Consider the following 144179-nt stretch of genomic DNA (forward strand, 5'->3'; position numbering starts at 1 on the left):
CATGCCCAACCTTTGTTAGAACATGATTTACCTCTCTAGTTGGAGGAGGAAGATGAGGATGAAGTCTATTCCACACCATTGTGTACAGTAGAAGCTACCATGGGGGCCCACAAACCGAGGATGATCTTATTGAAAACTTGATTCAGAATCCACCCCCCAGTGTATTTCCATTAGAAGAGTTAGTGGAAGAAACCCAAGCCAATCCCTTAGTTGATCTTTGTGTGGCTGATCCAACCTCTCTCCGAGTTAAGAATGTGGAATTTGGCCAAGAAAGAACCTTGAAGATCAACTCATCCCTATCCACCTCTCAGGAGAAAGAACTGTGTAGCTTATTGAAAAACCACTTGGATGCTTTTGCTTGGAGCTATAAGGAGATGAAGGGAGTGCACCCTTAAGTTTGCACTCATCACATTTACATTTAGGAAGATTGTAAACCAGTCAGGCAGCCTCAAAGGAGGATGAATCAATCCCTTAAAGACATTGTCAAAGAAGAACTGCAAAAGTTGCTAGATGCAGGATTCATCTACCCTATCTCTGACAGCGAATGGGTTTCTTCTTTGGTGCTAGTGCCAAAGAAAAACGGGAAGTGGAGAATCTGTGTCGATTATCGGGAACTAAATAAGGCCACCAAGAAGGACCATTTCCCTTTGCCTTTCATAGATTAAGTGTTAGATGGCCTGGCAGGGAAGAAGTTCTTCTCCTTCCTAGATGGGTTTAGCGGGTATAACCAGATCCAACTCAGCCTAGAAGACCAAGATAAGACCACTTTCACTTGTCCTTGGGGTACCTTTGCCTACCGGGTCCTTCCCTTTGGGTTGTACAATGCTCCCGCCACTTTCCAGAGAGTAGTACTGAATATATTTGTTGAACTGGTTCATGATTCAATGGAAATCTATATGGATGACTTTACCCCTTATGGTTCTAACTTCCAAGAAGCTTTGACTAACCTAGGAAACGTTTTAGCCAAGTGCATTGAAATGAACCTATCCCTCAGTCTTGAAAAATGTGAATTCCTGATGACTGAAGGGACCATGCTAGGTCATACAATTTCTCAGCAAGGATTACAGGTGGATCCCAACAAAATTTCCATCATACAAAGGGTCCCACCTACTAAAAAGGTAAGAGATGTTCGGAGTTTCCTAGGCTTAGCAGGGTATTATAGAAGATTCATTAAGGATTTCAGTAAGCTAGCCTCTCCATTGTTTGGTCTTTTGGGGAAAGATGCTGAGCTCATATGGACTAAAAACTATCAAGAGGCTCTGGATACCTTGAAAAGTAAACTGGTGACTGCCCCAATTTTGAGAGTTCCAAACTGGGCCCTACCTTTCCACATTCATACAGATGCCTCGAACAAAGCAATAGGAGCAGCCTTAGGGAAAGTTGATGAGAAGCTGCCTTATGACATATATTTTGTAAGTAAAAACTTGTCAATGGCAGACTTAAACTACACTGTAACTGAAAAAGAGCTCCTAGTTGTAGTCCATTCCCTAAATAAGTTTAGACACTACATCACCGGCTATCAAACATTCGTACACACTGATCATGCTACAATTAGGTATTTAATGAACAAACTAGATGTAAATGCTCATATTATTAGATGGTTACTTTTATTGCAGCAATTTGATCTAACCATTGTTGATAAGCCAGGTAAGGAAAATGTTGTTGCTTATTTTCTGTCTAGGTTATATCTGCCTGCAGGTGAATAAGGAATGGTGGATGATCAAATGCTAGATGAACACCTATTTTTCATCTCAGTACTCTCCCCATGGTTTGCTGATATAGCAAATTACTTGGTTTCAACACAGTTTCCGCCACACCTTTCCTCAAAATAGAAGAGCAAGATCGTGAGGAAAAGTGCCCCATTCACCTAGATTGGGGGCAACCTTTTCAAACTTGGCCCAGATCAGATTTTGAGGCAATGTGTGAGGGAGGAGGAATTTTTTGACATTCTCCTAACCTGTCATGCTGGGCCCTGTGGAGGGAATTTTGCAGCAAAGAGGACCGCCTTCAAAATTCTGCAAGCAGGTTACTATTGGCCCACTCTTCATCAAGATGTCAGGAGATATATCAACCAATGTGACTGATGTCAAAGGATGGGGAAACCTACTCCAAAAGGATGAGATTCCCCTGCAACCTCAAGTGACGTTCGAGCCATTTGAGAAGTGGGGCATGGACTTTGTGGGTCTTATCAACCCTCCTTCAAAACAGAAATCTTAAACCATTGTGTGCACTGATTATCTCACCAAATGGGCTGAAACAAAGGTGATCAACGTAGAAATAGAAGAAAACTTAGTTGAGTTTTTGAGAGAAAATATCTTTTAGAAGTTTGGATATCCAAGAGAATTAGTCACAGACCAAGGGGGTCAGTTTACCTCCAATCTAATTGAAGACCTACTCACACATCACAAGATTAAGCATATAACTTCCACCCCTTATCATCCTCAAGGAAATGGACAGGTAGAAATCTCTAACAGAGCTTTGGAAGGGATTTTGACCAAGGTAGTGAGCAGTAGCAGAAAAGATTGGGCAGATCGATTAGTTGAGGCCACCTGGGCTTATAGCACCACTTGGAAAACCACCATAGGGTTCACACCCTATGAGCTGGTCTATGGGAACAAGGCTTTGTTGTTAATAGAATTTGAATATAACACACTAAGGATGGCAGCTCAGCTAGACCTAGATCTCAGCCATGCACAAAAAGAAAGGTTACTTCATCTAAATGGATTGGATGAACAGAGGTTGCAGGCCCTTCTCCACTTAGAGGTAGTCCAACATCAAAGGAAAATATGGCATGACAGACACCTCAAAGAAAAACAATTCCAGGAAGTAGATTGGGTGCTGTTGTATGAGTCAAGATATAAAGATTTCAAGGGCAAACTGAGGACAAGATGGTTGGGACCGTACAAAGTAGAAAAATGCAATGACAATGGTTCAGTCCTGATCCGGACCATCGATGAGGAAGCCATCCCCATGCTCATCAATGGGCATAGGTTGAAGATATACAGGAAGCCCCTCTCCAAGCAAGAATTTATTGAAAATCTGAATAAAACAGTGTTGGTAGTGGAGCAGGTCTCTGCCTCCACTCCACCCATACCCTAAACGCAAAAAAAAAAAAAAAAAAACAAAAAACAAAAAAGGAGAATAAAAGATACTTGGGTGAAAACCTCCTGGAGGCACCCCAACTGTCTCAAAAAAAAAAGAGAGAAAAAATGAAAGAAAAAAGAAAAAAGAGGGAAAAAACAAAGAAAAACTAACTTCTTTTGAATGCATTGCAGATTGCATGAGGGTCAAAGAAGAAAATGGCCAGGCTGAATACACCCTTGATAGCTCATTTTTCCATCGCCATTTTCTTTTCCTAGGTCCTGGTCTCACTTGTTTTGGAAATTTTGCATCCTACAGGAAGATCTATGCATTCTATAGGAGGCTCTTGTAGAAACCACAGAGAGCTCGAAATCAAGTTTAGAAAAGAATTAGAGGGCAAGAAATTTTTCCAGAACACCTGTGGACCTCACTACCACCATTCATCCTCCTAACCCTCCATTCCATCCCTGTAACATTACATTTCCACTCATTTCTTTCTTCCTTGCACAGAAAACACAGAAATTTTGTTTCTTTTGTTTTGTTTTTTTTTAATGTTGAAGAATAAAACAACAGCATCCTTAACATGTTTCTTACCTAGTGCATACCAGTTGTTTTTCCTTCAAAACCTTCCTCGCTATCTCTTCAATCCATGCTCAAACCTCAACCATAAATTTCAGAGGGAGAAGCTGTTACAGGAAATCCTGCAAGATTCTTGTAACAACTGATCCCCTTAAAAAAACAAGCTCCAAAAGCAAGGTCAGTGCAGCCATAGGTGTACACAACGCGCAAGGAGTCATTCCTGATTAGGAATGAGTTAGCCTTGTCACCAGTTCAGAAGCCTTGAGTGGCCAACAACAACAGCAATCGAAGAACAAATTGCCAAAGTCTGAACATGCAAAGCACGATAGCGACTAAAAGGTAAGCGGCTAAACTCATTCCTCTATTGCATGAATATGATTTAGAAACTACATGAACCATTGAGATGGTCATGATTAAATGAAATTGGTGGCTAGCTAGCTGGCCACCCTCGTCTAGTTCGAATAAGCCTCGTCTAATTCAGACATCATTCAGTGGATGCAATTGGCACACGTGTGCAGTCAACTCAGGAAGAAAAACTCAAAACATATAGTGGTGGAGGCGTATAACGGGAATGATGGAAGTGATTGTGGGAAAGCGACATGAAGTATCATAATGACACTGAATTAGGGACCAACGGTCCGAATGGGGATAACATACCCTTCTTGCCACCTCTCCTCACCACCGTAAAACACACCATAAGCTTAAGTACGCTGCAATCAAAGCCTTCACCACCTTTGTTTTCATTTGCATCAACGAGTTCTCAGCTGCAACAACTCAGCTACCACCTTCAGAACCTCGAAACAGTCGCTCTCTGCCAGTTTTGAAACCCTTCCGCTTATCGGGCTCTACAGGAGCATTATCACACTCTATAGGAGCGGAAACACAATCTACAGGAGCTTTTCTATAGGAAGGCCAGTGAGCAGCTCTGCAAAGGGAAAATTTGGGATTTTGTGCCAAATTCGATCTCGAAAGAAGGTAGGCTCAGACAACCCACTCTGCATGTTAATTATCTACAAAAGGTGGTGGATTTGAAACGAAGTACTGAGTTGAAAAAGAAAGGGAAAGTGAGAACAAAAGTTTGCCTGTGTTTTTCTGAAATATATACAGTCTCTCCATTTTACTCTCTGCACTAAAAGTCTGTCTCTTTCTCCTCCGTGGTATTCTCCTGTATCAAGAAGTGATGCAACCATAGGAAATTAAGCATGTAAAATAGTGAATTTGAATTGGGTGGTCTGCTTATTTTGTGAAAGAAAAACATTGTCTTGCCCTCTGTGTTTTTCTAAAAAATATATATATATTGATTTCCTCAAACAACCCGAGAAGTAAATTAAGGTTGAAAACAGAGTTTGAAAGGCAGGAAAATTACAATTTGTTTTTGTTAAAAAGAGGAAACACAAAAAACTCTCTCTGGTTCCAGAAAAAAAACTTCAAATGTTCCTCTGTTTTTGGGTTTGAAAATTTTTTGCCTTCCTCTTCACCTGAGAATTTCCAGCAGTCACTAAACATCATGACAGGGGGTTTTATGAGAAAGGAGCCTCTGAATTCCACCTGTTAGCCTCCTATTGCAATAGGTGTTCATATTTCATGATTGACAGTTGAAAGTGCCAAATATGTCATCTTTTCATGCTACAAGGTTCCATATTTCCAGAAAAAGGCCAAAGAATAGGCCATGAAAGTGTGCCAGTCTAAATGCCACTGTTGTATTCCAATTTTGATGAAGTTATTCCAATTTTGAAGAATTTTTCAGTTAAAGGAAATCCAAACAGCTTAATCTTGGCTTCCCTAGGTTTCAATTGCTTATTTTAAATATAGAGAATGAATATCTGTCCAAACTGTTTAATCTTGGAAGATCAGTAGCTAGGTAGAGAAATGAAGGAGCCCAACTGCTTAATCTGGGCCCTTGGAAGATATAAGGTTACGTTTAGATAGGAGGGCAGTCAAAATAAAAAAGGATAATCAGGGTCTGCAAGTCTAAGTGCACCCATGCAAAGAGAAGAAAAATGATAGGTAAGTAGGCTGGGTATGTAGTTTTGTGGTTGCAGAATCAAGCTGTGTGATCCATTTCATGTTTTCAAGTGTTATATCTATTCAGATCACAAGTACAAGGCAATTTCCCTTTGGAGGAGCTCAAGCGAGGCATGTCTAATTCCCCCTTCTTCTAAATCTCCAAATCACTCACTAACATCCCCTTGAGGACCTTGGGATCTGCCCAACCAATCCTGTTATCACTTCATTTTTGTAAAATACCAAGTCAAGCTTTGACTTTCTTCAGTGAAAAGAAGCCACATTTCTTGTGTAAAAATCATGTCTCCATAGTCCATTCACTTCCTATGTCTAAGTTTCAGCTCACAAACTTAGCCTCTCCCCTACACTACACCTCACAAATTCATATTAACTCCTAACTCTACTATCTAGCTCCCTAGATCATTTCCTTATCCCCTATTATACAAAAAACTATATAAAATTCCAAAAAAATAATACATATCCCACCTTATAGAATTATAGCTATGTATATATGGTATTGGGAAATGATAGTCCACCTGGGGCTACTATTAACCCATCCGCGTCTTAGCCAGGAGTTAGCTTAACTTTTGGTTAAACTAATAACCATTCCCTTCCCCTCTCTTCCCCATAAACCTTAATGTTTTACCCTGCACACTCACATTTTTGGGTTTTGTTTAAATATTTTGATTAAACTTTACCCCGGGTGAACAAACCATGTATAAAATCCACAAACCCAAAGTCTAAACCCCCCGCAGCATTGTATAAATTATTCGAATATTCCAGTGGGCCCCGCGCACAAACCTACCACCAGCTCTGCACTCCTTCAGCCCTCTGATCCGCTCTCCCAGATCCGACGGCTCTCGGCGATTTCGGAGCCACCCCGTCACTTGACAGTTAGCGTCCGATGGCACGGCGGTTTTGCCATCGTACAGAAGGATGCATGTCCGCCTTTTATTGCATCGGGCAGGCTCTGGAAATTACCTCTCTCGTACAAAAGGCGGTCCGATGAAACCACAAACCGCCTTCTGTCTCTCCTCCCCTGACGCCAGAACCAGGTCAGCGCCACATCACCTCTGCGTCGCCCCCCACTTTTACGTGTCACTGCCACCACATCACCCTGCCGTACTGCCATGTCACCCTACAATGTCACCCTTCCGTACCAGGACCGACTGCTGACGTCATGCTGACATCATCACTGAAAAAGGCGCGAAAGGCGAAAATCGCAGCAAAGGATGCCCGGAAGGAAAAACTGAGGCAGTTTTCGATGCACGATTAGTGCTTAGCGCTAATCGCGCATCGCTAAGAAAAATTGGTCAAAATGGAGGGCCTCTCATGGCTCAGCTACCTGCAAAGCCCAAAAATTCGCAATTTGACAGGATTTCTTCATTTATATTCATATTCAAATCGGCCAGCGCCGATATCATTCCAGAGGCCACGAAAAGCATTTGCAGCAGCCATTTTTGCCTTGAAAGGGTAGAAAAGGGGAAATTTGACAGTTTCAAACACATTAAGGTAGAGAAGGCGACCCGATTCAATTGTAAAAGAGTATCAGAGGAAATATGAAGCCCTGATTAAATCAAAGAGTATCAGTGAAGCGGCGAAGAGTATTAGATCGGCAATACCAAAGCAGGTGAACATTAAAGGCCCCCAAGCAAAAAAAAAAAAAAAAACGGTGAAGCCATTTAAGGCTCTCAAATCATAGTTAATGCACATCAAAGCCACTCAAGAGCAGGGGATCAAAACCCAAAGCACAGTTATGGCTAAATGAACATCACAGATCCATAAGGACACCATATTAACTCATTTTGATACAGCTGCCTCCAGCGCAACTTAGAGATATTTTCTTGCATTAATTTCAGGACAAGATTAGGTTAAAAAAACTCGTTTCCCCCAGACCTGTTTAAGGTCTGCTGTAATAGATATTTTTGAATATTTTCTCTATATAACCACCCTAATTCATTGTTTAGAGGGTTGGTTGGTTGATATTCCTCATGCTGGACTTGCGCTGTATTTTTGAGAAGCTCTGTAATCAAAGACTACTGGAATGTGTTGGATGAAGAACTGACTGTTGTGTTATTAATGGTTAAAGAGTGACTGTGGAATTCCTGTGCTACTACATGGATCAATAAATTTTTCTACCTCTGTTTATAGTTTTATTATGTTTCCGCACAATTGTGTTACCATCTAAATAACAAGAAAAAAGAATAGCTTAAAGCTTTGCTTGACTGCACCTTATGCTCAGTTCTTGTTATTTCTATATGTTTTCCTCATAAATGGTTATGAATATGCATACTTAAATGATCATGTTTACCCTGTTTCTTTCATATATGATTGTTTTTTAGGAATTCTTTACTACTCCTAGACAAACTTTCATCCACCTTCCCTCTATGTTAGCTAATGAAAGATTCTTAGTTGCCTTTCATTTCTGACCTTCATTCCATCTTTATTCTAGCCTGATATTGTTCTATGTGTAGCTATCCTGCCCTATATTCCTCTTGTGACCAAGAAAATGCAACATCAAGCCCTAATCCATGACTCCATGCCCAATGGTTTGAACTTCTTACACTATAACTCCCAACTCTGCTTGAAAACATCATCCTTCCCACCAAAATCAAAACAAAATCCACGTACACCATAACTAGCCTAAAATCAACCTAAAACAAAGCTAAATCATAAAGAGAGAGCCCTCTCTGATTGCAGGTAGGCTAGGACCTGCAGTCCAAAGATTGGTTAGTGGTTACCTCGGCTGTATCCCTTAAGGAGAAAAGGGACAACCTGAGTGATAACATAATGGTGACTCCACTGGGGACGAATGAATTTTCCAATTACTGTATATTCCTTAAAACTACAGATGAAGCCTGAATGTCAGCCAGGGAGCCTTTGAAACTGTTCTTGCTTTGCATTTACAGGAGTAAATAAAAGCTGTTTCAGTCAATCTTCATGCTAGTTTTAAGCTGTAGATAGCTATTCCAAAATTTGATCGGTTCCTTGCTAATTCTAAAAACATTCATATAAAATACCAAAACAAATTCAGAAGCTAGCTCCAAAAAGGAATTCATGTTATACAAGGTCAAATCCAGACCCAAATCCCCCAGCTGCTTTTGAAAATCCCAATATAATCCCAAGGAACCTCAGGAAGCTAGAGCGAAGAGAAGATTTTGCTGATTCTAGTCCTGAAACAGTCCAGCCAAGCTGTGTTCTAACCCCTATCAAAGTTTTATTTCGTTCAACCCCTACTTCCCCTAGTTCATCATCCACCTCTCAAAGCACTCCTTCCACACCTCCATTCACTGCACATACTCCCATTACCACTATTATTACCATTGTTCCAGTCGTTCCATTTATCCCTGCTGTTCCACTTATCCCTATGAATATGGCGAATAGATATGCTCCGTTACAGTTGCCTGCTAATCCAGGGGCTATGCCTCAGGATTACCAAACTAAAATCACATACTTTTATGGTACTAGTTCTTGCACAACCCTTCCGCATACCAAGAAGATGCAAGACTATTTTGAGAACTACGAGATAGATGATGATAGCGTGAGAATGAAGATTTTTGTCCAAAGCTTAACAGGAGATGTAAGGCCCTGGTTTAGAAGCCTTGTTGCAGATTCCATAACTAACCCAGAGGCCCTTTACCAAACATTTATTAACAGATGGGAGAAAAAGAAAGACCCCTTGCACATATTTTCTGAGTACGACACCATCAAAAGAGGCCCTCAAGAGTATGTCTTAGACTATTGTGCGAGATTTATTAATGTTTATAATGCAATACCACAGAACTTAAGACCTCCACCTGATCTTTCTTTGTATAAATTCCTTGATGGTTTTGATACTGACATGGCTTATCAGTTAAGGGAAAGAGACCCTCAAAGCCTAGAATACATGCAAAATGTTGCTATTAGCGTAGAGGCAAATCTAATTGCCAAAAGAAACAGAGCTAGAACTGAGAGAAGAACCACCTTTAAGGAAGAACCCCCAGCCTTAGACCAAAAGCTGGATGCTATTATTAGTGGAATGCACAAGCTGGGAGATAGAGTGGAAAGCGTTGAAAGGAAATATACATGGGAAGGACAACAGCCCAATACCATAAGGAACCCAAATTTTAGGAAAACTCAGAACACAAATGCTGGTAGGTCTAGCCCAGACCATGATATAAGGCCTCCTTTCCAAGAGAACTACACAGAAGCATCCACATCTAGTGAGCAGACAGAGGACACTCACATGAACTTGATGGATCTAAAGGGTGAGAAACAAATTTTCCTAACCCAAGAAGACCAAGATGAACATGAGATAAATAAATTTTAGACTAAGTCAGGTGAGTCTTTTGATTTTAAGCATGGTTATGATTCAGCTGTTTATGAGGTCCACAAACAGTATAAGCTGAGGACAAGAACCATAGATGTGCCCAAAAAGGTTAAACCAAGTGATACCAAACAACCTAAGAAGATCAAAGAAAAGGTTTCCCTCATAGAAACTCTTGATAAAATAGTCCCAAGTCCAAAAGATGTCACCGTAGAGGATGTCACAGACATGCAGCCCTCTAATGATCAGCCTCTGCCACCTTCTTCCTCAAAAGAAGATTTGAACAGCTCTCCTAAAAACCTTTCCAAATCAGAAATAGTTCAAGAAATCAATGAAGAACAAGAGAAAATAGTTGAAAGTGCAATTGAAAAGGGAAAATTTGCCAGTCACAATACTAAAACACAGTTAGAAAATCCTTTTGATATAGAGGCAGAAATAGGTAAACTGAAGATATCCATCCCTTTATCTGAACTTGCCAAACATGATATCTATAGGCAGCAAATCAAAAGATCACTGCAAATGCCAGAAAATAGGGATGATGTGAATGTATTAGATGATCAACCTGAGCTCCTTTTCGGTCCTGAAGTCAATGGTAAATCAAAACATGGAGTTGTGTTACCATTCTATGTCAGTTTGCACATTCATGATAAAGTATTGCATAATGCTATGTTTGACTCAGGTGCCTCACACAACCTTATGCCCAAAGCTGTAATGGAGAAGCTAAACCTTGATGTTACAAGACCCTACAAAGACTTATTCTCCTTTGACTCAAGTCAGGTCAAGTGTTTAGGCTTAATCAAAGACTTATGTGTGTCTTTAGTCCAATATCCCAACAAAACAATCCTAATGGACATGGTGGTTGCTGACATTCCACCAAAGTATGGCATGCTATTGTCAAGATCATGGGGAGCAAAACTCCAAGGATCTCTCCAACTAGACCTCTCCTATGCCACTATTTCAGTCTTTGGGCAACCAAAGAGATTGTATAAGAAAACACTGATGAAGTATGTGGTAAGTAGTGAGGAAAAGCCCCAAAACTTCCCTATCTATTCAATCCATTCTGATATGGATTCTTTTATTTTGTTTAATGATGAAACAAGTCCTCCAACTAATGATAAGCCTTTGGCTTTAGAACAAGAAACATGCATGAATGAGGAATTTCTTGCCCATTCCCATGAAACTGTCAAAACATTCGAGGAAACCAGCATACAAGAAGAACCTCCCCAAATAGAAAATTCAAATCTGCCCACTTCAAGAATGATTGAAACTCTTAATACTAACCACAAGCAAGAAATCACATGGTATTTAGAGTTTTATGGCTCTGTTAACAAATTAGGAGCAGGGGTAGGTGTATGGATTCACAATACACACAACAATCATGCAGAAGGCCATGCCTACAGACTAAACTTCAAATGCACCAACAACATGGCAGAGTATGAGGCTCTCCTTTTAGGCCTTAGACTACTCAAAGCTCTAGGAGCTGCAAAAGTATCCATTCTAGGTGACTCCGATTTAGTCATATAGCAAATGAAAGGCAAATTTGTTACTAATGACAATAGAATGAGGGCCTATAGGACTAGTGCCACTAATATACTCAATGCATTCACTGAATCCAAGCTTGCCAAGATTTCAAGAAATCATAACATTCATGCACACAGCCTAGCTACTTTTGCTAGTACATGCAAGCTTCCCTTTGAGCCAAATCACCATTTCACTGTTGAGATAAAATATAGGCCTATTGTCCCAAATAATGTTAAAGATTGGCAAGTGTTTGAAAATGATGCCCAGATTAACAATTTCCTCACTCTTGAGCATGAGTTTTCAAATATTAACATTGACATGGATGCTATGACGGATGAACAACAGCAAACAAATGAAAATCAGCAGGCTGTAATAGCCAAACAAATGCTAAACCCAACTATTTTGACAATGCAAACATACAAGAGCTGAAAAAGATGCATTCGGAGGAAATAGCCAAAATAGAGGCCGAGATCGTTGATCTAAAAGATAACTTTCTCCCTTCTGGACTCACTCCATTAGAAGATATGTTTGATGCAAATGATGTTCCAAAAAAGCCAAAAATGCAGCCCTTAAACGCTGTTATAGAAGAACACAACATTAGGACAGCAGAGAAGCCCAAAATGATCAAACTATCTCAATGTTTGCCACCCGATCAAAAGCCCAAATATGTTGATTTGTTTAAATAATTCCAAGATGTATTTGCTTGGAGTTATGAGGACTTGAAGTCCTATAACACCTCAGTGATCCAACACACCATTCCCTTAAAACAAAAGCAAAATCCCTTCAAACAGAAACTAAGGAGAATCAATCCTGTGCTTCTCCCTTTGATTGAAAAGGAAGTGAAAAGAATGTTTGAAGTAGGTATCATAGCACCCATCAGATTTTCTAAATGGGTATCCAATCTTGTTCCCATAAGAAAGAAGACAGGTGAGATTAGGCTATGTGTAGATCTAAGAAATTTAAACCAAGTCTCCCTAAAAGACCACTACCCATTGCCAAAAATGGACCACATCCTACAAAGAGTAGTGGGGTCATCTAGAATCTCTTTGATAGATGGCTTTTCAGGTTTTAATCAAATACTGGTTCACCCGGATGACCAAGACAAGAGAGCCTTTACCACATCGTGGGGAACATTTAAATATGTGAAGATGCCTTTCGGACTTAAAAACGCTGGTGCTACCTTTCAAAGGGCCATGGACATTGCATTTGCCAAGGAAATCCATGATTTCTTGGTTGTCTATCTTGATGACCTTACCCCTTTCTCCAAATCTGATCAAGACCACCTAAAACACCTAAGGCAAGTGTTCCTAACATGTAGGAAATATGGCATTTCCCTAAACCCCAAGAAGTCTCTTTTTGGCCTAGAAGAAGGAAAATTACTGGGCCATATCATCTCAAAAGATGGGATTAGAATTGATCCTGAAAGAATTCAAGCCATCCTTCAAATCCCATTTCCAAGAAACATAAAAGAGTTGCAAGCATTCCTTGGAAAGATCAATTTCCTAAGGAGATTTATCCCAAATCTAACCGAGCTGATAAAACTGTTAAGCAACATGTTAAAAAAGGATGCCAAGGTAAAATGGTCTCTTGAAACCAAGCAAGCCTTTGAGAGTATTAAATCTGCCTTAACCCAAGCCCCAATCCTCACAGGTCCTCAATTTGATAAGGATTTCATCATTTTTTCATTTGCATCTGAACACACCATAGCCGCTGTCCTTTTGCAAAAGGATGATCAAGGAAATGAAAAGCCAATTGCATTTTTCAGCCGAGCCTTAAGAGATGCCCCTTTGAAGTACCAAATCATGGAGAAGCAGGCCTATGCCCTTGTTAAAGAAATCAAAGACTTCAGAGTTTACATTTTATATTCACATTTGATTGCTTATGTGCCAAATGATGTTGTAAAAAACATATTAACTCAAGAGGGATTAGAAGGAAAAAGAGGCAAGTGGATTTCTAACATCCTTGAGTATGACATAGAAATAAAACCAACCAAGCTCATAAAGGGACAAGGTTTAGCCAAACTGATGTCCGAAACAAACTTTCAAGCCTTAGACATTAACCAACTGGACAATGAACAGGAGATGGCGACTCCACAAATCAGTGAAAACTTTTTGCAATCCCCATGGTATGCTGATATATGCTTTGTATTGTTAAACCTATTTTCTCCCCTAGGATTGTCCAGAACCAAGAAAATATTTTTAAAGATGAAAGCTTCCAAGTTTTGTGTCTTAGATGGTGCATTATTTTGGAAAAATCATGAAGGCATATTGCTTAATTGTATAACCATGATGAAACTAACAATGTCATGAAAGAATTCCATGCAGGGGACTGTGGAGGACATCTATATTGGAAGTCCACTGCTGATAAAATTTTAAGGGATGGTTTCTATTGGCCCTCTTTGTTTGCAGATGTAAAGAAGTTTGCTATCTCATGTCACAAATGCCAAATCTTTGAGGACAAAAGAAAGCTACTGCCCTTGCCCCTTAAGCCCATCTCAACCGAAAAGCCTTTTCAATAATGGGGTCTAGACTTCATTGGAGAAATCCATCCCTCTTCCTCAGGCAAGCATAAGTAGATTCTAACATCCGCCGACTATTTCACTAAGTGGATTGAATCCATCCCATGTAGACAGGCCAATGACTCCATCATTATCCAATTCCTTGAGACCAACATCCTTTCTAGATTTGGCTGCCCTGAGAAGATCATTACTGACAACGCCGTTGCCTTCAAATCCAAAAAGATGATCAAATTTTGCCATAAATTTCACATTACCATGGGCCACTCCACAGCCTATTACCCTCAAGGTAATGGCTTGGCCAAATCATCCAACAAAAGCCTCATCAACATCATAAAGAAAGTGCTAGAAGAAAACAAGAAGAACTGGCATAGAAAGCTCACAAATGCCCTATGGGCAGATAGATTTTCAACAAAGAGATCCATTGGGATGAGCTCTTATGATCTGGTGTATGGCATGGAGGCCATATTTCCATCTTCCTTGGTCATTCCTATCATCAAGCTATTATAAGAGATCCAAGCTGAACCAAATGATGTTCAATGAAGAATCAACCAGACCATTCATCTTCAGCAAACAAGAGAGCAGGTTTATGACACAGCTCAAATTTTGCAAGAGAAGCTCAAAAGGATGTTTGATAAGAGAGCTAAGGCTGAGGATTTCTGTGTTGGCAACAAAGTTCTAAGGTGGGACTCACGAAGAGAAGACAAGGGCAAACATGCAAAATTTGATTTTCTATGGAAAGGTCCATTTGTTATCAGCCCTATGCAGGGCAATAACACATATTTCCTCAAATCTGTAGAGGGCGGCACAACTGAAGAAGGCCCTGTTAATGGCCGAATGTTAAAGCATTATCATGATCCCTGTTGTTGAACACAACGCAACTGTATTATATTTGTACATAAATACTTGTATTTTCAGCACTTTGTTTTGATTTTATAGTAGGCCGAATAATGGAACAGCGCAGCAAAGTTCTTTAAAGGCAGAACCAAAGCACGTCCTCCATTCAGATCTCTGTCATTTGCATTAATCTCAGAAAAAGAGCAAGCAGTTTTTCAGTAAATAGTATCAAAAGAAAGGAGGATTTCCAGTTTACGTCAGCACCCATTTTCAAGACAGAATCAAGGGAAGTGCTCCAGTTTTGTTCCCCTATGTTGTGTTTATTTCAAAGGGAGGTTCTCAGGCAGAGATGCATGTAATGGTAGAGCACACAGAAGAAAGCAGGCGGTGCTGCTATTGTATAAAAATTCTGTTTATGAGAATGTTGTGTTCAGGTTTCAACGTTTCAATCATTTGACAGCCAACACAAGGGAAGTTTTAGTCTACATCAACAATAGAAGATTAAGGCAGTCTAACCTACTGTTCTTGGCTTTTCACAAGGAAAATCCATCCCCAAGTGGAGCCACTATTAGCCTCCTATTGCAATAGGTGTTCATATTTCATGATTGACAGTTGAAAGTGCCAAATATGTCATATTTTCATGCTGCAAGGTTCCATATTTTCCAGAAAAAGGACAAACAAGAGGCCATGAAAGTGTGCCAGTCTAAATGCCACTGTTGTATTCCAATTTTGATGAAGTTATTCCATTTTTGAAGAATTTTTCAGTTAAAGGAAAGCCAAACAGCTTAATCTTGGCTTCCCTAGGTTTCAATTTCTTGTTTTAGAATATAGAGAATGAATATCTATCCAAACTATTTTATCTTGGAAGATCAGTAGTTAGGTAGAGAAATGAACGAGCCCAACTTCTTAATATGGGCCATTGGAAGATATAAGGGTACGTTCAGATAGGAGGGCAGTCAAAAGAAAAAAGGATAACCAGGGTCTGCAAGTCCAAGTGCACCCATGCAAAGAGAAGAAAAAATGCTAGGTAAGTAGGCTGGGAAAGTAGTTTTGTGGTTGCAGAATCAAGCTGTGTGATCCATTTCATGTTTTCAAGTGTTATATCTATTCAGATCACAAGTACAAGGCAATTTCCCTTTGTAGGAGCTCAAGCGAGGCATGTCTAATTCCCCCTTCTTCTAAATCTCCAAATCACTCACTAACATCCCCTTGAGGACCTTGGGATCTTCCCAACCAGTCCTGTTATCACTTCATTTTTGTAAAATACCAAGTCAAGCTTTGACTTTCTTCAGTGAAAAAAGCCACATTTCTTGTGTAAAAATCACGTCTCCACGGTCCATTCACTTCCTATGTCTAAGTTTTAGCTCACAAACTTAGCCTCTCCCCTACACTTCACCTCACAAATTCATATTAACTCCTAACTCTACTATCTAGCTGCCTAGATCATTTCCTTATCCCCTATTATACATAAACTATATAAAATTCCAAAAAAATAATACATATCCCACCTTATAGCATTATAGCTATGTATATATGGTATTGGGAAATGATAGTCCACCTGGGGCTACTATTAACCCATCCGCATCTTAGCCAGGAGTTAGCTTAACTTCTGGTTAAACTAATAACCATTCCCTTCCCCTCTCTTCCCCATAAACCTTAATGTTTTACCCTGCGCACTCACATTTTTGGGTTTTGTTTAAATATTTTGATTAAACTTTACCCCTGGCGCATAACCCATGTATGAAACCCACAAACCCAAAGTCTAAACCCCCCGCAACATTGCATAAATTATTCGAATATTCTAGCAGGCCCCGCACACAAACTTGCCGCTAGCTCCGCGCTCCGTCAGCCCTCCGATCCACCCTCCCAGATCTGACGACTCTCGGCGATTTCGGAGCCGCCCTGTCACTCGACAGTTAGCTTCCGATGGCACGACGGTTTTTCCGTCGTACAGAAGGACGCGTGTCCGCCTTTTATTGCATCGAGTGGGCTCAGAAAATTATCGCTCTCGTAGAGAAGGCGGTCTGATGAAACCACAAACCGCCTTCTATCTCTCCTCCCCTGATGACAGCACCAGGTCAGCGCCACGACACTTCTGCGTCGCCCCCCACTGTTACGTGTCACTGCCACCACATCACCCTGCCGTATTGCCACGTCACCATGCCGTATTGGGACCCACCACTAACGTCATCACCGAAAAAGGCACGAAAGGCGAAAATCACAGCAAAGGATGCCCGGAAGGAAAAACTGAGGCAGTTTTCGATGCGCGATTAGCGCTTAGCGCTAATTGCACATCGCTAAGAAAAATTGGTCAAAATGGAGGGCCTCTCATGGCTCGGCTACCTTCAAAACCCAAAAATTCACAATTTGACAGGATTTCTTCATTTATATTCATGTTCAAATCGGCCAGTGCAAATATCATTCCAGAGGCCACGAAAAGCATTTGCAGCAGCCATTTTTGCCTTGAAAGGGCAGAAAATGGGCAATTTGGCAGTTTCAAACACATCAAGGGAGAGAAGGCGACCCGATTCAATTGTGAAAGAGTATCAGAGGAAAGATGAAGCCCTGATTAAATCAAAGAGTATCAGTGAAGCGAAAAAGAGTATCAAATCGGCAATACCAAAGCAGGTGAACATTAAAGGCCCCCAAGCAAAATAAAAAAAAAGCGGTGAAGCCATTTAAGGCTCTCAAATCACAGTTAATGCACATCAAAGCCACTCAAGAGCAGGGGATCAAAACCCAAAGCACAGTTATGGCTAAATGAACAGCACAGAGCCATAAGGACACCATATTAACTCATTTTGATACAGCTGCCTCCAGCGCAGCTCAAAGATATTTTCTTGCATTAATTTCAGGACAAGATTAGGTTAAAAAAACTCGTTTCCCCCAGACCTGTTTAAGGTTTGTTGTAATAGATATTTTTTGATATTTTCTCTATATAAACCACCCTAATTCACTATTTAGAGTGTTGGTTGGTTGATATTCCTCATGTTGTACTTGCGCTGTATTTTTGAAAAGCTCTTTAATCAAAGACTGCTGGAATGTGTTGGATGAAGAACTGACTGTTGTGTTATTAATGGTTAAAGAGTGACTGTGGAATTCCTGTGCTACTACATGGCTCAATAAGTTTTTCTACCTCTATTTACAATTTTATTATGTTTTTGCACAATTGTGTTACCATCTAAATAACAAGAAAAAAGAATAGCTTAAATCTTTGCTTGACTGCACCTTATGCTCAGTTCTTGTTATTTCTATATGTTTTCCTCAGAAATGGTTATGAATATGCATACTTAAATGATCATGTTTACCCTGTTTCTTTCATATATGATTGTTTTTTAGGAATTCTTTACTACTCCTAGACAAACTTTCATCCACCTTCCCTCTATGTTAGCTAATGAAAGATTCTTAGTTGCCTTTCATTTCTGACCTTCATTCCATCTTTATTACAGCCTGATATTGTTCTATGTGTAGCTATCCTGCTCTGTATTCCTCTTGTGACCAAGAAAACGCAACAGCAAGCCCTAATCCATGACTCCATGCCCAATGGTTTGAACTTCTTACACTATACATCCCAACTCTGCTTGAAAACATCATCCTTCCCACCAAAATCAAAACAAAACCCATGTACACCATAACTAGCCTAAAATCAACCTAGAACAAAGCTAAATCATAAAGAGAGAGCCCTCTTTGATTGCAGGTAGGCTAGGACCTGCAATCCAAATATTGGTTAGTGGTTACCTCGGTCGTATCCCTTAAGGAGCCAAGGGACAACCTGAGTGATAACACCACCAAATTGCATGAACACCTAGAAGTGGTAGCCCTCTTTACCAGGGCAAATTGGATTCCTTTCTTTGAGAAATTTCATGGGTACGATGAGGAAATTACAGAGGAATTTTTATTGTCTTTAAGACCCCATTCAAAAACCCATGCTATAGTCAGTTTTAGGGGTCTAACCATAGAACTTACACCAGAATTCATCAGCAGAATTATAGGTCTTCCACTTGGGCTCCCTTGGAGCAAAGAAGAGAAACCACTAGGACAGGTTGCTAAAAAGACCTTTTTCTAGCCTAATGAACATAACCAGCTGGGGTTACAGTGCAGGCAGCCAACCAAATCATATGCACTATACCTCAAAGATCAGTGGCTCCAATTTCAGATTAAAACACTGGCCCAAAGGGGCATAATACCTTTTCAGGATTATGGCCAATTTATGCATTTGTGTGATCACAGTTTAGCTGAGGATAAAGCAAAGCTAACAGAATTTTACCTGCACAACATGGCACTTACTGACATGAATTTATGGGATCCAAATGCTACACTGGGAGATTTGAAGCTAATGGCTATGGCTTTTTGGATGAGCCATGAAGAGAAAAGGGCAGTGGAAATCCGAAAAACGATGACAAAAGAGCTGAGTGAGCACCTGATGATTAGAGCAGAACCCTTGGCTCTCATCTATGCCCACCAACACCTTGCATCCAATCATCAAGTTGTCCCTAACTATGTTGACAAGCAAGCCTAGGCTATTGCTCATTTCGAGGATATGGAGAGATTGTTTGACGATGACTGCATTCATGCCTACATGAGAAGGTGGAATACATTGCCACATAGCCTAAGGATCAGAGAGTATCACTCCCCAAACAGGATGAGGGAAGCCATGAGGAGAGTGCCCCTATATAATCACTTGATGCAAAGCTTAAAGGAAAACTGGATTGGCCTTAAATTCAGTCCTCCACTGTTGCTAGGACTGTTGGAAGGAGTAAAGGAGGAGGAAGAACAGAAAAAATGGGAAGAAGTGGATAGGAAAATAGGTTTCCATGATAGAGAGGAAGACATCACATCAAAGGCTTGGGATTTCATGGAATCTATCAGAGCCATTAAGGATGAAGGGTTAGAATAGTTGCTCAAAGGATGAGCAGCCCATTTAGCAGGGGGGTGATGATGAGCCCTAGAAATGGGTAATTATATGGGCTCATTCTGCCTCTTATTTCGACTTAATCCACCATTCTCATTATTTTGTTGCATTTTTTTGAATATATTTATGCTAATAGATTGAATTGGGTTAGTCACTTTGCCATGTAGTCTAATGAATGTTTTATGCAGATCTTTTGGACAATTTTGGACAAATTCAATGAATTTATGAGCAAATGGCAACCAAAACTCGAGGAAAATAGGGAAGAGGATTTTTAGGGGGGTGTCTCCTTCATTTATGACCCCTTCTCTCCAATCCTCCATCAGCAACTCGGAGCATAAAGGTCCACATTGATGATTCCAAGGGGCAGCTGAGCAAGTAAAGTAGGACTATTGTTTATCTTCAATTCTAGGAAGTCGAGTTCCCTGATTTTAGGAGGATTGTTGGAGGTCCCCATTTGTATAAATAAGGAGGCTTAGAGCTTCAGTAGATTAGCTAGTTATTAGTAGATTTTCACACTTTTGTGCAGCAATGTGTTCAGCTCATTTTCGAGTTCCTTTTTTAGAACAGCTTGTGTAATGTAACTACTATTTTTGATAATGAAGATGAAACAATTTTTGAGCAAACACTGATCTCTTTTAGAGGGCTAAAGCTCTTGCGTTAGGGCCCAACCCAAGCTGCCCAACACCTCCTACTATGTACTTATATGTTTTTGCTTCCATTCATGAGTTAATTTCTATTGCATAGATTCATTTTACTTTGTTAGATTAGGTTGTCTTTGATGATTAGTATAGTTTTTTGTTTCAAGTTGCTTAAGTAAGTTACTGCAGTGATAAAATAAGATCCAAAAAGGCCAACAACAGGTTTTGATCTCCTTTCTCCTTTCTTGGGACTATGATTTGAGGTCAAGGCACTACTATTGCCACCAAAAACACAGTGTTTGCTCTTCCATGCAACTGCTAGTGTGATACTTTGATTTGGAAAGGTTGATATTTGTTCATATTCAATTGCTTAGATCATTTCCTATTATTTTACGATAGTTCTCTCGCATGCTTTTCTACTCATAGGTTACTATTTAGCATTTTCTGTTTTTAGGTCAAAAATTAAGTCAAGCTAGACAAAGTTCTATTTTCATGGTATAGATTAGTTCTTTCTTTGGTCAGTTTTGATAAGTAAATGTGTAGGAAATATCAGCTCACCATACACCCATAGAATAGCCAGCACCAACCCACTTCTCACAACATTTCACCAATCTACCCTATTTTCTTGCCATTTAAACAAATCCAACCATCATGTTTGTCTTGATCTTCCTTGACAAGTTCTAGATACCTCAACACCTTCATCTAGCCTTCAGTTCCATTTTCCCATCATTTTTCCACCTTCAAAACTCCAAAAAAAACTTTCGGCCTCCTCCTATAGATCCTCGTGTAGATCCCTTGCAGCCTCCTGTAGAACGTCCTGTGAGTGATTTTTCGAAGTCCGATCACTATGGAAGTCTTCAAAAGGCTATTAGGGGCTTCTTAGGACCTCTCCACACCTTCCTCACCCTCTACAAAAGCCAACTCCTTCTTCCTTTGCCACCAAACCTCTACACAATCACAACCAGATAAATCACAAGCATAATAATTCCACATAAAAACACTCAAAAGTACAAAAAGATGATTTCTTCTCATTTCTTTTCAGAAGTAGCTTGAATAAATGCAATTTACCTTTTCAGTAGTCAATGGCACTCATTTCATTAGTTTCCATCTCTTTTCTTACAAAAGTAGGGTTAGTAGGTAAACTAGGGTTTGTTAGGGTTTGCTACGGTTTGTGTTTCATTTCAAATTTCATTCTCTTTCTGCAAATAGAGTAGCCTCTGTAGAGTTAGATTTCTTCCATCACAGTTAAAAGCTTCATCTGAGAACTCATAGAAGTTGGCTTAAGCTCCTAGCGAACTTGCACCAGCTGACCAAGTGACAGTCTATAGTAAGAGCTAGTACTTGTGCATACAGCACTGTCGCTTCCAAGTTTGTTACGAACTACCAGGTTGATAAAAGTAAAGAAGGAAGCCCCGGGAGTTGCAGCATTATTATTGCAATACTGGAGCCCACCTCATGGACTCGATCATGGAGCACAATCAGCACACTTCAGCATATCAGAGAATTCAACATGTACTCAGGGGAGCATAACCCTCTACCTTTGATGACAAAGGGGGAGAGTGACTTGGGGTTGCCATCAAGTCCAAAGGGGGAGATTTTTGGGATTACGACATAGATTTGGCACTATGACACAGGTGGTTTCCTTGATGGCAACTCACTCAAATGACAGATCACAGTTTAGCGGGTTAACAACACAGAGTTACAGATCAGACTTCACAGAATGAGGAAAGAAAGGTATACGCAAGTTCACCTTGACAAAGTAGCGTATATGCGTGGGTTAACAGACCAAAAGGCACATATACATACACATGCACTTTCACAGAATGAAAGGCGCGTATATCTTGGAAAACTAAGTTTTGGTCCAAGGTATTTGGTCCATGGTATTTTGATCCATGGTATTGGTCCAAGATATATGGTCTGAGGTATTTGGTCCAAGGTATTGTTCCTAAGTGGTTTTGGTCCATGGTATTGAGTAAGGCATAAGACTATAAAAGGAGGAGAAGATCATTAGGCAAAGATCTAGTATACAGGTTATTGGGTTATGGTGCATAGCTAGATCTGAACCAAGGATGAACCTTAGCGCTTGATGAAGGATAAGATCTAATGATGGGTCAAGATCTTAAGGCTCGAAGTGAAGTATCTTTTTGTGGTTTGATCATTTATCTGAATAACTGACGCATGTTATAGTTTGTAAATATGATGATCTAGGTATAACTAAAGTCTGGAATTGTTGTAATGTTTAAATCATCATTTACAGATCTGTATGCAGTTTCACTTTAGAAAAGGCACGTATACACACTAGTTCTGCATATCAAAATAGCATATATATCTTAAATTTGATTTGCATATCTATACGCAGGTTTACCTTGAGAAAAGAGCGTATGCACGCAAGTTCGACACATGGAAGTAATGTATATCTCATAAAATATGTTTTAGCTGCTTTTGTTTGCTGTTGCAGTGTTCTGAGTTCTAGCTTGGGTTCTGGTTACTGTATTTTGTTTACTGTATCCTGGATACAGCATTGAATGGGGTTCAAGTGTTTGATTGATTCAGTTGTGGTTGGTGCAAAGGAGATTGGTTGATGTAGATATATTTGATGATTGAATGATGTTATTAATGGATCCAGTCTGAAAATTTATGAAACATGGTCCCTGGAATAAAAGAGAAGGTTGTAGCCTTCTGTAGGCCAGCACCTACATACTAGTAAACATATCAGCTAGCACAAAAGCTAGGCAGTTGTAGCTCCCTTCCAAGAGAAGCTAGAGAACGAGAGAAGGTTGTAGCCTTCTGCAGGTAGAAGCCTACGTACTAGTATAACACTACACCAGCACAAAAATTGTAAAAATAATTTTCTTATTAAAAGAAGATAAAGACGATTTCAGCAGGTGGTTTTCACCCACATTGGGTTTCCACCTTATATCTTGTGTTCATGTGTCTAATTGTTTGTTATGTTTTTACTACACCTGGATACTATTTATATGGTTCTAATGCATTGATTAAATATCAACATATGATGAATTAACTGAATCATAAGTTTGCAAGATATATGCTAGTTTCCTTAAACACAATTGCGTATACACGCGAGTTTCATTAACTGAAGTAGCGTATACAAATCTAATTATGGAAATGAAAAATTATTGAATTGCTAATACTAATTCACCCCCCCCAGTATTATTTCCAATAGCTACCTTATACCATCAACTTGTAGGAAAAATTTTGTATCTAACCCATACCTGTTAGGGCCTAGATTTACCTCAGGCTAAGAAAGGTAGGATCCAGGGCCAACATCAAACCACGCTTAACCTGGTAGCTAGCCCTACCAGGTTAGGAGAGGGCTCTCTCCAGGTCAATCTCAGCAAATTATGATCGATGAGGGCTTGAGATGACTGATAGAAATACTGATCTTAGGCTAGGTATATGTGCAAAGGGTTTGATTGAATAAAATGATGTTTTTTCTAGCTCAAATGGGAAAGCAGATTTTGGGTGCGGGGAATGAGGCTCAGCTTTGCAGAGATCTCAATGGGGCAAGGTAGGAAACTAATTTTGGCACTTCAAATCGAATGAGGTGGAAGGATTAGACAGGTGAGGAGTTGAAGAGGGCAAGAGAAACCATGGATCCTCTCCAAACAGCTGAAAACATCAAGAAACTAAAGCAAACCTCAAGTAGAGCACTGCAATTTCAATGGATTCTACTTACACTCTTGTTTGATTTAGTTAGGAAGAAATAAGATAGATAATGTCATACATAACACATAAGTAAATTCACAATTACAGATAAAAGCACTAGACCAAAACAAATGCCACAGGGATCCCAAAGAGTGTTGCAAACCCTGATCTCAATTCCTTAGCCAAAACACTGATATGAGTGTACAATGAAGCTCTTTTCTTTCTCAAGAGTCCAACCATGCTAATGACTGAAAAACAAAATAATATAGACAACCAATAGCTCATCCTACCCTCTAGGGGTCTATCTCACATTTTTAGGAGCTGTTTCAACTAATTCTAAACTGAGAACTAGAAATCATGCAACAGAACAACATGCCTCTAGAAACAAGGGAACTAATTCATTCAGTTTCAAACAACTTTTAAACTGATGAATCTACCTCAATAAGTAAAAATTTGACATATTTACATCATGATCCATCAATACATATTTAATTACATCAAAAATTTGACACTAAGCATGTGAAAAAGTCAAACTGGCAAAAGCTGGGTGAAAAACAAAGCATTCTTGGTCAAACTGGACCAAATTTCCTCTATGCCCCGCGCCTGATTCTCTATGCGTAGCACCTGTTTGGAGCCTCTTTTGAAGGCCTTCCCGGTGTCCAAACTCACTCCAAGTGTTCTTGTTGGAAATTTCTGCCTGTTTACTTTCCAACCCAAGTGGAATTTTCCAATTTTGCCTCCATTTACCCCTCCAAAATTCAATTCTCCCAACACTGCTTCCTGTGTGTCAAAATAGGGGCAGCGAGGTCATTTTTTGAGTGTTTTTGATATTTTTTAGGGCTCAAAACCTATTCAAATTTCTTTTACATTGGTAGGAAAGCATATTTTTTCATGCCAAATCCAAAAATGTTGAGTTTTTGTCATTTGGAGGCTCCCATCAAAAGCAAGCGCCAGGTGGCGCGACGCATAGAGCAGAAAACCTTGTGTTAAAAATTTCTATGCGTAACACCTTTTTGCATACCCGTTTTGAGGGCCTTCCCAGTGTCAAAATTGGGTGCAAAATAGCTCTTTGGAAATATTATTGAGTCTACTTTCCAACCTAACTTGAATTTTTTAATTTGGAGTTCATTTTCCCTGTCAAAAGTCAAATCTCCCAAGACTGGTCAAAATGTGCAAAATGAGGCTACCTCAAGGCAGAGTGCTGTTGCAGTCAACTTTTGAAGGTCTTCCTCAACCCCAAATTGAGCTCATGATAGCTCATTGGAAATATATTTGTGTCTACCTATCATTTGACTCATCAAGAAAGTCATTTGGCCAACCAAGATAGGATAAATCCTTATTTTCCCAAAGTCACTTCAGAGGTGCATCAATTCTCTTGAGGCAACTGTATTTTTTACATTTCTCTAAAACCATGGCACATGTGTAAAAAGTGAAGGAGTTTTTTCTTCATTGGCCTATTTTGGACAGAAAACCTCTCTAAGTGTTTCTAAATTCATCTTTCCTTGCTCAGAAACATCATTTGAGTAAAACCTACCCTGATGTGTGGAACAGGGGATTTGTAGAAATGAAGGGAGATAAGGGGCTTCTGAATTCTTGAGGAAATTTTGGGAAGTAGGGAGAGATGTTAGGAAATAGGGGAAAGTGGAATTTCAAAAATTGAGTGAAGGAAAGGGGTCCAAAAGGGCAAAACACAGGCGTAGCCTAGAAAATTGCCAAATTGTAGCAAGAAACTAGGGTTTGTGGGAAAATGAGGAATTTAAGGGATATCAGTGATGGGAAGTGTTTAATAAGGTGCATTAAGGATAGGGGAAGGTGTATGAACATCAAGATACAAGTTTTTTCTGATGACTTGACCATCCAAGAGAAATTTTCTTCAATACCCTAGGAGAGGGAAATGAACCGTACCTAAGCACAACTGAAGCATGAACAAGGTGTAAAATGACCCATTGGAACATGACATGATGATGAAAACCCTCTGAATGATGTTACACTCAGCTGAATGGTGATATGAAGCTCTTGGGACAACAATTAGGGTTTGGGAATTTTTAACTAGGGTTTGGGATAGTTAGGACTAGAGATTTGGGATCAATAATTTAAGGATATGGTGTTGGAAATAATACTGAGAGGGGGGGGGGTGAATCAATATTATCAAATCAATAAAAATTTTCCATTTCCATACTTAGATACATATATGCTACTTCAGTTAATGGAACCTGTGTGTATACGCAACTGTGTCTAGTGCAACTAGCGTATATCCAGAATACTTATGATTCAGTTAATCCATTAAATGTTAATCTTTAGTTAGTGCATCAGAACTTCATTAACCATATGTATAGTAAGCAGGTGCAGTAAAACAGAACAGATCATCACACACAAGAAGCACACATGAACACCATTATATAAGGTGGAAACCCAATGTGGGTGAAAACCACCCGTTGCAAGTCGTCTCTATCTTCTTTTAATAAGAAACTTCATTTTACAATAGTTCTATATTGGTGCAGTCTTATACCAGTACACAGGCTTCTATCGACAGAAGGCTACAACCTTCTCTTGTTCTCCAGACTCTCCTGGATGGGAGCTACAACTCCCTTAGCTCTTGTACTAGCTGATCCATTTACTAGTATGTAGGTGCTTGCCTACTGAATGCTCCAATCTTCACTTGTTCTCTAGCTACTACTGGAAGGGAGCTACCACCCCCTTTGCTCCTGTACTAGCTAATGTACTAGTACGTAGGCGCCGACCTACAATCTCCTTTCATCCTCCAGGGACCACATTTCATACATTTTCAGACTGGATACTCTTGAAGCACAACACTATAATCTGAAGGCTACGTTTCATCAAATTTTCATACTGGACCCATAAATATCATTGAAGCACAAAAACAGTCAATGCTAGCATCATCAATTTCTGAATCACTTAAACACTGAAACCCTGTCAACAACACAGTCACCAGAACATAGAGTAGAACACTGAACTCTGCAACAATATTCAAAACCAAATGTATCATCAAAATCATGCATCAGAGTGCATACGCTACTTGGAAGTGTTGAACTAGTGTGTATACACAACTTCACCAAGGTGAACCAGCGTATATGTCATCAATTGCTTACTTATAACTTGATGCACTTCCTGTCTTCAGACATATCCATATTATTACATATAAAAGGATAATATGTGTGTTAGCACCCAGATCTAGTCCATCAGATCACATAAATATGAGTCATTATGATCCTGATCCAATATTAGCTCTCATCCATCAATACTGAAGCTAAACACAATCAACCAAACAGGATATGCAGAATATTGACTCCTTTAAACTGTCATCGGAACTCATCAACAACCAGAACCACCTGTAACTTCAAACATCATAGCTCAAATGGTATATGCTACTACCATGAACCAAACCCGCGTACATACGCGCTTACACCAAAGCCAACCCACGTACAGATCTATAAATATTCAATCATGACTTGCAGCGATTTCAAACTTAAGTTATACCCAGTTTATATCATTACATGCGTCAGAATACAGATCTAGAATAAACATAATCAATCATATCGAGATAGCTCATTTCAAACCATTTGATCCCGATCTATCCTTAGATCTTGTTCTCCATCAACTGGTGAGATCCCTCCTTAGCTCAGATTAAGCAATGCATCATCAACCCATAACCTGCATACTGGATCTCATCATTCATCAGATATTCAAGACTTTTTTGATACCCTTGCCTAATGATATTCTTCTCCTTTTATAGTCTTAGTCCCTACTCAATACCATGGTCCAAAACCATAACAAACCAATACCATGGACCCAATACTTGGGATCAACACATCTGACGAGATACTATGGTCCAAAACCATAGGTTCAAATACCAAGGACTAAATACCATGGACCAAAACTCAATGTACGCGCCTTCTCTTGCATGAAAGTGCGTGTATACGCATACGCATCTTTTCAACGACTAACCCACGTGTATACGTGGCTCGGTCACAATGAACCTGCGTATATATATTTTCTCTTCATTCTTGTAGTCTTATCATCAAATCCTTGCTGCTGACCTGCTGCACTATGATCTGTCATCTGTGTGATTTTCCATCAAGGAAAACACTTGTCTCATAATGCCAACATATGGGGGTTGATGAAAATGCAATGAGAAGGAGATAATGAATAAGGGAATGAAAGAGTGAGGGAGTGAGAGATAGCTGGGAGTGGAATTGGCAGCAAAATGACAAATGAAAACCCTAGGCAATCGTTTCTTGAGAAATGGCAAGGAAGTAGGGTTTGATTTTTCTTTTACATAACCACCATAAATTTTAAGAAAAACCCCTTTACTAGCAAGGAAAAGATCTTGACTTACTTGCACACTAGAATATTTGAGCAATTTTGGCAATTTGAGGGAGTTTATGATGAAATCGGGCTTGGCAGTTCTATGCGTCGCGCCACAAACCCAACGCACCGCGCCTCCTGTATGCGTCGCGCCAGTATAAATTTAACACTGTGGAGGGCAGCCCAATGCGCTGCGCCTCTCACCCAATGTGCCGCACCTCCAAAACTGGAACTTTTTGCTGCGATTTTGCTTCCTTTCTCCAACACGACTTTCACTTTTCTCAATCTGTCTTCTTTGAGTGCCAATGAGATTTTTGAATTGTAAAGATGATTTATATACAAGAGCTTTTGATTTTTCCTTCATAAAACTCACTTTTACAATGTTTGCAATGTGACTTACTTTTCAAACTCTATTTTTGGTCAGTTTTCTTTATTTTTGCCAGTGATGAATTGAATGCTTTGATTTTTTGTTTGCCTTGCAGGTGATGGAGATGTTGAAGCTTGGCAAGGTGACCAGGGTTGCCACTGAAGTTATTACATATGGAAAAACTGAAATTACATCAAATTTATACAGTAAAAACCTAAAATACTATGTTTTTCCTCAAAACAGAGTTTTGAGGAAAAATACATTTCTAAGTGAAATTTATTGGTACTAGAACTTTATTCAACCACCTCATGCACCTGCTGATTGTTATTGGACATTTTGGAGACCTTTTTGATGAAACCCTCGACCTAATGAAACTGAAACCCTAGAAATGACTCTTTCAAATTTAAAGACAAAAAGTGCTTGCAAATGATCTTGATGAATGGAAATGGGCCAGCAAGTAAAGGACATGAGAGAAAATGTACAACAAGCCACTATCATCAGATGATCCATGCTCCTAATGGAATGCAGCTGACTGAGCGGGACACCTAACATGCAATGCAACAAGAGAATTTGATCTCTAACGGAGGGATGAAGACATCGATACTAACAATACCCATCCTAACCTTTCCTTTGTTGTTGGCCTTATTGCTCGATTTATGCAAAACTCACATGAAAGTCATTGGAAAGAAGCTAAAAGAATACTTCGTTATGGTCGAGGTACAATTCAGTTTGGGGCTCATTACAGCGCGGAAGCATCTCCTCTATTGGTTGGTTTCACTAATTCCAATTGGGTTGGTGACCCTGATGATCGAAAGTCTACTACAGGTTATGTGTTCACTCTTGGTTTTGGAACTATTACATGGGCTTGTAATAAACAAAGTGCCATTTCTGTTTCTTCAACAGAAGTAGAGTATCATGGTGTCGTAGAAGCTAGTAAGGAAGCCCTGTGGCTTCGTCAGATCCTGCTAGAGTTTGGATTTTAGTAGCAACATCCGACTACACTTTGGTGTGATAATCAAAGTGCCATTCAACTATGCAAAGATCCAGTCCAACATCAGCGCAGCAAACACATTGAACTACACATGCACTTCATCAGAAATCTCATTCATCACCATGTTATTGAAGTGCAATATTATTCAATCCATGATCAAGTTGCAGACATCTTTACAAAGGCTCTCATAGAGGCGAAGTTTACTAAAGTTTGATTTATGGTTGGAGTTCAGGAAGTTGTCACTAAGGGGGGATAGGCTCTAATTCCTCCTTCCTTCTCCTATTGTATCATATTTTTACATCCTTCAATCTTATCCCAAGTTGTTCTTGAGGGGGGATGTTAGGATATTCTAACACATAGGAAATACTTAAGTATAACTTGGTCTAGTGTAGGGTTAGGTAAAGTGTGTTTCTTTACTATGTCCATTTGTAACTTACAATATGATGATCACAATATGTTATAGACATGAAGTGATTCGACGGTTCATTCTCTCCTCAGTATTACCGAAACTTGATCCGTGGCTTAACACCCTATTGGTCCATGATCTCTATTTAAAGAGCATGGAGGGTCATTTGTAGGGTGACCGTTCATGAGAGAATCTTATGTAAATTTTCTTTATTTTATTAATAAATTTCGTGAAGTGGTCGCGTTGGCTCAGGCCGTGGACTGTTTCTCTCTTTGAGCGTTTTAACCACGTCAATAATACTGTTGTATTGATCTGTGATCTGTTTGTGAGCAGTGTCCTTTGCTGTTCTATCTGAGGAACTTACCTTGTAAATTCCTACACCTAGAAAGCAACCCCTCACTATATATGAGGGAATTGTATTGTGGTTGGATATGTGTATTCTGAGCAAGAAAGAGAGGAGATTGTGTGACAATGAATAGGGAATGACAGCATATCTGTGTTAGGTTGTATCTCTTCATTTTGTTGGATAATATAAAAGGACGTACTGGTTGTTTCTCCATGAGCATAGCCCAAATTGGATGAACTGTGTATATCTATGTGCCTCTCTCTTGCTTTATGCATTTTTTGTGTTTTTGTTTCTACAATATTTTATGTGTTCCATTGCTCTGTAAGATATAATTTTCTAACAATGAATACAAGTATTATGATCAATTCATTTCATATCAATGTATTCCCATGCATAAGAAAAAGAATGTTCTTGTAAAATATTTATCAATTCTCTCTTTTGGGATTCTTCTAGATTATCATTAATGTTCAAAATTTTCCCTAGAAAGATTTTTATTAAATAATTTCTAAATTTTTCCATAGAATGTAAAGCCATTTGATGAGATGATAAATATTCAACATTGTATTGTTCTTGAAAATTTTGGTCTTGTTCACAATATGAGGGAGAATCATTATTATTCATTAATTTTAAAATTTTATCTTATTCATCTATTTGTGAAGTAGAAAATATTGGTTGTATATCAAAATATTCATTATCATCATCTATCCAAACTTCACTTTCTACTTCTATTGTTGTTTTTACAGGAGGATATAGTGTGAATTTCATAGTAGATATTTCATCAAAGAATAACATATCACCAGATCTACAACTTATAAAATCATCTATTGTAGCTAACCATGTTATTCCTAGAATCAGTCGGTGTCCTCCTAAATTATTCATGGGAGTTAAAATCCTAAAATCAAAAAGATATTCCCAAGAATCTGAAGAAACAGATACATCTTTTGATACACCATCTAGTTGGATAACAGATATATCTGTTAACTGTAGTAATGTTGGTGTATATTGAAGATTAGAATGTTTTAATTGATCCATAGTTTTTTTACTCATGATATTGATAAATTCTCTTAAATCGATTAATGTGTTTGGAATATTGACATCATTAATGTGAGTTTTTACAATGGCACTACCATTTTTGAAATATTGGTTTTCCCATCATAATATCTGCAATTTTTCCAACTAACTGGATTTTTTAACTTCTTTTCTTCTTCTTCCTGGTTTTTTAATGCTTAACTCCCTTACTGTCTTTGCAAATATTGGCATTTCCCTTATGTCTTGTAACAAAGTAATTTTGATGCAAATATTCTTCAGTTCATCTAACATATCATATTCAAGTAACACAATTTCTTTTTCTATTCCTTTGTTAATTTTTAATCTTTCACGAAAGGGTAGATTTTGAACAAAAATAGAAGGTTCTTCTACAATGGGAGTTGAGTTTATTGAGGTATCGTTCATAGGGGTGCTCTCTTTCTGAGGAATTTCTTCTTGATTAAGAGATGTTAGTTTTTCAAGTGGTTCATCCTCTCTAGATTTCTTAATAACAATAGATGGTAAATTCTTTTCCAAAAATCTACCAGAACTAAGTTGGACATTGTTTAGATCAAATGGAGTTATCATGCAATCTTGGAAATTATGACCTTCTATATTGTAAACAGGTTGTGAATTTTTATTATTCAGATTTGGAAGTGGTTGAGTAGGTAGTTGATTGGTGTTTTGGGGGTATGATGTGGATGGTAATTGAAGTGTTTGATTTCAACTCTGAGTTTGATTTTGAAATTGTCGAAAAGTGTTTGATTGAGGAGGGTAATATGGAGGTTTATATGGAATAAATGGTTGTTTAAATTGATTATATTGAGGATTCCTAGGAGTATACTTCCAACCTTGTGTTCATAATGGATTTTGAGGTGGCCAATTTTGCCAAGGCATTAGAGTATTCCAATTATTTTGATGTTGTGCATATGATTTGTTTTGAGGATTAAGACCATGTGACGTATTTGGTTGTTGTGGTGGCCATGGTCTTTTACCAATAAAACAGAGTGACTCAGCTTGGCTTGCTTCAACTTCATTTTGCAAGACTACTTTAAGTCCAGGAATTGAAGGGAATTCCTTTGTGATATGACTTTCTACACAGATAGCACATATTTCTACACTATGAAGAGGACTTTCTCTTAGAGCATGTTTCTTTTTTCATTTAGGACAAAAAATTGATAAAGTAGCATTTTCATCTTTTTTATTGTTTTGAATCTTAAGGGTATCTATTTGTTCACTAATACTCCCTAAGATATTTGTTTTGAATTTTTCAAGTAAATTTCATATTTCTTCTCTACTTACTATCCTAGTTGCAAATTTATTAATCCTAGATATAACAGGGTCTCTTGTATTTTTCTCGGTTTTATCCGTCACTCTTGAAATGTGTACACACAATTCACAAATTTATCTAAATGATAAATGAGAAACATCTCCTTTGACCATTAAATTGAGGATATCTACCCATTCATCTCTGATGGATTTTAGCATAGTATCTTTCAAAGTTTCTTCATCTAGATTATGCATCTTAGCCATTTTAACATTATAAGCAAATATTTCAACGAAATATTCAATATTTTCATCCTCTTTTTGCATCATTTTAAAGACTTCATCTTTAAGGTTATGAGGCATACAATAATATTTGTATTTATCTAAGAACACATTTTTCATTTCTTCCCATGTTCTTATGGTATGTGCTCCTAATCCCATAAACCATTTAAGTGCTCCATCTTTAAGAGTGGCTGGAAACAATTTCAATTTTTTAGAATCAAGCAAGTAGTCATAATATCTATACAAGACTTCAAATTCAAAAAGAAATGTTTTAGGTTACTCATGTCTTACTCCATGGAAAATGGGGAGGATGGAGGGTGAGACATTCTTCATTGTAACTATGGTATCTTCATCTAAGATAGGAAACCCAAAAGGTTTTGGCTCTCCTCTACCACCTCTTCCTCCACCTCCTCCTCTATTTCCCCCTCTTCCTCCATTACCTCTTCCACCTCCAATCCTAAATTCACCATTCACATTATGTATTTCTCCTTCTCCTTCCCCTACCTTTGTAGATTCCTCAGAGCTAATATAGGGTTCTTCAAGTGGGGTTTCTAGCTCCTCTTCTAGTTCTTTTATTAATGGAATAAAATAGGTTTCCTCTTCCTCTTCACTAGGGACTTCCAATTCTTGTCCTAGAATTGATTCTCTGGTTGAAGATAAAAATATTACTCCTTTTGTTGGGGATGTAGGTTTGTCTACTATGGTTTTAGTAGAAGAAGTTGGTGAATATTTCGGTTGGATTTCATATATTCGTACCTTGGGAAGTCTATGTATACCTACAAATGATGGAATATGATTTTTGGTGGATGGTGTGGAGCTACGAGGTTGTGGTGGGGTCAGTGGTGATGTTGGAATGGACTTCTTACCTCTACTTATAAACCTACCCCTATTCCATGTGCATAAATATGTTTTTATCATTTTTTTAATGAAAAGACTCCTAAAAAAATTGAATCCTATATACACGTCCCCAGCAACAAGGCAAAATTGTTTTGTAATTTAATTGAGCTTAAATTACTACATAAATTATCGACTAGGGCTTGTAAACTGATGAAGTGTATGTGCATCAGTTGTGTTAGAATTCTTTATTAGGTGAGTAAATTTTAAAATTGAATTATGATGTTTTAGTGCACATGTTTTATCTAAGAAATTGTCACTTTTGCAAGAAAGGAAAATATCACACTAATAGAAATAAAGCTTAAACTGAAGTGCATAAGTAAATAATAAAATCAAATCAAAATTCTCTTTATGCTTACAGAAACAAAATCTAATCTAAAGTTTCATAAATAAATATCACACCAGAAAAATTAGATCTACTTCTTACTAATAGAAATGAAACTAATCTTAAGTACATAAATAAAATATCACACTGGAAAATCTGAATCACACTAATAAAGCCTTGGAATAATTATACTCCTAATTGCAATTTGAAATTAAATGATTCTACTCTTCAAAATTTACATGTGCATAATAGATCCCTTTTGATTTATTTTCTTCATCCTTCACACAATGAAATGATTAGAACTATGAAAGAAATATTCAACAAAATTTGTTACAGACTTTGTTCACACTACCATAATCAAAACTAAAAGATTAGCTATGATAATCTAATGCTACAAAACTAAAATATTAACTAGAAATTTAATGAAACCTTACAACTCCCAAGGTGGGCTCATGTGAGTTGTAGGTACGCAGTGATCAACAAAGATTAAACACGCATTTAAACACAACACACCGAGGAATAACAAGCTCACTTTAATAATTGCAAAGAGTATTTCAAAATAATAACCAATCTTTCATCGTCGTCTCGAGAAGTAGGTTTTATAACCTCCTTCATTAAACTGTTTGGAGATTTCTAAGCCTATCATACTAAAAAAAAACTCTAAAAAATAACAAAAGATAACATAAAATAGTGATTCTTCATTATTTTCTATTGGAGAAGAAAATCATGAGGAAAAAATTCATCTTCATCCTTATCATCAATCTCCTCGCTCACCTAATTCATATTTGGCTCCTTTTCCACTTAGTTGACCTACTCATACGACATCCTTATCATCTTGTTGGATCATGGAGATAGATTGATATCATTATGTCGGTTGTCAGCTACATTTCCATACATTTCATTCCTAAACAAGTATTTCGGAACTACATATTATTCAAGTACGCTGCAGAATCGATCATTAGCTGCAAAATTGATGCAATTTGGTAGCTTATGCACATATTAAATAAAATAATAAGGAAATAATGAAACTATGAATAAAATATGATTAAGTACCTAATTCTTTCCAATAACCTTACAAGATAACACCTTATAGAGATCATTATGGTCAAAAAGGAAGGAAATGGAGTGAATGGAGTTTATGGAAGGTGTCAAAAAGGAACAATTTTGGTCTTCAACAGGCGGTAACTTTAAAATATCTGCTAGAAATACGTTCTGAAACTGTTGCAAAACCATATACCTCTTTAGAAATTTAGCATCCTAAACATCCTTCCCCTTGTCACTGGAAACATGCACTAAAAATATTGCACACATTTCCCTACAATTGTGCATAGCCTGCATAGATGTATCTATTCTCACTGATGTAGGCTTCTTCTTACCCTAAAATATTATCCTCTCCATCATCTTCCAAACACTCAATAACTTTCTCGTAGCAATATTCCTTGGTCATGTGAAGGTACAACCAATCCATACCCAAATGCATATTGTATGAACATAAAGGAAGCACATTTAGATGTATTAATGTACGTATACCATTCAACTAAAATGCACAAGATTCACCTAATGATGAACTCTTTTCTTGGTCCCTGTAGCCAACTGCACCAACCAAGAGTATGCATGCATATCTTTACTCAAGCCACACTTATCCACCGGGTCAGTATTAACATAACTATAATTAGATTTAGGATCAATCCAAATGGAAACAACTTGATCACAGAGCTTACATTCCATCTCAATAATGGATGCCTGGTGATCTACTTGCTTTTTATCAAATGTTACATAAAACTGAGGAATACTCTACCCAACATTCCCAACTATTTGCACCTCCTAAGCATTGTAGATTTGAGGTATGCCACCTTGATACAATGGACAATTCTTCTTACAGTGATCCTTGCCACAAATCCAACATTACAACGATTCCCTCCCACTACCTTTATTCTACTGTAATGGGCCACATTTTCTTTCTTACCTTCATCCTGAGGTATTTCCTGCTCCGAAGGCCATTTTCCTTTGGTATTTTCATTTCCATTTCAATCATGCTTAGGCTCAGTCTTGTGCTTCGACTTCTCATAACAATGTTTCAAATTCCCAATGAATTATTCCAATGACAGAGGCTCATCATACTGAATCTGATCCTTGAACGCTAATGGTAGTCCATTGATGAACCTTTGTCTTCTTATCCTTAAGATAAGGCCCATACCTCAACAGCTCCAAAATTTTAGTCATATACTCTTCATCTGTCATAGACCCCATCTTCAATTTGAAGAACTCCTTAACCTTACCATCATAGTATCTCTCTAAAAAGTACTCCTTCCTAAAGAGTCTTTTGAACTCATGCCAACTCAACTCCTCTTTCTTGATGCCTCTAACATGCTTAACATATTCCCAAAAGAATATCTACCTTTCCCTTAAGACTAAAAATAGATATCATATCATTCATGTTCTATGTATTATTATGCAGCTTGAAGAACTTCTTCATCCCAAGAAACCATGATTTTACATCTTTCGGTTTCTTTAGCTCTCCATCAATTGTAGGAGACTTGTATTTATTGAACTGATCTGAAAAGTATCCCCTCTCACTGCTATTGTAAGGATGATAGTGATGATGACCATTATTTCTATCCCAACCATAACTAGAATAGAACTCATAAGCACTACCTCTCATGTCAAGTGTATCCATCCATATGCCACCTCTGACTGTGTCATCCTTATCTGACATATACCCTCCATGAGACCTGATGCCATATGCCCCATTAGTCCTTTCCTCCTACCCATAACTAATCCTTTATTGTCCTTGTCTTTGTAAATCTCATAAAGCTATAAAGGATCATTTCATTGACCTCGGCTTGCTTTTCCTAACCCTGAAAAGTATTTCCTATGAGTGAATTCACCTGGCATTATCTGCCTTGCAACTTCCAATTTTTTCCTTTAGACTTCTCAAGGTATCTTATATGTCAGGATAATACTCTTCCCCATGTTTCTCAACTAATCTATAAGGAGAGGTACGTGAACTATAATCCACCATTCTTCTTGTTATCTTTGATCTTCTTCTTCCTACAAACATTCCAAATCAAATAAACCAAATATAAACATAACAAACATACCTAAGTGAAGTTCAGGGGAGAGTATCTCATCGGTACAATCAGTTCAGATTAGCATGATAGATATATATAATGACACCAACATATCAACCTATCGACATCATGCACTGTAACACCAATTAGATACATTTTTTAGAAGTGTCGTAAGAAAGGCTCAATTTGACTTTGCCTTGGTCAAAGTGAGAAAATTCAAATTTCCACATCAGAAGACAACTTGGAGGCAGTTAACTCAGGTGACATGATCCTGTCACTTACTTAGCTCAGTAAATTCAAGTTAGAGGGCTTGGACTTCAATTAAGTATGTGCAATTGCTAAACTTTATTAATCTAGTTCAATTATTTCCAGTTGCATTTAGTTAAGTTAGTTCCAACTATTGATATAGCTAGTGGAAGGTTAGTTGTGCAGTGGGACAATATTCTAACTCAGCGATCATCCAGTTAACTTATCAATCAGCTCAAAATAGCCAATGCATGCAAGAAATTTGAGTTCCTTAGTTTTGGTTGAGATTCCAAGGCAATGTAACAAGAAGTTATAAGCTATTTTGAGTGTACGTGTGTTTCATGTAGTCAGATGATCAATCCTTGGGAATTGGAGGAAAATTTCCTAAAAATAGGGGCTAATTCCTCGGGATTTACGCAAGGAAATAAGATTTCAATTGGATGAATAAATTGACTAAGTCTGGGTCAGAGCTTCTCATTGTGTGAAGAGAAAGGTTATTCACTTGTAGGTTGATCTCGGATTGAGAAAGCAATTGTAATACATTCTCTATTCATTTGATTAATGCGAAGAGGCTTGAGGGAGTTTTTCCTAGTTGGGTTCCCCTAAGAAAATATTTTGCATGTGTGGTTTTTATTATTGCATGGTTTTGTATGTTGTTCTAAATTGTGAATTAAATTCTACAGATCAATGGAGTAGAATTGTGCCTCTTGATTTTATATTAAATTTCTTGAGAAGTGGCAATTTTGTCACCAAATTTATACACGGTATCAGAGTAGGATTCACATTAGAACATGAATTTCATAGTTGTTCCTTAGGAGATTCGAATTTGCAGCTTCAGTGTAGCAGTTTTTCTTTAAAGTTGGGAAAATTATCTTCAATGGACTAAGATTAGATTATGCCTTGGAATGAATTTCATTGCATGGAAGGATCGCATGGAGGCGGTGCTTGATGACAACATATTGGTTGAATATGTCAAGATAAAAATTCCAAAACCAGGATCATTTGATGCCCAGAACCTAGCCCAATGGAAGAAATATGTATCCAAGGTGAGGAGAATAATCCTGGAGGGAACGCAAGACCACATTGTGTCAAATATCATGGGAAAGAAAATCCTTTTGTAATGTGGAAGGCACTAACAGAGCTATTTGAGAATAGAAGTGACCATAGAAAACTGGCCCTCAAAGACAAACTTCAAAATATCAAGATGCAGAAGAATGATCCTTTTGTAATGTGGAAGGCACTAACACAACTATTTGAGAATAGAAGTGACCATAGAAAACTGGCCCTCAAAGACAAACTTCAAAATATCGAGATGCAGAAGAATGATACTATTCCGAAATATCTCACCATATTTACACAAGTTTAGAATGGGCTTGGAGGGGTTGGTGTGAATGTTGCAGAAGAGGACCTGGTGAGCCTAGCTCTTTTAAGCCTTCCAAAAAGTTGGCATAGCTACCAGGACTCGGTGAATGAGAGGGAGAAATTACCGAATTGGGAATGCTTATGGTCTAATTTGGTACAAGAAGAGATTAGGTGGAATACCATAGATGGAACCTCATCCAAGGAAGAGGATGAAGAAAATTTTACATTGGTTGGAAAGGGAAGAAGGGAAAAGGGAAGAAGAGGCTACTTGTGCTAATGTATGGAGATTGAGTTCTTTTTCAAAAGCCTCTCGAGTCATGGCTAACTCAGCTTTGTAAGCTTCTATTTCAGACTTCAGGAACTCATTTTCCTGCAGTAGAGATGTCATCGTATGTGGGCCTTGTATGCTGCTTGTTTCTGTTGGAATATTTTGCTGATGCACAGTGGTAGCTGGTTGCTGCACCACAATGGGTGCCTCTTGTGTTTCATCCATCGTGCCAGGAATGGATTCTTGTTCTCCAGTAACTAGTTCTGATACCACAATAAATAGTCCTCGTGCTCTATCAGGAATAAATCCTTGTTCCTCATAAACTAGTTCTGATACCACGGTGAGTGGTTCTTGTGTGTCCTCCACCGGGCTAAACATGAATTCTTGTGCCTCAGTGACTAGTTCTGGTACAACAGTGGGTGGTTCTTGTGTTTCATCCACCGGGTTAGGAATGGATTCCTGTACTTCAATCTCCAGTTCTAGTATTTCCATTTCCAGGTCTGGTATTTCAGTCTCTAGTTCTGGTATTTCAGCCTTTGGGCATTTCCCACTATCATCTTGCTTGTTGTGTTCATGTGCCTCAGTGGCTAGTTCTTGTGGAACAGTCACTGGGCATTCTTTATTATCATCCTGCTCTGTAAATTCTTGTGTCTCAGTGACTGGTTCTTGTGGAGCAGTCACTGGGCATTCCTCACTAACAACCTGTTCTGTAAATTCTTGTGCCTCAGTGACTGGTTCTTGTGGAACAGTCACTGGGCATTCCCCACTATCGACCTGCTTGGTGTATTCTTCTGCCTCAGTGACTGGTTCTTGTGTTTCAGTTACTGGGCAAGTGACTGGTTCTTGTGGAGCAGTCATTCCTTGATCCATAACCAATGTCATATTATCCTGAGGCACTGATTTTTGTGTGACAGCGTCTTCGGACGAGACCGGCTGGGAAGTTCGGGATGGGGATAAGGGTTTCAATACAATAGTGGCAGGGTTAGGGAAGATGGAAGTGGATTCTGCCCCAACAGTCTTTGTCCTTTTTCCTTTTGGTAGGAAGGCAGCAAAATCGCTGCCTTTCCTTTTCCTTGAACGGGAGGGCTTTTTCTTCGGGACAGGGTTTTCCGGAGAGGTAGGAATTTTGGATGTAGACCTTGTCCGCGGTCTAGAGCTTGTGACTGCTGGGGTTTTCTTCTTTTTCTTAACGGGTGAAGAAGGGGGTGTTGGAGAATCGTCACTAGGGACAGGAATAGTAGAGGGTGTTAGCTCTGCTAACTGAGGCGAGGTCGGGGTTGGGTTGATGGGAGAATTCAGGGTTTCCTCCTGTTGTTCTTTATTAGGATTTTCAGACGATTGGGACGTTTTCTCTTGCTGAGGATTTTCGGGTGGGGCTTGCAAAGGGACTTCGGGTGGGGCCTGCGGGGGAATTTCAGGTGGGGCCTACAAAGGGGGATTTTGCTGAGCAAAACCCCTCTGTATTAGCAGCTGGAATAAGCGGTGATGGGTAAGGGATGACATTGGAGATTTGGCTCGCTTACAATAATACGACATGTTTTTAATACAACCAAGCAGATAATAAGGGATATTAATCAATCTTCCATTCCTCAAATGATTCAGCAGAACAAAGTCATGATTGTACACTACCTGATAACGCCCTTCGCATGTTAAGTAGTGTTTGACGAATTCTGCCACTGATGGCCATGGTTGAGGAAGTGAATGCAGACTGACCCCGCGGCCTCTAGGTTCCACTTGCTCGTCCGGGCGCAAAAAGTCTTGCTGTGCGTTAAGAACGACCTGCTTCCTGCTAAACCAGCGAATGCCCTCCGCTGGAAACCCTGATACCTGAACTATGTCATCCTCTGTCACTGAAATGCGAACCCCTCGGACCACTGAGAAATTGTCTTCAAAGTTCTGTGCAAACTCTAATACTTCTTCTGCGTTAAAATCTCCCAACCTTTCAAAATATGTTGTCCACCCTGCTTGTTGGAAGATCTGATACACTTCAGGAAAGAGCTATAGAAGACTTATGGAGCTGGGCTCATTTCTAACGGCCGCCTTTCCCATGGCTAAAGCTCTGAGTTTTTCCGCAGAAGCACAATTCAGTATTCTCAGACCCTGATCAGACTAGTTGTTGCAACAACGGCTGCGTAGTCTAAATGACGGCACAAATGGATATGATAACAGACGGCAGGTTGGATCATGCGAAATAAACATTCCATTTTTGGAATTCCCCCCCCCCCCTTACGTATATTGTAATAATGATTGGACGTGGGAAGATATGCAATCATTATGAAATGAAATCCTCTCTTTTAATATGATTTAACCGAATTACATTAAAACCATATACCTTATACTTTACCTTTGATTAATAATTCGAAGTGTCGGTTGCAATAGCTTTGAATGATCATAGAAGGGTCTGTGTAATTGATTCTGGTATATGCCAAATAATTTTTACCAAAAGGATCTGAAGTATGATCGTGAAGGACCAGAAAGCTTATATGTCGACAAAGAGAGATGCTGCTTTGATACTAACAAGTTGCTGAGACTGATGTTCGAGCAACTAACAAATGAACGATACATTGCTGAAGCAGGTGTTTCATCAATCGGGGGAAATTGATAATGTATTGCTGAAACAGGTGTTTTAGCAACGGGAAAAATTGGTGTTACATTGCTGAAACAGGTGTTTCAGCAACGGGAAAAATTGGTGTTACGTTGCTGAAACAGGTGTTTCAGCAACGGGAAAAATCAGAAAATTGTGATAACTGACTTAGGTCTGTAAATGATAAGGGATTATTTCAGCAGTAAGGGATGGGTAATACCGACTGAAGGAAGATATTTGGGGAGTGGTGGGAATGATAGAAATAATGGAGGGATATTGCTTTAGGGAAGAGGGTAAAATGATGGGAGGAAGCTTCTTGATTTAAAGCTTCAGATCTTCTCATGATGAATCTGTCCTCCTTATTGCCTTTCCAGAATCTGCAAAATTCAATTGTAACATGCCAATCCTTGACAGGGATTATTAGTGCTAAATCTAGTCTACTACTAAAAATATAGTGCAGAAAATTAAGTGCTGTGAGGAGCAGAAGACTCCCCTGGAAAAAGATAATGAATATCAGTCATGCAAGCAGTCTTGAAATCTTCTTTAGAAACAGGGCGCTCATATAAACGGAGCCTATGGCCATTGACTAGTAGAGGTGTTTTAGCATCATCAATTGTTACAAGTCTTACCGTTCCGTTTGGGAAGACATCCTCTACTTCATATGGTCCAAGCCAGCGTGTGCGTAGCTTTCCCTGAAAATTTTCAAACCGAGAATCATACAGCAAGGCCCAATTACCTTTTTGGAATTGCTTGTGCTTGATAATTTTGTCATGCCATTTCATCCTTTGTTGCTGAATCATGTTTGTTTGGTGAATGGCATCCAATCTCTTTTCATCCAACTCCAAAAGTTGCTGCAATCTAGCTGTCTGCACATCATTCAAATCAAGATTAACAGCTAAGGCAGTCTTTAAAGTTTTAATTTCAAATTCCACAGGAAAAATAGCATTTTTACCATAAACCAATTCATAGGGAGAAAAACCTGTAGTGTTTCTCCAAGTAGTCCTGTAATCCCATAATGCCTCAGGGAGCCTTTGGGACCAATCCTTTCGGTTGTCCTTCACTGTTTTAGTTAGAATGGCCTCTAAAACTTTGTTTGTGCTTTCCACCTGCCCATTGGCCTGGGGGTGGTATGGTGTAGTCATTCTATGTTGGATATGATATTTGTGAAGGGTAGATTTAAAACCATGAGAATTGAATGGGGGTCCTCCATCAGTAACTAGCTCTCTGGGGATTCCAAATCTGGTGAAAATATCTTCAAATAAAAAAGCCAAGACAGCCTCTTCATTGGCTCTAATAAGTGCTTTGGCTTCTACCCACTTAGTCATATAGTCTGTGCAGACTAATATATAGGTTCTTTGATTGGATGGAGGGTTAATGGGTCCTATGAAGTCCAAGGCCCATCTTTCAAATGGTTCAGAAACTACCTGGGGGTTTAATGCCATTTGGTCTCTATGATTGGGTTGACCCATTCTCTGGCAGCTATCACAAGCCCTTACATACTTCTTTGCATCCTTAAATAATGAGGGCCAATAGTAACCCATCCTCAGAATTTTATGGGCTGTCCTTTTATCAGCAAAATGGCCTCCACAAGGGCCATCATGGCAAGCTTTCAATATGTCATACACTTCATCTTCTCTAATGCATCTTCGGATCTCTTGATCAAGCCCAGTATAGAAGAGACATCCGCTTATCCAGCTGTACCTGGCACTTTGTTGAACAATTCTTCTTTTTTCTCTATATGATAGGTGTGCTGGTAGTTTTCCTGCAACCAAGTAATTAGAAATATCTGCATACCATGGAGAATGAGCAGAAACTGCAAACAAATATTCGTCACGAAAACTATCATCTACTGGAATATCATTGTCAGTTTTTAACCGTGAAAGAAAATCAGCCACCACATTTTCTTTACCAGGCCGATCTATAATTGTAATATCAAATTCCTGCAATAGTAATAGCCATCTGGTAACTCTAGCATTTGTGACAGATTTGTTCATTAAGTATTTAATAGCTGAATGGTCAGTGTGCACAAACGTGGGATAACCAGTAATATAGTGTCTGAATTTATTAATGGCATAAATTACTGCAAGGAACTCTTTCTCGGTAACTGTATAGTTCAGCTCAGCAGAGTTCATATTCTTACTGATAAAGTATATAGCATAAGGAAGATGATTTTCCTCTTGTCCCAAGACCGCTCCAATAGCACTGTCTGAAGCATCAGAGGATATGTGAAATGGAAGATTCCAGTCAGGCCCCCTCAAAATAGGAGCAGTAGACAGTTGATGCTTCAGTTCTTCAAAAGCTTTTTGACAAGAATTAGTCCACTTGAATTCAGCATTTTTCATAAGCAGTACAAACAATGGAGAAGCTATTTTAGAGAAATTTTTAATAAATCTCCTATAATAACCAGCATGTCCTAGAAAACTTCTCACATCAGTTTGAGTCTTAGGAACAGAAAGATTCTGAATGACTAATATTTTAGATGGATCTACCTGAATACCTAGAGATGAAATAAAATGTCCAAGCACTATCCCCTCACTCATCATCATATGGCATTTTTCGGTACTTAAGGAGAGGTGGGCTTGAATACATCTTTTAAGTACTTTCTCAAGGTTTTGTAATGCCTCTTCAAAAGACACACCGTAGGGGGTAAAATCATCCATAAATATTTCCATACAGTCATTCAGCATATCAGAGAAAATTCCTATAACAGCTCTTTGAAAGGTTGCTGGTGCATTGCATAATCCAAATGGGAGAACTCTATAGGCGAAAGTCCCCCAAGGGCTGGTGAAAGTGGTCTTGTCTTGATCCTGGGGTGCAATTTTTATCTGATTATACCCACTGAATCCATCTAGAAAAGAGAAGAATTTCTTCCCTGCAAGACTGTCCAACACCTGATCAATGAAAGGTAAGGGAAAGTGATCCTTTTGGGTAGCTTTGTTTAAAGCTCTATAGTCAACACATACCCTCCATTTCCCGTTTTTCTTAGGAACAATAACTAACGGGGAAACCCATTCACTGTCCGATATGGGGTATATAAATCCTGCGTTAAGCAATTTTTGAAGCTCTTCTTTAACAATTTCTCGTAAATTAGGATTCATCCGTCTTTGGGGTTGACAAACAGGTCGGCATCCTTCTTTAATGTAAATTCTGTGAGTACATAATTCAGAAGAAATACCTTTCATGTCCGTGTAATCCCAGGCAAATGCCTCCTTATATTCGTGTAATAACTTCATTAACTGCTGTGTTTCAGCGTCTGTTAAATCAGGATTTATGTTTAATGTCTTACCGGGTTCTATTTCAACTGCTATACTCTTAGATGGAATCGTGGTTAAAGTTTGAGGTGAAACTTCAGGTTCAATCTTTTCTTGTACATCAGTTTCAAAAATTGCAGTTAATTGATTGTGTGTTTCAGCAATAACAGAAGAAGGTTCACAAATAAAATTATTGATTATTTCGTCCTCTGTATTGTCTTTAAGAGTTAAAGCTTGTCCTATAGTTAAAATCGGCTGAACAGCATTATCATCATAATCCATCCATATAGTATCTTCATTATTAACTACTGGCGTAGCGTGAGGATAAAGAGTTAATTGTTTTGTTTCATAACCATTAGAAATTGTCATTGAACCAGATCTGCAACTAATAAATGCATCAGCTGTGGCCAACCATGGCCTTCCTAGAATTAAGGGATTTCCCCCCAGCTTTGTTTTAGTTTGCAATACAACAAAATCAGCTGGATATTTCCAGGTTTCAACTGAAATGAGCAGGTCTTCAACAACTCCTTCTGGCTTAATTGTGGAACGATCAGCTAACTCTAAAATGGTGGGAGTATCTCTGATTGTGTTATTCAGCTGTAACAGTTGTGAAGTTTCGAGAGTCATTATATTAATTGCTGCACCTAAGTCTACCAAAACTCGGGGAATTATTGCTTTACCAATCTGAACTGTGACAGTAGGATGGCCAGGATCACCATATTTTACAAGAGGGTTTTTTCCAGACATTAATGCAGACAAGTCCCCCATCACATGTACTGTAAGGGGATCCTTGGTTTTCCTACCAGGTTTCTTAACACAAATATCCCTTAATGTTTTGGCATAAATTGGTACATCTTTTAATGCTTGTAAAAGTGGAATTTTAATATACAAATTTTGCAATTCCCCCATAAAATTAAAAGCAGGTATTTCAGCAGTTTTGGTTAAAACCAAACGCTCGGGGAATGGTGGTTCTGTTAACTCAATATTTTTGTTAGAAGGTGGTTGGGCTTCTTTTTGCTTTTCGGTTTTATTTTTATCTGAATCAGTTATATCATCAATAATAGGCTCTACTATCTTTCCATATCTCAGATGAATATCATTACATTGCATAGTAGGAAATGTAGCCTGATTCTGTATTTCAATGACTTGCACAGCTTTATTGTTGGGGTTAGGATTTGGTTGCGCAGGTAGTTGGGGTCTCATTTGGTTGTTTGGTGGCGCATTTGATGGCAGAGAGAGTGATTGTTGGAATTGAGGTATTTGGTTTGGGTATGGGAGTGATTGACTATTCCAACCTGGGTTCCAAGGATTGAAAGGAGGTGGTTGTTGTGGAGGCCAAGGAGTCCACATTGAAGGGTCAACAAAGGGAGGGTTTTGCATTTGCATGGGTGGGAAACTCATTTGATTGAAAAGTGGATATTGCATTTGGTTGAAGGGAGGGTAGCTTGTTTGGCTAAAAGCAGAATAATTGTTCCAACGATTAAATGGCATACCAGAGTTCGTACCTTGCCCTTTAGGTTGCCATTGTCTTCTTTGAGTTAGCAGGTAGACTGCTTCAGCTTCTTCCTCTGTTGGCTGCATCGCTGCTTTTATTCCTGGTAGAGATGGACATTGTTCTGTCTCATGATCTTTCTCACAAAGGGTGCAAACTGGTACTTTATCTTTAGGACACTCCCTTAGTGGATGTTTGTCTCTACATTTCGGGCAATAGACAGCCAGAGTTGCTTCTGCTTCAGCCTGCTTCTTCTTAACCTGCAAAGTGTCAATCTGCGAAGCAAAAGAACTTAGCATTTCGGTTTTAAATTCTTCAAGTAAATTACCTATCTCTGCTCTTGTTGCTCCTCCATTGGCTGATTTCTGTACCCTTGAATAGGTAGAATCTCTTGTTCTGTTCTTTGCAGCTCCCCTGGAACACCTTTTAGCAAGTTCACAAATCTCATCATATGATTCTTTAGATATATCTCCCTTAGCAAGCATATTTAACATATTTAAACAATCATCCCTTAAACCTCTAAGTAATATTGTCTTACGAATTTCCTTACTTATATCTGGATGATCAGATCTCTGTATGTTGTATTGCAATCTTTCAATGTAGTCCTCCAGACTTTCATCCGATTTTGTGCCATATTGAATAGTTCATCCTTCTTCTCTCTCGTCCGGCAATAGTCTTGATATTTAAGCAGAAATTTTTGTTTCATTTGCTCCCATGTTGTGATTACCTGGCTTCCAAGGCTCATGAACCATCTCAAGGCATTCCCTTTTAGGGTGGCTGGAAACAGTTTCAACTTTTGAGCATTAGTAACATAATCATAGCTTCTGCATAAAATATCAAATTCAAAAAGGAACTCATCAAGATCCTCAGTAGATAAACCATGAAAGTTGGGAAGGGCTGATAATGGGATATTCTTCATTGTTCCTGCAGGAAGATCACTGATGGGGAATCCCAAGGTAGAAAGGGAATTTTCATCCCGTCCTCCTCCAAAGAGGAATGCGTCATTGTTATCTTCCATTGTTGGCCCTCCTACTGCGCTTTCTCGATCGTCAGAATCCTCTATCGGTTTTTCAATGTTTTCTACTGGTCGTCCAGCGCTTTCCACTATCTCTTCGACATGTTCTACTGATCTGCTACTTTCCTCTGACTCTTCAGCGCTGACTGCTGATCCTTCTGTATTTTCAGGACCCACAACTTCTTCTGTTCTGTAATCTGACTGAGGGGAATGCTGAAATTTCGATTTCCAAGAACTTAATCTTTGTGATGATTCAGCCTTTGATACAATCTCGTCTATAAACGTTTTTCGTCCTCCCCAGCCTTTGCCCCCTGCACGGTTATTTTTCTTCTGGTTTCCTCGTCCTCTCATACAATCTGCACATTAAAAGAAATAAATGAATGCTTCTTGAAATTTATAATTACCTTCCCCGGCAACGGCGCCAAAATGTTGGTCGCTCTAATTGCTTTCACAATTCGAGCTCCACATAAATTGTCAACCCGAGAAGGTCTTTTTATTCCAAAGGTAATAGCGCACTGGATATGCTCAATTTCAAAAGTAGCTCAATGTTGTAGTAAAAGAAAGACACACACATCTGTTAAATTCATTAAGCTATTGATACATACTCTACTTAATTAAAGCTGAAGCCAATTAAATTACAGTAAAAACGATTTCTCTGTTACAGCAAAGGAAAATCACTCTACAAAGGAAGAAATCATTCAGCCATAGCAGGAACAGGACCCTATTCCCTAGTGGGAGCTTCAGCACCTGCTGCCTGGCACTAATCACACTGTAAAAGAAGTAACTTCAAGAGGTCAAGACCCTATTCCCAAGAACAGGAACCTTCAGCACTTGTCCTCTTGTTTCTAACCACACTGCAGGTAAAAGAAAGCAATCAATGGGAGCAAGACCCTATCCCTTTATGCAGGGATCTTCAGCACATGCTCTCAACATCATTCACTCGTGCATTCAATACATGTAGTGCTAAGAAACGGAGTATCACAAACCATGTAACTAGTGTTTCAGCAACAGAATTAAAGACAATGCAAATACATAAAGAAATAAACAACTACAGGAACAAAGGGGGTAGATCTTGTGAGGAAGGCGGGCCCTTTCCTTCTCACAATATTCCCCGGGAGAAAGAATTAAACTGGAACGCTCAGAACAAGTCTTTATTCATCTGTCAAGAAAACTGATACAGTACAAAAAGGGAGGCTAGCTCCTGTCTCTCACAATAATATTCTGTGAATTGCCATTCGATCCCCTCTAATGATGATGTCTCCTCTTTTTAAAGAGGAGACATCATTTACAATTTTACACAAGAGCGGATATCTCGATTCTGTTCAAAACAAAACTATTCTACTCTTCTTTAAAAGAGATACTGTTACAACCGAGACAACAGTCATGCTATCTTTAAAATAATTCAGGTAACCGTATCTTCAGCCTGCTGCTATTATCCACAAAAAGTTCTTCAGAATCGCAAATTATGCATAACGGAATTTGCGTGCTTGGTGGTTGTTTCAGTAGCTGAGTTAACTGTTTCAGCGTTGGGACCAGCTGTTTCAGCAACGGGACCAGCTGTTTCAGCAACGTAGTCAGCTGTTTCAGTAACTCAGTCAGTTGTTTCAGCAACGGCCGCTCGTTCCCATCAAGGCATATAACTTTATCTGCGATCTTTAACTTATGTTAGCAACAATGCACTTCAATAATTGATAAAATATAAGAGTATTATGGAATTAAATGTAAGACAGATTAACCATATAATAAAGAAGAGGTTTCCATATACCTTGGGATAAAGTAATGAAAAAGACATTGAGGTTCATGGTTCTAAGAGTAAAATGATATCAAAATATATAGCAAAAATGGTACATATTGGAGTCCTAACAGAAAGGTGATGGGGAATGTTTTGTGTCTCAAGGTAAGTATGTCATTGAGATACTATAGTTATTTTTCACGGAGAGTTGTATGCCCATGGGGACATCTTTGGCGACCAACTGAAGGAAGGAGGATTCCACTTCAAGTGATGAGGTTGATGCTACCATTTTCCGATAGCTAGTGGTTTCAAAGGTGTATCTTGTGAACACATGGCCATATATGTGATATGAAATCAACCAGCTAAGACAAGTTATGGTTAGGCTGACCAAATTGTATTAGAAGGAAATCATGCATGTTTTATGGAACCTCAGAGGCACTACCTAGTATGGATTATGGTACATACAGATAGAGGGAGTGAATTTGTGTGGCTTCATAGATGTAGATTGGGCAGGGAGTCCATCTGACTAAAAGAGTACATCAAGTGTAATTTTCAGTCTTGGGTCTATAATTGTTTCCTGGTACCGCGGAAAGAAGAGGTATGTGGCACTTAGCTCAGCAGAAGTAGAATACATAGTTGCAAGTCAAGCAGCATGTGAGGCGATCTAGATGAGAAAGATACTTGTGGGATTATTTGGTCAGGAGATGGATCATATTATGATCTATTGTGATAATCATAGTTGCATTAAGCTCTTTGAGAATCCATTATTTCACAATCTATCCAAGAATATAGATATCCAATATCATCATTTACGGGACTGTGCGCAGAGGAAAATAATGTCGCTACAATACATTCTGACAAAGGAACAAGTTGACGACATCTTAGAAAATGATTTTCCAAGAGTGAAGTTTGAATTCAATAGGTATAGGATAGGGTGTTGATAATACCTTTCTTTCTAAGAGGGAGTGTTGAAATGTGTAGCAAGAAAGGCTCAATCTGATTTTGCCTTGGTCAAATTGAGAAAAAATGAATTTCCACATCGGCAGACAACTTGGAGGTAGTTAACTGAGGTGACATGTCTCTTTTCACTCGGTTAGCTCAATAAATTCAATTTATATGGATTGGAGTTCATTTAAGCATCAGTGATTACTAAATTTTAGTAATCTATTTTAGTTATTTCAAGTTGTATTCAATTAAACTAGTTCCAATTGTTGATAGAACTAGTGAAAGATCAGTTATGTAGTGGGACAGTAGTATAACTTGATGATCATCTAGTTAACTGATTAATCAGCTCAAAATAGCTAGTTCATGGAAGAAATTTGATTTCCTCATATTTGGTGGAGATTCCAAGGCAGTGTGGCAAGCAGTTGCAAACTATATTGAGTGTACAGGTGTTGCATGCAATTAGATAATCAATCCTTGGGAATTTCATAATCAATTGGAGGAAAGTTTCCTAAAAAATAGAGGTTAATTCCTTAGGATTTACGCAAGGAAATAGGAGCCCAGGTGGAGGCATAATTTGACCAAGTTTGAGTTAGATCTTCTCATTGTGCAAAGAGAAAGGTTATTCACTTGCAAGTTGAGCTCAAAGTGAGCAAGTAATTGTAATACATTCTCTATTCATCTAATTAATGCAAAGTGGCTTGAGGGGTTTTTTCTCAGTTTGGTTCCGCTAGAAAATTATTTTGCATGTGTGGTTTTTCTTATTGTATGTTTGCAAATGTTGTTCTAAATTGTGAATTAAATTATGTATACTAGTAGAGTAGAATTATGTCTCTTGATTATAAAATAAATTTCTTGATCAGTTGCAATTCTATAACCATATTTCTACATATATGACAACCATATCCACTACAATGCATTCATATGACTAACATGCATGCATAAAAATAACATCTCGCACATCCATTCCAAGTGTTGAACCTGGAAGCTCTTATACCAATCTTGTAACGTGCCACCCCACATTTACTCAAATTCACAAGCCCTTTGTGTATGTGAATTTAAATGCTACTATGACATGACCCAACCTCCTATTTCTAGTTAAGGAAGTGGAGCCCACAATTGAGACTTATTGGCCTTCATCATAAACCATAGATCACTAAGAGGTTGAACAACCAATTCAGGTGACCAATCCTTGAGCTGGAACACTTTTTCTCAGACCTAGACCTATAAACGCACCCTTAATATTGCTTGCATTCATTTGTGAGACTCCAACCTCACTCATAAGCCCTGCTCCATGCAGTTATGATCCAAAATCCTTTTGTTCTTGTAGTCCCGAAATATGAGCCACTTTTCTAGGCTAACCTCCATACCATTGTCGAGAACTTCTTATAAATTTCCAAAATCATTTTTCTAATAATGACAATGTTAATCATTCAAAATTGAAGCCAAAACCTGGCCTAGATTGACTAAAACATACTAGATGTTTCATCAAACACATGGTAAACATGTAAGCTACAAGTCATGAATGCATATCTAATTGTAAATATTTTTACTTTAGCTGAGAATCATCGAGAGGGTCTAATTCTCTCTCAAGTAGTTTCAATAGCACTAGTTAGTCCATGAATTCATCAAACACTCATTAGTTTATCAAAGTATAACAAGAGCCATAGTTGGAGCATATCACAAACCATGCTTATAACCATAATATTAACCATGAAAAAACCACCATCAAATCAACATAATAACAAGTAAAAATGCTCATAAATCACAATATGAAAATAAATTTTATTAACATATGAAAATCTAACCATGCGAGGGAATTCCACATACCACCCGACCATAGATTGAGTTTAACCAAATATTTCTTTCATCCAATCACCCCCGTGTCATATTCCAAGCATGAATGTGGGATCCCATGGAATAAACCAAGACAAAAATAGCCAAGGGAATCCATAGTTTAAACCACCTTGTCCCTCAAACTATTGTGATCTCTCCAAATCCATTCAAGAGATCACAAAACCAAAACAAGATTGGATGCCTCATAATTTCTTCACCATACCTTGAGGAATTTTCCTATCTCCACCCACATGTTGAGGGCTTCCTGGAGACAACCATCTCCACCCCCAACCCTTGGGAATTTTCTTATGACCACCTCACCCAGTTCCAAAACCTTCCAGCAATCCAAAGATCAACCAAGAAATGAATCTCATATCACCATGGCTATCTAGGAAATGGCAAGGCAAGGTTAAAAGCACTTTCAAACCAAGAAAACCCCATGTCAATGTCAACAAATGAACCAAATACACAAATGAATGTACCATGCATTCACACCTCAACTAGGAAATAAAACATGCAACTTGTCACCTGCAAAATCCTCCTATTCAAGCTATTGATCCAAACTTCTCCTCACTTTCCTCTGCTTTCCTTTTCCTTCCTTTGCTTACTTGCTTGCTTTCTCCACTTGGTGCTCTTCTCTCTCTCTAAAACTAAATCCAAAGCCAAACTGAGAAAAGATATGAAGTGATCCTCATAAGCCTTTTTATCATTGAGGCCTCTATTTTCTTCATTTTCCTTAATTTTCCTATATAATTTCCCTCTCATGAAAATTTGTGTCTCTTCACCTTCCTTTTCTCATATTTTCTTTTATTTTCGTAAATAAATTCCAATTAATGCCTCTTTTTATTTTCAAATGAACTTTACAATTTCCTTAGCCATAAATAAACCAAAAGTGATGCCCACTATAGTGATTTTCCCAATAATCATCTTGGAATACATGTCCCATAAAGGTCTTATTTTTCCTTTATTAACCTTTATTACACGAACTTTTAACCTGGGATTGTTACAAGAACAAAGGATAGAGCCAAGGTGGAATGACCCATAACAACTCATCGAGGACAAAAGAAAATAATGGTTCCGTGAAGACAATGAAGGACATAGGAAAGTGGTTTAAGTTCCACAAGAGCCCCACCCACAACACAAATGAGTGTCGTCCCAAGCAGTGATTGTTGCATGAGATGAAAGCTTCAGAGTTTGATGCATGTTTTGATTCTGAGCTAGAACCTGAAAAGGGGAATGACAAGGGCAAGTAGAACATTGATGCAGAAGGAAGTTCCATTGTTTCCACCACCAAGGTCTAGAAGACTAAACTAAATATCCATAGGAGGGGGAGAGTCTCTTCCACTCACAGATGTAGGTGAAGGGTTCTTCGTTGTAGTTCATTGTCAATAGTGGAAGCCAAAAGAAACTCATCTTAGTAGAGGTCGTTAAGTGGTTGGACTTGTTAACCACACCACACCCACAACCATATACCATTGACTGGATCCACCAAGATGAGATTTCCATGTTAGATAGCAATCTCGCCTTCCCTATAGCATTAATCCCTTCATAGATGAGGAACTTTGTGATGTTGCTCCTCTTGAATTTTTTGATGTATTATTAGGCTAACCATACTTTGGGAAGTTTCATGTTATGTATGAGTCTATGGCTCAAACTGTTATTATTAGTTTAGGAAGTAATATATGCCTACCATCATCTCTTTCATCTATGTTAAGCAATATAGGAAGATCATCTCCCAAACGGGAAATTTTTTTCCTTTCTTATTCATTCTCAAAGTAGTGGGGAAATTGTGGCCACATCCATGTCCCACAGGAAGGGTTCCTCCACATAGTAGAAGAAAGTGGATAAGATCATGGAAGAATATGGGAACATATTCTCCTCACTCGCATTGGTACCTTTTCACTATCAAGTTAAGCATTAGATCAGAATCTCAGAGCACCTCTACCCTATGGGTTGATATAACACTACTCTCCAAATATTTTATTTGATAATGATATGGATTATAGAAGTCTGAAATAAAAAATAAATAAATAAAAATAATAACACTACTCTATTATGAAAATTAAGAAATAAAATGGCAGATCCAAGAGATACTACAAAAAGGGCGCATCTGACCAAGTTCCTCACCTTGTGGGAGCCTGATTATACTTGTACAAAAGAAGGATGTGACCTAGATATTCTACATTGATTATAGGGCATGAAACAAAATCATTGTCAAGAATAGGCACCTAATCCCATCGATTGATGACCTTCTTGACCAACTCAAGGAGGCCAAATACTTCAGTAATATAGATTTAAATTTTGGCTATCACCAGGTTCCAATAGAACCCACATATATATGGAAGACCACCTTCAAATCCAAGGAGGACCTTTCTGAGTGGTTGGTCATGCCTTTCGGGTTGACAAATTCCCCTGCAACTTTTATGATGTTGTTGGATGACATGTTGGAGCCCTTCACCAACTCATTCATGGTTGTATATCTGGACGTCATCCTTGTGTTCAACAAGAGTTAGGAAGAGCACTTTCAACACATTCAATAGGTCCTCCAAACCCTGCAACAACACAAACTATGTGTCAACTTGGATAAATGCACCTTTGGCATGATCCAAGTCCAATATATGGGTTACATCATTAATAAGCAAGGCGTGGATATAGATCTAGATAAGATCCAAGTCATTCAGGATTGGCCAGCCTTAACCACTCTAACAATGCTTTGCAACTTTTTATGCCTTGCCAATTTTTATCAAAGGTTTGTGTTGGGATTCTCTCATATAACTTGGTCTTTAGTTCAAGTTACCAAGCGTATAGCAAAAGCAAAAGTTTCCTAGTCCAAATACAAACATAAGGCATTAGTCGAGCTAAAGCACCACCTTTGCTCTACACCAATACTCACATTTATAGACCTGCAATAACCATTTGAAATTGAGACATGCACCTTTGACTATGTTATTGGTGTAGTTATCACCTAGTAAGGGCATATGGTGGCCTATCATAGTGAGATACTTTCTAATATAATTTAGAAATACCCCACTTACGATAAAGAGATGTATTCCATTATTCAGGCTTATCAGTAATGGAAACATTACATTATGGGGAAGGAGACGATCATCCACACATATCATTGACCTTTCAATTTATACATATACAAGGGAAGTTGTAGAATGATCACCACCAGAAGTTGTCCACATATCTGCAACAATTCCATTTGAACATCAAATACAAGAAGGGCAGCACCAATCATGTTGCAAATTTCCTCTGTCGGCCCTCGGTTGCAGCACGGGCCATTATTCTCAACTCTTGTGGCCATGAGACCTCTATATGGATGCAACTATGCAAAGATGATCCAAACTTCACCACCACATACCAGATTCTAGTGGATGGAAAGAAAGTATCAGACTTGCACCTCCAGGATACATTATTATGCTACCTGGGCCACCTTTGTGTTATTTCAAGTGAACGTGAAAAGCTTATGAAGTAGGCACACTCACGTTAACTAATAGGACACTTTGGTGTGGAGTAAAATGTGTCAGTACTGCAAAAGTATTTTTATTGGTCAAAACTCTGATAGAATGTTTGAAAATATATCAGATCTTGCACTTCTTGTGCCATCTCCAAGCCAACCATCAAGAAGCAAGGCTTGTACACTCCTCTTCCACTCCTATTCAGCCCTTTGAATCCATCTCCATGGACTATTTGTCTATCCTACCTTCCAACAAGCATAATAATTACTGTATATTTGTGGTTGTGGATAGATTTTCTAAGATGGCTAGATTGGCATCCTGCAAGAAGAGTATCACAGCAGATGACACTATCAAACTTTTCTTTAAACAAGTGTGGGTACATTTTGGGATCCCACAAACCATTATATTAGATTGGGATAGCAGGTTCTTGAACACTTTTTTCTTGAGCCTTTGGTCACTATTGGACACCAAGGCCCCTACGTCCACTACATTCCATTCTCACACTAATGGCCAATGTTATAAATCTGACCTGCAAATATATGAAAATACAAATATACCTAAGGAATAACAAAATCTAAATATAGAAATGCTTCACTTTATTAATATCAAACCCTTGAGGTAGGGAAACACCATATATTCACTCCTTAAGGAAGGAGAACACTCCACAAGCCATATGCTTTTCCATACAATATTCCTTGACATCTCTCAATGGGGAGTCTCTAGCCTCTATATAGGCCTCATACATACAATACCATGGGTCATTACCATGGTTCCCTCAATACCATCTATCGAATACAATGGGCTTATTACATTATTTCTAACTACTTGTGGTCCGTTACAAGATACGGGTTAACCACTGTATTTATTACTATGGCCCATCCCATTATTGCATTATTCCCTTGGGTAACTCCCTCTATACCCCATACTATCCCCCTAGGTATACTATATCCAGACAGACGTCATCAATAGGATGATAATGTACACACTATGCATGTACAACACCATCAATCCATGAATGTGGGATGAGATCCTTCCCTATGTGAAGCATATCTATAACACATCTCTCCATAGCTCGATTGGATGCAATACTTTTCAAGTGGGTCTGGGATTTCAACCATTATGTATAATTGATATTACCATTCCTCATGTGACTACACAGGAAAAATATACACATGTACATTCTGAGGTTAATAAAGAAACCATTTTTAATGAATTCATCCAGCACATCCACCAACAAGTTCATGAAATCTTAGATAAATCCAATGCTAATTATAAACAATGGCATGATCAGCATTGGGCGCCACATAAGTTTTAGGTGGGTAACAAAGTTTGGTTGTATTTGCAGAAAGAACTCCTTATTAGGTCCCATCGAAATCTTAGACCACTTCGATAAGGGACTTATACCATCACCAATGATGTGGGAGACAATTCTTTCGAGCTCAAAATTATCTCATTCCTTGATCTGCACCCAGTGTTCAATGTGGGTCACCTTTGACCATACTTTCCACCATTATTGGACACATCATATATTTATGAGCAAATGACACCAGCAAAGCTCAACCTATATTTCATGGAACAATCCATGATTGATCGTATCATGGACACACAAATTAAGAACACTCACCAACATACGACCCAATTGTATCAGGTTGTCAAATATGGAAAACTCATGCACCAAGGCAAGTGGTTCACCAGGGACCAAGTTTAGTAGAAATTTCCCCGTCTCATGGAGGCACTCAACACAATGGGGACCATTGCTTCCTAAGGGGGGAGGACTGATTTAGGTGGATATTGGTGGCCACCTGCCTATTCCCACCTGGACCCCCAACACTGTTTCTTTCAGTTTCCTTAATTGTAGCACAATTTACTATTTTTGTTAGTTTTTCAGGCCCTAAACTTGCCCGAAAATTGTTGTCATCTGATAGATATTTATAACAAGGAATCATGCATGCCAAACAGAGATCATATGGTTGAATTATGACCCTGAGAAGTTGGTGTTCCAAATAATCCCAGCGGGGCCTACAAACTTTTGGCATTTCATCTCCTAGGGTTAGATTTTTGGATTTTTAGGGTTTCCCATTGTTTCTCAATAATAATAAGGCCTATAAGTCTCATCGTAACATAGTTCATAAGGCATGTGGCAATCACATCTCTTCTCATAGATAATCTACCATCGCCTGAGCTAATTTATCTCCATTCTACATGTAAACAGTTTTCATTTTTTTAATTAATTAATTAAAGTTTAGTTTTCATCGTAGCTTTGTGTTTCTATTTAAGTTTGTATTTATTTTCATTCTTGCATAAATCTGGATTAAAAGGTCAATGTTTATCTTTAAACCTACAAAAATTTCCACATGTTGTGGTGCATGTTGCAAAGTTGTTAAGATTGTGTTTGAAAATATAGGATGTATTTGGCTTCCTCAGTTGAGGTTTCATCGATTTATTCATTGTTCAGGTCTTCTTTTATTTCTTATTTTTATATTCTTTAGATCCATATATATATATATATATATATGTGTGTGTGTGTGTGTGTGTGTGTGTGTGTGTGTGTGTGTGTGTGTGTGTGTGTATATGTATATATATATATATATACAATTCACCCCTTTAAAAAGCACATGTTAGTAGAGTTAGGTGAATTTGCTTCAAAAACCATAATTGAAATTAGAACAACTTCACCCCCCTTCAATCTAAATAATTTAGACACTGAAGTTCTTGGTATGGCCAAGATTCATGAGATGTATTGTGAATTTGAAAATAAGGTTTCACCCTAATTTATTCATAATTTTCATTTCAAATATATGATAACTACAACACTTGGAAAAATTTACCTTTATCTAGTAACTCATGTTAAATCTAAATTGTATCTTACATTCAAATGAAGGAATGATTTTAAAGGAGGTTACCAATTGATTCATTTGGAGTTTCAAAATAATAACAATCTCACCAATTGTTAACATAAACATTCAATTCAAAATAAAAATAAAAAAACTTATAAAGGGGATATGGAATTTGAAATTTGGATCATGGATAATCTTGTATTCAAATGGGATGACCACAAAATGATGTTTTCCACTATATTTGGAATTACTTGAGGGGAAACATATAATGTAACAAGGTAAATCCATGAATATTTTTCCCACCTTTTAAGTAAAATGTGGCAATGATAATTTGAAATTTTACATTTCTTAAATTGAATCTCGTGAATATCATATAGGCATTGTGAATTTTGACATGCAAAAATAGTTACCAACCTTACCATAACAAAGTTTTATAGAAAAACTCGTTATAAAACATATATTTGCAATGTAACATGATAATGACCAATGCGGTTGGATCCACTAGTGGAAAGAAAAGAGTTTTTCATTGTTGGGTAAGGTTCAATTCCCATGAGTTCCTAGAGTAAAGTCCCAAGGACACCTTGAGGTAATAATGGAATGTGAGGCTTCACCTAGAAATATTATATTAAATTATCTCGTGACACATGCACATGCAAGTGGATCAAATCCCATCCCCATATCCTTCAATTAAAAAAAATCCCCTGTGGTGTAAATCAGTTGGTGATATGGTGCACTATTAAGGGACTTATTATGATATTATTGGTTCAAACCCTTGACTAGGTCAATGTGCCATGTGAGGGGTCACATTGGTATGCCTGGAGGTTATAGTGGTAGTAGTCATAATCAAGCCCATTTCATGCAAGTATAATCCCACCATAGCTATTGATTTTTCTAATTCATGAAAAATAAAATAATATAATGTAACAATATATACACAAACAAAGGGATTGATGGGGGTGTGATTTCAAGAATCACCTCACCACCACCCATACTCCAACCCATCACTCATTGAAAAATGACTAAAAGGATGAAAAATGGTGAGGCAATTCTCATAATCATGAGAAGTTATTTGGAGAATAAACAATAATGGAATGATTCTCAAAACCATGCTCCCCGTCGACTCAACCCTCCATTCGTGTATATATCATTATGTTATATTATTAAGTTATTTCTACTAGTATGTTCGTGATTTGCAGGATTGACATGTGGCCTAAGAAACCATGACCCCAAGGCATCTAAGTTGTCAAAATACCTTGGGGATGACATCGGGCTTGGGATACACCAACCCTTAACAATGGTTGGATTTTAATTTTGTGTCTCTCCCTAACTATTTTGGATCTTGATCCTTGGTTTCCTTACAAAATAAAACCCTCAAAATCCAATCACACTAGTGGGATTTATCTTCTAAAAAGAAGCACATTGGGGTAGGTTTTGATCCATATGTGTGTACATAGATCACAAGACCATTAATATAAGCTATCTAGATGCAACTACATGTTTAATCACTACCTCAAGATATCCCCTAGTTTTCATGGTAAGCTTCCCTCATGAAAACCTTACCCAAATAAAAATCCTCCTCATTTTTCATCGTAAATCCAACCAATTTTAAACATTATTACACTAAAAAAATAATTTTGCTTTAAACCTTACATATGTGTAATGCATTTAATGTCTTTCATTTGAAGCAGGGGCTTCTGTCACAAGCTTGCTACTTGTTGCGTCTCTTCGATTATCTCTGATAGCCAACTCCTAGTGAACCAGTGGTGAACTCAGCGTGAACCTACTCAGAAATTTCACGCTCTCATAGCCTAAACAACGGTTTCCTTGCTTGACAATAGCCTTGGCATCCCTTCGCTCCTTTGGTAAACCTCTAATGAGCTTCCTGTGAACTTCAGATGAAAGCTCAAAGATAACTACTACCACAGCAGACAATACAAATGCACAAGGTATTCTTATGCGGAATATGGTGTACTCATTTTATTGCATAACGGATTTCAGAAATTTTTACAGAGAGATTCTTTATCAGAGATTGACTATCTTCGCATTTATCGGACTTCATGTTGTTCGCAAAGAACAATCGATACCGAAGGCTACCTAGTGAAAGATAGGCTCTGCCTCAGAATATGGCTGGACTCATATACAGACTCAAAAACTTCTAACTTGATCCGGCCACTTTAGGTTCTTACTAGTGTCGAGCACACTGATACACAGGCTTCTCAGATTAGACTGACTCTCTAAGATACTCTAAGATTCGATATCTTCTCATGATGCAAGCAGATCAGACTGAATGTCTGCAGTTGTAGAGCAGGAGAGCCTCTCAATTCTTAGACACAATGACTCTAACTCCCGATGCCCTCAACAATGAGCCTTAGCCTCATTATATAGAAATGAGAGGGGACAAGCATTACTGTAGGCCATCCATGGACTGACTGAAAGGTGGATGGAATCATTGCTTTCGGGTAATGCTAGGGCGACATCGGCACAAAAATTCCAGTTCGGAAAACAGATTTTATGGAAAATATCAAAACAAAGTGGATGCTTTTTATCAAAGCCCACGAGAAATGATTCTTATGGAAAAGATACTGACAAAACAAAGTGGATGCTTTTTATCAAAGCCCATGAGAAAATATGCTTCATGAGTTATTTACATAGTGGAAGCTTTTAGTACAGCAAATCCCACGGGAAATCTGACCACAATTAAGTCCTTGTGGCTAGACATCATGATTTACACAATGGATACTTTTACGGAAAGCCCATGTGAACCATCAGAACACAGTCAGTTCTGGGAATCTATTTCTTTTATACAATAATCTGTCTCAGGCTTTTGTATATATCCTTCGGACGATCATAGGTCTTCCCAAAACAATTTGGTGTTTAATTTTGGTTAAAACTAACCACTCTAAATGTTCTCGCATGTGTTCTTGGAGTGAATAGTTTACAACATGGAATGGGTCCCATTCTTTATCTGCCATTTCTTTGACAGTTTTATAAATGGGATGAAAGCATTCTACAATATTTTGTTCGAAACACTCATCACAATGCTTTCTGCAGTATTCAGTATGATACACGGGGTCCATTGCAGTCCTATTTACTCCATAATCATGCCACCATTCTCTGAACCACTGGCACTGTTGATTTCTTTGAAATTTCAGTGTACTGAACTTTAACTTTGTATAGTGAGTTTCTTCCCTATCATCGACATTTAGGAAATCCCACCAAAGTTTCTTATAACCTGCAAAATCATACACAGTGTCAGGAAAAATAATATTAGGATCACCTCTTGGCCAGAGTGCAGGGGGCTAGACTGGCCAGTGTCTGGGTTCATTCCAGGCGAGATCTCTGGTTCGGTAGATACAAAAGTATCTCTCATGTATTCCTGTGCTCCTTCCTCCATGGTACCAGATACCTGCGATGTCATGGAAATCCTGTTGCAAGGAAACTTGTGCAATGGTGGCATCTCTTCTTGCTTTTTTGTAGATCCTGATATGGATACACTTACTTCCTTTAGGATATATTCTTCGTTCTGGTACAAGGTGCTGAATACCAGTATGTGGTTGCAGATTGGCATCAAGTACCTTCGTATTTTTGAGCTGCCATGTGGGTTTCCAATTTCTTTTGTACTATTCCCAGTCTTGATTGTCTGGGATAGTATGTAGGACCTCTTGTTTTTTATTTTGGTCCCACTCAGTGACAATAATCATAACATGATCTTGGGACTCAAGATATTCCCAGCTAAGAAAATCTGGAAGATTATTTTCTTTACCTTTAATATAGATGTTTACCTTAATATGATGTTGCTGATAGGAAATGGTCATAAGCCTCATTTCTTTGAAGCCAAAATTTGGGTCCTTGAATCCTTCAGCAATTTCAATTTGATTATTACTGCTATATTGAGCAGTACCCCAAAGCTTATCTTCTTTTTCTTCTTGTTCTTTATCAGCCACTTGCTTTCCTTTTTTCATTTCTATAATCTGAGACTTTATTGCAGAGATTTCTATCTTGAGATTGTGTATCTCACGGCTTACTTCTCCCAGAGTGAGAGATCTGACCCTATTAGGTTTTTCTTGATGCTTTTGATATGATTTAGTTTTTCTTTCAAATGAAGCATCAATAAACAAAGATTTCTTACTTGAATATTTTGCAGTTCTGGACTTGAGTTGGTCCATGAATGCTTTAGTCAGGCGGTTCTTCATCTCTCCTTCTTCCATGCTGCGAATTTGAGCTAAAATTTTTAGCTCATCTTCTTCAGTAGCAGCCATCAGGACCTTCTCTTTTTGTGGTCTGAGAGTTTCCTCTACTTCGCTTGAATCACAAAAGAATTCTGAATCAAAATCATAGTGAACTTGGCAGACACATTCTTCTGAGTTAGAACAGGGACATTCTAAAGAATCAGAATCCGAAAATTGTTGTATGTGAGCATGTATTTCTTCTGCAGAGGAAGAACTGAAAGAATCATAGGATGATTCTTCAATCTGGTGTTGCTGAGCTATTTCTCTGATCACAAAATTGGGGCAGTGTTCTGTCTTATGTGTATGGGAACCACATTTCATGCATTGCGTTGTTCCCCTTCCTTCTTGTTTTACTTTCTTGCCTTTTTGAACAAAGGCTTGAGATTTCTTGCCTCTATTTCTTCTTAAGTCTTCACCTTCTGGACATCTGGAAGAAGTATGTCTAGTTTTTCCACATAGCCAACATGTAAGGCTATTCCACTTTTCTTGCTTTGTAGTGTGCAGATGAATATCTGAGGGATTATAGTAATGTGTTCGAGGAACATATTTATAATATCCCTTCTTACCTCTGGAGAATTGGCCTCTAGGTTTTTTAGGAGATTTCTTCTATCCTTTGGATATTTTCTACAGTATTTATAGAATTTTTCTTTGTATTCTCTTTTTGCCTTCTTCTTTGCTTTTCTCCTTTTTACCAGAGGATCATCTGCTGTAAGTCCATAGTTGCTACAGATGGAATTTTTTTCAGGAAATTTAGAAAGTTTTTCTAGAGATTTATTGACTTTGGAGCCGGTACAAAGACTAACTAGAGTCTTCGTGATATGAGCATATATTTCTCCCCATGTGTAGGATTCAAATGGAAATTGAAAGACTTCTTGTAATCTGATATAGTCTACAAACCTGGATGGCAGTGCTGCAAGATAAACTTGTTTCCATAACAAGTTCTTTGAGTCTTTGACTTCATAAATTCTTTGCATCCAATCTCTGTGGAAGTCTTCAAACTAAGACATTTTATGACATTTGAGGTTCATCAGGATAACCTCATTTTTATCTGTAATTTCGGTCTCACTTCCGCACCAATGTTCAAGGACCATTGATGTCAATGCTCCTATCATATTACTGGTAGTAGAACCATCTAAATTATGTATAACGTCTCCTTTCTCCATTCTCATCTCTTATAACTTCTTCCATTTTTTCGATGAGTTTTGGATTTGACTCTGTTTCCCACCACCTGAGAAGTGTGCTGTAAAGCACTATATGATAGTCCTGCAAGCATCAATCTCACTCTTTCCCCTTAGACACATTAGTTTGTATTCAGTATACATCATATCTATGAGCTGTCTGATTTTTCCAACGCTCATGTTGTCTATATTCAATTCTCTGTGAGAATCTGGGAAAAAAGTATGAGCTTCAGGAAGTTTATCTTTGGCTTCTATGTCAGGTGCTGGATATTTGCTGAAACTATGCTCAAGAGGTTCATAAATGGGGAAGATCTATTTGTCAGAATATTTCTCTTCCTTTTTCTCCTCTTCTTAACCCTTAAATAAGGATGCTATGGTTATTTTCTCAGTAGCCTCAGATTCTAAAGACGTGGCTACTTCCTTTGGGAAAACTGCAGGGAACCTATTGACAGGTTTGATAGGATCCTGCATTTTTATATTTCTTTTGAAAAGAAAGGAGTTTGGAACTAGTTTTTCTGTTTTTGACAAATTTATTCTTTCCACTTTATCTGCCAAACCAGTTATAAGATTTTTAGTTGAATCCAAGTGATCAACTAGTTTTTCTTCTACTCCTTCTATTTTTGACAGAGATTCTCTAGTATATGATCTGATAATAGAAGAATCATATTGTACATTATTCAAACATTTATTTACATCATTTATTGATACTTGAATAGTATCAATCTGTTCTTTGACTTCTGTGGCCTTTGTTGTATTGATCTCTAAACCTTTGATTGTTGTGTTTGTCTAATTTATCTGCTCGCCTTCTGTATTCTGCCATCAATGCCCAAGGCATTGTCATCTTTCTGTACTAATGGGATTTCTTTGGCTATGTTTTGATTTTCTCCAATAACAATTCCTTTAAATTGAGGAAAATTTGATGGAGTTTCTACTTTGTTTCCATCCAATGCAGTCCAAGCATGTTTATTAACTGAAGTGGTTGATGATGAACCAGTCAAAACATTTATGGGGGCAATTTTATCCTTCCAGGAGTAAAAGGATATCCATGTATTATTAACTTCCATATAATGCTTCCAATCTTCAGCTAATTGCCTTTTCTCTTGAGGAGTATAAGTTTGATCAAATTCTTTTGCTTGGGGATTAGTGAAAAAATCCCAATTAAGCATTGCTTTCATCCATTTAGCACTGATTTCAGACTGAAAACACCTATCCATAACATAAAAGAATTTATGCATTTCCGTCACAGCAGGCTTTTTGCAATCATCAGGAATTGGATCAAATCTACATGGTGGTATAAGGCTTTTTGCTTGCTCCAGATAACCTAGACCATATCTAGGCTTGGCTGGTCTCATAGGACTCATTATCTCAATGAATCTCGGATCTTCATCTTCCAAAGTAACTATCTAATGTATCATGAGGACATTATCAGACTCTTCATCATGAGAAAAGGAATGTCTGAGCATTTAGGATTTGGGCATGGATTTACAGAGGTAGATGGAGGAGCTATGCCAAATCTAGGATTATGATTTGCATGCATTGCATTTTCAGCAAGCGTGAGTAAATTGACATGGTTATGGCACTCTAGGCATTTTACTTCTAAGGAAGCAAAGCTAACAATAGTGCAAATTCAAAAAGGGAAATGTGTTTACAAGAAGAAGAACTGGAACATGCAGTATCTACAGTAGAAGGATCCTTGTAATATTTAGAACTTTTACAGGCTTTCTCAATACCTCGGTGATCGATAGTAGATCTTCTGGGAAAGGATAAGACTGCAGAAGATACGTTTTCTTTGATGTCAGCTGAGGTAATTGTTTTTGGGATCAAAGGCTTTGGGTTCTGTTCTACCCAGTGTTCAGGAAAAGTCAAGTCTTCCCATCGAATTGTTTGATGCTCAATTTTCTGATTTCTAGCATCAGTCATAATAACAACACTTGACTTGGAGTCTCGACTGGTTGTGTGGCAGATGGCTGGCCATAGAGTATTAGTATGGCAAAAACAACCTTTGGTATGAATGGCAATATTATTTCTCTTTTGATGCATATTGAAACCAGTGGTTTGGATTTGAAGCTAGAGGATCTGGTCAATGGTTTCATCAAAAGAATAGATAGAGAAATTCATAAAACAGTCAAAATAGACTAGGCCATTTGACAGTGGAGCAACAATTCTACCAATCAAAGAATCAGTATACTTGTTGTGTGTTAAATCATGAACAGCAGCCAACACAAAAGTATTTAGTCCCTGATGGACTAGAGGATTGATTCCTACTCTTATGCATCCTAAATGCAGATATTTAGTATTAAGTCTCTTGGCCTCTACTTGTAAAGCCTTTGGATTCAACAGGGGAATAGTCTAGATTTCATCAAAATTTTCTTGAATTTGGCTCACAGACTCTTTTATGCTGATTCTAGTAACAACTCTTAAATGAAACATAGATATGTCACTATAAACTTCTGAGGGAGCTATGACAGGTAATTCCCAATGGGAAGATGGCTGACTTTCTTCATATTCAAGCTTGGCTTGGTTTAAGACACGACTTGAACTAGATGAAAACATATCTCTTAAAGGATTTTCTTCAACCATGGAGTCTTTCTCTTCTAATTCACGGAATGAAACAGATTTCCGGAATAAATCCATTCTATATGAGTATCAAGAATAGAATACCGACCTCAAGAACCAGACGTTACTGGCTCTGATACCAATTTTAACCAGGGGCTTCTGTCACAAGCTTGCTACTTGTTGCATCTATTCAATTATCTCTGATTGTCTTTCATTTTTAACATTATTTTGGTGCCTTATTTAAATGTATCTTTTTTTAGATGGTTTATATAATATATATATATATATATATATATATATATATATATATATATATATATATATATATATATATATATATATATATAAGTTTGTTATATAGGTTATATAGGTTTTTCTCAATATTTTTACTTTATTTTTACTTTTTCCCTATTTGTTTTTAATTTTAGTTTTTATTTGCGTTTAGTGTTATATATATATATATATATATATATATATATATATATATATATATATATATATATATATATATATATATATATATTTTTCTAAATATTTTTGAAGAAAAAGTAAGAGTGGAGGGGTATGAATAAGGTGATTTTGTTTAGAACAATGTTGATTTTCTACATCATTGGGTCTTCAAAAATGTTACAATGCTAAATCCAAGAAAAGAAAGTGAGTTATTGTTATCCATTCTTTGCAATTTAGAGATTGATTTTAAAATTTTCCTTTAATGGTATTTATTGTTAAGTCCTTAGTTTCAAACTAGTTATAATTCTAACTTATCATAAAACAAAGTGTCCTCCTTATACCAATGCTTTTTAATTTAAAAGTTGATTTTAGTATTTTCATTCAATAATACCAATTGTTAAGGCCATGGTTTTAAACAAGTGGTAGTTGTGGCTCCAAAAAAAAATGGGATGTGTTGGATAGTGTTGTCATTGACGTCAACTCATGGTGTTGATTGGATTTGACTTTGACCAAAAACATTAGTCATTGATGTCAAATGGTTAATGAATGCTTCGTAGTAATTATTGGATTACATCAAGATGGCAGCTTTACTTTTGGATGGTTGAAAACCCAATTCTTAGGGTTTGGGTTCCCTAGATTGAGGATGTACCCTGAAATTTTCGAGGGTCTTTTAAGGGTCAAACCATTAATTTTGTGTTGGAGATCTAGGCCATAAGATTCTCCTCAAAGAGATTTTTATGTTGATCTATGGGATGCCCCATGGTTCCTCCTGGTTCTAGATAAAATTGAGTTTGAAACTGAAGACCCATTTTTGTGGGCTAAACCCCTAAGGGGTAGTGACATGACACCTCCTCCTACGGTTGTCAATATATGACATTATTTATCACCATAATCTCACCATGTATAATTTGAATAACTACAAGAACCAAAGGCAATAAACCAATCACTGACTTCACAACCTTGGTAGGACCATATGCACTAAGCCAATCATTGACTTCAAATTTATAGTGGTAATGAAAATATTTTTAGGCAAGATCCTTAACATAAATATTTAATTTAAAGATTATTTAGATAGATATATTATTCTTAAAGTAAATATTATTTATCTATAAGTCTTTCATCATTTTAAAATACCAAAAATCCCACATAAGACTCACAACCCTCCTTCCTTTAATTACAAGGCTCATTTAATATAATATTTATAATCCTTTAATTCCTAGTAATCCCTACTCTAACGTCCATCTAAGAATACCCTCCAAAACACTATAAAAAGAAACCTTCAGCCTTTTAAACACATCATAACAATCTTCTCTCTCTGAAATTTTCGGTTGTCTAAGGTGTTCTGAGTTTTTCAGCCTGTTGAGGATATTTGAGGTTTGGACCTCTCTCTTGCAAGGGAAGTGAAGATCTTTGAGGTAAGAATAGCTAGATTTTTGGTTCTTGTATGTTTTACCATTGGATTTTCTTGGTGATTTGTTGGATATACTTGTCTTATAGGTTGAAGGTGCATTGTTCTTGTCTACTAAGGAAAATAGAGCGCAATTTTATGACTTAGTTTTGGCACTTTAAGGCTTGATAACACAAGTGCTAGTCTATATGTCTCTCATAGGAAACTTGTAAACCTTGTGATGGCTTTGTATATGTATGTGTTTTGTGGTATCCTTTCCATGTTTGACAAAATCTAGGCCATAGAGTTAGGTCTATTTTTTCGACTCTTTTAAAAGAAAAATTTCAAACCCATTAGGACACAAACCCAATCTCATTGAGAGTTATTTCAAGGATAAGTTTGATAGTCAATTTAGCCACATGTTAATGATTTATTTCTTATGCTCTGATCTAGAAATGTCTAGAATATTTTTGTCCTTTTTAGGGCACATTTAATCAACACAAACTTAAGAGAAGGTGCACACTTGTGACCTCATCTAGGTCACACACACAAAAACCAATGTATAAAACTCTTAAAATCTTGGTCTTATGTCAAAAAACAAATATTTGAGGAGGTATTCATGTTACTAGGGTAGCGAAGTTAAGATTGTCATTTGAAATGTGATTCTAGAAATATATATTGACAAGACCTTGGCACTTAAGTTGTTGTTTGATTACATACTTTTTATGGTTGTAAGGTCAAGTTATTAAGCTAACCGTTGGCATCAACAAAACTGAAATAACTCAAGACAAAGGTGTGAACATAAATCTGCAATAGAGTCTCTGACTTGGTGTTGCAAAATGACTTTGTTTCATACAAAGATTAGTTGTTTTCTTGTCATAAGAAAACACAATTATATACATTAGAGTGAAAAACCACAGTGTGTGTATGGCAGCTTGACACTTCTTCAAGTGCTTAGTAATGTGACTTTACATGTCAACAAAATTTTATTTTGAGAGCACAGTTCAAATAATATGGCCAGCAAGTGATTAACTATACAACAACAAGTGATTAACAGATGTAGTAGTGATTAAATATACAACAAGTGACTCTTATTGTTGAGTGACCATGAGATTAACTATAGTACACAAGACAGTGACTTTACAGTGAACTTGATAGTAATGTTATAAACCTAACCATACCCATGAACTCAGTAATCTCAATGACTCATAGATCTGACCTATTGACAACAATGATTTAATATATAGACTTGATATATAGTCTTGAAGATAACACACAAAATTGAAAAATCCATTGTTTATTCATTATTGAAATTGTGAGTTGACATTTTGACTTTGACTTAGATATATGACTATGATGACCTAGGGATTTGTACTAGAAGTCTTGTAGTGATGACATAATTGTGGCCTCACAGGGTAGCTGGTCTTTGAGGTAAATATTATTATGTTGTACAACATATCGACATGAATATGGATAGTAGTGTATGAGAATTGATCACCAATGAAAAGGCATATGTTGGTATCTCTCCTAGGACAAAGTTTAAGAACATTGGCTGCAGGTCATCAGGATGACATGAGGCACCTTAGTTTGTGCAATTATTTTATAGTAGTGTTATATGTTTGCAACATCATGTGCAACTCGATATAGTGTGGTATCATTGTATGTGAATTGATTCATATTCATTCATGACCATCTTAGTACAGTGACAAGCAGAGGTAGCCAACAGATGTGCAACTGAATAGTGACAGTGATATGCAGTGAGTTAATCTGAAGCTTTGTGTAGCTACTAGTTTGTGGGAATAGTGATCAGCAACTATCCAGATTCAATATCTATTCTACATTTTCCATACATTTATTCTACATTGATTCAGATTACAGGGGATCCAGTTTGAAAATTGTGAAATGTTGTCTTCTAACTCATCAGGGTGGTAGGGTGGTGTTAGGGAAAGTTGTGACTTTTATAGGGCATCGTGGTGTCCATTCAGTTGTGCATGATAAACTAAAAATACAGTGAAGAATCTTTTCCGACAGCAGCTGATAAACAAAGTGTTGGGGCACTCATCAGGTTGTGGCCTGACCTATAGGGAATTGGAGTGTCCTTATGTTTGCAACAGGATATTAGGGTTTAGTATCATCCTATAGGTTGTTGCCTATGAATTAGGGGGTTGGCACATCCCTTAGTTGTAGCTAAAATATTAATGTAATTAACATTTCTATTGAAGAGAGAATAAGACAATTACTAGAGAAGTTTTTGGTGGATTTTGACTCGGAGGGCGTTTTCCACCTAAAGTATTTATGTATATTGTTTTATATTCCTACATTATTGTAAGGTGTTTACTACTATTGATTATTGTTTATAATTGTTGAAGAATAACATTAATAATAATTGAATAATAATTAATGCTCTGAAAATGATTAAAAAGTGTTAATCGCTAAGAAATATTGATTCACCCCACTCTCAGTATTTCCAACAGGATGTTGATACTAACACCACCTTTCAATTTAGGGCTTGATTTTAAGGTTCATGTTTGACAACCCCTTTGGAAAAACTCCCCTCTTATAAAATATTGTAAATATTTTATGTATTTTGATTATAAACTCAAAGGCCTGAAAATTGGGACACAAATTCCAGATTTTTGAGGAAGTAGATGGATTGGAATTTTAAGGATCCTTGACTGGTTTCATGAAAACCATAGAAGGGATGGCAGGTGTGCCTTAAATGGACTGGTGTTACGAATTAATTAAGTAGGAAAGAAGGATAGCATATTTCATGCTTGCCTTGGATAATTCCACAAGGCAAGGAGGACAAAAATTTAAGAAGGATGGGTTGCGCTAGAAGATGGGACAGTTGAATTCAACCAACAGGATGTAGAAATTATGGTTTAGAATTGTAACTACTCATGAAATTTTTAATCTAAATCATAAGACACAATCCTAGTCTACTACTCTGTGGAATTCAATTCGCAATTTAAAACATTAATCACAAACATGCAATGAGAAATAACACACATGCACACAATATTTTTCCGGTAACCACTTTGTCTACTTGCATTAATCTGATGAATAGAGATGTATTATAATTTCTAACTCAATATGAGCTCAACCTGAAAGTGAATAACCTATCCTTGTGCTCACTAAGAAGCTCTGACCCAGAGTTAGTCAAATTCTGCCCCTACTTGAGCTCCTATTTCCTTGCACAATTCCTGATGAAATTAGGCCCCTATTATTTAGGAATTTCCTCCAAAATGATTGCAAAAATCCCAAGGTTGATCATCTAACTACATGCAACACGTGTACTCTCAAGACTAGTCTACAACTCATGTTATGTTGCCTTGGAATATCCACCACAGCTGGGGCACTTGAATTCTCTACATGCACTAGCTATTTTGGGTTGAATGGTCAGTTAACTAGATGATCACTTAGTTAGACTAAAGTCTCACTACATAACTGACCTTACATTAGTTCCTCCAACAGTTAGAACTAGTTTAACTGAAAACAACTTGAAATAACTGACCTTGATTGCTACAAATTAGCAATCACATGCTTAACAAAAATTTAACTCCTCTAACTCGAATTTACTTGGCTAACTGAGTGACAAGAGACATCTCACACAATTTTACTACATCCAAGTTTTCTATTGATGTGGAAATATGAATTTTCTCAATTTGATTTTTGACCAAGGAAAAATCAAATTTAGACTTTCTTGCTACATTTTTCAACACTCCCTCTCAGTAAGAAGGGCATTATCAACCACCCCTATCTTGCACCTATGGAACTCAAACTTCCCTCTTGACAAATTCTTTGTCAAAATGTCAGCACCTTTTTTCTCTATCAAAATGTATTGTAGAAATATTATCCACCTCTGCACATAGTCTCGTGAATGATGATATCGTATATATATATCATTGGATCGATCGTGAAATAAAAGATTCTTAGAGAGCTTAATGCAACTCTGATTATCACAGTATATCACAGCTAGATCCATCATTTGACCAAACATTCCCACAAGTATATTTCTCATATAGATCACCTCACATGTTACTTGACTTGCAGACATGTATTATGCTTCTATCGAGCTGAGAACCATAAATATTTTCTTCCTCCTCTACCAAGAAACCATTGTGGACCCAACAATGAAAATTTCACCCGATGTACTCTTTCAGTTGAATGGACTCCCTTTCCAATATGCATCTATGAAACCACACAACTTCACTCCCTTTATCCATCTATACCATAGTCTAAACTGGGTAGTGCCTCTAAGGCACTGTAAAACATGCTTAGTTTCCTTCCAAAATAATTTTGTTGGCCTAACCATAGCTTGGCTTAGTTGTTTGATTGCATAGCACATATCCTCCAACCCGAGGATATCGTGGCATCCTCCTTCCTCCAGTTGGTCACTAGATGTGTCTCCATGGGTTTACAATTCTCTATGCAAAATATTTGTAGTATCTCATTTGCATACTTTCAATGAGACACAAATAGTACCCCATCACCTTGCCATAATTCCAACCCGAGGAAGTAGTGCATGAGACCCATGTCCTTCATTTCAAATTCCCTTGCAAGGTCCTCCTTGCAAGATCTGAGCAACTACTCATCACCAGTTAAAATAAAATCTTCAACATATAAGACAATAATAAGAAATTTACCTTCCACCAAAATATGATAGAGTTTCACATCCACTTCATTTTTGGTGAAGCCCAAATCAGTGAGATAGTTGTCAATCCTGGTGTACCAAGCATAAGGTGCTTGTTTGAGACCATACAATGCTCACTTGACCCTGCACACATGAGACTCCTGATAAAATGTCTCAAAACATTTTGGTTACTCAATGTACACTTCCTCCTAAATAACCCCATTGAGAAACATTATTTTTACATCCATATGGTGGATCTTCCACCCCATTTGCACAATGAGAGAAAGAAGTTGTCTAATGGATAAATACCTTGCTACAGGAGCAAAGGTTTCCTCATAGTCAATTCCCTCAACTTGAGAGAATCATTTGGCGATAAATCTAGCCTTATACTTCTCTATGCTTCCATATGTTTCTTTCTTTACCTTGAAGATCCATCTTGAACCCACGACTAATTTATCTGTTGGTCTTGGCACCACTTCCCAAACACTGTTCTTTACAATGGATTTTTTCTCTTCTACCATTACATCAACCCATATAGGTATCTATATTTCTTCCTCGAAAGAGGATGGCTCAATCTCTACAAGCTCATTCATTAAATCCATGTATCCAATGTACCTCTCAAGTGACCTCCTTTGTCTACGCAAATTTGAAGGAGCTCCCACATTCTCCCTCAGATCCTACACAAGTCTATCAGCCTCCCTAGTACTTCCTGCCTTCTCTGGATGGTTCTGCTTGAGTACATATCTCCACTCTCTACTCCTCAACTTTTGGTTTCTACATAACTTCCTAAGGCTCCTCCTTTAGAGCTAAGAGCTCCTCTTCTGGTGGAATCAAAATCTCCCTCTCAAGAGAGCGCCACAACTCTTTCTCCTCATCAAACTCACAACTTTCATTCTGAGGGAAGGTAAGTAAACATGGTAGTTGTGAGGAGTTTCTATGTAACCCAAAAATACCCTCCAAATCTATAATTAGCTCAAGCTTATTCCTTGATTCTTTGGAGACATGGCAGTAAATAGAGGCTCCAAAAATCCTAAAGTGAAACGCATTCAGCTTTCTCCCTAAGAATTCCTCGTCTAATGTAAACATACCAAGGATCCGATGAGGACTTTGGTTCTCCAAATAGACTATTGTGTTGCATGCCTCATCCCACAAATGCAAAGGTAGGCCTATGTCATGTAACATAGCTCGGATTGCTCCCACAATGCTCTAGTTCTTCTTATCAGGTACCCCATTCTGTTGTGGGTTGTGGGGTATTGTCAACTCTCTTCAAATGTCTTCTTTCACATAGAAATTTTTGAATTCATTCGAAACATACTCACCTCCATTATCGCTTCAAAGAGTCATCACCTTCTTGTTGGTTTCTTTCTCAACTAGTTCCTTGAATTCTGCGAACTTGGAGAATGTTTCATATTTCTTCCACATGAAGAAGATTCAACACTTCCTTGAGAATTCATCAGTAAAAATGACAAAATATTTGTGTCTGGCAATGGAGGTTGTCGAGAAAGGTCCGCAAACATCAAAGTGGATTCTTTCCAAGACAACATGTGCGTTGTTTTCTCGATCATGGATTGTGGATTTTGCATACTTCCCCAAGATACACCCTTTGCATACATCTTGTTTCTCAATTACTCCTCTAGGGAGGCCACTAGTTCTTTGTTGCATAATATTCAAGGCACCACGATGCAAATTACCAATTATTCTATGTCAAGTTTCACCGACATCATTGTTAATCAAGGTTGTCATTGATGTCAATATGGCAGTGTTTGTGATGACAAATTCTTGTGATCATAATGTTGCCCATGAAGGACCTAAGGACTGAATACAACATATGGAATGAATATATATACAGACATAATAGAAGCAATAGACCCAAGGAGGATAGCCAAGAAGAAGCAGATCCGTGAAGTAACAGGAGCAAGAAGCTGAGGAAATCCATTAGGGAAGCCATTGGAAGACAAGAGCAAGAGCCATCAAAGAGTAGCCATCGGAAATCACAGAGAAGCCACGGGAAATCCAAGCCAAGAATAAGAGTTTGTTACAAACTGTTTTATATTGAAATATCGCATATGCTCTAGAGTAAGATCCATATCGGAGCTATCGCATGAAATATCGGAGGAGATAACATAACGAAGGAGTTAACAGTGTTATCGGAGGAATTATTTCGGCGGCTTTATTATATGTTATCACTCGAATTCCCCAACTGCGATTTGAGCTGCAGACCCAACTCCTCCAATAGAACACGCCCTAATGTAATATCATGTCCACCTCATCGTAAGTCATATCACGAGTCTTAAAGAAATGTCACACTAAAACTGCGATTGTGATAATACATGCGGACTCGAACAGGTTATAGTAACATCCCTAATATAACATCGCATCTGCCATATCGCAAGTCTTATAGGGTTGTCACGGTAAAACCTCTAATTGCGATATTATTACGGACCTGCTACACCATTATAACATGATTTAATATCATATCACATCCGCTTTGTCGGTAGTAAGGGCATCGGATATATCAGAAAACTGAGGATGAGTATGACTTGTAAAACCTTCGATTTTCATGAAACTGTGATTGTAATTAAGGTGATGACGTGGATGTGGGACCTCCATGTGGGTATAGCCTCTCCTATGTGATTTCCATAAATAATAAGTCTATTGGATGAATATTAAAAAAAATGGCCTCTCTTATATAATTTTAATATGCGACATCATAAGTCAGCCTCTCCTCCAATAAACTTGTCTTTTGGGTATTGATGAGATTCATATATATACAAGTTAAAAACTTCACCTCGAGCATTGATCTTGGGCATCTATCATAGAGAAGAAGGATAGCCCACAACTCGTGAATGTGAATTAGCATAAGAAAGGAATCCAAAGGTCGAGCAAACAAAAGTGAAAGCCGAAGGTCGAGCGAGCGAAGAAGGAAGCTGAAAGGTCCAATGAAAGAAAAAGGAAGCCAAAGGTTGAGCGAACGAAAGTGGAAGCCGAAGGTCAAGCGGGCGAAGAAGGAAGCTGAAAGGTCCAGCGGAAGAAGAAGGAAGCCGAAGGTCAAGCATTCTTTTGACTGGGTTATTTATTGAAAAGCTTGAACCTGTGTTTGAAAGTGATTCAGATAACAGTTCAAAAGGACGCTTTGCAGATCTAAGAAGATTATCTAAGTATGAATAGGGTTGTTTTTAATTGAACACACAATATGAAACTATGACATTCACTCCTCTAAAGAAGTCATTCTTGAAGCAGTTACTCCTGAAGCCTCACTCCCAAAGTAGTTACTATGACAGTTAGGATAGAGGGTTGAATCAAAGAGTTGACTTTGTGCAGAGCTTAGTGCAGTTCATTGTAGACACATTGAAGTTGTGTGGAGACTATTGAATACCATGATGTAGTAGTCATCATAAAGTGACTTGGAGATTTTGCTTGGGTATAATGAAGAGCAATGATGATACCTTCTATGAGACAAGGTTGTCATTAATGATGTAGTATGGAGACTAGAATGTAGTTGTAGATTGACAGAACTCAATGAAAAATATTTTGGGAGTAGAGAATTACTACCAAACATATCCAGACAATATATAGTAGAGGGTTGGAGCCCTTGGGGTTGGTGCCTCAGAATTGGAAGGATTGGTGTCCTTGGAGTTGGTGCTCCTAAATCCAAGATTGGTGCCTTGACAAGATAGGGTCGGATCCCTTGGGGTTGGTGCCTCAGAATTGGAAGGATTGGTGTCCTTGGAGTTGGTGCTCCTAAATCCAAGATTGGTGCCTTGACAAGATAGGGTCGGAGCCCTTGGGGTTGGTGCCTCAGGATTGGAAGGATTGGTGTCCTTAGATTTGGTGCTCCTAAATCCAAGGTTGGTGCCTTGACAAGACAGGGTTGGTGCCCTATAGGTTGGAGCCTCACAAAAATTCCAAGTTGGTGCTGAGCAATAGGTTGGAGCCCTATATACATTGTAATTGATTTATTGTAAATATTATATTAATAAAAGCATTTATTCCTATTCTTCATTTTGTGTTCTAAATATAAATGATTTAACTGGTAAAAAAAACAATTGAAAAGGAATACTGATTCACCCCCCCCCCCCCCCCCCCCGGTATTTCCAACAATTGGTATCAGAGACAATACCTTCACTCAAAGCCTAACATCTTGAAGGTTTATCATTAGAACACAAATGGTGAAGCCAAGGAAGAAAGTCTCCAATCCTCCTAAACATGTGTCTCAGTGATTGTTGATAGCATGATGGATGGAGAATCCGAGTACAATGCAAAAGCAATGAAGGCAATCTTGAATGGGCTACCAAATTCTATAAAGAAAAATTTAGGAAAATGTTCGTCAGTGAAGGGTATATGGGACAAACTTCATGACCTTCACTCAAAAGGAGCATTGAACATGACCACTAGTCAAGAAAATGATGGAAAACAAGAAGGAAATTCAGAGCCCATAAAGGAAGTTGAAGATAAGAGTGATGACATCAAGGCTAAAGAAGACCTAGAAGACAAAGAGAATGAAAAATATTTTGAAGATCTCCTCACTAAACTTATGGCTGCCATGGAAGAGATTATCAATTTGAAAAAGGAAAACGAGGAACTTAAGAAGAAATCACTAGTTGGTGACCAAGACCAAACAAGGAAGGAAGTTGACCTTGTCAAGCTTCAAGTATAAGAAAGAGATGAAGAGCTCGCCAAGATTTAGAAGGAATTTCATCAAAACAAAAGAAAGCATCATGAAGAAGTCATATCCATGACAAATTAATTGGATAAGGCAAAGAAACAGGAAGATACCTTGTCAAGTCAACTTGAACAAAGGCACAAGAGCTTGAACAAACTTGAAGAAGAGATTGGTCAGTACAAGGTAGAGGTATCCTCTCTCAAATCTCAACTACAAGAAGCAATAAATTTAGCACAAGGAGCTAAGAAGACAATGGAAGCATTAGTAATCATAGGAGGACACGTTGATGAAGAAGAAAAGGAGAGAAACACCGTGATATGCCAACTAAAAGCAAAGGATGAAGAAATATTTAAACTAAAATCCCACCTCAACCTTCTCAAGGCTAAAACATGTAAAGCTACAAGGATCATGGAAGAAATGGAGAGCAATCTAGCTAAGTAAAATGAAGAAATATTTAGAATGAAATAATCAAGGACGAAAGAAGAAATGGTTATAATCAAAGGATATCAAGGCAGAAAGACTTCAGAAGTACATCATGGAAACCTTCTTCTCTCAGGTACCAAAGTATATTTCTTGGTTATTATTATTTGTGTACAAACTTTGGACACATGGCAAAAGATTGTAGGGCATACCACAAAGATAGACACTACGGCCCTCGACAATCTTCGAGAAGTAATTTTGCAGGAAGAAATCATGAATTCTTATTCATGAACAGCATAGAATGCTTCAAGTGTCATAACGTTTGTCATATTGCACGTGATTGTAACTTGAATGGGGCTCATACACAAGCTAGAACCATGCCAGAGAAGAAAGTCACACAAGTATGGAGAAGAAAGAAAATACAATCCGAAAATTGCTTGAACTCTCCAGCCAACAACACATGTTTTTGATTTGATGAAGATATCCTTGATATTCTGAGTTTTCGATGATGGGATTCTACCAAAAGGAGGCCATGCATACAATTAGGGGGAGCTTGTGATTCTTGAGCATTATTGCATAAGCTATTCATAAAAGGGTCCATATGAAATCCTTGATTAGCTATACTAACAATCATTCTTTGATAGATCATTTCTCAGGAACACTCCATTAAAGAACATGATCTCTTATCTATCCAATGGACTATTGTTGAAGATGTTTTCTATTTGATTACTAAGTAGAAATTAGAGCAGCAGAGAATGCCATCTAATGCTAAAGAAATGGGGCAAAGAACTATGTTGCTATTATTACAAATGTTGAATGTCCCGACTCAAGGATATGATGTAAGAATAGGTAAATTATGGACACAAATAGAGGCAACCTTCAAACAATAGATACATCTGGGAATGGAGCTTAAAGCAAGAGCAGTTGTCAATCAGTAGAAAGAATTTAAAAGATAGTCACAGATTGGATATCAAAATCTGCTAGTGGAGATAACTCGCAAGAACATAAAAAAAGGCTCATCAAAAGGACTGTAGAAAGGATAATGTTGTGTAGTCAAATATAACTCAAGTTGATACTGGTCACTTAGAAAAACAGCAACAGTGAGGCACAACCTCTCACCATTTCATCCAAATGCAACAATGTTGAAATGTTGGATGGAAGTGACTTAAGGAGAAGCACAAAGATACAAAAGAACTCGGATTTGAAGAGAGATAGCAAGAAAGACAATTTCAATGGAATTTTCTCTTGATTCGGACTATGAAGGCCTCTTAATTCTGACTGTGGAGAAAACAAAATATGGATTGAAGCATAAAAACTTGGACTTGAACATTTGGTGTGTGGCTATTTGGAATCTGTTTGGAAGCATTGAAGTGGAGCATCTTTAAGCATTGTTGAAGCCATGATAAAGTATTTTTTTGAGACATGAAGAAGGGATAGTGTGCTAGTTGATGATAAGGCATCAATCCTTCTATCTTGAGTAAAAATAAGAGCACTATGAAAGGGGGAGTAACATACCCATGAATATCTACTATTCATGAAGAAAAGTAGCAACTTGACAGGGGGAGTACTTGGGAATCTCATTTTCCATTGATGTCAACAGGGGAGAGAATGTTGAAAGTGAAAGAATATTGTTATCAATGACAAAGGGGGAGATTGTTAATCAAGGTTGTCATTGATGTCAATATGGCAGTTTTTGTGATGGCAAATTCTTGTGATCATGATGTTTCCCATGAAGGACCCAAGGACTGAATACAACATATGGAATGAATATATATATACAGACATAATAGAAGCAATAGACCCAAGGAGGAAATCCAAGGAGAAGCAGATCCATGAAGTAACAGGAGAAACAAGCCAAGGAGGAAAGCCATCAGGGAAGCCATTGGAAGACAAGAACATGAGCCATCAAAGAGTAGCCATCAGAAATCACAGAGAAGCCACAAGAAATCCAAGCCAAGCATAAGATTTTGTTACAAAATTGTTTTTTATTGAAATATTGCATATGCTCAAGAGTAAGAGACATATCAAATATATCACCTAAAATATCAGAGGAGCTAACATAATAGAGGAGTTAACAGTGTTATCAGAGGAATTATATCAGTGACTTTATTATCTGTTACCACTGGAATTCCCAGATTGCGATTTGAGCTACGGACCTGACTGCTCCAATAGAACAAGCCCTAAGGTCATATCATGTCTACCTCGCCGGAAGTCATATCACCAGTCTTAAAGGAATGTCACACTAAAACTGTGATTGTGATAATACATGCGGACCCAAACAGGTTATAGTAGCAGACCTAATATAACATCACTTCCACCATATCACAAGTCTTATAGGGTTGTCACAGTAAAACCTTTGATCGTGGTATTATTATGGACCCTCTACACCATTATAACCTGATTTATTATCATATCACATCTGCTCTATCAGTAGTAAGGGCATCAGCTATATCAGAAAACAGAGGATAAGCACGACTTGTAAAACCTCTGATTTTCATGAAGTTGCGATTGTGATTAAGGTGATGACGTGGATGTGGGACCTCCATGTGGGTATAGCCTCTCCTATGTGATTTCTACAAATAATAAGTCTATTGGATGAATATTTAAAAAAAGGGCCTCTCTAATATAATTTTAATATGTGACATTATAAGTCGGCCTCTCCTCCAATAAACATGTCTTTTGGGTATTGATGAGATTCGTATATATACAAGTTAAAAACTTCACCTCAAGCATTGATCTTGGGTATCTATCATAGAGAAGAAGGACAGTTCACAACTCGTGAACGTGAATTAGCATAAGAAGGGAAGCTAAAGATCGAGCGAACGAAAGTGGAAGCCAAAGGTCAAACGAACGAAAGTGGAAGCCAAAGGTCGAGCAAGCGAAGAAGGAAGCCGAAATGTCCAATGGAAGAAAAAGGAAGCCAAAGGTCGAGCGAACGAAAGTGGAAGGCAAAGGTCAAGCAAGAAAAGAAGGAAGCTGAAAGTTCGAGCGGAAGAAGAATGAAGCCGAAGGTCAAACATTCTGTTGATTGGGTTATTTATTGAAAGGCTCGAACCTGTGTTTGAAAGTGATTCAGATAACAGTTCAAAAGGACGCTATGTGGATCTAAGAAGATTATATGAGTATGAACAAGGTTGTTTTTAATTGAATGCACAATATGAAACTGCAACAGTCACTTCTCTAAATAATTCATCCTTGAAGCAGTTACTCTTGAAGCCTCACTCCCGAAGCCGTTACTGTCACAGTTACGACAGAGGGTTGAAACAAAGAGTTGTCTTTGTGCAAAGCTTAGTGCAGATCATTGTAGACACATTGAAGTTGTGTGGAGACTACCGAAGGCCATGATGTATTAGTCATCATAATGTGACTTGGAGATTTTGCTTGGGTATAATGAAGAGCAATGGTTATACCATCTATGAGACAAGGTTGTCATTAATGACGTAGCATGGAGACTACAGTGAAGCTCTAGATTGACATAACTTAGTGAAGAATATTTTGGGAGCATAGAATTACTACCAAACATATCCAGACAATATATAGCATAGGGTTGGAGCCCTTGGGGTTAGTGCCTCAGAATTGGAAGGATTGGTGTCCTTGGAGTTGGTGCTCCTAAATCCAAGGTTGGTTCCCTGACAAGATAGGGTCAGAGCCCTTGGGGTTGGTGCCTCAGAATTGGAAGGATTTGTGTCCTTGGATTTGGTGCTCCTAAATCCAAGGTTTGTGCCTTTACAAGACAGGGTTGGAGCCTCACAAAAAGTCCAAGTTGGTGCTTGGCAACAGGTTGTTGCCCTATATACATTGTACTTGATTTATTGTAAATATTGTATTAATAAAAGCATGTATTCCTATTCTTCATTTTGTGTTCTAAATATAAATGACTTAATTAGTAAAAATAACAATTGAAAATGAATATTGATTCACCCCCCCCAATGTTTCCAACAATCATGTCTCTGCACTTTCTCTACCTTACTGCTTAATAATCTTCCACATCTAGCTTATACATATTCTTCACATGAACCTCAATCTACTTCACTAGTCCCATGGCTATGTGTCTTAGGAATGCTTTCCCTTTGCTAAAGATCACATCATAGCCACAATCTTCCAAAAGTGAAATAGAGATGATATTTTTCTTTAGGCTTGGAATGAACATCAACCCCTAAGTCTGAGAAGGGATCTTGACTCCCTCTGAAAGGTGAATTTACCAAACCTAATCACATTGTACCTTCTCTCATCCACCAGCTTGATGTGCATCTAGAGATCTTTCTCCTACAATTCACTAAAAAATTATCTACACCCTATAATGTGGAAATATGCATCTGAGTCCAAGTTACACACGCTCCCCATCATTATGCATTCCATGCATGCGATAAGGGTGAATTCAATCTCAAACTATGAATACAAGGCTTCACCTTCTACTACTCCTACACTTCGTGGCATAGTTCCTGACTTCATGATAATTAAAGCATTTAATTTTTGACAAATCTTTATTCTTGCCCCATTGGTTAGATTCTGGTTTGGTTTGAGATTTTTTCCATTTTCCCTTCTTTCCCTTTCCAACTAATGCATTTTTTTATTCATCCTCCCCCTTAGATGATGTCCCATCTCAAGTATTCTACTTTATCTCCTCTTGTACCAATTCAAACCATAAGCATTCCTAATATTGTAATTTCTCCCTCCCGTTCACCGAGTCTTGGTAGCTATGCCATCTTTTGGGAAGGCCTAGAAGAGATAGGCTTACCAAGTCATCTTCTACAACATTAACACCAACCCCACCAAGTTCATCATGAACTTGTGTAAATCTACTCAGATACTGTAGAATAGTTTCATTCTTTTGCATCTTGATATTTCGAAGTTTATTCTTGAGCAATAATTTCCTGTGGTCATTGTTATTCTCAAATAATTATGTCAGTTCTTTCCACATTTCGGAAGGAGTTTCTTTCCCATGGATATTTGAGACAATGTGGTCTCACACTCCCTCCAAGATTATTCTCATTACCTTAGCTACATATGTATTCCATTGGGATAGGTTATGTGCATCAGATGCCTGTGGTTTTGAAATATTTGTCTTGACATATTCTAGAAATCCATTGTCATCCAACACCAAATCCATTTGATAATTCCATGAAATGAAATTAGAGATGCTTTCCACATCATGCTCTAGTCTCAGTCCATTGAAGGTCATATTTCCAACTCTGAATAGATCCTGCTAAACCAAACTACAAATTCGATCCTCCGAAGAAACAAATTCAAAATTCATGTTCTAATGTGAATGCTGCTCTGATGCCATGCAGAAATTATGGTGTATAATTGTAACTACTTATGAAATTTTAATTGAAATCACAAGACACAATCCTACTCTACTGTATGTGGAATTCAATTCACAATTTAGAACATAAATCACAAACATGCGATGAGAAATCAGACACATGCACACTGTATTTTTTCAGGGGAAAGCAATCCCCTTTTTCTGCTTGCATTAATCTGATGAATAGAGATGTGTTAGAATTGCTAGCTCAATTTGAGATCAAACTGCAAGTGAATAACCTATCCCTATACTCACTAAGAAGATCTCACCGAGAATTAGTCAATTTATTCCTTTGGTTAAGCCCTATTTCCTTGCATAATTCCTGAGGAAATTAGGCCCCCCTATTATTTAGGAATTTCCTCCAAAATAATTGTGCAATTCCAAAGGTCGATCATCTAACTTCATGCAACACTTGTGCACTCAAAAATAGTCTACAACTGATGTTATATTACCTTGGAATATCCACCACAAGTGGGGCACTCAAATTATTTTCATGCACTAATTATTTTGGGTTCATTGATCAATTAATTGGATGATCACTAAGTTAGACTAAAGTATAGTTGCACAACTGACCTTCCACTATTTCCTCCAATAGTTAGAACTAGTTTAATTGAAAAAAACTTGAAATAACTGACTTTGATTTCTACAAATTAACAACCACACATGCTTAATAGAACTAACTCCTCAAACTCAAATTTACTAAGCTAACTTAGTGAGAAGAGCTATTTCACACAAGTTAACTACATCTAAGTTGTCAGTTGATGTGGAAATTCGAATTTTTTGAATTTTACCAAGGTAAAATCAAATTGAGACTTTCTTGCTGCATTTTTCAACACAGGAGAGTGGGGTAGGGAGCTGACATAACAGCATCCCCACCACTACTCATAAAATATAGAACCACCATGGCCAAGAAGGAAGTTAGGGGCAATAGAGAATGTACACCCCACGCAACCAAAATTGGTTGCAACTATGTAATGGGGATGATTATCACACTCCACAAAAGAAGAAATAATTTTTTTGGGGAGGAATGAAACCTAATGCACTACAAGCAAGAGGGTCGCTCGTGAAGAAGGCAGTCTCAAGCATTGTGGGGAAGATCTCTGAGAGAGAACAAGAGAGAACGCAAGAGATAGTAAATAAAGAAGCTTGAAAAGGAAGAAAAATGAAAGAAATCCTCAGGGAGAGGTTCATAGAAGTATTGTTGTGTCGAGAAAGAAGAAGTGAAGGAGGAAAATAACACATAGCTATGATTCACTACCAAAAGGAAAGGAGAAAAGAAAATATTTAGTTGATTATTAGGAGGTGGAAGAATATCTCCCATGTGAGGACAATAGTCTTTAGATTCCAAATAATACTATAGGGTGGAGATGGTTTTCTAGATTCCCTTCACAGCTTGGGTAGAGGCATGTTCCTTGGATTCCAATAAGGAGAGTTTTTTAGCCCCCTCTTCTTTTTTTCTAGCTTTTATCATGGATTCTAGATACTCAGGGTTAGGTGCAATTGTTGTGAGAATGAATTGTTGAGGATGGAGGTGTTAAGCCTCTATATTCCCTCGTTCATTTGGGGTGGAGGTGTTAAGCCTCTAGATTCCCTCATTCATTTGGGGTGGAGGTGGTGAGCCTCTAGATTCCCTATTCTAGCCTGTATTGGTAGAGCCACAATTCTTATTGGAGTAGTTGCAAGGTGGAGGGGTTGGACCTATGGGTCCCTGTGAGATATGGATTGCATGTAGTAGCTGCTGGATGTTCCTCTAGAGTCCCTGTTTTAACTAGAAGAAATGTTTTAATCCCATAATAACCCATCCTCAATATCTGGAATCTAGCTTGGGGGTGACTACTATAATAAATACTTGGCTACAATGTATCGAAGGTTGGGCGAAGAGTTGAAGTCCCAATCTCAATTTTCTAGCTAAATTTATCAAAGATAAGTGTCATATTATGAATCTCATGTTATGAACACTTTAAGATTATTAAATGTATTTCCTTTTCATGGCTTGTAATGATGAGGAATGAAGCATTCTTGTTTAAATGAACATAATTGTTTTAAAGGAATGAATGTGGATTGGTATGAACTTTTGTGTGTTTTGGGTATAATCCTAGTCTAAATGACTTGTATGTAATGAATGTGTGAACCTTGTAAATGCCTAACTATTAAAGAGATGGGTGACTCTATGCAATGATAATACTTTGTTAAGAGAATGGTTAGTGGGTCTAGTTTCTAACCTGTAAGTCCAGGCAGGATGGAGGTTTTGCACAGAGTATGTGTTGGTTAAATTATGATGTCACTGATAGGGAATGTTGAATTCCTAAGTGAATAAATATTACTAATTGGCGTGTAGATGATGAGGGATGGTTGATCCATAGATATTGATATATTAATGTTTTTTCATTTCCTCTATGTGTGTGTGTGTGTGTGGCCACAAAACCAATAATTGCTTAAGCTAATACTTAGGAGTGGGTTACTCCTATATTTTTCTTGAGTCTTTAAATGGGTCTAAATGTCTATGTATAGATACCAATGTTTGTTAACTGAATGGATGTTGCATTAAAATGATTTGGATACTAGGTCATTTCTTACCCATAAAGCTCAAAAGGAATAGTTTGGCATACATACATACATACATACATACATACATAAATACATACATACATACATACATACATACATACATACATACATACATACATACATACATACATACATACATACATATATATATATATATATATATATATATATCGCATGGGCTAGACCGAGCTTTGTTGAGAGCTCAAGAGAGATATATGCAATGATAAAGCTTGGGAGGGATAGCTCAAAGAAGCTTGCATATACCCTATATGTATTTACTAGTTGTGTGTAGAAGATTTGGGCAAAGGCTCCTCTTATGAGCATAAACATTTATCAAAGCGTCAAGGGCATAAAAATCCCAAATGTGCACATAAGAACCTGTGTCACAAGGCCATAAGTAAGGCCTGGAGGAGTAAAAAGGGTCTCAGGCTTAAGCATCATGAGGATATGTGCCATGCCCATGCAGTGAACGTGGAGGTCAAAAATTGTAGTTGGGGGTTAGAGGAGTGGCCCTCTACTGGGAAATATGATCGGGAGTTGTGTCCAAGGAAACCAGAAGGAGATATCCCAACCATTGAATGATGTAAACATTAGAACCGTCCACGTATACTGGAAGTTTATCCCAAAATATTTCGAGGGGAGTGCAAAATAGGAACTATCGAGATCAAGTTCCCAAGATGATGTGGCATGGTGGGCCTCTAAGTGGGCACATAAAGTTGGGAAAACCCTCCAATTGCATGTAACTAGGAAGTCATGAATAGTTGGGGGATTTTAAGGTTAAATGGGACCCCGTCTATGAGGAAGGAGTGATGAAGGATGACGACACCCTGGACTCCGAATCTTGGAGGTTTCAAATGGAGTGATCTGAATGGAAAGTGGCATACACACATAATATTCATCCACCCATGGTATTTATCCACCCATGAAATTTACCCATGGTATTGCAAGTGGCATCCAAACATGGTATTCATCCACCCATGGTATTTTAAGTAGAATCCACTCATGGTATTCATCCACCCATGGTATTCATTTACCCATGGTATTTACCCACCCATGGAATTTACCAGTGGTATTGTCACTATAAAAGGCTATAAATAACAAGTTGAATTTTGTAAAAGGATAGATTATCCACCACAATGTATCTTTTATAAAAAAATTTATTTTAATAAAAGGTTTCTTGGTGGTTTTGTTTACTTTGTGTTCTCATATTTTTCTGGAATTTGAATTTTTCATATCTTAGGGGCCTCCCCTCAAGATCTGAATAAGTGGTATCATAGCAAGTTACAACTCCATGGGAATGAAGGTTTGAAGCACAATGATGGATGAAATGTAGAGAAGAAAAATTCATGCAAGTTCCATGACCTCCATAGAGAATCTTAGAAGGTTCAAAATATATCATTTTAAAATATTTTATGTTAGCTCAAATGGGTTTTTTACAGAATTTGATTTTATTTCCTGGTTTGAGAGATATGAGCAATTAAAGTTACATATGTCTGGACCGTTGGGCGGCTGCGTGTACCATGAGTTTCAAGAATCCTTTTCTCACTCCAAAAGTCATCAATGCTCAAGTTTCTTACATCAAAGGAAATATATCTCCAATACCTCAAATGAGTCTCAAACAGAATTCGATTTCATCACCTATAGCATAAGTTATCGACAATGTTGCAACAAGAGTTCTATTGCTAGAAAAAAAAATGTGAAAGAAGTCTTTAGAACATCTCATTGGATAGGAAAATCTACCATACAAGCCATCATACTTTTACTAGGAAGACTGACAAGAATCATAGTTATGGGTCATCCACAAACTCAAAATTATGGGTCAACCACACAAAACCCTTGTCATCGAAGTCCATTTGCTAGGTCGCACACTGTTAGTATCACAATTTATCACAATCATTACAGGGCATCTCTATCCTCAAATCTTCATTTTTCATGGTTATGGGTCATCCACAAACCCACTCTTCATCAAAGTCCATTTTCCAGGTTGCACAATGTTAGTATCACAATTGGTCATAACCATTACAGGGTATCTCTATCCGCGAATCTTCATTTGTCATGGTTATGGGTCATCCACAATCCCACGCTTCATCGAAGTCCATTTCCTAGGCCGCACACTGTTAGTATCATAGTTGGTCACAGGCATTACAGGGTATCTCCATCATCGTATCTTTTTTCATCACAGTTATGGGTTAACCACACAAAACCCTTCTCTTTGGTGGCTCTTCATATTCAACAAAGGCTTCTTAGGAGGGAACTTCACACAATGGGGACCATTGCTTCTTAAGGAGGGAGGAATGATCTGAATGGAAAGTGGCACCTACCCATGGTATTCATCTACCCATGGTATTTATCCACCCATGGAATTTACCCATGGTATTTTAAGTGGCATCCACCCATGGTATTGTAAGTGGCATACACTCATGGTATTCATTCACCCATGGTATTGTAAGTGGCATCCACCCATGGTATTCATCCACTCATGGTATTTATCCTCCCATGGTATTGTAAGTGGCATCCACCCATGGTTATCATTTACCCATAATATTTACCCACCCATGGAATTTACCTGTGGCATTATAACTAAAAAGGTTATAAGTAATAAGTTTCATTTTGTAAAAGGATAGTGTCCACCAAAATGTAGCTTTTATAGTTATTCTTTATTTTAATAAAAAACTTCTTGGTGGTTTTATTTATTGTGTTCTCATATTTTTCTAGCATTTCAATTTTTCAGATCTCGGGGGCCTCCCCCCAAGATCCAGATCATGGAGCATGGTATAAAATTGTTGGGATATTATCCCCAGAATGATGTGGCACAATATATCCCATTGGTAAAGGTAAATAGGAGAGTGGGACAGCGTGGTCGGATGAGCCATGTTGAAGTGTTGGTTATTGTGGAAAGCTCCACATAATCTCTGAAAGATCATCCCCTAGAGGTCGATGAGGGGAAGCAAGAGTTATTTCCGAGGATAGTATTCCAAGTTAACATGGTTTCAAGGGGCCTACAATCACAATACCCTTCTCGCACTCACAATACACCCTATAATGCACATATTTATGGATTGGGTCGCGCACATTGTTTAATGGTGTATTACGTGACCAGGATGAATGAGTCAGCAACTACAGAAACACTTTCGTGTGGTAGTGAGAGGCTGACTTGTATTTCCATGTGGGAACCACGTGGGGACCATGCTTGCGCCACATGGCATGTTAGTGAGGTGGTACTAATTAAAGGGATAATATTTGAATGGACATATCTTTGGATCTAGGAGTCAGATCAGAGAAAAAATTATATTGTCGGAATTGTCTCGACAAGACAAATGTGATGGCATCATTCGTTTCGAGTTTGTCAAGAGTAAAAGAAAGAAAAAAAATTGGACTCCATTTCCATAACTGGACCATGAAGATTGGGTCTTCTTAGTAACTACCTCCTTCTAACCTTAGTTAGGATTGAGGTTAGTAGGGGGTATGTTATAGATTGGCATAAGATCTTCCTATTTCAACACTGGGCTCTATCACAAAAGAAGTGCAGAGAAAAGGTTTTGAATATAGACATTTATGAATAAGTTAGTGCCATGTTACTAAATCAACAAAGCACATGGATATTTGGAGCTAGGGCGGAGCTCTAGTTTTAAGTGTGGTAGTTGATGTGGATAGGATTGCATGATATTTATAGCATTGGATTGTGATTTGCATGCCAGTTGCAAAGATGTTCTGGTACGATTGATTTTGTTGAAAAATTAAATGGTTGTGACTATGGTTGTTTGTTATTTCCTTACATTTTACAAAACTATATGCATGTTTTTGTACATGATTTTTATAGTGTTGTGTGCTTTTACACTTGGGATAGTTGTGCATGTGAATGATATGAGGGGTTAGGGAAATCCCCGTGTTACTTGTGTTGCATAGCATAGTTGTTTCATTTGTTATAGGAGAATCCCATGGTTAGTATGTTATAGGACAAAGGGCCTCTATGAACTGAAGGCATAATTTATGTGACTTATTTAGAGAGCCATGTGTTTTCATAAATGCCTGTTGTAGGTGTTGGTTACAGGATTGTAATCATGGATTTTGTGTTTACTATTTGCTTATGCAAGTAGGGGCTAGGTGTAGCATTGTGGTTTACTATACATTTATTGGGATATTTCTTGCACATACGTGATACATTTCATAAATAAATAAATAAATATATTTAATATATATATATATATATATATATATATATATATATATATATATATATATATATATAAGTTATAAAATGGAATATGTTTATACATTAAAAGGATTTTAATTAACCTTTTGAGACTACAAACACCATTTATCATTGGCCTTGGTGAATAGGTTGAACTCAAATGGCTATTACTGCCCTTGTCAAGAATACTAATATTTTTCAAATTTAAAGGTTGATTTTAAAATTGATAATAATAGTCTTGATCAAGTTGATTTTGATTTAATGCTGAGAGTCTTGTAAAAGATTGATCTCTTAAATCAGGGAAGCAAAATTGTAATTTAACTAGGCATGTGGAATTATGATTTTTTAAAATTGCTTAATCATGCTTTGGATGTTGAGACATGTGGCTAATGAGAATTTTGGAGATATGCGAACAACCACAGGATTTATGGTTTCTTTAGCATGGTGAAATGGCATCGAGAATACTATTTATATTATTTCCTTAATTAATTAATAGTTGAGTGTGTGTGGAAACACATAGCAAGACACGGCAGTAGTAAAAGGAATCATGTGTCATTGCATGGTACAGTAGGATATGGACCAAGTCCACCAAGAATTAGAAAGCCTAGGAAAATTCCTCCAAAGGAAAAGAACCTTTAGGAATTTGGAGGTTGAGCTCAAGGACTTGAAATTTGAGCTCAGAGATGTCAAGTTTGAGCTTAAAAGTTACCAGGTAGAGAATCAAAGTCTTGTCAATGTTGTCTTGAGGGGGTTAGACCCAAGTTCAGAGTTAGCTACATTAACCAACAAAATCCTTTATCACAGGCCATTTCAGCAATGATCTTCCCACGCAGACCACAGTCTCACCCGAGGCGATATTGGGGGATGTTGGAACCAGGTTTCCACATCCATAAGGATTATGGACTGTGGCTCTTGACTTGGTTTGTCTCACCTATAGATCTATTACTTCACTACGCGATCTTAATATTATACTGAATCCAATCTATTCATACAAAAACACTACTTCGCAGATCTAGAACTCTAGCTATTGTGCATAAATCAATGGATCTTAACTGTAATTAACTATAACATCATTCATATATTAATTCTAATATTATATTTTACTACGCAACACAAAAGTAAACAGTAGTTGCATAAATTAAAGTACTAAATGTAAGTACAAAAATATGCCTTAAAAATCTTCTTTATTATCTTCATATCTTCACAATTACAAGCCTTATTACCCTGTGCACACAGCTGCAGACTTACCAAGGTCTCGAAACACACAGCTGTAGGACCCTTCGGCTTTGCTCTAACATAGAAATATATGACATTTACAGACTTAAAACATCAAAATGTATCCATCATATTGTGTCTTTGACTTACTAAGACAACCCTTTATATATATTTTTCTCTTACAATACCATGGTCCACAAACCATGGGCAAAGCTTAAAACATACAAATTGATCCCATCCTTTTTACAAAATCGGGAGCTTTCACCCACCCTAAAGCCCCTCTATCTCTAAAACATTGTGTGAAGCATGCTCCACTCCTCAAAATGTGGCCTCTTTACAAAACTTCGAAAACAAATTGACCTAGGGGGACCCTACCCAACAGGCCCCCAACACAAAGATGTGACTTGTCCCAAGGCACTCAGTTGATATGTCCTGAATCTTCGCTTTGAGACCATTGTATGAATCCTTCAAAGTTTGAAGTTTCTCTACACACTACGTGGCAGCTTTTCGTACTTCCTCTACCAACTTCTCAGTTGTCGGCCCTGTTGTCACCATACCGATGGTTCTTTACATCTGCCTTTTGATATTCAACTTTCTCTCCACTATTTGTGACAGCTAAATGGCTTCATCGTCCCATGGTTGCATCCATGCTGAAATGATATGCTCCTTTCGCCGCAGCTCATCAATCTGTCCCTGTAAAAACTGCCCACCTAGAGACAGGAAAATCGTTGCACAGGTGCTAGGGTCTACAACGTCACTTCAATTTCATCAAATTATTGTTGCTTGTCATGGATCTATACCTATATCTTTTGTACATGTGGTTCCTCCTTCAGCGAGTTTCATATCTCCATAGTATCATCGAAGGTCTAGCTACAATCCTTCACTCTAGTATCTATATTCTCCATAAAATCCTTGATACTTGCTTCATGCTACTCATGAACCTCAGGTGGAGTTTTTGGCTGCAACCTCACATGAAACTCCACGATCTGCATTTCCAACTCGAATTTTACTTTGTCGACTTTTGCCTTTGATTCTTTTACTGTTGTTGCAATCTTCTGAAGCTTCTCTTCAGGTGTTGCCTATGTCTAGATCTGGGGCTCTAGTAGCTTGCTGCAAGCATTGGTGATGGCCTATTCTAGCTACTGCCTATGCATAGTTGCCTCATCACAATCATTGATGCCTTGATTTTTATCCTCAAACATCTGTCGGTTGTCATCTTTCACTTATTTAATTACCAACAGAGCACGTTTCTCCTGTATCTTTAGCTCATCGGTGACTCCCTGATGTAATGCGTGCAAGTTCTGAATGGGGAGTGTCGCAAGATTGATCCTCAGATTTTTCCAGTATTATGCGTGCTCCTGATCTTTGACAATCTCAAAATGTAGAGCGTCACCTGGTAGTTTCACATCCTGGAGCTCGTATGTGATTATTTTAGTTGTGCTTGATGGTGTTGTGCTCACCTGAACTACGCTCTCCTGAACCTGCAGCACCTTGAGGCCCTATTGGATCTCTATCAAAAATAATTTATATTGTTCTTCAATGTTCCCCCATATGTCCTCCATCACATCTTGGAATGTGTCTCCAATCTCATTGATTTCCCCCTCACTGAGGACCATTGGTTCTACACTAGAGGATTTGTTCGACTTGTGCTTCTTCTACATGCCTCTAGCACTTGATCTCCGCCTTTTAGCTATGAATGGGGAATCTACCTCTTCAGTATCAAAAAAGGGTCTTCACCACCTTTACTTCCACCTTGAGTGGCTTGTTCCTCCTGCTTGGCTTTGCACTCTGTCTCTAGCATAGTGTCCTTCTCTAGCTCGATTGTGACTTTCTTAGTCACCTTATTATTGCCTTTCTTGATTGGTTACTTCTCGTTCCACGCACCTGAAATATATTTCATTGTTCCACTAGTTCCTACTTGTTCTGGCTCTACTCCTTCCTTGGTCTATTTATCCAATCACTTGCCCAGTTCCTTACTACTTTTGCAATGTCATCATCAATGACCAAGTATGGCAGCTCATACCATACCTCCTCCTGGTCCTTCTTGGTGCGGATGTGTACATGGTGAAAGTCCACCTTAAAGTCTGCAATCTCTTTGTATTGTTCAAATAAAAATAGTGACAGCCTCAGCCTCTGCCTGATCGTAGTGCACAAATCCATTTCAAACAAGACCCATCATAGTTTGTTCTCTGTAACACAGGTCAACTCCTTGGAAGCCCACAACGAGGCATACCTCACATCCTTAGAGACGTCAAGGTCCATAGTGGGGAATTGTGACTCCTCTAACATTCTCCATGCTATCAATGTTATTAAGAGAAATAGGCATGCGTAGTGGAATTTATTTCCCTCTTCTTGTGCCTCCTGGCAGTCATCCAAAAATTCTTGGCACAAATATCCTACCCAGTTAAATTGGACACCCTTGCTGTACTGCACAACCAATGATACGATTGGTACAGGTACCTCATCTGCTTGACACTTCCTCATTATTTTCCTGGCCAAAATGTGTGCAGCAAAGCGCACATCCTGATCATTAATGGAGCAGATGAGAAATTCCTGAGACTTCCTGATTAGATCATAATCCTTCTTCATCACCTCGGTGAACTTTTTCTCCTGAGATTTTCTGACAAATGCATCGGTGGGGTTTTCTCCTTGGTAGGGAAGAGAAATTATTCTTCTAATCAATGTATCATCAATGGGGATCTTCGTCCCTAGCTAAAGACATTCATCATGCACCAACACCAACATATGGCACACAAAGATTGTGTTGATATTGTTGCGCCCGAAGTGCGAAATATATAGCATATTCAACATCCCAACTCATTGAATTCCTACTGCCCACGGTAGTGGTTCAAACCTTGTTTCTCCATCTTCTTCATTGTAAATTGATCTTAGGTACTTTTTGGGCTCGAACTGGGAATACTTGCTCTGATCGTTAAGATCGCACTCCTCCATGCACAGTTGTGGCACCTTTGCTAATAACTCTCCCTCAATCGGCACCTCATCTGGTAGCAGTGGTGTAAATATTTTTAATTTAATAGCATCTAGGTGCTTGGTAATCTTAGAGGTCAACTTTCATGGCAGCATATAGGGTGGCAACTTGGAGATCAGTTCCACATCTTCTGTGTCAATATGTTCTACTCTAGCCACTTCTTCCACATTTGAATCTTGGGGTCCCGTCGGCTACTTCTGCTTGTCCAGCCTCTCCTTAGTGCTCTTCACCTTAGTGATTTTTCTTAGTGATTGCCTAACTGGAGGCTCTTATGGCCGCTTCTTCTTCTGTGTGCTTGTTCCAACATTATTCTTCCTTGGGGACCTCGACCTGGTGACATGCGCTTGTAGCAGTCATGAGGAATCCTAGCCCTAGTCTGACAAATTATTGTTCAATCTATTCCCAATTCTTACTAGACATGCAACAGAATGCTCGGCCTGCACTTAAGCATGAAATCACCAGTAAAAATCTCAATGAAAAAAGTGTTTGAAGGTGGAGTAGGTTGCTATTTATAACCTTTTTGAATTCAAAAATCCATGATCTCCTTCAGATCCTCCTCAAAAATGCGAATTTCGCAGTAGATTTTCCTAGATATGCCCATTAAATGAGTTACCCCCACTCCTTTTAATGGAAATTTCCCAGTCAAATCAATTGTAGCAACCCCAACAGTCATATCATGGATGAACTGTGTCATACCCTTCCTTGCAACACAGTTACTCCTTCATTGCAGCTTCCTCCATCTACACCATCCTCTTAAATCCTACGCATCACTTCCTCCTTGACAAAGTCCTTCGTTGGAAAAGTAGCATAAAGCCTCATGCTTCCTTTCAACTGTTTGTAGCACTAAGAAATTTATTTGTTCATATATTCATTGCAAAGTCCCAGGGATGGAATCACCCCTGTATATTTTCAACCTACAACCATTTACTCACCCGGGAAAGAATTCTCCATTCAACTTCGCGAGTTGAACTACGCCACCGTATGATATATCCCTGACAATGTGTGGTCCTAACCAATGCATTTTGAATTTTCTTGGGAACCTTATGAACTTACTATCTTACAACAGAACCAAGTCTCCATTCTTGTAAGTTTTATGCTTAATATGTCAGTGGTGCCAAGCCCTTTCCCTGGATTTCTGCACTTGTTGGTGAAATCTTGCAACAAAGAGATCTTCCTCAAGTTCAATCAGTTGTTCCAATCTCTCCTCCATAATGTCATTGTCTTCCATGTCTGTGATTGTGGTGATTCTAAGCCTCGATACTATGTATTCCATAAGCATTATGGATTCTTGTCCATAAACCAATCTAAACGGGGTACATCCCTTCAACTTATTACCTGTAGTCATGTGAGCCCATAAAACCACTGGTATGCGCACATCCCAATCGTTTTTTTTGACCTTGCATACTTTAGTCAGAGTGTTCTCCAAAATTTTGTTGAAAGCCTCAACCATATCATTCTCCTGAGAATGATAAGGCGTGCTCTTCTAATGATGTACTTGAAATTCCTTCTATTAGAGTCGGTCCTTACAGCCCTCCATCAGAGATCTGTTCGCTTTTTTGCATATCATTCTTAGGTGTCTCGCTCATTTCACTTCATTGCATTTCGCTAGAGGCATGCCATTGACTGACGAGAAGGTCTGGTCGTCTTGTCTTTCCGCATGCTTGTACCTGCAGGGCTAATTAAAATTCCTCAAAAATCACTGAAGTTCAGGTCACGTCATCACGGTCACAAATGATTATTTTCGTTAAAAAGGGTCTTTAGTCCTAGATTCTAGGGTTTCAAGTCTTTGGATACATGTGATAAAAGCTCACAGGCCATGAGGTTGGTTTCAAAAGTTTCCCATTTCATATTTTTATTCCCAAAAACAGTTGAAGACATTTTTAGTTCAAAACTCTATTTTGAATTGGAAACTGTCAAATCTAGTTTTTGTAATATTAATGTATTTGTTTCACCATAAGAAGTTTCACAGCAAGCCTCTGATGTTTGCCAAATCCAAATGCCAAAATATTTGCAAAAAATTAAGACATTTCATCAGTCCAAGATTCAGAAAAAAAAAAAAAAAAAAAAAAAAAAAGTGAAAAGCCAAAGATAGAATTGCATTAAATGATATAGTGCCAAAAGCCAAACATTATAAAAGTGGGTTATGGTTTAATGAGATATTTTATATGAGATATTTTGCAACCCATATAGAGCATGGAAAACAAATCATTTTCACAAGTTTCCCAAAGCAAAACCAAATCAGAGTGTTGAAGACTAAGTGGAAGCGTTTCAAGGTTGTGGAGTTGAAGTGGAAGTGCACGCTACGCACAAAGAAGGCGCGCTACGCATTGGGCGCGCGCTACGCACTGGGATTCACCGGCCTGTGCAAAATTACATGCGCGCTATGCATTGGGAGTGCGCTACGCATTGGGTAAGCGCACTACGCATTCAAATTCAGAGCCAAAAATTTTTGCTCCTTCGTCTGGATTCACGCCAAATCGCCTCCAACTGTTTGCAAGTAGGTCCTTTATGATTACTCAGTGAATTTTAGACACGATTATGGGTTTTGAATATGGAGAAACAAGTTTTTAAGGTAAAGAAATGTAAACCCTATGTTTATTCCCAAATTCACTTCTTAGGGTTTGAAACAAATATTAGGGATTGTGTGGGGATTTTCCAAACTTGTGCTATTGATATATGCCTCTGTCAGTTATTTTCATTGGTGTCCCTACTCATTATTAACCTTAGCCTCACACTCTTTCTTTGCCATTACATCACTGTTGTCATTGTTATGGCCATTTTCATTTTCACACTGTTTATCATTCATGTTATGACATAGTCCCATTTTCACTTGTCCACATCCTCCATTGACATTTGTCAAACACTGCCAGGGCTATTGTCACTTTTTTTCCTAATAGTTATTTCCCCCGCATTACTCTCTTTTCTACTCACTTGTCAAATCCCCTCATAATCAAAGCAGTGACTGTTTTTTCATGGAGAGTTGGCCCAAAAAAGACATGGCGATTTGACACCTTTTGAGTGGCAATTTTGGCTTGAGAAAGTCAATCGACATCTGGAGGAGTTTTTGGTGAAGGCCAATAGAGACAAAGACATGCTATGTCATATGAAACATCACTATTGGGCTCGCATGCACATCGGCAAAGCAAAAATAAAAATTTTGAAAAGGAGGTTGAGCAGAGCACTAAAACGGCGAAGGAGGCCTAATCCACTTCAGATTTTGGTTGAGGCTCCGGTGGTTGAGCATGATACATGATGAAGGGTCTTCACTCCGAATTTGAGCAAATTCGGAGAAATATTTGTCATTTTGAAAATTTTGGCTTGCAAAACAGGTTTTTCAGCCCAACGCGTAGCGCGTCGATGCGCTCGCTTATGATTGGGACACTTGCTGGAGGAAAACTTTATAGTTTTGGATTTTTCATGGTAATTTATGCATGCTCTAGTATGGCCGAGACATTTCATCAAGTTCTGGATGATCAAAAGGGTCAAAAACACCATGAAAATCACCTTTCTGCCACCTTTTGCATCAACAAGACGTACTTGTGGGAGAATGAAATTTTGAAAGGGTAAATGAGCTCCAAATTGGGAAATTCTACTTGGGCTAGATAGCAGACATCCAGAGCTTTCCAACCAGCTATTGTGAGCTTGATTTTGATGTCGAGAAGTGCCTCAAAAATAGGCTGAAAGGTGCGCTACACATAGAGGTTTTTGGTCAAATTTTCATCCTCCAGCTCAGGAATTCGGCCAGTTTTCACCAGTTTCACCTTTTGATGTAATATGTGACTTATTTTGATGTAATTTGATGTATATGATGTAACTTTGGCACTTATTTACCTATTCTAGATGATTCATTCACAAAATAGAAAAAATTTAATGTAATGAATCAGTTTCCCTTCTTTTAGAGGCAGGTTGTTTGGATACCTAGTTTTCAGCTCTATGTTTGGAATTAGTTCAAACTACTCCTAGAAGGAGGAGCTCGACCCCTAGAGGCTAGGAGATAGGTTGGCATGGTCTATATTATGTATATTTTCAGTCAGTAGCAAGGGTTGGACCTTTGGGAAAGTTTTGGCACACTATTGTACATATCTTCTGCATTTTGGCTAAGGAAAGATCAGAGGTTTTGCAGCACCTATTGGGATTCATGTGGTTTTTAGTTTTGATGGTGTGTTTTCTCAATTATTTGTAAGTTCTTTAATGTTTTAATGTATTCCATTCCCTTCTTTTGCTTCTGAAACTAAATGAATGAGTAAGTGAGATTGAATCCAGTGTTTTTAGTGCTCTGCCTTTAAATTTGTTTAGTTTTATATGTTTTCACCAGTCTGGAGAGGATTCCTATTTCCCCTTGACCTTTTCAGCTCCTTTTCATTCTGATCCATCCATACATATGATCAAAAAACATTAAAGCTACTACCTACCTTGCCCCAACTCGAATTCTGCAAAGATCTGATCTCATCCCCGAGCCCAAATTTGTTTTTTTCCCTTTTCTCCAACAAAACCCCAAAAATTTTTAAATCAAACCTACCTATCCATTTACTAGCCTAAAATCAATATCCATTACAAGTCATCTCAACTCCTTTGAAGACGTTTTGCCAAGATAGACCCGGAGAGAGCCCTCTCCTGTCCTCGTAGGGCTAGCTATGAGGCTGAGCTTGGTTTGATGTGGCCTTGAGTCTCACCTTCCCTCAGCCTAAGGCAGATTCCAGCGCTAACAGAATCCATTATTTTCAATGCTCTGCCTTTAAATTTATTTATTTTTATATGTTTTCACCAGTCTTGAGAGGATCCCTATTTCCCCTTTCCCTTTTCAGCTCCTTGTCATTCTGATCCATCCATACATATGATCAAAAAGCATTAAAGCTACTACCTACCTTGCCCCAACTTGAATTCTGCAAAGATCTGGTCTCATCCCCGAGCCCAAATTTGTTTTTTCCCTTTTCTCTGAGAAAACCCCAAAAAATTTTAAATCAAACCTCCCTATCCATTTAATAGCCTAAAATCAATATCCATTATAAGTCATCTCAGCTCCTTTGAAGACCTTTTGCCGAGATTGACCCGGAGAGAGCCCTCTCCTATCCTCGTAGGGCTAGCTACGAGGCTGAGCGTGGTTTGATGTAGCCTTGAGTTTTACCTTATTTCAACGTAAGGTAGATTTGAGCGCTAACACCTTCGTTAAGTTTGATCCTCGGTGCTACATAATATTTTGTCACAACTCTTGTTCACTTCTTGTTCCATATCCCGGAGTGCCAAAGCAATTACAGTTGTGCATCATATCCATCATGATATACGGACTAAAACCTCCATGAAGAATCAAAGGAAAACTTCCCTGAATCCATTCTGAAGCAGGTTAACTAAAAACCTAAATTTTAGCATCAGCGTGTTTTGCTACACTGCCTACCTGTGTTGATGGTAGGTTGCATAGTTCTACCTTAGCACTACCAGCATTGATTTTGATCTAAAAACCCACTCTGAACCTCTTCTGGCAGGTTTTCCCAAACTGGAGGAGAAGCTTCGTACACTAGAACCTTTGAGAACAGTGAGCTAGATATTGATTGTTGTTGATATGGTAGAGCTCTCCCATTTGGACCTCTTGATCTTATCATAATGGGCTTTCCCCTTGAGATCTGGACCTTCCTCCCTCTTTTTTGGATCCCTAACTCCCCCTCCCTTCCATCCCCAAATGGTTGGTCATTGATTCTAGGTTGGAGAATGAGTGCTTGAAGAGTCTTTTCTTGGAATTTTACATCCATCAAAAGGAGGTATCCAACATCAAGGCATAGGTTTTATGCTTCCCTTTGTAGCTCATTAATATATATATTTAATGTTCGCTTTCATAATTGTGTAAATGTTTATGTTTTTAGCTTAATACTCCTTGATCTATTAAGTAGTTTATGTTTGATGTATGTCATCTATGCTCTTGTATCTTGTATTTATCTTCAATCTTTCTTGTAGGTGCTCAGACATGAAGAAAAAGTGAGTGAGGCCTACAGCGAAATATTAAAATTCATCTCTAAAGGAATTAATGATTAGCATCAGAGCAAGGTAGGTTTCTCCTTCTCTCTGCATTTGTTAAACATAAACTATGAAATTGTATGTTAGTTTGTTTAGTTTGTTTCTAGACCCACTCATTGGGATAGAGGGATCGCCTCTTTCCGAGGAGGGGATTTACCTTCACAACACTCAGTCACTCATCAAGATCTTTGGACACCCAAACCTTGACAAGATATATTCAAAGATGAATTGCATAGCAGTGTCTACGTTGCAATCCTTTATTGGTTGTGCTTCAGCCCACCTGGTCAGATAGTCTATCACAAAAATAATATATCGTTCAACACTCTTCTTTCCTGGAAAATTGATCGACCCAACAAAGTCAATAACCCACTTATCAAAATATTGCAAAGTGATTTGTGGATTCAGCATCAATTCATCCCTTCTCAACGGTCTTCTAGTCGTTTGGCAGACATCGCAAGCACTACAATATTCTTTGGAATCCTTGTGCACCATGGGCCACCATAGTCCTTCTCTTAAAATCTTATGCGTAGTGTATTTTCCTGCATAGTTTCCTCCTGTGACACCACCATGTGCTTCTTCCAAAATACCATATCTTTCGTGCTCAGGGACATATCTATGCAATATCTCATTGGGGCCCATTTTATACAATTGTTCAACAATCAGAGAAAAATCTATAGCTCTGACTATGAGTTATTTCTTCTGTTGAGTCGTATACTCCATAGGGGCTACTCTAGTAGATAAAAAGTAAATGATATCAGCAAAATGATCATTAACAACCCTGACAACAAAGAGATGCGCATAGGGAAGTCATTCTTCAATGTTCGTTGGTTCTTTGTCGGTCTCAATTATGGACAGATGATCCGGTCCACCTTTTAATCATACTAGATTGACTATTACTTCAAAATCATACTGTTGGAATAGCAATAGCCACCTACAAATATTCCCCCCCAACACAGGCTTGTTCACCAAGTACTTCAGCGCACAATTCTTGAAGTGTGCATCTAATAAGTATTGCCTGAATTTCTACAACGCGTACACCATATCCAAGCCCTCCCATTCCATTGCGGAGTAATTCCTTTCTGCCCTAGATAATTTTTGACTCACAAATGCGATGGGGTGATCAAGATCCCCTTCACCTTGTTGCGCTAAGGCAGCACCCAAAGATATGCATGGCGCATCTACATGAATGTGGAACTCCTTCTTCCAATCTAGAAAAACCAAGATCGGCGCAGTGACCATTTTTTCCTTTAAGATGTCAAGGCTCTTTTGAAATTCATCATCCCAACAAAAGGTGACATCTTTCTTTAGTAATTTTTCCATCGATGCAGTGATCTGCACGTAGGCCTTTATGAACTTCTGATAATAACCAATATGCCCTAGAGTCGCGCATAGCTACTTCACGTTCTTCAACGGATCTAGATTGATAATAAAAATCATTTTTGCAGGTTCCACCATCAGCCCCTGCTTGCAAACAACATGTCCTAGTAATGTTCCATATGGTACACAAAAAACACACTTTTTTCAGGTTGAACGAAATTTGATATTTCCTGCAAGTATCCAACATCAAGCGCAGGCTCAAAACATGCTTCTTTAACAATCCAAAGAATGTACAGTCATCAAAGTAAACCTCCATAAATTTGTGGTCGATTCTTTAAATTTTGCGACGACAACTCTGGAGAATATTGTAGGTGCATTCTTCAACCCAAACGACATGATTGTATAATGAAACAATCTGCATTCAGTAGAAAATGTGGTCTTACTCCTATCTTCCAGCGTGATCTTAATTTGATGGTACCCTGAAAAAACATGCGTAGAGGAGTAGGTCTCTTGTCCCCCTACATTATCCATAACTTCATTAGTGAATGGTGTTGGGAACGGTTCATGTACACATGTGTCATTCAACCTTCCTGAATCAATACAAATCCGTATGTCTCCCTTATTCTTTTTCTCTTGCACTGCCATTGGGCTCACCCATTCATATTCTTCCACAGGTTCAATTATTCCAGCTACAACCATCTTCTCAAGCTCCTCCTTCACCTTCTCTTTGTATTTTGGGTTTAGCCTATATGTTCGTTGTTTTATGGGTTTCTCATCTAGCTTCAATGTGATCCTCATTATGCCCAAATTTCTTACAATTCTCTTTAACTCAGTGAACTTCGTCGAAAACATCTCGTGGTACTCATGCATTAATTCAGCGACCTTACCTATTGTATCCTTGTCCCAGTAATCTCTGATACGTGAATTTGGGCTTTGCCTCTGAATCTAGGTTAACCTGCTTCATCTTAACAAGTTGTGTTATGTTAGGTATCTCAACTTCTAGTCCTGGCAATGGAACCATTTGTTGGCTTAAGGGGGTTAGACCTAGGTTCTGAGTTAGTTGCTCTAATCAAAAAAACCCTTTATCACTGGCTCTTTCAACAACGATCTACCCGCGCAGACCACAGTCTCACCTAAGACAATATTGGGGGATGTTGGAACCAGGTATCATAATCCAAAAGGATTATGGAGTGTGTCTCTTGACTTGGTCTGACTTGCCTATAAATCTATTACTGCACTACACAATCTTACTTAATATTATACCGAATCCGGTCTATTCATACAAAAAGACTACTTTGCAGATCTATAACTCTATCTATTGTGCATAAATCAATGGACCTTAACTATAATTAACTGTAACAACATTCATATATTAATTATGATCTTATAATTTACTGCACATCAAAAAAATAAATAGTAATTGTATAACATAAAGTACAAAATGTAAGTACACGGATCTACCTTCAAAATCTTCTTTATTATATTCATATCTTCACAATTACAAGCCTTCTTACCCTGTGCACACAGCTGCATACTTACCAAGATCTTCGCGCACACAAATGCAGGAGGCTTCCCCTTCGCTCTAACACAGAAAGATATGACAATTACATACTCAAAAGTGGCATCCACTTCTTCTGCTGAAGTGGCATCCTCCTTCGTCCAAACTCCTGGAAGAGGAGTATCAACAAGCTTGCAACCATGCATGTTGAACTTCTCCACTATCTCCCAAGCATACTTACCCTGAGAAACAAATAGTCCATCACTGCGCTGCCAAATTTCCAATCCCAGGAAATAATGAAGGAGGCCCAAGTCCTTCATTTCAAACTTCTTAGCAAGATCATCCTTGCATGAAAGTATCAACAGCTCATCACCCGTTAGAATCAAATCATCTACATAAAGTACAATGATAAGCAACTTAACCTCCACCACAATATGGTATATATTAGGATCTGCCTCACTCTTGGAGAATTCAAGTCCAGTGAAATAACTGTCTATCCATGTGTACCAAGCACGTGGTGCTTGTTTTAACCCATACAGTGCTCTCTTGAGCCTGCACACATGTGACTCGCTGCTAAAGATCTCAAAACCTTCGAGCTGCTCAATGTAAACCTCCTCCTCAATGACTCAGTTGAGGAACGTAGTCTTCACATCCATTTGATGAATGTGCCACCCCATCTGCGCTGAGAGAGCAAGAATCGTCCGTATGGAAGAATACCTTACGACAAGTGCAAAGGTCTCCTCATAATCGATCCCCTCTATCTGTGAAAATCCTCAGGCAAAAAATATTGCCTTGTACTTCTCCACACTCCCGTCAGCTGCCTGCTTAACTTTGTAGTTCCATCTCAAACCCACCACTAATTTCCCTTCCGGTCTAGGAACAATCTCCCATGCACTGTTTCTGACAATCGAATCATACTCTTCCACCATGGCATCTACCCATGCGGGATCCTCCACAGCTTCCTCGAAAGAGGATGGCTCAGTCACAACACATTTGCTCACAAGAGCCATGTATCCAATGTACTGATCAGGTGACCGTCTCTGCCTACATTGGGTTGTAGGTGGTCCTACAACTTTCTCTGCATCTTGAGCCAGTCACTCAGCTTCTGTCAAGCGCTTTTGCCCTCTGAAGGTTGGTGCTGCATGAGTGGTATCTTCCACTCCATGAACTTCGTCCTGTGGCTGATCCACAACCAGAAGCTCATCTTTAGGAACTAATAGCTCCTCATCTGCATGCAAGTGTGGTTCCCTCTCAAGCGAACACTTCATGGCTTTCTCCTACTGAAATTTTATATCCCGTCGCACAACAGTCTTGCCACTGTCTGGAAAATACACACGATAGTTGTGGGGCGTATCAGTGTACCCCACAAATATCCCAACCTCTGCGGTCAGCTCCAACTTCTTCCTGGCATCCTTTGTCACATGCATGTAAATGTTAGCACCAAAAATCCTCAAATGAGAAATATCAGGCCTCTTACCAGAATAAGCTTCCTCGGGTGTACTCATGCCAAGTATCCTGTGAGGAAAATGGTTCTGCACATATATTGTTGTATTGCATGCTTCCGCCCACAAGTGAAGGGGTAGGCCCTGATCATGCAACATCGCCCGTGCAGCACCCATGATCGTTCTGTTCTTCCACTGAGGAACCCCGCTCTGCTGTGGGTTATGGAGAGCTATGAGCTCTCTTCGAATCCCTTCTGCACTGCAGAAATGCTTGAACTTGCCAGAGATGTATTCACCACCATTATCGCTCCTAAGAGCGTTCACCTTCTTCCCCGACTCCTTCTCAACCAGTGCTTTCAACTCACAGAACTTTGAGTATGTCTCGCTCTTCTTCTGCATCAAGAAGATCCATCACTTTCTAGAGAAATCATCAACAAAGATCACATAATACCTGTGTTTTGCTGTCGAAGCTACTAAGAAAGGTCCACACACGTCTGTGTGAATTCTCTCAAGGATCGTCGTGGAGTGACTATCCTTCTTGTGAAAGGTGGCTTTCACAAACTTTCCCAAAGTACACCCCTTGCACTGATCTGACTGCGCAAGATTTCCTTTAGGAAGCCTAGTAGTGATCTGCTACAGTATCTTCAAGGCTCCATGGTGAAGGTGACCCAATCTCCTGTGCCACAGTTGGCCATCATCCCAGCTCACCAATCCTTCTACCTTGCATTCCATTATTGTGCAGCCATTTACATGCAACTGATAAAGGTTCCTCACTCGAACCCCTATCTTCCGGGTTTCTCCAGTTGTCTTACTGCGCAGGAAAGCCTTTCCCTTGCTGAAAACAACATCATATCCCTTGTCTTATAACATCACCACAGAGATAAGATTCTTCTTCAATCCTGGAACATGCATCACTTCCTTCAATACGAAGGGTTTACTAGACTCCCTCTCAAAGGAAATGGTACCAATACCAATCACACTGTATCTACCATCATTGCCCATCTCGATTTGCACTCCAAGATCTTTGTCCTCTAGATCAGAAAAAAAATCTCGATCTCCTGTCATATGAAAAGATACACCACTGTCCAAGAACCACACCGATCCCATCACACTTGAAACCAAGCATGCGATCAATGAAAAGTCAAGCTCAAACTTCGAGGCTAGAGCCTCTCCTGCTGTAGATCCAGCAGCTTGCTTGTTCTTCTTCTTCTGCGGACAATTAGTGGCATAGTGTCCATGCTGGTGACAGTGAAAGAATTTCACCTTGGACATGTCCTGCTTCTTGCCTTTCGCACTAAACTGAGAATCTTTCTTGCTCTTCCCCTTCTTTTATTTGGTAGACAAAGCGCAATTTTCTTCATCAGGTCCCTTTGATGAAGATCTTTCCCTGGTATTCCACCTGATCTCCTCCTACACAAGATCTGACCAAAGTCTCTCCCATCCTAGCAATTTCTCCCGACCATTGACAGAGTCCTGATAGGAATGCCAACTCTTCAGAAGACAAAGGAGAGCCAAGCTCACCAAGTCCTCATCATCGACATTCAACCCCACACTTCCCAGCCCATCCCTGCACTGAGTGAACTTTGTGAGATACTTGGGCATATTGTCTCCCTTCTCACATTTGATGTTTCTGAGTTTATCCTTTAGCGCCAGCTTCCTCTGATCACTCTTTCTTTGGAATAGATCTGTCAACGCTTTCCACATCAAGTATGGAGAAGCCTTTCCATGCAGGCTGGACACAATGTGATCCTTCACGCCCTCCAACAGAATCCTTCAACACTTTGTTGTCTTCTTTTGCCAAGCATCAACTTGAGTAGCATTAGTAGGCTTTGGGGCATCAGCCTCTATGAAATCCTTGAGCCCATTATCATCCAAAATTGTCTCCATCCTGTCCTTCCATGCAATATAGTTCGAGCTACCCTCAAGAGCATACTCCAATCGCAATCCGTTCAAAGACATTGCCATGTTGATACCAAGAAAACTCTGCTGCAAATTCGAATTCCACCAGCTCTAAACTCAACCACCTCTGATCTAGAACTCGTGAGAACAAAGTATTTCTCGTACAGAGATTGACTGTATGGGCTTTTACCGGATATCTCACCTTCCAAAGGAAGGATGAATCCAGAGGCTACCTAGCCCGATTACAGACTCTGCCTGAAGAAATAAGATGTAAACACTTTCTGAATAATACATCTGATGATCAACAGCTGTGATAAATGTAGAAATTTTGAATAATAAACACTTATTCACAGAGATTATCCCGATTATACACTATTGCAGGATACATGCACAATACATAATCTCCTCTACGTTGATCATCAATTTAACAGCATCAAAAACAATGAAACATCAATCGCATGCACACATTAACACAGTATGTAACCCGGGGAAAGCTTACAGCTGAAAACCCCACACTATCTGTATATTATAATGATTGATAACATGTAACAATACATAGTACAATACTCCTCAAAAGTATCCAACACTATCTCCACCTGTTACACACAAAACTAGCTCAGATCCGAACAAGTCACAGGTTCAAATCTCCTCCGCTGCTTTGCCTGCCTCTATTGCACACAATACCAAGTGAAAATCATCCACAATGAAAATCACATGAGCACAGGCTATTTCACTGGGCATATACTATGCAATCCTCATGGGCATACTCAATCCATTGATTGTGCAAGATCTCATGCACAACTATAGTCACAACTGATAGCAATCTCAACCTCTAACCCCTGTCTCCACTGAACTCTACATGCACTGACATGCAACTGAGTTACCTGATGTATTCTTTAGTTGCTTTATGAGTTAATAATTTATTCACACAACTCATCACTAGTCTATTTGCAGTTAGACTAATTATAACTAGTTTAAACAAGTCAAACTGAACACAACTCCATCAACTCCACCAAACTCAACTGCTTGAGTTCTAACTGAAGTCCTGCTTGCAATAGCTCAATTGACCCACAAAGAAAGTGTATTTCCTTCTAACAGCTGCATGTGCCACATCTGTGGCTCAAACTGAAGTGCTCCAAGAGGATAAGATAATGTTTATAGTCTAAATATTATTATGAGACAATAATATTTGACTTTTCTATTTTTAGCCTGGCAGTCTAAAAATAGACTTTGATCACACCGCTGTGAACCAGAAATAGAAGTCCATCTATTTTTCCCAACATGACCAATCATCCATAAACAACATCCTGCAACTCATAGACCATGATCCATATGTCTAAAAATATACATAGTCTAAAAATAGACTTTGCGCCATAATTTGCCTGCAGGCCCACTTAGTGAAGGCGACTCCTTTCCACTAAGCTCCATCATCTTGTTGCATTCTCAACACTAAAAATTGTTTTCGTGAACCACAATGACACTACAGGGATTTATCTAAAACTCTGGTTTTACTTATAATATGTTAATGAGTTATAGGTCCGTGACCAAACAGACATTCATATGACATCCAATCAGGTCGGTTGATTCCATGGAGAATAATGGACAGTGAAATAACTGCCATGAGAATGGCACGAATGAGGTTCTCTTGACCTTAACATAATTTACATATGTAAATATGTCATATGTTCATGATCTTTCCAATGTTTTTATACATATGTGAATTCCATTGTGATTGCCATGTTTTTTTCAGGTGTTATTCTTTTGGAAGAATGATGGGATATAATTGTTTAATGCTAATGTGGATGGCATATAGGATCTCTGGTTGTGTGAGGAAACAATTGAGCAAAAGTAGCCCAAGCTGACCTATGATTTTAATATCATGTGAATATGATTATTATATTGTGCCCATGTAGCATTATGAATAGGTAAAGTTAGAGGATATAACAACAGAACGAAAACAGTGTGATCTAAGGCATTTTTTGTTGTGATATGTGTACATGTCATATTGTATATGTGTATATGTTGTATTGTTCCATGTGTGAATTGTATTATGCCCTGTGTATGAGTATATGTGTTGTGTAATGTGTTGGGAAAGACAGGTATGGTATTGTTTGGTCCCATGTTCCATGTAAAAGAATTGATTTGAGGGTGGAGGCATAAGCCTATGGATTCCCTTGAGTTTTGAAAAATGCAACAAGAAATTCCCAATTTCATTTTTCGTCAATTAAATTGAGAAAATTCGAATTTCCACATCAACAGACAACTTGGATGATGTTAAATTGTGTGACATGGCTTGTGTCACCCAGTTTACTCAGTAAATTCGAGTTGGAGTTAAAGTTCAGTTTTGCATGAGTGATTCCTAATTTGTAGCAATAAAGGTTAGTTATCTCGGGTTTTTTTCAGTTAAACTAGTTCCAATTTTTGGAGGAAATAGTGGAAGGTCAGATAAGAAGTGGGATGTTAGTCAAACTCAATAATCATCCAATTAACTGGTAAATCAGCCCAAAATAGCTAGTGTGTGCAGAGAATTCAAGTTACCCAGTTGAGGTGGATATTCCAAAGCAGTGTAACATTAGTTGTAGACTATTCTTGAGTGTATAGGTGCTGCATGAATTCAAATGATCAACCTAAAGGAATTGCACAATTAAATTGAGGGAATTTCCTAAATAATAGGGGATAATTCCTCAAGGAATAGCACAAGGAAATAAGAGCTCAAGTCGAGGTAGAAATTGACTAAGTATGAGTTAGAGGCCTTTAGTGAGCAGAGAGGTAGGTTGTGCACTTGCAGGGTCAGCTAAGTTGAGCAAAGAAATTGTAATACATCTCTATTTCATTTTATTAATGAAAGGGGAATTGGGGTTTTTAGTATATTTCTTTCCCAGATAAAAATACTTGTTGCATGTGTGTTATTTTGTCTTGCATGTATGAAATTTTGTTCTAAATTGTGAAATATTTTCCGCAGGGCAGTAGTGCAGATTTTTGTCTTATGATTTTGATTAAAACTTCATGAGCAGTTGCAAATCTACAGCCTAATTTCTACATGGTACCAGAGCTAGAGTCAAATTAGAGTGGTGAATTCAAAGTTGTATCTCAGAGGTTCAAATTCGAAGACCAGTGTAGCAAAATTTCTTTAGAGCTAAGAAGATGGCCTTCAATGGACTTAGGCTAGAGTATGCCTTGGAAGGCACTGGAAAATTTTGTTGCATGGAAGGACCACATGGAGGCAGTATTGGATGACAATGGATTTCTAGAATACATCAAGACAGATGTTGCAAAACCACAAGCATCTAATGCCCAGAATATTTCTTAGTGAAATAAAGATGTAGCCAAGGCAAAGAGAATCATATTGAAGGCAGTACGGGATAATAATGTCTCGAATCTCCATGGAAAAGAAACTTCATTCGCAATGTGGAAAGCAATGACAGAATTGTTCAATAATAGTAGTGACCGCGGGAAGATGGTGCTCAAGGATAAACTTCAAAGTATCAATATGCAAAATAATGACACGATCCTATTGTATATAAGCAAGTTTACATAGTATCATGATGAACTTGGCAAGGTCATTGTTAATGTCCTTGAAGAATATTTGTTAACCGTATCCCTTATGGGCTTTCCCAAGAGATGGCATAGCTATTAAGATTCGGTAAATAAGAGGGAGAAACTATCAAGTTGGGAGTGCTTATGGTATGACTTGGTATAGGAGGAAATAAGGTGGAATACCAGAGATGGGACTCCATCCAATTGCGAGGACGAAGAAAAAATTGCATTGGCTGGAAAGGAAAAGAAGGGAAAAGGGAATAAATCACAATCCAAAGCAGAATCCAATCAAGGGGGAAAGAATTAAGATATGTAAAAAATTAAACGATTCTATTATCATGAATTTGGGCACTATGCCATGAAGTGTCCACACAAGAATACAAGTAAGAAGACCTTAGGAGGAGGAGCAGGTGAATATTTGGCTTCACAGTTCGAGCTTGACATTACCCTCACTACATGCATGGCCAACACATTGATGGGGAATGTTTGGTACTTGGACTCATGTGAATTGTTCCACATGATGGGAAATAGATATTTTTTCAGTGACCTAGAGGAGAAATATTTGTAGATGCACATCAATATGGGGGACGATGGAAGGTATAGTGCAACAGGGATTGGTCGGTCACCTTGCAGAGGGAATCAGACTCCCCCCTTAGGCTCAAGGATGGCATCTTCATTCCAAGCCTAAAGAAAACTCTCATCTTTATTGCAGTTTTTGGAAGGCCATGATTATGATATGATCTTCATCAAAGGAAAGAAATTCCTGGGACACATAGCCCCAGGACACGTAAAGTAGATCAAGGTTCGTGTGAAGAACCTATACAAGCTAGATGTGGAGGATTGTGTTGCATTGAGCACAAAGGCATAGAAGGTGCACAGATGTGATGTCAATGAAATTTGGCATAGAATACTTGCCCATTTGCATCATGTTGCTTTGAATATCATGCATCAAATAACCACATGCCTCCCAAAATGAGCACTTGAGTAGCGGGATGTATGCAAAGGATGCACTTTGGGGAAGTACACAAAATACACATTACATGATCAGGATAGAAAATCACATGTAGTCCTTGAAATGATTCACTCTGATGTATGTGGACCTTTCTCGACAACCTCCACTTCCAGGCACAAATATTTTGTCATTTTTATGGATGACTTCTCACGGAAGTGTTGGATCTTCTTCATGCAGAAGAAGGATGAGACATTCTCCAAGTTCGTAGAATTCAAATCACTGGTTGAGAAATAAATGGGAAAGAAGGTGAAGTCTCTCAAGAGAAATAATGGAGGTGAGTAAGTGTCGAATGAATTTGAAATTTTTTGTGCAAAATAAGGCATTTGACGAGAGTTTACATCACCCCACAAACCACAGCAGAATGTGGTGGATGAGAGTAATAATTGTAGCATTGTTGGAGCAGTGAGGGTGATGTCGCATGATCAAGGCCTACCTCTACATTTGTGGGTTGAGGCATGCAACACAGCAGTCTATTGCAAAATTGGAGTCCTCATCGGATTCTGGGCATGATTACACTGAAGGAGGCATTCTTGGGGAGAAAGTTAGATGTGTCACACTTGAAGATTTTTGGAGCCTCTGTTAACTGCCATGTCTCCAAAGAATCAAGGAATAATTTAGAGCTAATAGAATAATTGGGGGTATTTATGGGTTACACATAAACTCCCCACAACTACCGTGTATATTTTCCATCCCTCAGAATGACAGTTATGCAAAGGGATGTAAAATTTGGTGAAGATAAATCCATGTGATTCTCTCTTGAGAGGGAGATTCATATCCCACCAAAATAGCTTATATTAACTCTAATGGAGGAACTCCTAGAAGTTGTGTAGCAGCCACAAGTTGAGGAGTAGAGACTTGTTGAGGGCCCTGAAATCGGGTCAACAACAAGGGAGATACCCACCCGGTCAGGAACCTGGTTGGCGACTCCGTGCCCGTTTGGTGTAGCGGGTCCGACTGGGGATAACGGGACCAGCTTCCCGATCTAAGGGGGTGTGTGTGTGTGTAGGGTTTGATTATGTTGTTTCTTGAGAACCTTTGAGAGCTAATTTAAATCTAACTCATGATTTGACTATAAGCTGCTGAAATCTAATGAAAACAACATGTGCAATCTATGCTAATCCGGGGTATATCTTTTCCATCATGCGATCTAAAAATATTTCATATAATAACTGGTAATGAAGATTATTCAGCTACTATAAGAATATAAACCATTTAAGATAAACCATTCTGCATAAGAAGTTAAACAGGACAGTTGTGGACTGCATATCGCATGATAAATCATTCATATGTCAAGCATGAACAAATGACTCCATCGTACAAAAGTTCCAAATGGTAACCACACATTTATACATTAACATATAAATAACATCAGCTGTATATCACTTTAAGCAAATAAGTAGAAATTCATCAACAGATAAATGTACCATTTATGACTGATTTTTACTCACAAACTTCGAGCAATAATGATTTACTTCTACTTACTTCTAACACCTACTAAGAGTACAGAAATGCAACATCAGTAGCAGACATTAAGATGCAAATATAAATAAATCCGATCCTTCCATTCATCAAAACCTCCTCTGAGGTACAGAAATGCATGTTCTGAGGACAAGTTTTGACAAATTTCTGGACCCTTCTCCAATGCAATGAGAAGGGTTAAAATACTATGTCCTAATTCTAATAATAGTATTATTACAAAATTAAGGATTCGGTTTTCAAACGACCGTCCTTTTTCTAATATAAATTAAAACAAAAAGAAACAACATTCTAAATAAAACTACTTGTGGACTTGGTCTTTGAGGTTGCATGTTTCTAACATAGGCTTGAGAAGAGTCGGCTGGTTAATTTCCGTTCTGAGCTAGGCTGCGAAAACGGCATCTATAAGAGCTGGCGCTACCTTCTCGGCTACGTTCATGATACACTTTACCGTCATCCATTGGCTATGTGGTTTAACCAGGTACATCCAGTAATTTTCCCAATTTAGTCTAGCCAGTGCTTGGATAGCTTTCCCTTTTGCCTGTGCCTTTTGCCTCCATTCTGTCTCCAGTTGCAACTTGTTTGGTAGGTATCCCGGGGTGGTCTCTGAAATCAAATTGGCCCTGTGTAAATTTTTATTTACACAGTCGATAAGAATACTCGCCTGTGTCGCCGTTGTCTCTACTGCTTTTCTGCCTGCGTGATCTGCTCGTCCCATTTATTAAAGACCATTTCTTTATGATTTTCATTAATTCTAGGTGCTCCTGCTCTTTTTCCCTCCTCATCGTTTTTCCAAGTCAGATATCCCGTCACCCTCTTGTCGTTCTGATCATATTCGTTTCGCAATTCCACCACCTGACTGGTGATTTTGTCGCTTAGCTCACAGAAGTGCCTCCACTGTGATATTTTATGCCCCAATTCTTCCTGTTGCTGCAGTAGTTGCTCGTTCAAGCCGATGGACTCTGAAATAAACTCTGCTAGCTTAGGTTCATCTTTGTGCATTTCTTGCTTCGTCTGCAGTTGTTTTTATTTTTCTTCAAGACTCTTTTGGTAGCCTATTTGCATCTGTTGGAAGTCTTCTTGGAGCTTTTCGAGTTGTCTAGAAGCTTCATTGTTTGCGTTGGCTTGCTGCAACTGTTGTTGTAGCAGTTGTATGTGATTTTCTTGTTCCTTTAAGAGCTGCTGAACTTCAGAGGCCTTGTCAATAGTTGCAGAAGCATACGCTCCTGCAATTTGAGACAGCTTCGTAAGATTTTCTGTTGGATTATTATTTGGGTCTTTCCACAAGACGTCAAAATGTTCAGTGTCTTGAGACAGTGCATTTTCGAGCTTTCTTTTCTTTCTTTGTCTTCTCACAACTGCTTTGTGTTGGGGACTGTAGAACACATCTAGTGGGGGAATTTCTTCTACGTTAAGTAGAAGTTCTGAGGATGGAGTGATGGAGAGGTCTTCTGCTTCTGTGGTAACGCTGACTATGGTTGGAGCAACTTCTTGCACCTCCTGTGTATCGTTCACAGGCATCTTTGGGACTTTCGCTTATAGGTTGCTTAATTCATTGAAGGACTCCCACTCTTTATCTAGCTCTGTTGTGACAAGAGGAGCTTCGATAACCAGAGGGGGAACAGTTCTTGGTGGCGAGGTGATAACTTGTTGCTGAGACATTACACTTGACCGAGCTGTATCTTTGACTGCTTCTTCGTTAATTCCTTTGTCATGCACAGACTCTTCAGGATGTTCGGAACCTTCTTGCGTGGCGTTGGACTTAGATCTGGAAGTGTTGGAGTTCTCACTGAGGCTGATGCTCGGAGTTGGCTCTCTAGTAGGTATTCGTAGCCTTTCTAGTGGAATGCTAGCCAGCCTTCTATCTCTATATGATGTGAATTTCTGGAGGTCACCTGGAGATAACCTTGACTGAGCTTCTGGCAAAATCTCTTTGAGTGAGCTCTTACCCTGAAAGAGATCGTCAAACAAATCTTTGTGTCCGAAGAACACTCTTATCTTGACGTTCGTAGTAAACTCTTGGGCAACATTATTTGGGTCGAATGGCCTCACCGGGAACTTATATAATTGAAGGCACGTCACGTTTTCCACCTCACCAAAAGCGTTTCCTACATCGAACAAAGAGAAGGCCCCACAATTGACGGGAAATTGAGGCCAAATGGCCTTTTTCTTATCTTTTAAGTCCTTGGTTAAGCCGCCTTCAGAGCAGGTTTGATAAGCGATTTCTCGAGCCAAAAGCTTATCAAGGACATACAAGGGTAGGACATGTGGAGGTACAATGCTTCCATAAACTCGAATGTAAGTAAACCATTCTTCCCCAAACCATCTTGCGATGGGGATGATGTCTGCCTTGGCTTCGGGAGAGCACCTTGGGGGGTCCTTATCATATATCATTCTATATATGGCCAATATAAGCCCATGGCAAATCTGGTAAAAATGAGGGGCAAACTAGGAATCCCACAAGACCTTGTGATAAACGTGAATAGGAAACGAGTCTTGGGTAGTTCATTTCCATCCCATAATGGGGAAATTAGACACCAGGCAAATAGAATCCATAACATAGGTAGCCAAATAGAAAGGAGGATAGACCCTTTGAGAAAAGGATCTTTTGGACCTATAACTAACCACAGCCATATATAGAGTACCAGAAAGAATTTTAGCCCAATCTACTATATCGACATTTGTGGCCGCGTCAATTAATGGCAGCCACTTAGATGAAAACTTGTTGATATCAGGCATACCAAACAACCTACACAGCATGGCTGCAGCAAAACAATATGGAGAAGTAAGGGAACCAGTGATGTACATACCGTTCTTATCCTTCTTTAAACGCTCATCTCTTCTAGACCATTCTTTAGTGGTATCCGATAAATCTGGGTTCTCCATTGCGAACTTCTTAACAAATTGTGCATTATAGGTAGCTTGCGGTTCGGGCAGATGGTACATTAGCTTCAGATCTTGGGCGGCGAAAGATCCCACGAGCCCATGTCCCTGAATCTTGAATTGTCTGTTGTTTAATTTGGCATCATCCAGAATCCACTTGACCATGTCTGTGTATGGTAGAATCTTAGGCCTTGCCGCTATTCTGTGAAGGAATGAACATGCTAGGTCTTCTAGGGATGCTTCAGAGGAGCGTGGTACACCTGCAACGGCAGTCACCTTCATTATTCTCGGCTTCACCTCTTCTAATAGCCTGTACATGCCTTCCCATGTAGAGATTCCTGCATCTCGGTTGCAGGTTGTATCTGTGTATATGGGCGCCATCTCCCTGGTCTTCTCTCTTGCTTCGGAGCTTTGAGCTTTGTTCTTCTTTCCCATTTTTACTTTGTGTTTCTTTCTGAGTCATCTTTGCACTTTGTTCCTGCAGATTACAAGTGAAATGGCATGTCCGATCAGAAAGGTGATGGGAGAGTTTTAAATGAAAGAGATAAATCAATTACACCACCTTACGTGAAGCAAATATCTAACAAGGCACGCGTCTTTAATCCTCTTAATGACAGACAACCAATTCATTTACTAACATTAAAAGCGCATGATTTCAGGTCATGTTATGGTAAGTGGCTTTTCCTTTGAAAGGCGTGCCCGAAGGATTCTTACTAAGCTGATTTTATGATTTGCTGACGTACTCTCGCATGTCGCACGATCGCAACATCGCAGATCGCAAAACTTGGTTTGACGAACCTCGTCTGGCTTGTTTCTGCGATATGCGATCTAGCGATCGCAATATCGCAGATCGGTGAATTTCTTGGCTTTTCACTATGGACATTAGTATGGTGCGATGCGATGTCGTTTATTAATCATGAGGGTGGCGCGTATTTTGATTTTTAGAAGAGTAAGGGAGATGTTTCCTATCTTTTTGCATACGCGACTTTAAAAGACCTATCGTCTACCATAGAAAAATATCTAAGACACCTTTTCTAAATTATGATTTGTAACTTCAAAAAAGAAAGTCTAGCTTTTCCTAAAAAAATTATCTAAGGGTCCCCATTCATTTGGTATCATGATTTGATACTAAATGAAAAAGGGGGGGGGGGGGGGTTCTTGCTGGCCACAACAATTGGCGATTCACTTGGGAGAACCAGTTATCTCTGCATTTCTATTGACGCTTTTAAAAACTTCTGAAAAATTTAAAAAAAATTGAACTTTATTATAAAAATATAAGACAACTGAGACTTCGAAACTGCCTATGATGTTTCATTTCAACCTCTTTCCATTTTAATTATTTGTACACCCAGTTCGTCTTTGCATTTAAATCAGTTGTTACTTGGTCTTTGTAAAACATAAAATAAAGTCTTCTCTATTTATCAGTCCTTTAGTATGCTCCTTAGTCGCAGGTAGAGCCTCTGCTGCCAGCAGCCGTCCATAGCCTCGACAGGGTTACCTTTTAACCAGCAATGATCCTTTATCCTGCTTGAGGTTACTCGCAACATTCCAGAGAAAAATCCTTTTTGACACACTTTTCCTTTTTTAATTCTCTAAAGAACAATGTCTTGGTTTGGTGGCCAAATTATGACACACTCATTCACTTGATTTACACTTTTGCTGAACAAGCCGGCTCGTGATGAGACCTCTTATCTTTTGATTGCAACAATCTTAAGTCGTTGCCCTGTTTTGATAGACAGTATTGGCAAAGTCAGCAAGTTATAATATCTGTGATCATGATAAGTCGGCTCGTGATGAGACCTCTTATTCTTTGAGATATAGTGTTTTCCTTGGGTTGTTTCTCTGAATGCTGTAATTTCCTTTTAGCAGGGAGGAAGTAATTTTTTTTCCTTAAGAAAGTTCTGGACGACAATGATAGGGCCGATTTTTTTTAATAAAGGCTGTTTTGACAGAGAACACTTATCTTAAAATTGATACCTTTCATTGTGCTGACTTAAAACAAATCCTATACTGAGAGAGCTTTCTTTAAAATTTTGGAGTTTGAAACTATCATCATATATGGGTTGAAGTTCTAATGATAATAAAGATCAAATTTTTATTTTTTTAAAAGATTCGTTGTTGATAGTAGCAGAAGTTCCAAATTTTCAACAGAGACAAGGTATCTTCAGTAAATGTCAAATGTCATTGAACCAGAACAAACATTATTATGGAGGAAACTAAAAAGGAATGATAGGCAAATATTTCCTGAGGTTATGGAGAGAATATGTATAGCTTTGCCTATCAGTTATTAAAAACAAAAACCTAACTAAATTACTCCTACTCCTACTGCTACTCTAACCATATACAGGAAACAACTATGTGAAATGATATTTCCAATGGAACCATCTATTCATTTTTATCCCAAGCCGAATGAATCTTCCAAGCAGTAATGAAAAGAATCGAATTTTTCTTGGATCGTAATTGTTGGCTAAGAAATAAAAACACAGAACCTCAATTGGAATTCTGGCTGATTTTCTTTTCTTATGCAAAGTTGTTTCCAACTGGGTACCTATTGGATCATAAAAATCAGAATGAATTTCAATTGTGAATTGATGATGTCGCAATAGGAAGGATAACAAGTCAAATTGTGGACTAGATTTTTTGATTTCAATGACTTGTAACCTTTTATCTGTTAATTTTGATTTTTTTGTGATTTTGTTCGAAAAGAAAATTCTCATATGTAAGTCGCTAAAACATAATCTATCAACAGTTTGAAGATTTGAAAAGAAATCCGATTTTGTACATAATGAGTTTGAGTGAGAAAGGAATGATTGGGAATCTATACAAATAGTGTTACAGCACGACTGGGTTTTACTTGTAACATCTTGTTTTTCACAAAAACTGGCCAAGTTTTGTGAATAGGGAACTAGGTCATGATTACAAACAGGGATGGAGCTTTCTTCATGATGCGAATCATAGATTGGGGTATTACCTGGGATAGTAAAATCATTTAAGTGATCTTCTACTTCGAGATGAGGGTGGACTGGCATGATTTCTGATTTAAGATGTCCTTTATCTTCTGACCCTAGTTGAGTTATCTGAGAAAACTCAACAACATCATCATTGTCAAAGTAACTATCACAAAAGACTCTACAGATTTCCCCAGGTTCCTCTTTTTCATTGTATGTTTTCTGACAAGGGAGGTCAGGCAATTCCTTTTTGTCATTGATCGAAAGCTGTGTTAATGCGATCTCTTTAACTTGAAAACCTAATGATGAGTCATTTAAATAACCCTCTGTAGTTTTTGAGATATCTTGAATATTAAGAGGGGAAAGATTTTCATCACTAAAAACATCAGGATAAAGAGAAAAATGTAAATCTGGAACAATGCATTTAAAAACATCATAAAAGAAACTTTGTTCATCAGATCCATCATAAATGTCGGGCTTTAGATCATACCTTTTTGTGCTGATACTTTTTGAAAGAGAAACAGTTGATTGATCTAACCTTGGCATGTGCATTCATTGACTTGAAATGATATTGTCAGAGTCATCCTTTGTTTCCAAGGTAATTTTCTTTTTAGCATCCTTCTCTCTCTTTTCTGGTAGTAGAGCATGCATGACTCCCAGGCTTTGTAGATTTTCTTCATTATGGATGCTTTGTCTATTTGACTTGGAATGATCATTCGTATTAGAAGAAAAGCTAGCAAAGGTAGAATTAATTTCTGATTGGTTAGACACAGGAGGTAGGAAATACTCATCGTAATCTGAAGATTCTTCGTCTGTGAGCTCATTCTCAAGATCATACTGTAGGCGTTTAAGATGAAATCGCATATTGAAATCCCTTACGGGTTCATCTTGTTCTCTAAGATAATCAATTTCATCATATACCTGGTCGTAATCATAACAATCAAATTCCAAGATGAAAATCTTAACGAACTGGTCCCAGTTGTGAATTGATGCAACTAGGAGGGTTCTGCACCATTTTGTAGCTTCTGCTATGAAGGTAACAGTAAAAATCCTGCACAAAACGCTTTCATCAATCTTCTGAGTATCAGAAGTTGAAACTTTTTGTATGAACTGAAGGGCGTGATTGAATGCGGAAGAGTTTTTCTTACCATTGAACTTTACCTGAGACAATAGCCTTACCACGTCCGGTGGAATGTTGGAAGAGGTATGAACATAGATGCAACTCCAAATAGGAATTTCATGAGTATTCATCCTGTTTCAAGATTTATAATTCGAAAAACATTCCAACAGGTATTATGCTTAGGCCCTCCTTCTAGTGCCAAATATGTTGAGGGCCCTGAAATCGGGTCAACAACAAGGGGGATACCCACCCGGTCGGGAACCTGGTTGGCGGCTCCGTGCCCGTTTGGTGTAGCGGGTCCGACTGGGGATAACGGGACAAGATTCCCGATCTAAGGGGGTGTGTGTGTGTGTAGGGTTTGATTATGCTTTTTCTTGAGAACCTTTGGGAGCTAATTTAAATCTAACTCATGATTTGACTATAAGCTGCTGAAATCTAATGAAAACAACATGTGAAATCTATGCTAACCTGGGGTATATCTTTTCCATCATGCCATCTAAAAAGATTTCATATAATAACTGGTAATGAAGATTATTCAGCTACTATAAGAATATAAACCATTTAAGATAAACCATTCTGCATAAGAAGTTAAACAGGACAGTTGTGGACTGCATATCGCATGATAAATCATTCATATGTCAAGCATGAACAAATGACTCCATCGTACAAAAGTGCCAAATGGTAACCACACATTTATACATTAACATATAAATAACATCATCTGTATATCACTTTAAGCAAATAAGTTGAAATTCATCAAGAGATAAAAGTACCATTTATGACTGATTTTTACTCACAAACTTCGAGCAATAATGATTTACTTCTACTTACTTCTAACACCTACTAAGAGTACAGAAATTCAACATCAGTAGCAGACATTAAGATGCAAATATAAATAAATCCGATCCTTCCATTCATCAAAACCTCCTCTGAGGTGCAGAAATGCATGTTCTGAGGACAAGTTTTTGACAAATTTCTAGACCCTTCTCCAATGCAATGAGAAGCGTTAAAATACTATGTCCTAATTCTAATAATAGTATTATTACAAAATTAAGGATTCGGTTTTCAAACGACCGTCCTTTTTCTAATATAACTTAAAACAAAAAGAAACAACATTCTAAATAAAACTACTTGTGGACTTGGTCTTTGAAGTTGCATGTTTCTAACATAGGCTTGAGAAGAGTCGGCTGGTTAATTTCCGTTCTGAGCTGGGCTGCGAAAACGGCATCTATAAGAGTTGGCGCTACCTTCTCGACTGCGTTCATGATACACTTTACCGTCATCCATTGGCTATGTGGTTTAACCAGGTACATCCAGTAATTTTCCCAATTCAGTCTAGCCAGTGCTTGGATAGCTTTCACTTTTGCCTGTGCCTTTTGCCTCCATTCTGTCTCCAGTTGCAACTTATTTGGTAGGTATCCCGGGGTGGTCTCTGAAATCAAATTGGCCCTGTGTGAATTTTTATTTACACAGTCGATAAGAATACTCGCCTGTGTCGCCGCTGCCTCTGCTACTTGCTCTGCCTGCGTGATCTGCTCATCCCATTTATTAAAGACCATTTCTTTATGATTTTCATTAATTCTAGGTGCTCCTGCTCTTTTTCCCTCCTCATCGTTTTGCCAAGTCAGATATCCCATCACCCTCTTGTCGTTCTGATCATATTCGCTTCGCAATTCCACCACCTGACTGGTGATTTTGTTGCTTAGCTCACAGAAGTGCCTCCACTGTGATATTTTACGCCCCAATTCTTCCTGTTGCTGCAATAGTTGCTCGTTCAATCCAATGGACTCTGAAATAAACCCTGCCAGCTTAGGTTCATCTTTGTGCATTTCTTGCTCCATCTGTAGTTGTTTTTCTTTTTCTTCAAGACTCTTTTGGTAGCCTATTTGCATCTGTTGGAAGTCTTCTTGGAGCTTTTCGAGTTGTCTGGAAGCTTCATTGTTTGTTTGCGTTGGCTTGCTGCAAATGTTGCTGTAGCAGTTGTATGTGATTTTCTTGTTCCTTTAAGAGCTGCTGAACTTCAGAGGCCTTGTCAATAGTTGCAGAAGCATACGCTCCTGCAATTTGAGACAGCTTCGTAAGATTTTCTGTTGGATTATTATTTGGGTCTTTCCACAAGACGTCCAAATGTTCAGCGCCTTGAGACAGTGAATTTCCGAGCTTTCTTTTCTTTCTCTGACTTCTCACAACTGCTTTGTGCTAGGGACTGTAGAACACATCTAGTGGGGGAATTTCTTCTACGTTAAGTAGAAGTTCTGAGGATGGAGTGATGGAGAGGTCTTCTGCTTCTGTGGTAACGCTGACTATGGTTGGAGCAACTTCTTGCACCTCCTGTGTTTCGTTCACAGGCGTCTTTGGGACTTTCCCTTAGAGGTTGATTAATTCATTGAAGGACTCCCACTCTTTATCTAGCTCTGCTGTGACAAGAGGAGTTTCGATAACCGGAGGGGGAACAGTTCTTGGTGGCTAGGTGATAACTTGTTGCTGAGACATTACACTTGACCGAGTTGTATCTTTGACTGCTTCTTCGTTAATTCCTTTGTCATGCACAGACTCTTCAGGATGTTCGGAACCTTCTTGCGCAGCTTTGGACTTAGATCTAGAAGTGTTGGAGTTCTCACTGAGGCTGATGCTCGGAGTTGGCTCTCTAGTAGGTATTCGCATCCTTTCTAGTGGAATGTTGGCCAGCCTTCTATCTCTATATGACGTGAATTTCTGGAGGTCGCCTGGAGATAACCTTGACTGAGCTTCTCGCAAAATCTCTTTGAGTGAGCTCTTTCCCTGAAAGAGATCGTCAAACAAATCTTTGTGTCCGAAGAACACTCTTATCTTGACGTTCGTAGTAAACTCTTGGGCAACTTTATTTGGGTCGAATGGCCTCTTCGGGAACTTATATAATTGAAGGCACGTCATGTTTTCCACCTCACCAAAAGCGTGTCCTACATCGAACAAAGAGAAGGCCCTACAATTGACGGGAAATTGAGGCCAAATGGCCTTTTTCTTATCTTTTAAGTCCTTGGTTAAGCCGCCTTCAGAGCAGGTTTGATAAGCGATTTCTCGAGCCAAAATCTTATCAGGGACATACAAGGGTAGGACATGTGGAGGTACAGTGCTTCCATAAACTCGAATGTAAGTAAACCATTCTTCCCCAAACCATCTTGCAATGGGGATGATGTCTGCCTCGGCTTCGGGAGAGCACCTTGGGGGGTCCTTATCATATATCATTCTATATATGGGCAATATAAGCCCATGGAAAATCTAGTAAAAATGAGGGGCAAACTGGGAATCCCACAAGACCTTGTGATAAACGTGAATAGGCAACGGGTTTTGTGTAGTCCATTTCCATCCCATAATGGGGAAATTAGACACCAGGCAAACAGAATCCATAACATAGGCAGCCAAATAGAAAGGAGGATAGACCCTTTGAGAAAAGGATCTTTTGGACCTGTAACTAACCACAGCCGTATATAGAGTATCGGAAAGAATTTTAGCCCAATCTACTATATCGGCATTTGTGGCCGCGTCAATTAATGGCAACCACTCAGATGAAAACTTGTTGATATCAGGCAAACCAAACAACCTACACAGCATGGCTGCAGAAAAACAATATGGAGAAGTAAGGGAACCAGTGCTGTACATACCGTTCTTATCCTTCTTTAACGGCTCATCTCTTCTAGACCATTCTTTAGTGGTATCCAATAAATCTGGGTTCTCCATTGCGAACTTCTTAACAAATTGTGCATTATAGGTAGCTTGCGGTTCAGGCAGATGGTACATTAGCTTCAGATATTGGGCGGCGAAAGATCCCACGAGCCCATGTCCCTGAATCTTGAATTGTCTGTTGTTTAATTTTGCATCATCCAGAATCCACTTGACCATGTCTGTGTATGGTAGAATATTAGGCCTTGCCGCTATTCTGTGAAGGAATGAACATGCTAGGTCTTCTAGGGATGCTTCAGAGGAGCGTGGTGCACCTGCAACGGCAGTCACCTTCATTATTCTCGGCTTCTCCTCTTCTAATAGCCTGTACATGCCTTCCCATGTGGAGATTCCTGCATCTCGGTTGCAGGCTGTATCTGTGTATAGGGGCGCCATCTCCCTGGTCTTCTCTCTTGCTTTGGAGCTTTGAGCTTTGTTCTTCTTTCCCATTTTTACTTTGTGTTTCTTTCTGAGTCGTCTTTGCACTTTGTTCCTGCAGATTACAAGTGAAATGGCATGTCCGATCAGAAAGGTGATGGGAGAGTTTTAAATGCAAGAGATAAATCAATTACGCCACCTTACGTGAAGCAAATATCCAACAAGGCATGCGTCTTTAATCCTCTTAATGACTGACAACCAATTCATTTATTAACATTAAAAGCGCATGATTTCAGGTCATGTTATGGTAAGTGGATTTTCCTTTGAAAGGCGCGCCCGAAGGATTCGTACTAAGGTGATTTTATGATTTGCTGACGTACTCTCGCATGTCGCACGATCGCAACATCGCAGATCACAAAACTTGGTTTGCCGAACCTTGTCTGGCTTGTTTCTGCGATATGCGATCTAGCGATCGCAATATCGCAGATCGGCGAATTTCTTGGCTTTTCGCTATGGACATTAGTATGGTGCGATGCGATGTCGTTTATTAATCATGAGGGTGGCGCGTATTTTGATTTTTAGAAGAGTAAGGGAGATGTTTCCTATCTTTTTGCATACACGACTTTAAAAGACCTATCGTCTACCATAGAAAATATCTAAGACGCCTTTTCTAAATTATGATTTGTAACTTCAAAAAAGAAAGTCTAGCTTTTCCTAAAAAAATTATCTAAGGGTCCCCATTCATTTGGTATCATGATTTGATACTAAATGAAAAAAGGGGGGGGGGGGGGGGGGGGGGGGGGGGGGTGTTGTTGCTGGCCACAACAAGACTGAAGACAGCCACTCAAGCATAACTATCCAAATAAGGAAGGAAAAGGACCAATGAAGCTGCAAAAATTGTGTATGATGCGAGTGAGAATGTGGGTGCTCCTTCATATTGGTGCAAGCAGAGAAGGTCAACAGATCGGTACATTTGCTAAATGGCTCTAATGACTAAGCTTGTAGATACTAATCCATCCTCTTTTGAGGAAGCATTAGAACAACAGTATGGGTTGATGCAATCATGGAGGAATATGAATCTGTTGTAAATAACATTAATTGGGAAGTGGTCCCTAGACCAGCAGATAAATTTTGTGGATTCAATATGGATCTTCAACATAAATCTTGTAGCAGACAGAAGCAAAGAAAAGTACAAGGCCAGATTTGTGGGCAAGGGGTACTCTCAAGTTGAGGGGATTGACTATGAGGATACGTTTGTTCCTATAGCAAGGTACTCATCTATTAAATCAATTCTTGCTCTAGTTGCATAGATGGGGTGGAAGATCTATCATATGGATGTGAAAACAGAATTCCTCAATAAAGTTATTCAGGAGGAGGTGTATATCGAGTAACCAGAAGGCTTCGAGACTTTTGATCGGGAGTCTTGTGTGTGCATACTCAAGCAAGCATTGTACAGTCTCAAGCAAGCACCACGTGCTTGGTAGACCAAGATCGATAGCTATCTCAACGATTTCGGCTTCATCAAAAGTGAAGCAGATGCAAACATGTATCATATCTTGGTAAAAGGTAAATTGTTGATTATTGTCTTATATGTTGATGACTTGATTTTAACTGGTGATGAGAAATTGATTAGATCTTGCAAGGAGGACCTTGCAAGAGAGTTTGAAATGAAGGACATGGGTCTCATGCACTACTTCCTCGGATTGGAAGTATGGCAAGGTGATGGGGAATTGTTTCTCTCAGGGAAATTATGCCAATGAGATACTTTAGATGTTCCACATGGACAGTTGCAAACCCATGGAGACACCTCTAGTGACCAACTAGAGGAAAGAGGATGCCACTTCAGGTGAGGAAGTGGATGCTACTATTTACCGACAGTTGATGGGTTCACTAATGTATCTTGTGAATACATGACCATATATGTGCTATGCAATCAACCAGCTAAGCCAAGCTATGGTTAGGCCAGCCAAGTTATTTTGGAGGGAAGCTAAGCATGTTCTATGGTACCTCGGAGGCACCACCCAGGATTCGACTATGGTACAGATGAACAAAAGGAGTGAATTTGTGTGGCTTCATAGATGCAGATTGGGTGGGGAGTCCATTATACTAAAAGAGTACATCAAGTGGAATTTTTGGTGTTGGGTCTGCACCAATTTCTTGCTACAGCAGGTAGCAAAGATCTGTGGTACTCATCTCGGAAGAAGCAGAATACATGGCTGCTAGTCAAGTAGCATGTGAGGTGATATGGATGAGAAAGATACTTGTTTGATTGTTTGGTCAGTTGATGGACCCAATTCTGATCTACTTTGATAATCAAAGTTGCGTCAAGCTCTCTAAAAATCTTGTTTTTCATGATCTATCCAAGCATATCAATATCTGGTATCACCATTTATAGGGTTATGTGTAGAGGTGGATAATGTTTTTGCAGTACATTCTAACAAAGGAACAAGATGATGATATTTTGACAAAGGAATTATCAAGAGGGAAGTTCGAGATCCACCGGTGCAGGATAGGGGTGGTTGATAATCCCTTTCTTGTTAAGAGGGAGTGTTGAAAAGTGTAGCAAGAAATTCTCAATATAATTTTGCCTTGATTAAATTGAGAAAATTCAAATTTCCACATCAGCAAACTGCTTGGATTATGTTAACTTGTGTGACATTGTAGAAATTTCTCTTCTACAAATCTCTCTCTAAGACCATGTAGAGAATCTGTCTGTAGGTTAACTCGATAATGTAATATACATCAAAGCAAAATACTATAACCTACTTCTACTATGAATTTGCGGAAGCTGAAAGATCGAGATGAGCAATATAACCAGAAGAAGAATGAATCAGTGCACATGAACACATGAAAATACTTTGGGGAAAGCCTCAATTAAAAACCCCACTATCTGTATTATCATACAAGGTGGAAATACATAGGAATCATAGAAAGCATTAGCTCTCACAGCTAGCCAGCTCTCAATACAATCCTCACAGATGCTCACAGGCAATCCTAGCTTCTCTCCAGCCTTCCTCTCTACCCTCCAAGCTCCTATTTCCTTGTGCAGTTCCACTAGGATGATATCCTTCAACCAAGTGGAAAAACTCTATTTACCAAGTGGATGATCTCCTAATCTCACACACTATTAGAACTGTGCAATCCTCAAGGAATTATATTCCTTTTGCATGCATGAGTTTTCTTTATAAGAAAACACATGCAAATGATAGTACACGGTCCTTGTTTTTAATCTCAACCGGGTCTTTCTCAAAATATATATGCATGAGTTTCTGATGAGGGAATCTGCAGTTAACTAGAGTACACTAGTTGAGTGCATGCATGCATCAACTGATTGTTATCTCACCATTAGTTCCTCAAAAAGTTTGGAACTAATTTAACTAGACTTAACTCAGTGAACCGAGTTAACTAATTACAACTCAAATATAACTCAATCTTATCTCCTTAATTTAAGGGATAACTCTTGCATGACTTTAGAAAGACTGCTAACTTGAATTTCTCCAACTAATTAAGTCAAAATAACTTAATTAGTTATTTCCAAGTAGCTGTTAAGACTAAATTCAATTTTAATTCACAATTTAATTCAAGGACAAATTAAATTGGAATATTCTTGTTGCCACATTTCAAAAGACATGGCTTGTGTCACCCAATTTACTCAGTAAATTTAAATTTGAGGAGTTAGAGTTCATTTTTGAATGTGTGATTACTAATTTGTAGCAATCAAGGTCAGTAATCTCAGGTTGTTTTCAGTTAAACTAGTTCCAACTTTTGGAGGAACTAGTGGAAGGTTAGTTAAGCAGTGGGACTTCAGCCAAACTCAGTGATCATCTAGTTAACTGGTCAATCAACGCAAAATATCTAGTGCATGCGAATAATTCGAGTTACCCATTTGAGGTCGAGATTACAAGGCAATCTAACATCAATTGTAGACTAGTCTTGAGTGTACAGGTGTTGAATGCAATCAGATGATCAACCTAAAGGAATTGCATAATTCAATTGAGAGAAATTCCTAAATAAAAGGGAATAATTCCTCAAGGAATAGCACAAGTAAATAGGAGCTCAAGTCGAGGATGACATTGACTAAGTTTGGGTCGGAAGCCTTCAGTGAGAAGAGAGATAGGTTTTTCACTTGCAGGGAAAACTCAGTTGAAAAAAGAAATTGTAATACATCTCTATTTCATTTAATTAATGCAAGAGGATTGGGGTTTTTAGTAGACTTCTTTTCCTAGATATAATTACTTGTTTAATGTGTGTTATTATTCTTGCATGTCTGAAATTTTGTTCTAAATTGTGAAATAATTTCTGCAGAGTAGTAGTGTATATATGTGTCTTGTGATTTTGATTAAAACTTCACGAGAAGTTGTAAATCTACAGCCTAATTTCTACATTGAGAGTGGAGGTATCAACCTCTGGATTCCCTTGCTATGATTTAAGGGTGGAGGCATAAGCCTCTGGATTCTCTTGAGGGTGGAGGTATCAACCTATAGATTCCCTTGTTGTTGATTTTAGGGTGGAGGCATAAGCATTTTCATTTCCTTGATGGTGGAAGTATCAAACTTTGGATTCCCTTGTTAATTTGAGGGTGGAGGCATAAGCCTCTGGATTCCCTTGAGGGTGAAGGTATCGATATTTGGATTCCCTTGCTACTGATTTGAGGGTGGAGATATCAACCTTTGGATTCCCTTACTACATATTTGAGGGGTGAGGAATAAACCTCTAGATTCCCTTGAAGGTGGACGTATCAACCTCTAGATTCCCTTGTTGATGATTTCAGGGTAGAGGTATCAACCTCTAGATTCCCTTACTATTAATTTGAGGGTGCAATCATAAGAATTTGGATTCCCTTCAGGGTGAAGGTATCGACCTCTAGATTTCCTTTATGTTGATTTAAGGGTGGATGTATCAACCTTTGGATTCCCTTGTTGTTGATTTGAGGGTGGAGGCAGAAGCCTATGGATTCCCTTGAGGATGGAGGTATCAGCCTCAAGATTCCCTTGTTGTTGATTTGAGAGTGGAGGTATCAACATTTGGATTCCCTTGTTGTTTATTTGAGGGTGGAGGCATAAGCCTTTGTATTCCCTTGAGGGTGGAGGTATATACCTTTGGATTCCCTTGTTGTTGATTTGAGGGTGGAGGAATAATCCACTAGATTCCCTCAAGGGTGGAGCTATCAACCTTTGGATTCCCTTTTTTATTGAGGGTGGAGGTATGAGCCTTTGGATTGCCATGTTGTTGATTAAGGGTGGAGGTAAAATCCATTGGATTCCCTTGTTGTTGATTGAGGGTGGAGGTATGAGCCTCTGCATTCCATTATTATTGATTAAGGGTAGAGGTATGAGCCTTTACATTCCTATTTTCCAATTGGGGGAGGTGCTATGAGCCTCTACATTCCCTTGTTGTTGATTGAGGGTTGTTACAGGTCAATTTGGGCACATCAACCCCAATTTCCAGATCCATATTATTAGGATCCATCAACCCCTAATTCAGTTTTTTTCATTCCCTAATGAAGTTAACCTACATCATGCTTGCCTCCCAAGAGTTTCATGTCACCATTCATCCAAGAAGTGCCCCTGAGGAGATCAACGCAGGAAGCCTTCTATCAGGCTGCAATGCATTGCAGGAACTACACTGTCTGGGTGCTATGCATCACACCTAGCCTTTGTTTCACCTATGCTGAGTGAGATTCATCGAATTTTTGAAATGAATCCATTGGATTCCTCATCCAAGGGATGCTTCTAGAAGTTTCTAGATGGATGGAGCTCATTTTTGGATGAGAAAGAGGATGAATGTGTTGGAAATAATACTGAGAGGGGGGGGGGTGAATCAGTATTATCAGAACTATAAAACTTTTTCAATGCTCAGAAACATATACGCTACTTTCGTTAAGTGAACCAGCGTGTACACGCAACTGTGTATAAAGAAAACAGCGTATAACTAGAAATCTTATAATTCAGTCAGTTTATCTTCAGTTAAGTGCATGAGAACATTATTCACCATATTAAGAGTAAGCAGATGCAGTAGAACAGATCACACAGAAACCATACACATGAACACCAAGATATAAGGTGGAAACCCAATGTGGGTGAAAACCACCTGCTGCAAGTCGTCTCTATCTTTCTTTAATATGAAACTTCAGTTTACAATTTTTTTGTACTAGTGCAACCTTATACCAGTACGCAGGCTACAACCTGCAAAAGGCTACAACCTTCTCTCGTTCTCCAAACTTCCTTGGAAGGGAGCTCCAACCCCCCCTTTGCTCTTGTACTAGCTAAGATACTAGTACGTAGGTGCTGACCTACAATATTCTTTCTTTCAGGTACCTCCTTTCATACATTTTCAGACTGGATATTCCTGAAGCACAACATTACAATCTGTAGACCACAATTCATTCAACTTTCACAACAGATCATTGAAGCACAAAACAACCAATACTAGCATCATCAAACTTTGAATCACTGAACCACTGAACCCTGTCAATCACCAGTTACCAGAACACAGAGCAGTCTACAGAACTCTGCAATAACAGTCAGATCCAACTGCAAACCCAAAAATCAAGCTTCAAGAGATATACGCTACTTCAATGAGCGAAACCCGCGTATACACGCGCTTTTACCTAAGCCAACCTGCATACAGATCTAAAAATAAATTCTCTCAACTTGCAGCTGTACCAGACATCAGTTAGACCCAGAACATAATATTGCGACAGTATGCAGATCTAGAAATACGCATAATCAACCATATCATAATAGTGAATTTCAAACCATTAGATCCCGATTTATCCTTAGATCTAGTCTTCCATCAACCGATGTGATTTCTCCTTAGCTCAGATCAAGCAACCCAGAACCTGCATATCAGATCTCTTTCTCTTTCAGATATTCAAGCCTTGTCAAAAGATAATTTTTCCTAATGATCTTCTTCTCCTTATATAGCCTTAGGCCTTGCTCAATACCAAGAGCCAAAACCATAGAAATCCAAAACCATCAACTTCAAAACTAGAGATCTACACGTCTGTCGAGGTACTTTGGTCCGAAAACATGGGCACAAGTACCGAGGACTAACTACCATGGACCAAAAGGAAACTTTCTGACATATACGCCCTTTTTTGTTCATGCATCTGCGTGCATACGCGCCTTCATATATAGCTCTCTTGCGTATACGCGACTTAGTATGCATATCACCAGCGTGTATACGCAATTTTGACTTAATTAACCTGCGTATATGAGATTTCTCTTCATTCTGTAGCCTGATCGAAGATCTGACATCAAAGAGAGTTGCCATCAAGGACAACACCTGTATCATAGCGCCATACCTGTGCCAAAATGCCAACAATCTCCCCCTTTGGACTTGATGGCAACCTCAAGATTCTTAGAATCATTCTCCCCCTTTGTCATCAAGGGCAAAGGGCAATGCTCCCCCTGAGTACATGCTGATACCTCTACTTGGCTGTGCTGAACCATGCTCCCCTTGACAGTAGGCCAGATCTGCAAAAGATGTTCTTCAACAAGAACCAAGACTTATACACCATAAGGGACCTTCCTATCACCAAAAGATTCAATGCATACATCCATACTCCCTACCAAGAGGGGACATATCAGAAACAACCAATTATATTACATCATTCATCCCAGGCATAGTGGGGAAACCAACATAGGCCGTTACATGACCTTGACACCATAAAAGAAATATCACAAAAGAGAGACATGACATAGAGACAACAGATCGAGACCAAGACTTATGAAAGTCACCAGCAGCATCTGATAAACATCTTTTAGATCAGCAACCAGGATTTCTTTCTGAGAAACCAATAACCAAAACATCTAAATGCCAACAATGCTTTATGAGACTTTTAAGCTGCTCCCCCTGAACCTGTGCCTGCTGCACCCCCTGAAACTGTGTCTGAAGAATTATGACATACCCATCTCAGATCTTTTAAACCAGAGTTTGCACTTGTTGTTCAGAACTCCATATACGCGATTTATCCTGCATAGACCAGCGTATGTACGTGGATATACTCTCTGCAACATGCGTACAACATACACGCGACTTACCCCCCATAAATCAGCGTATATACGCGGATATCCCTTACGTAACTTGCGTATACCAACTTTTCTGTAGAACAGACAAGCTTTAACAGCAGGATGAAGCATCAACTACTCCCAGCTTTTGTCTGAGATATTCAAAAGTTTCCCTGGGCAGTGGTTTTGTGAGAATATCAGCAACTTGTTCCTTAGAAGGAACATACTCCAACTTGACCTTCTGCTCAAGCACTTGCTCCCGAAGAAAATGGTACTTGATTGGTATGTGCTTGGTCTTTGAGTGCATGACTGGATTCTTTGAAATGTTGATTGCACTTGTATTATCACATAAGATAGAGACTGGTGGAGTGCAAGTGATTTGAAAGTCCTGCAAGGTTTGCATCATCCAAAGAAGTTGTGTACAACAAGATGCCGCAGCCACATATTCTGCTTCAGCTGTAGATAAGGCAATCGAAATCTGTTTCTTGCTGAACCAAGATACTAGTCTGGAACCCATGAAGAAAGCACCACCACTTGTGCTTTTCCGATCATCCACACTTCCAGCCCAATCTGCATCTGTGTAAGCATGAAGAGTGAGATCTGTATTTCTAGGATACCATAAGCCATAGTTTTGTGTCCCTTGAAGATACTTGAAGATTCTTTTGACTGCCTGAAGATGAGTTTCCTTTGGGTTGGCTTGAAATCTTCCAACAATTCCTACTGCATGTGTAATATCTGGTCGGGTACCTGTCAAATAAAGCAAGCTCCCAATCATGGATCTATAAGTGGGTTGATGAACTGCTGCTGATCCATCATTTGCACTGAGGCTGCATCCTGTAACCATGGGTGTACATACAGGCTTTGACTCTTCCATGCCATACTTCTTCAAGATCTGCTTGAGGTATTTGGTTTGAGACAAGAAGATACCTCCTTCATTTTGTTGGATTTGCAATCCAAGAAAGTATGTCAATTCTCCAAGTAGTGACATTTCGAATTCTTTCTGCATAACCAAGGCAAAGTTTTGACTCATAGTCTCTTCATTGCTGCCAAAGATAATATCATCTACATAAATAACAAGAATTAGTAATTTTTTATTATCAACTTTTATATAGAGATTGCTATCTGCTGATCCTTTTGAAAAGCCTTGTTGGTGAAGATATTTGTCCAACCGATAGTACCAAGCCCTTGGAGCTTGTTTGAGTCCATAGAGAGCCTTTTTCAATCTGCATACAAGGTTTGGATCATTCCCAAGAATGAAACCATCTGGCTGTTCAATATATACTTCTTCTTCTAAGTCTCCATTCAGAAAGGCTGATTTCACGTCCATTTGAAATACCTTGAAGTTTTGAAAGCTTGAGAGAGCAAGGAACATTCGGATGGCCTCAAGTCTTGCCACAGGAGCAAAGGTCTCTTCAAAATCTATTCCTTCTTGCTACGCATACCCTTTACGAACAAGTCTGGCCTTGTTTCTAATTACTTCTCCATTTTCATTTAATTTATTCTTGAAGACCCATTTTGTTCCTATTACATTCTTATCTTTTGGTCTAGGAACTAATTCCCAAGTGTTGTTCTTTTCGATCTGCTCAAGTTCTTCATCCATTGCTTTGACCCAACATTCATCTTTGCAAGCCTCTTTAACATTTTGTGGTTCAGTGGAGGAGAGTAATGCCAAATAGCTTGAAGCTTCTGCAAGTGTCCTTCTTGTTTGTACTCCTGCTTCTTTCTGCCCCACAATCTAAGATTCTGGATGATTCTTTTGAACATATCTGGATGGAGTCTTCTCTTCTATTCTTGTCTTCTCCTCTGGTTCTTCTTGAGGTTCTTCTTCTTCTTGAGGTTCTTCTTCTTCATCATTCCGTCTTTGGGGGTAACCTTCATCTTCTTCAATGTCTTCATGATGAACTTGCCTAGGAATATATCCCTTCTCGTCAACCACTACATCAATGCTGTCAACAATTCTGCAAAGTCTTTTATTGTAGCACTTTTATGCTTTGCTATGTGGAGAATAACCAAGAAGAATGCCCTCATCTGCTCTTGGTTCAAGTTTTCCAAGTTGCTCATCAGTATTCTTGATATAACATTTGCTTCCAAATATTTTGAAGTGCTTCACCGAAGGAGTCTTACCACTCCAGAGCTCATGAGGTGTTTGAGTGTTGTTTACTCGGACATTTGTTTTGTTAAGAATAATAACAGCAGCATGTGCAGCTTCACCCCAGAAGGTTGCGGGAGTACCTGATTCATCGAGCATAGCACGAGCCATTTGTTGGATAGTTCTGTTCATTCTTTCCACAACCCCATTTTGCTGAGGAGTTCTAGCTGTAGAGAATTCTCTTCTTATCCCATGTTCGTCACAGAAATCGAAAAATTCATTTGAGGTGAACTCCCCACCTCTGTCAGATCTGAGGCACTTAATTTTGTGTCCTGATTCATTTTCAACCAAGGCTTTGAAGGATTTGAATTTTTCGAATGCTTCATCTTTGTGCTTCATGAGCCCTAACCAAACAAATCTGGAGAAATCATCAATGAATAATATCAGATATTCTTCTCCTCGAGGTGTCCTCTTCCTAAATGGACCACATACATCTGTATGGACTAGCTCGAGAGGCATGCCAGCTGATCCTTCCTTCTCTGGAAAGTTAGTTCTGGTTTGCTTTCCAAACTGACAAGATTTGCATATGGTATTGTCTGGAATTTTGATATCTGGAAGACCACGAACTGCCTGATATTTGCATGCTTTCCTTATTTGTGAAAAGCTTAGATGCCCCAACCTCCGATGCCATAGCCAATGTTCATCATCCTTGCTTAAGCAGCATTGTTGTCCTTCCTCAAAGATATATAGATTATTTGGAGTCCTTCTTCCTTTGATCACTATTTTACCTGTATCAAGATCGCGAACACAACATCCATTCGATCTAAATATTACCTCGGTTCCTTGATCGCACATCTGACTGACACTTCGAAGATTATGCTTCAATCCATCAACATATAACACATTTCCTGCTTTGACCTTCTCTTTCAACAGAGCAACACCTTTTCCTTTTATGGCTGCAGAGATATCGTTCCCAAAAGAAACTTTCTTCCCTTTTTCTAATGCGGTATATGACTCAAGCTTTTCTTTGTCCCCTGTCATATGCTTCGAACATCCGCTGTCAATGTACCATAAACTTTCTTGACCTTCTGCATAAAAGGCTATCCCACATCTTTCTGGTTGTGATTCTTTTATTCTCCATGTTCTAACATTTGAGGTTTGTTCCTTCTGAGTTGTCTTCCGGAATCTGCTCCTGCATTCAGAGTCTTCATGACCAAAGTTATTACAAATAGAGCATTCAACTTCATTTTCAAGAACCGAAAAATTGTTATAAGTCCTTTTCATGGTTCCAGTCATTCTCCCTTGCTTTTGAGCTTCTCTAGTCATGATTGTTTTGTAGGCAACACATTGAGCTGCTTTGTGACCGAAGTTATGGCAAGAAAAGCATTGGCCATTAAAGAAACTTCTGCGATAATCAGATCTATCATCCAACCAATTGTAGCTTCTATTCATTCTTGGAGAAAATTGGGAAGGTTTTACCTGTGGATGATTGTAGCTTCTGTTTGTCCTTAAGGTTGTTTGTCCCTGAATTTCTTGATGGTCTTTATTTGTTCTTGAGATAAACTGTCCCTGATTCACCTGATGACTTTTATTTCGCCTTTGCTCGCTTCTCCTTGCTGCATCAAGATAACTTTTAGAGGTAGAGGCTTGAGATGTTTCTCCATTATATCCAAGACCTGTCTTGATCAGAGGAGATCGCTGCACATTGATAATCTTATCCAAGGTTTCAGATCCTTTAACAAATTTAAGATTAATTGCTTTGGTTTTCTCAATCTCCTTTCTAAGACAAACAATCTCACATTCCAATTTTTCAAGATGTTTTTCCTTTTCAGCTATTTGACATTGTAGAGAATCAATAATAGCACTCTTCTCTTCTAAACAAACTTTGAGATCTTTCATTTCTTCATAAAAGCCTTCTACATCTATAGCATCCATGTAGTCATCATCTTCAAAAGCCATTAAAATTTTATATCTATTACCTTGTTCATCTTCATCACTATTTGAAAGACCATCACTATCCTCATGAGTGTAATAGCTTTTCTTCTTTTCATTATGTTTCTTGTTCCATCTAACAGGTTCCTTTCCCTTGTCATTCTTATCCTTGTGAGGACATTTGGCAGCATAATGACCTACTCTTCCACAAGCAAAACATTTAAAAGGTAACTTACTTCTGAACCTTCCAGAACCCCTTTGAAGATTTCTGACAAAATTTGATTCTTCTTCTTCATCTTCGGGCACATGACTTGCTTCATAATAATCTTCTTTGCCTGAAGCTTTGAAGGTAGCTTCTCTTCTGTCTGATGGACCTCCCTTTCTCATTTCATAAGCGCTTATAATTCCATGAAGCTGAGACATAGTGAGAATTCGGAGATTTTCCTTTTCTTCTATTGCAGATACTTTAGATTCAAACTTGGGAGACAATGATCTTAGAACCTTTTCAACAACTATAGCCTCTTTTATTTCTTCACCCAAATTTTTCATACAATTAACAATCTCATCTACCCAAAGAAAATAATTAGCCACACTTTCATCATTATACATCTTGAGAGTCTCATACTGAATCCTGAGAGTTTGAAGTTTAGAATGCTTTACCTGTTCATCTCCTTCATAGCTTGTGACCATTTTGTCCCATATCTCTTTTGCGGATTTAAATTGCATTACCTTCATGAATTCCGTTTGGGATATACTTCCTAATAGAGTACTGACTGCTTTTGCATTTATTTCATACTTCTTTTTCTCAGCTGGATCTGTAGGAGTAGCTGAAGGAAAAGCATAGCCTGTTTCTACAATGTCCCAAACTTCTGTACCAAGAGATTGAAGATATGCAGTAACTCTTACCTTCCAATAATTGAAGTTTGTCCCATCGATGGCGGGTGGCCTGATTGATGCTTCTCTCTCGTAGTTGCTCATGATGAACGATCTACCTTCAAGTGATCAAGCTTCTCTGAAGAACCTGGCTCTGATACCAATTGTTGGAAATAATACTGAGAGGGGGGGGTGAATCAGTATTATCAGAACTATAAAACTTTTTCAATGCTCAGAAACATATACGCTACTTTCGTTGAGTGAACCAGCGTGTACACGCAACTGTGTATAAAGAAAACAGCGTATAACTAGAAATCTTATAATTCAGTCAGTTTATCTTCAGTTAAGTGCATGAGGACATTATTCACCATATTAAGAGTAAGCAGATGCAGTAGAACAGATCACATAGAAACCATACACATGAACACCAAGATATAAGGTGGAAACCCAATGTGGGTGAAAACCACCTGCTGCAAGTCGTCTCTATCTTTCTTTAATATGAAACTTCAGTTTACAATTTTTTTGTACTGGTGTAGCCTTATACCATTACGCAGGCTACAACCTGCAGAAGGCTACAACCTTCTCTCGTTCTCCAAACTTCCTTGGAAGGGAGCTCCAACCCCCTTTGCTCTTGTACTAGCTAAGATACTAGTACGTAGGTGCTGACCTACAATCTTCTTTCTTTCAGGTACCACCTTTCATACATTTTCAGACTGGATATTCCTGAAGCACAACATTACAATCTGTAGACCACAATTCATTCAACTTTCACAACAGATCATTGAAGCATAAAACAACCAATACTAGCATCATCAAACTTTGAATCACTGAACCACTGAACCCTGTCAATCACCAGTTACCAGAACACAGAGCAGTCTACAGAACTCTGCAATAACAGTCAGATCCAACTGCAAACCCAAAAATCAAGCTTCAAGAGATATACGCTACTTCAATGAGCGAAACCCGCGTATACACGCGCTTTTACCTAAGCCAACCTGCGTACAGATCTAAAAATAAATTCTCTCAACTTGCAGCTGTACCAGACATCAGTTAGACCCAGAACATAATATTGCGACAGTATGCAGATCTAGAAATACGCATAATCAACCATATCATAATAGTGCATTTCAAACCATTAGATCCCGATTTATCCTTAGATCTAGTCTTCCATCAACCGATGTGATTTCTCCTTAGCTCAGATCAAGCAACCCAGAACCTGCATATCAGATCTCTTTCTCTTTCAGATATTCAAGCCTTGTCAAAAGATAATTTTGCCTAATGATCTTCTTCTCCTTATATAGCCTTAGGCCTTGCTCAACACCAAGAGCCAATCCCATAGAAATCCAAAACCATCAACTTCAAAACTAGAGATCTACACGTCTGTCGAGGTACTTTGGTCCGAAGACATGGGCACAAGTACCGAGGACTAACTACCATGGACCAAAAGGAAACTTCCCGACATATACGCCCTTTTCTGTTCATGCATCTGCGTGTATACGCGCCTTCGTATATAGCTCTCCTGCGTATACGCGACTTAGTATGCATATCACCAGCGTGTATACGCAACTTTGACTTAATTAACCTACGTATATGAGATTTCTCTTCATTCTGTAGCCTGAACGAAGATCTGACATCAAAGAGAGTTGCCATCAAGGACAACACCTGTATCATAGCGCCACACCTGTGCCAAAATGCCAACAATCTCCCCCTTTGGACTTGATGGCAACCTCAAGATTCTTAGAATCATTCTCCCCCTTTGTCATCAAGGGCAAAGGGCAGTGCTCCCCCTGAGTACATGCTGATACCTCTGCTTGGCTGTGCTGAATCATGCTCCCCCTGACAGTAGGCCAGATCTGCAAAAGATGTTCTTCAACAAGAACCAAGACTTATACACCATAAGGGACCTTCCTATCACCAAAAGACTCAATACATACATCCATACTCCCTACCAAGAGGGGACATATCAGAAACAACCAATTATATTACATCATTCATCCCAGGCATAGTGGGGAAACCAACATAGGCCGTTACATGACCTTGACACCATAAAAGAAATATCACAAAAGAGAGACATGACATAGAGACAACAGATCTAGACCAAGACTTATGAAAGTCACCAGCAGCATCTGATAAACATCTTTTAGATCAGCAACCAGGATTTCTTTCTGAGAAACCAATAACCAAAACATCTAAATGCCAACAATGCTTTATGAGACTTTTAAGCTGCTCCCCCTGAACCTGTGCCTGCTGCACCCCCTGAAACTGTGTCTGAAGAATTCTGACATACCCATCTCAGATCTTTTAAACCAGTTTGCACTTGCTGTTCAGAACTCCATATACGCGATTTATCCTGCATAGACCAGCGTATGTACGCGGATATACTCTCTGCAACATGCGTACAACATACACGCGACTTACCCCCCATAAATCAGCGTATATACGCGGATATCCCTTACGTAACTTGCGTATACCAACTTTTCTGTAGAACAGACAAGCTTTAACAGCAGGATGAAGCATCAACTACTCCCAGCTTTTGTCTGAGATATTCAAAAGTTTCCCTGGGCAGTGGTTTTGTGAGAATATCAGCAACTTTTCCTTAGAAGGAACATACTCCAACTTGACCTTCTGCTCAAGCACTTGTCCCGAAGAAAATGGTACTTGATTGGTATGTGCTTGGTCTTTGAGTGCATGACTGGATTCTTTGAAATGCTGATTGCACTTGTATTATCACATAAGATAGAGACTGGTGGAGTGCAAGTGATTTGAAAGTCCTGCAAGGTTTGCATCATCCAAAGAAGTTGTGTACAACAAGATGCCGCAGCCACATATTCTGCTTCAGCTGTAGATAAGGCAATCGAACTCTGTTTCTTGCTGAACCAAGATACTAATCTGGAACCCATGAAGAAAGCACCACCACTTGTGCTTTTCCTATCATCCACACTTCCAGCCCAATCTGCATCTGTGTAAGCATGAAGAGTGAGATCTGTATTTCTAGGATACCATAAGCCATAGTTTTGTGTCCCTTGAAGATACTTGAAGATTCTTTTGACTGCCTGAAGATGAGTTTCCTTTGGGTTGGCTTGAAATCTTCCAACAATTCCTACTGCATGTGTAATATCTGGTCGGTTACCTGTCAAATAAAGCAAGCTCCCAATCATGGATCTATAAGTGGGTTGATGAACTGCTGCTGATCCATCATTTGCACTGAGGCTGCATCCTATAACCATGGGTGTACATACAGGCTTTGACTCTTCCATGCCATACTTCTTCAAGATCTGCTTGAGGTATTTGGTTTGAGACAAGAAGATACCTCCTTCATTTTGTTGGATTTGCAATCCAAGAAAGTATGTCAATTCTCCAAGTAGTGACATTTCGAATTCTTTCTGCATAACCAAGGCAAAGTTTTGACTCATAGTCTCTTCATTGCTGCCAAAGATAATATCATCTACATAAACAACAAGAATTAGCAATTTGTTATTTTCAACTTTTATATAGAGATTGCTATCTGCTGATCCTTTTGAAAAGCCTTGTTGGTGAAGATATTTGTCCAACCGATAGTACCAAGCCCTTGGAGCTTGTTTGAGTCCATAGAGAGCCTTTTTCAATCTGCATACAAGGTTTGGATCATTCCCAAGAATGAAACCATCTGGCTGCTCAATATATACTTCTTCTTCTAAGTCTCCATTCAGAAAGGCTGATTTCACGTCCATTTGAAATACCTTGAAGTTTTGAAAGCTTGAGAGAGCAAGGAACATTCGGATGGCCTCAAGTCTTGCCACAGGAGCAAAGGTCTCTTCAAAATCTATTCCTTCTTGCTGCGCATACCCTTTACAAACAAGTCTGGCCTTGTTTCTAATTACTTCTCCATTTTCATTTAATTTATTCTTGAAGACCCATTTTGTTCCTATTACATTCTTATCTTTTGGTCTAGGAACTAATTCCCAAGTGTTGTTCTTTTCGATCTGCTCAAGTTCTTCATCCATTGCTTTGACCCAACATTCATCTTTGCATGCCTCTTTCACATTTTGTGGTTCAGTGGAGGAGAGTAATGCCAAATAGCTTGAAGCTTCTGCAAGTGTCCTTCTTGTTTGTACTCCTGCTTCTTTCTGCCCCACAATCTGAGATTCTGGATGATTCTTTTGAACATATCTGGATGGAGTCTTCTCTTCTATTCTTGTCTGCTCCTCTGGTTCTTCTTGAGGTTCTTCTTCTTCTTGAGGTTCTTCTTCTTCATCATTCCGCCTTTGGGGGTAACCTTCATCTTCTTCAATGTCTTCATGATGAACTTGCCTAGGAATATATCCCTTCTCATCAACCACTACATCAATGCTGTCAACAATTCTGCCAAGTCTTTTATTGTAGCACTTGTATGCTTTGCTATGTGGAGAATAACCAAGAAGAATGCCCTCATCTGCTCTTGGTTCAAGTTTTCCAAGTTGCTCATCAGTATTCTTAATATAACATTTGCTTCCAAAGATTTTGAAGTGCTTCACCGAAGGAGTCTTACCACTCCAGAGCTCATGAGGTGTTTGAGTGTGTTTACTCGGACATTTGTTTTGTTAAGAATAATAACAGCAGCATGTGCAGCTTCACCCCAGAAGGTTGCGGGAGTACCTGATTCATCGAGCATAGCACGAGCCATTTGTTGGATAGTTCTGTTCATTCTTTCCACAACCCCATTTTGCTGAGGAGTTCTAGCTGTAGAGAATTCTCTTCTTATCCCATGTTCGTCACAGAAATCGAAAAATTCATTTGAGGTGAACTCCCCACCTCTGTCAGATCTGAGGCACTTAATTTTGTGTCCTGATTCATTTTCAACCAAGGCTTTGAAGGATTTGAATTTTTCGAATGCTTCATCTTTGTGCTTCATGAGCCCTAACCAAACAAATCTGGAGAAATCATCAATGAATAATATCATATATTCTTCTCCTCGAGGTGTCCTCTTCCTAAATGGACCACATACATCTGTATGGACTAGCTCGAGAGGCATGCTAGCTGATCCTTCCTTCTCTGGAAAGTTAGTTCTGGTTTGCTTTCCAAACTGACAAGATTTGCATATGGTATTGTCTGGAATTTTGATATCTGGAAGACCACGAACTGCCTGATATTTGCATGCTTTCCTTATTTGTGAAAAGCTTAGATGCCCCAACCTCCGATGCCATAGCCAATGTTCATCATCCTTGCTTAAGTAGCATTGTTGTCCTTCCTCAAAGATATATAGATTATTTGGAGTCGTTCTTCCTTTGATCACTGTTTTACCTGTATCAAGATCGCGAACACAACATCCATTCAATCTAAATATTACCTCGGTTCCTTGATCGCACATCTGACTGACACTTAGAAGATTATGCTTCAATCCATCAACATATAACACATTTCCTGCTTTGACCTTCTCTTTCAATGGAGCAACACCTTTTCCTTTTATGGCTGCAGAGATATCGTTCCCAAAAGAAACTTTCTTCCCTTTTTCTAATGTGGTATATGACTCAAGCTTTTCTTTGTCCCCTGTCATATGCTTCGAACATCCGCTGTCAATGTACCATAGACTTTCTTGACCTTCTGCATAAAAGGCTATCCCACATCTTTCTGGTTGTGATTCTTTTATTCTCCATGTTCTAACATTTGAGGTTTGTTCCTTCTGAGTTGTCTTCCGGAATCTGCTCCTGCATTCAGAGTCTTCATGACCAAAGTTATTACAAATAGAGCATTCAACTTCATTTTCAAGAACCGAAAAATTGTTATAAGTCCTTTTCATGGTTCCAGTCATTCTCCCTTGCTTTTGAGCTTCTCTAGTCATGATTGTTTTGTAGGCAACACATTGAGCTGCTTTGTGACCGAAGTTATGGCAAGAAAAGCATTGGCCATTAAAGAAACTTCTGCGATAATCAGATCTATCATCCAACCGATTGTAGCTTCTATTCATTCTTGGAGAAAATTGGGAAGGTTTTACCTGTGGATGATTGTAGCTTCTGTTTGTCCTTAAGGCTGTTTGTCCCTGAATTTCTTGATGGTCTTTATTTGTTCTTGAGATAAACTGTCCCTGATTCACCTGATGACTTTTATTTCGCCTTTGCTCGCTTCTCCTTGCTGCATCAAGATAACTTTTAGAGGTAGAGGCTTGAGATGTTTCTCCATTATATCCAAGACCTGTCTTGATCAGAGGAGATCGCTGCACATTGATAATCTTATCCAAGGTTTCAGATCCTTTAACAAATTTAAGATTAATTGCTTTGGTTTTCTCAATCTCCTTTCTAAGACAAACAATCTCACATTCCAATTTTTCAAGATGTTTTCCTTTTCAGCTAGTTGACATTGTAGAGAATCAATAATAGCACTCTTCTCTTCTAAACAAACTTTGAGATCTTTCATTTCTTCATAAAAGTCTTCTACATCTATAGCATCCATGTAGTCATCATCTTCAAAAGCCATTAAAAGTTTATATCTATTACCTTGTTCATCGTCATCACTATTTGAAAGACCATCACTATCCTCATGAGTGTAATAGCTTTTCTTCTTTTCATTCTGTTTCTTGTTCCATCTAACAGGTTCCTTTCCCTTGTCATTCTTATCCTTGTGAGGACATTTGGCAGCATAATGACCTACTCTTCCACAAGCAAAACATTTAAAAGTTAACTTACTTCTGAACCTTCCAGAACCCCTTTGAAGATTTCTGACAAAATTTGATTCTTCTTCTTCATCTTCTGGCACATGACTTGCTTCATAATAATCTTCTTTGCCTGAAGCTTTGAAGGCAGCTTCTCTTCTGTCTGATGGACCTCCCTTTCTCATTTCATAAGCGCAGAGAATTCCATGAAGCTGAGACATAGTGAGAATTCAGAGATTTTCCTTTTCTTCTATTGCAGATACTTTAGATTCAAACTTGGGAGACAATGATCTTAGAACCTTTTCAACAACTATAGCCTCTTTTATTTCTTCACCCAAATTTTTCATACAATTAACAATCTCATCTACCCGAAGAAAATAATTAGCCACACTTTCATCATTATACATCTTGAGAGTCTCATACTGAATCCTGAGAGTTTGAAGTTTAGCACGCTTTACCTGTTCATCTCCTTCATAGCTTGTGACCATTTTGTCCCATATCTCTTTTGCGGATTTAAATTGCATTACCTTCATGAATTCTGTTTGGGATATACTTCCTAATAGAGTACTGACTGCTTTTGCATTTATTTCATACTTCTTTTTCTCAGCTGGATCTGTAGGAGTAGCTGAAGGAAAAGCATAGCCTGTTTCTACAATGTCCCAAACTTCTGTACCAAGAGATTGAAGATATGCAGTAACTCTTACCTTCCAATAATTGAAGTTTGTCCCATCGAAAACGGGTGGCCTGATTGATGCTTCTCTCTCGTAGTTGCTCATGATGAACGATCTACCTTCAAGCGATCAAGCTTCTCTGAAGAACCTGGCTCTGATACCAATTGTTGGAAATAATACTGAGAGGGGGGGGTGAATCAATATTATCAGAGCTATAAAACTTTTTCAATGCTCAGAAACATATACGCTACTTTCATTAAGTGAACCAACGTGTACATGCAACTGTGTATAAAGAAAACAGCGTATAACTAGAAATCTTATAATTCAGTCAGTTTATCTTCAGTTAAGTGCATGAGGACATTATTCACCATATTAAGAGTAAGCAGATGCAGTAGAACAGATCACACAGAAACCATACACATGAACACCAATATATAAGGTGGAAACCCAATGTGGGTGAAAACCACCTGCTGCAAGTCGTCTCTATCTTTCTTTAATATGAAACTTCAGCTTACAATTTTTTTGTACGGGTGTAGCCTTATACCAGTACGCAGGCTACAACCTGCAGAAGGCTACAACCTTCTCTCGTTCTCCAAACTTCCTTGGAAGGGAG

Source organism: Pinus tabuliformis, chromosome 1_1, assembly GCF_031772625.1.
Source record: "Pinus tabuliformis cultivar Carrire ecotype Pingquan chromosome 1_1, CPIR1, whole genome shotgun sequence".
Taxonomy (NCBI): domain Eukaryota; kingdom Viridiplantae; phylum Streptophyta; class Pinopsida; order Pinales; family Pinaceae; genus Pinus; species Pinus tabuliformis.